Source organism: Schistocerca nitens, chromosome 12, assembly GCF_023898315.1.
Source record: "Schistocerca nitens isolate TAMUIC-IGC-003100 chromosome 12, iqSchNite1.1, whole genome shotgun sequence".
Lineage (NCBI taxonomy): Eukaryota > Metazoa > Arthropoda > Insecta > Orthoptera > Acrididae > Schistocerca > Schistocerca nitens.
This window is the reverse complement of record NC_064625.1, coordinates 133,212,622-133,356,800: the sequence shown is the minus strand read 5'-3', so window position 1 is coordinate 133,356,800 and position 144,179 is coordinate 133,212,622. Positions and strand designations below refer to the sequence as shown.

The window sequence follows — 144,179 nt, the reverse complement described above, 5'->3', positions numbered from 1 at the left end:
GGAAGTCGTTTCTGAAGGTATTTGTATGGAGTGTAGTCATGTATGGAAGTGAAACGTGGACGATAAATAGTTTAGACAAGAAGAGAATAGAAGCTTTCGAAATGTGGTGCTACAGAAGAATACTGAAGATAGGGTGGGTAGATCACGCAACTAATGAGGAGGTATTGAATAGGATTGGGGAGAAGAGGAGTTTGTGGCACAACTTGACTAGAAGAAGGGACCAGTTGGTAGGGCATATTCTGAGGCATTAAGGGATCACCAATTTAGTACTGGAGGGCAGCGTGGAGGGTAAAAATCGTAGAGGGAGATCAAGAGATGAATACAATAAGCAGATTCAGAAGGATGTAGGTTGCAGTAGGTACTGGGAGATGAAGAAGCTTGCACAGGATAGAGCAGCATGGAGAGCTGCATCAAACCAGTCTCAGGACTGAAGACCACAACAGCAACAATAGTACAAATAATACAATTCTCAAGGCTGTCAATTCAACTAAGTACCTGGGTGTTAAAATTACGAACAACTTCAGTTGGAACGACCATATAGATAATATTGTGGGGAAGGCGAGCCAAGGATTGCGTTTCATTGGCAGGACACTTAGAAGATGCAACAAGTGCACTAAAGAGACAGCTTACACTACATTCGTTCGTCCTCTGTTAGAATATTGCTGCGCGGTGTGGGATCCTTACCAGGTGGGATTGACGGAGGACATCGAAAGGGTGCAAAAAAGGGCAGCTCGTTTTGTATTATCACGTAATAGGGGAGAGAGTGTGGCAGATATGATACGCGAGTTGGGATGGAAGTCATTAAAGCAAAGACGTTTTTCGTCGCGGCCAGATCTATTTATGAAATTTCAGTCACCAACTTTCTCTTCCGAATGCGAAAATATTTTGTTGAGCTCAACCTACATAGGTAGAAATGATCATCAAAATAAGATAAGAGAAATCGGAAAGGTTTAGGTGTTCACATCACACAACACCCAGTCATCATGAGGCAGAGAAAATCCCTGACCCCGCCGGGAATCGAACCCGGGGAACCCGGGCGCGGGAAGCGAGAACGCTACCGCACGACCATGAGCTGCGGACGATTGTGGTTCGATGAAACCTCTGCCAAGCACTTAAATGTGAATTGCAGAGTAGTCATGTAGATGTAGATGTAGATCTGGGGATTGACTTTGGGAACACCCTGTAGGTAATACGGTGGTGTGCTATTTGTGGAACGCACTGTACCGCCACGCACGTGACAACAACTGCGGCGGTGTCAGCTTTCTCTCCGGTCTGAAACGGCGTTTATCGCGACCTCACACAGGATTTTGCCTTCCAGCCCCTTCCTCCAGTCCCTCGGCCTGTAATTGCCGCGCAAGTTGGCCAACTTCCGCCCCCGCGGGAGGCGGTTTCTGCGGCGGCTGCTGAGCCATCGCTGGGCCAAGTTGCGGACCGCGGCGTTCCCCGCGACAATCTGTCCTCCCCCGCACTGTAAAACCTCCCACCCACACACACCCACACACGCCCACGCACACTCACAGCTGCACGCTGCCCCACCGGTCCGTACCCTGCGGGGTGCCTCACGCCTCTGGAATCCACGCAAGGCAAGCACTGATGCAGAAGAAATGCCCGCTTACCGTGGTATTTTCCTAAGTCAATTTTTACTACGGGGATTTCGTAAAAGATTGTAGTACACACCAGATTAGCACCCGATGCTTCGCTGGCGTTGAGGTGTGATCAAAAAGAGACAGGAATTTCTTAATTTTTCTAGCTTTATACATGATTCCATTAGACTTACTCGCAGCCTTTCGAGAGCCGGGATGGCCGAGCGGTTGTAGGCGCTACATTCTGGAACTGCGCAACCGCTACGGTCGCAGGATCGAATCCTGCCTCGGGTATGGGTGTGTGCCATGTCCTTAGGTTAGTTACGTTTAACTAGTTCTAAGTTCTAGGGGACTGATGACCTGAGAAGTTAAGTCCCATAGTGCTCAGAGCCATTTGAAGCATTTTTTTGTATTTCGCTTATAGATATCGTTTCTTGACAAGATTTTTGTTCTGTCTTTCGAAAGAATCCGTCAAGCCTACCTTATAACAGCTACAATGCTACTTGTTACAAGTCTGCTTCATTGAATGTATCGTTTTGTTATCAATAATGGAACGTGCGACCTGTATTTGTGGTGTCCATTCTGTTTGTCGTTTACTGTTCAATTAATTGCGATACTTCGAATTATGGTCTAATTTTTCTAGCTAATGTTGCACTGCATTTAGAAGGGAAGGCAAAAAGGTGGAAGGAGTATTTAGAGGGTCGCTCAAGGGCGATGTACTTGAGGGCAATATTATGTAAATGGAAGAGGATGCAGATGAAGATGAAATGGGAGATATGATACTGCGTGAAGAGTTTGACAGTGCACTGAAAGACCTAAGTCGAAACAAGGCCCCAGGAGTACACAACATTCCATTAGAACTATTGATAGTCTTGGGAGAGCCAGCCCTGACAAAAACTGTACCATCTAGTGAGAAAGATGTATGAGACAGGCCAGATACCCTCAGACTTCAATAAGAATACATTAATTTCAATCCCAAAGGAAGGAAGTGTTTACAGGTGTAATATTACCGAACTATCAGTTGAATGAGTCACAGCTGCAAAACAGTAACACAGATTCTTTACAGATGAATGGAAAGCTTATAGAAGCCGACATCGGGGGAGATCAGTTTGGATTCCGTAGAAATGATGGAACACGTGGGGCAATACTGACCCTACGACTTATCTTAGAAGATGTATTAAGGAAAGACAAACCCACGTTTCTAGCGTTTCTAGACTCAGAGAACGCTTTTGACAGTGTTGACTGGAATCTTCTCTTTCGAATTCTGAAGGTGGCGGGGGTAAAATACAGGGAGCGAAAGGCTGTTTACAATTTGTACAGAAACCAGATGGCAGTTATAAGAGTCGAGGGGCACGAAAGGGAAGCAGTGGTTTGGAACGGAGTGAGACAGGGTTGTAGCCTATCCCCGATGTTATTCAATCTGTATAATGAGCATGCAGTGAAGGAAACAAAAGAAAAATTTGGAGTAGGTATTAAAATCCATGGAGAAGAAATAAAAACTTCGATGTTCGCCGATGACATTGTAATTATGTCAGAGACAGCAAAGGACTTGGAAGAGCAGTTCAACGGAATGGACAGTGTCATGAAAGGAGGGTATAAGATGAACATCAACAAAAGCAAAACGAGGATAATGGAATGTAGTCGAATTAAGTCGGGTGATGCTGAGGGAATTAGATTAGGAAATGAGACACTTAAAGTAGTAAAGGAATTTTGCTATTTCGGGAGCAAAATAACTGATGATGGTCGAAGTAGAGAGGATATAAAATGTAGACTAGCAATTGCAAGGAATGCGTTTCTCAAGAAGAGAAATTTGTTAACATCGAGTATTGATTTAGGTGTCAGGAAGTCGTTTCTGAAAGTATTTGTTTGGAGTGTAGCCATGTATGAAAGTGAAACCTGGACGATAACTAGTTGGACAAGAAGAGAATAGAAGCTTTCGAAATGTGGTGTTAGAGAAGAATACTGAAGATTAGATGGGTAGATCATATAACTAATGAGGAGGTATTGAATAGGATTGGGGAGAAGAGAAGTTTGTGGCACAACTTAACTAGAAGAGGGGATCGGTTGGTAGGACATGTTCTGAGGCATCAAGGGATCACCAATTTAGTATTGGAGGGCAGCGTGGAGGGTAAAAATCGTAGAGGGAGACCAAGAGATGAATACACTAAACAGATTCAGAAGGATGTAGGTTGTAGTAGGTACTGGGAGATGAAGAAGCTTGCACAGGATAGACTAGCATGGAGAGCAGCATCAAACCAGTCTCAGGACTGAAGACCACAACAACATGATTTTTAACAGTTCGCTTGCTATACTTATTACGATAAACAGTTTTTATTATTTTTTCATTACTGTTATTTTTTTTTCATTCTTCTTCGTCTTCCGCGTTTGTTTGTTTTGTATTTGCACACGGCACTTTCGCTGCACTTAACAAATTTTCGCTTCATTGTTGGTCATATCATTTCCCTCTCGCTATTCTCCTGTTTCGTTTTGCTACTGGTTGAGTTCTTCTTTTGTTTGTTCTGATATTGGTGGAGACGTCTGCTGTTGCTCTGTGAATGTTTATATTTTCTACACCTACATCTACATGCATACTCTACAAATCTCAATTAAGTGCCTTGCTTCACAATTCTCTATTATTCCAATCTGATATAGCGCGCGGAAAGGACGAACACCCGTAGTCTTCGGTTCGGGCACTGATTTACCTTCTTTTATCATGGTTATCATTTCTGCCTGTGTAGGTCGGCGTCAATAAAATTTTTTCGCATTCGAAGGAGAATGTTGGTGATTGGAAGTTCGTGAGAAGATCTCGCCGCAACGCAAAATCCTGTCAGTGACACTCTTTCCCCTATTCGTGATAATACAGAACTTGCTACTCTTGTTTGAACTTTTTCGCAATCCTATCTGGTAAGGACCCCACACCGCGCAGCAGTATTCTAAATGATGACGGATAAGAGTAATGTGGATAGTCTCCTTAGTAGATCTGTTACATTTTCTAAGTGCCCTGGCAATAAGACGTAGTCTTTGTTTAGCCCTCCCCACAACATTTTCTGTGTTCCTGCTAGTTAAAGTTGTTTGTAATTGTAATTCCTAGGTACTTAGTTGAATTTATGGCCTTTAGATTTGACTGATTTATCTTACACCCGAAGTTTAATGTATTCGTTTTAGGGCAAGTTATTTAGGGTCAACTGCAAATTTTTGCACCGTACAGGAATCTTTTCTAAATACACTCCTGGAAATGGAATAAAGAACACATTGACACCGGTGTGTCAGACCCACCATACTTGCTCCGGACACTGCGAGAGGGCTGTACAAGCAATGATCACACGCACGGCACGGCGGACACACCAGGAACCGCGGTGTTGGCCGTCGAATGGCGCTAGCTGCGCAGCATTTGTGCACCGCCGCCGTCAGTGTCAGCCAGTTTGCCGTGGCATACGGAGCTCCATCGCAGTCTTTAACACTGGTAACATGCCGCGACAGCGTGGACGTGAACCGTATGTGCAGTTGACGGACTTTGAGCGAGGGCGTATAGTGGGCATGCGGGAGGCCGGGTGGACGTACCGCCGAATTGCTCAACACGTGGGGCGTGAGGTCTCCACAGTACATCGATGTTGTCGCCAGTGGTCGGCGGAAGGTGCACGTGCCCGTCGACCTGGGACCGGACCGCAGCGACGCACGGATGCACGCCAAGACCGTAGGATCCTACGCAGTGCCGTAGGGGACCGCACCGCTTCCCAGCAAATTAGGGACACTGTTGCTCCTGGGGTATCGGCGAGGACCATTCGCAACCGTCTCCATGAAGCTGGGCTACGGTCCCGCACACCGTTAGGCCGTCTTCCGCTCACGCCCCAACATCGTGCAGCCCGCCTCCAGTGGTGTCGCGACAGGCGTGAATGGAGGGACGAATGGATGAGAGTCGCTTCTGCCTTGGTGCCAATGATGGTCGTATGCGTGTTTGGCGCCGTGCAGGTGAGCGCCACAATCAGGACTGCATACGACCGAGGCACAAAGGGCCAACACCCGGCATCATGGTGTGGGGAGCGATCTCCTACACTGGCCGTACACCACTGGTGATCGTCGAGGGGACACTGAATAGTGCACGGTACATCCAAATCGTCATCGAACCCATCGTTCTACCATTCCTAGACCGGCAAGGGAACTTGCTGTTCCAACAGGACAATGCACGTCCGCATGTATCCCGTGCCACCCAACGTGCTCTAGAAGGTGTAAGTCAACTACCCTGGCCAGCAAGATCTCCGGATCTGTCCCCCATTGAGCATGTTTGGGACTGGATGAAGCGTCGTCTCACGCGGTCTGCACGTCCAGCACGAACGCTGGTCCAACTGAGGCGCCAGGTGGAAATGGCATGGCAAGCCGTTCCACAGGACTACATCCAGCATCTCTACGATCGTCTCCATGGGAGAATAGCAGCCTGCATTGCTGCGAAAGGTGGATATACACTGTACTAGTGCCGACATTGTGCATGCTCTGTTGCCTGTGTCTATGTGCCTGTGGTTCTGTCAGTGTGATCATGTGATGCATCTGACCCCAGGAATGTGTCAATAAAGTTTCCCCTTCCTGGGACAATGAATTCACGGTGTTCTCATTTCAATTTCCAGGAGTGTAATTTTGGAATTTGTTTTGATCTTCTGATGACTTTCTTAGTCGATATACGACTGCGTCATCTGAAAACAACCGAAGACGGCTGCTCATATTGTCTCCCACATCGGTTATATAGATAAGGAACAGCAAAGGGCCTGTAACACTACCTTGGGGAACGCCAGAAGTCACTTCTGTTTTACTCGATAAATTTCCGTCAGTTACTACGGACTGTGACCTCTCTGACAGGAAATCACGAATCCATTCACATAACTGAGACGATATTTCATAATCACGCGATTTCATGACAAGCCGCTTGTGACTGGGAAGAGAGAGAGAGGGAGAGAGAGAGAGAGAGAGAGAGAGAGAGAGACAGAGAGAGAGAGAGATAGGACGCGCACGCGCTTGTGTGTGTGTGTGTGTGTGTGTGTGTGTGTTTGCTTAGTTTAAATAGCGACTGGTTGCTGATGTTTGTTTGGTCATTTATTATGTGTTTATTACTGATTTCTGAATTTGGAAGTTTTCTTGCAGGTGTAGAAGATGTTTATGGTCGCTAAATCTGACTCTTTCCATATCCTTTTCTACTGCACTAGGGTGGTGGTTTACTTGCCAGACGTGCTACCAATTTTGAACGCCTAGTTCTATTTGCAGAACATCTCGAACTCGAAAGCCACCACCGTACCACAATAGAAAGCGAAATGACTATAATGAGATACATCAACAAGAAATATCTCTGCGCAGCGTGATTCGTTTTTAGTAAGTAGTCTGAAAGCACGTGCTTGTTCCGCATCTACTGAACTTGTCATTTCGCTTGTTTTTTTATACGAAGTACAACATGAGTGCTTGGAAATGAAAAACAAAAGTATTTACTCTGATAGAAACGGTCTGAAAAGTAATCTCAGTCATACAAAAAACGCCTCGACTGGAAATCGGAAGCCAGTTAATCGATATAATTTTGTCAAAATGAAAAAGTTTAGACATCGGCGGAAAAAAAGGCCAACTGTACAGTGCCATCGTCGCCGATTAAAGGCTTGTTCAGTTTGAATATTAACAAATGCAAACTGAGACTTTAAACACTTGCCAGCTTCGGTGGCCGAGCGGTTCTAGGCGCTTCAGTCCGGAACCGCGTTACTGCTACGGTCACAGGTTCGAATCCTGCCTCGGGAATGGATGTGTGTGAAGTCCTTAGGTTAGTTAGGTTTACGTAGTTCTGAGCTCGAGGGGACTGATAACCTCAGATGTTAAGTCCCATAGTGCTCAGAGCCATTTGAACCAGTTTGAACCATTTAAACACTTGTTTAAAACATTTTCAAGTTCGCTATAACTCACTAAATGTACATGAATTAACTTTATAACTTTTTTAAAAAAATTTTAAGACGACGTCTTTTCTGCTGTAGTATGCAGCATTTTGGTTATATATATTAACTTTTGTCTGGAAAAAAACTGAGTTTTATTTCAGCCTGCCGTCATTTTGTTACGAACCATTTTTTTACTCACACCATATTACGTTAGACAGTATCATATTTCAAAGCAGTTTTTGACATTTTGTTCTTGGTTGAAAATTGCGGATTTCGCTGCTCCTAGCAACCACCCTCGCACTTCGTGAAGGCCTTTCGTGATATCGTGTAGTTTTCTCTCTGGGCAACTTTTTTTTACTTAAAAAAACACATAATGCTATCGTTGCAGGGGTAGGGCGTCTTGGAGCAGGAGAGGCACCACAGGACATTTTAATTTCCACTGTCTATACTTTTACAAATAAATTCACAAACCTTTGTCAGAATGACCAGGAAGGATTTAGGATTCACACACACAGTAGTGGAAGTTCAAACATAACAAAATATTTTTCTTATATGTGCAATTTTATCATTTTTTTCATTTACTGCTGGCTGCGTTTGTTGCTGTAGGTACACTTTTCTTCATAAGTAAGAGAGATTCTGTGGTGTCACTGCCAGACACCACACTTGCTAGGTGGTAGCTTAAATCGGCCGCGGTCCATTAGTACATGTCGGACCCGCGTGTCGCCACTGTGTGATCGCAGACCGAGCGCCACCACACGGCAGGTCTCGAGAGACGTACGAGAACTTGCCCCAGTTGTACGACGACGTTGCTAGCGACTACACGGACGAAGCCTTTGCTCTCATTTGCCGAGAGACAGAATAGCCTTCAGCTAAGTCCATGTCTACGACCTAGCAAGGCGCCATTAGCCTTAGATAGCTTGTATCTAAAGAGTCGCACTTGTATCGCCACAATCTCCAGATGTCTCATCAAGAACGATGTATACAAAGGAAGGATTAAAAGTTAAGTAGTCCAGGAGCTACGTACTTTTCTTTATAGCATTCATTAAGTCTCCTGTTTCAGACCTCACTCCATCCTTCGTGAGTTAGCGCGTGCATCTTGGCCGCTTCTTTCATTTAGTGTGCGTATTGTTGGCAAGTCTGCCGACACTACAGATTCTTAGATGAATTTTGGCCAGCATACAAACCATACTTACTGGTGCATGGTAAACTCTAGAATTCATTTCATTTACGAAAAAAATGAATGGTCTGTTACATTTTAAACTTAATGTTTAGGAAAACCTCAAATTTTTTAGTTAATTATCTCAAATTTTACCACAGTTTTGTATCTTCTAGATAAGTAGTATCTGTGTAAGTTGCGCGTCATTTCACCTGTGTTTGCGAATTTCACATGTCATCTGATGGTGGTGTAAGAAGCTGAAGGGAATTTTATAAACATAAACTTTCCAAAACATTAGAAAAGTTGAGCCGTGCTGCTACTCTTGTTGGCGCTGTTTGTAGGTTCCTGTCCTCTGTTGGAGGCCAGACGGTGTTGTTTAGTTGGCGGTTGTTTGTCTTCTCGTGTTGACTGGCGCCACTCGGTTTCGCAAGTGTTGCCTGTCCGCTAGTGGCAGCAGCGGCGGTTATCGATATGTAGTAACTGTTGCCCCATCTTTGGGGCGACGTCGTTGTTTTTCCGGGTCGTCTGAGTGTGGCAGCTCGGTAGGGGACTCAGGAGGAGCAAGGTCCGTGCAGTGCGAAAACACGACGGGACCGCTGGTGGCACGCATGGACTGCCGGGTGGAAGGCCTGTGGTCACGAGGGTGCAAGACCTCGTCGTAAACCGGATCCTGCAAGTTTTAAGTTGAGTACATTTCGATTCATCGTGACATCTCGCGATTCTCCAGTGACTTGGCTTCGTGTTGCTGCTTGTAGCGTCGCCGAGGCGAAGAGCAGCAAGTGGAGTGCTTGGCGAAGGCGGATCTGATTAGCTTTCCTCGACTTCTTATTACTATTTGCTGCGAACAGTTTGTTACTATTCGTCAAGTTCAACCAGCCGTATTTTTCCTGCCTGGTGGCCGCTAACGTCCCAGTTACCTGTGCTGGGGGTTAGTATATGTAACGGCAGTGTATGTTTGCTGGCCTTGCCGTTGCTGTCCAGTAAGGTGTGTAGTTTTGACAGCTTTCTCGATTGTAGGTTGGTTGGTGATTCTTCTACTCTGGTCGTAGTGGTTCCTTCCTCGTTCTGGGCCCTCTAAGCACAGTATTCTGTGGGCGCAGTCCAGACTGCCGGTTCCGGCTTTGGCGCCTTGTTCCAAGTCTTTGCATTTGTTTTATTGGGCGTCAGGCAGCCTCAGAAAGATTATCATTAGTCATTCGTTAGACTGCCACTAGTCTGAGTTACCACCTTGTGAGGTGAATACAACTCTTGTCTGCCTATCTCATCGCTCACTAAAGAAATTTTTTTTTTTTTTTTTGCCGGACTGAAGCAGAGGCCGATTCCTGGTGCACCGTCTGTGACTGTCCTTTGTGTTTTATTATTGTACACTCCTGGAAATGGAAAAAAAACACATTGACACCGGTGTGTCAGACCCACCATACTTGCTCCGGACACTGCGAGAGGGCTGTACAAGCAATGCTCACACGCACCAGGAACCGCGGTGTTGGCCGTGGAATGGCGCTAGCTGCGAAGCATTTGTGCACCGCCGCCGTCAGTGTCAGCCAGTTTGCCGTGGCATACGGAGCTCCATCGCAGTCTTTAACACTGGTAGCATGCCGCGACAGCGTGGACGTGAACCGTATGTGCAGTTGACGGACTTTGAGCGAGGGCGTATAGTGGGCATGCGGGAGGCCGGGTGGACGTACCGCCGAATTGCTCAACACGTGGGGCGTGAGGTCTCCACAGTACATCGATGTTGTCGCCAGTGGTCGGCGGAAGGTGCACGTGCCCGTCGACCTGGGACCGGACCGCAGCGACGCACGGATGCACGCCAAGACCGTAGGATCCTACGCAGTGCCGTAGGGGACCGCACCGCCACTTCCCAGCAAATTAGGGACACTGTTGCTCCTGGGGTATCGGCGAGGACCATTCGCAACCGTCTCCATGAAGCTGGGCTACGGTCCCGCACACCGTTAGGCCGTCTTCCGCTCACGCCCCAACATCGTGCAGCCCGCCTCCAGTGGTGTCGCGACAGGCGTGAATGGAGGGACGAATGGAGACGTGTCGTCTTCAGCGATGAGAGTCGCTTCTGCCTTGGTGCCAATGATGGTCGTATGCGTGTTTGGCGCCGTGCAGGTGAGCGCCACAATCAGGACTGCATACGACCGAGGCACACAGGGCCAACACCCGGCATCATGGTGTGGGGAGCGATCTCCTACACTGGCCGTACACCACTGGTGATCGTCGAGGGGACACTGAATAGTGCACGGTACATCCAAACCGTCATCGAACCCATCGTTCTACCATTCCTAGACCGGCAAGGGAACATGCTGTTCCAACAGGACAATGCACGTCCGCATGTATCCCGTGCCACCCAACGTGCTCTAGAAGGTGTAAGTCAACTACCCTGGCCAGCAAGATCTCCGGATCTGTCCCCCATTGAGCATGTTTGGGACTGGATGAAGCGTCGTCTCACGCGGTCTGCACGTCCAGCACGAACGCTGGTCCAACTGAGGCGCCAGGTGGAAATGGCATGGCAAGCCGTTCCACAGGACTACATCCAGCATCTCTACGATCGTCTCCATGGGAGAATAGCAGCCTGCATTGCTGCGAAAGGTGGATATACACTGTACTAGTGCCGACATTGTGCATGCTCTGTTGCCTGTGTCTATGTGCCTGTGGTTCTGTCAGTGTGATCATGTGATGTATCTGACCCCAGGAATGTGCCAATAAAGTTTCCCCTTCCTGGGACAATGAGTTCACGGTGTTCTTATTTCAATTTCCAGGAGTGTATTTCCTGTTTTAGTGTATGTTTCAAAATTTTTTAATAAATTGCCATTCTTGGCGTTACAGCAGTTTTAAATGTTTGTGCTACCAAGTTTACCAGGACTCAGGACCCCACACATGAGCCATCCACCAGAGGCTGGATGGCGCCCGTGGCGAGAGGCTATGGGCACAGTAGGTGGGATTAGAGTGGATGACTCTCAATGAAGCGGATCAAGTCATCTTTTGCTTTGTGACCGAATGGCATCTAACAAGTGACACGTATACTTCAGTGCTGAGACATATGATCCCAAATTGTTCCCCTCCCTACTTGCACCATGGGAGGAACATAGGCCTGTGGTGAAGAGGAAGCCATATTTGCCTGGTATATGGTATGCAGCAGAACGAATGGGGACTACTTCCCGTATATGAAGTCTCTATTTTTTGGAGAAAAGCTTTGAGGAAGTGATGGCGCTGTCCAAAATCGCTCTGAGCACTATTCGACTTAACATCTGAGGTCATCAGTCGCCTAGAACTTAGAACTTATTAACCCTAACTAACCTAAGGACATCACACACACACCAATGCCCGAGGCAGGATTCGAACCTGCGACCGTAACGGTCGCGCGGTTCCAGACTGAAGCGCCTAGAACCGCTCGGCCACACCGGCCGGCCAAATGTGCCTTGCGTCAGCACTGATTCAGACTGCATGACCACCCCAGTCACGTGTGTTCCTCGCCTGTGACAAGCTGGATGATATTTCGGTTTCTGTCACTCAACGTTATAGCCTAAATATCGTCCGGGAGATTATTTTTCATCAAAACCTTATGTTGCAGTCCGACGACAAGCTACGCGCCAATTTCGGACGATAGGGCGTTCACTTCGTCCGGCGCGACTGTAGGGGACACGAAGTTAATAAGTTTGCTGTTGGTGCCTTCATCTTGGCCTTTGAGGGTGATTCGTTACCTGGAAAGGTCAAGATGATAGTATACCAACGTGATGTAAAACCATGCATTGCATCAAGTGCTGCAAATTTGGGAACATGTGATCTTAGTTCAATTCCAGCGCCACATGTAGAGAGTGCAGACGTCCAGTGCATCAAAATACTCTGTCTGCCGTTCCTCCCACCTGTGTCCACTGTGGAGGGCATCAATCCCCTTGCTTGCCAGACTACACAGTACTCCAAAAGGAGTGGTAAATTATGGAGTCCAGAACATTATCTGTCCACCCTAAAAATAGGCTAAACAGAAATATGAACGTTGAATCGTATTTGTCTGCATTTTCCTAAGCTGTGGCTACTACGACATCGCCCTAGCCCTCGTCTTTGCCTTGTGTAGTGGGGAGCACCGCCCAACTCCCACAGACCCCGAGGATCTGGAGAAACGCCAGCCTCCTTCAGCTCCTCTCGCGTGGAAGGAGTCCCTTGGGACTCTACCTTCCAAAGTCTCTTCCCATGCAATGGGTGAAGGAGCCACAAGCTGCTGGGCTAAGGGCTTCATGATATTCCTCAGTACCTGAAGCTACTTCAGAGAAGTCTTCCCTGCAATCCCCCAAAGAGCAGCAGGAGTACAAACAGACAAAAGAGAAGACGCTTAAGAAACGAGAGACTGGTAGCACCCACACCACCACTCCCTACAAGTTCCATATCTGAGGACGAGGCAGAGTTTTTAGCATCCCCCATGGACCTAGAACTCTCATCTTCTTAGACGCCATAGTACTGGATACAAACATCCAACCAGTAGCAGCAGGCGACACTGAGGTTTAGGCTGCCTCCTTGTTGACTTCATGCCTACCCAGACTACAGAAAGCGTTATCCTGTAGCGGAATTGGGCGGTTTCTTTGCCCACCTGGATATATTATTACAACTCTTAAGCATTATACCCGCTTTTTGCGTTGCCCTTCAGGAAACATGGTTTCAGGCAATGTAGACAAATGCCCTTCGTGGTTATCAGAGATATTACAAAAATCGTAATGACGGCAAGAGGATGTCAGGTAGAGTATCTACATATGTCCTTACCTTTGTATATAGCGAACCTGTGCCAATTCGAACACCTTTAGAAGCTGTGACAGGGTGAGGACAACACAAGAGATTACCATCTGCAATATCCACCTTCCTCCACACGGTTTTGGGTGATTTCAATGCCAACAACTCTTGATGGAATGGAGCCAAGGTTACTGGCCGTAATAAACATATCGAGAATCTACTAACTGAATTCGACCTGTCCCTACTCATTTCAGTGTAGCACATGGCACATACTCTGCCATTTATCTCTCTGTTTGCAGTTCTGACCTACATTCTATCCACTGGAGAGCTCACAACAATTTATGTGGCAGTGAAAACTTTCCATTCTTCCTATCACTACCTCAGTGTCACTCAACTGGATACTTAACCAGATGGGCTCCAACCAAAGCTGCCTGGGATGCTTTTACTTCTCCTAACATCGTTGGATCTCCATTAGATGATAACATCGATCAGGTGACCCAGACCAATACTACTATCATTATGTCTGCAGCTGGAAATTGTAGATTCACAGTAAAGACTATAGGTGGGCCCTGTCCCTCGAGCACCTCTGTGCCTGGGTCCTTCAACCAATCAAAAGACTGCAGCAGGAGTGGTGGGAACGGTATGTCTCCACCACCGAAACACAAACCTCTCCTTCCCTGGTCTGGATTAAGCTCAGACGTGTGTACAGATTTCAGACCCCTGCATTTATACCTAGAATTTCCACGCAATTGCAGAGCGTCTTGCAGAGAATTTTGCCCAAACCTCTGTGTCTGAGCATTACAGTTCCGCCTTTTGTCTCATAAACCAGTGGTTGGACTGACGACCCTCCACCCTGAGCAATATAATGCTCCTTTCAGTGACTGGGAATGCCATGGACCAGACCACATCCATTCCCAAATGATTAAAAATCTGCAGGGAATTACTAACGCTACCTCCTTGCCATCTACAACTGCATCTGGTGCAATAGCGAAGTCCCGTCGCAATGGCGAGAAAGTGCCGTCGTTCCAGTGCTAAAGCCTGGCAATGACTTGGCAGATGTGGACACCTATCGCCCTATCAGCCTCACCAACATTCTACGCAACCCTCTCGAATGGTTGGTGAGTCGGCAGTTGTGTTGGCTTCTTGAGTCTCGGGGCATCCTGGCTCCATCGCAGGACGGTTTCCACCATAGTCGCTTCGAGTCGAATCGGTGCTTCACACAATTCTCCCCATATCCAAGAGATTGGGGTCTTGCAAGACTCTGTACTGAGCATCTTACTATTTTTAGTGGCCATTAATGGTCTCGAAGCGGCAGTTGGGTTCTCAGTATTGCCCTTGCTTGTCTGCTGTTGGTGTGGCTGCAATCATGGACCCTCCCTCGTGGCTTTCAGTTTTCAACCTCTAAGATTTGTGTCATACACTTCTGTCGTCGTCGTACCGTCCACCCACATCCAGAACTTTACCTCAGTAGCCAACTACTTAACGTAGTGGAAAGGTATCGCTTTTTAGGACTGGTTTTCGACGCCCACTTAGCTTGGCTTCTCCATCCTCGTCAGGTTAAGCAAAAGTGTTGGTAGCAGCTTAACACTCTTCGATGCCTGAGTTACACTGACTGGGTTGCAGATCGTCCTACACTGTTGCAGCTGCACAAAGCACTCGTACAGAACCATCTTGACTATGGGAGCACTAATGATGCTGAACCCTGTACACCACTGCGAAGGTCTGCCAGCAACAGGAGCTTTCCAAATGAGCCCAGTGAACAGCCTCTTTGTGGAAGCTTGGGTTCCTCCATTGTGGATCAGCCGATAAGATCTGCTTGTGAATTATATTGTACACATTCGCAACATTCCACAGCGTCCCAGTTTCCATCTCTTTTTCCCAAACACTGTGATTCATCTCCAAGAGTGGCGGCCCATATCGGGAATTACAATTCCAGACTGTGTCTGATTTTTTCTCACAGAACTCGAGTGTCTTCATCTACCACTATCACTCTCGGTTCACTCATGTACACCTCCATGGACCATGCCTCGGCCACAGCTTCGTCTGAACCTATCACTATGCCCAAAACGCTCAGTTCCGTCTATGGCCCTCCACCAGTAATTTTTCTATATTCTTGGCGAGTTCTAGGGCTCAGAAATGGTTTACACTAATGACTTGATCGTCGATGGTCACGTTGGCTGGACATACTGAACAACGCTCCTTTCCACATGGCTGCAGTGTTTTTACTGCAGAGTTGATAGGTGTCTCTCGAGCTCTTGAGTACATCCACTCCTGCACAGGTGAGGCCTTCATTCCATGTAGTGACTCCTTTACCAGCCTAGAGGCTCTCGACCACTGCTTCCCTCGCTATCTTTTGGTAATGACTGTCCAGAAGTCACTTTATGTCCTCGAAAATAGTGGATGTTCAGCGACCTTTATTTGGACCCCAGAACATATCACGATCCCAGGCAATGAACGTGCTCACAGGCTGCCCAAACAGGCTACTGGTAAACCGACCCTACAGATTGGCACACCAGAGACTAATCTCCAATCAGTCTCACACCGTAACGTTTTTGGGATCTGGGATACTGAATAGCGCACCTGCAGTACACCAAATAAACTACATGTTATCAAGGAGACAAAGAATGTGTGGAGGTCATCCATGCAAGCCACTTGCAGGGACTTCGTTGCCCTTTGCCCGCTCTTCATCAGCCACACATGGCTGACTCACTGAGTCACTGTGGTTCCTACTTGGCTGAAGTCCACATCTTCTTGGACTGCCCAATCTTAGCCGCCCTGAGGCGGACTTTTAACCTTCTTACCACACTACCTATCGTGTTAGGACACAATGCCTCAGAGGCTGATCTAGTTTTACGTTTATTTTGAGAGGGAGGTTTCTATTGCTCAATCTAAGGGTGGGTGTGTGGCCTTCTCTCCCAGGCCTTCACCCTCTCTCTTTTTTTAACTCTTCCACGCTCTTTCTTTGCTGCTTGTTCGCCTGGTGTTCGTCTTTTCCCAATTTGAGTTTCTCTAGGCTAGTGTTTGCGGCTGAAGATTTTAGTGTGTTCCAGAGTGGCTTGCTCCTCCTTTTTTATTCTTACGATCAGCCAGTGACAACCCTGCAATTTAGTCCCTTTAATCTACAAATCAACCAACCAACCAATCAACGTGATATGTCTACTAGTTCCTGAGGAAAATGGGTCTTAACATGCGTTCTGATTGTCAGCCAGATGAAAAATGGTAAATTCTTTTTCGCATGTGATACTTACAAACTGCATTCGGATTGCTTTACTTTCATTATACAGAAAAAGCTTTCCTTTTTGACAAATTTCATAATTCTAATTTTGATGGTTGAGATTGCGAGCATCAAAACATCTGACTTAAATGCCATATAATTTCACTGCATTTTTTACACAGTCAAGGGTCTTAGCATGTGTCAAAGTTCAACTTGATACGTCTATCCATGCCTAAGAAAAATGGGTCTAACCAATGGACAAACCGACAGTCGTATAAGATATGACAAAAAATAATTTCGTGTGATACAATTATAAATTTACAGTTTTCGAATTTTTTCTTTGGTTGTACTGTTAATACTTCCCTTCTGCTAAATTTCGTGAGTCTAGGGCAGCGGGATGTATCCTACAGGTTTTGATGAGTCAGTCTACGAGTAGAAAAATGTCTGAATTATGTCAGACATTTTAATACTTGCAAACTCATCCATCATGGCCGTATCTTTGGAATGCATTGACCGCATTATCTGCAACAAATTTCAATTTGACACATGTACCAGTTCCTGAGAAACAGGGCTTTTTAACAGTCGGGCAGACACACAGATAGACAAACAGATAACATAGTGAACCATAAAAGTAAAATTCGTTTTTGTTTTTCTGGCGATTGGACATTATTACCGATGTATATACGGATTTTCATTGAATATTATCTCATTGCACACACATTCATCAAATATTAACTTTATTTTCACGAAATACGTAATTAAAAATAATGACTTGTTGTTTTCATTACAAAACATTGTGATGGACGAAAAGATAAATAAATATTTTTGCATAGATTGCAAAAAAAAACTGAGAATAAAGGCAGGAAAGAAACAGAGCTGAAGTTTTGCAATACCTTAGCTGCACGAAACCTTGTTTGTGGAAGGGAAGTGTGGGATACAAGACGTGAAGGAAGTAGAAACCAGCCTCAAGAAACGCGTTTTCTAAGGTGAGTGTGAGGATGTACAAGGAAAGACGGCAAAAGAAATGAGAGTAGTAGGAAAAATTAGTAAATATGTAACCAAACCGAAATAATGTAAGAAAATAGGAGTAAAAGGAAGGATGATGCAGACTATATGAGTAGAGAAAGACACTGCAAGAAGAAATGTAGGTGGCCAATGCAAGAACTAAAGAACGTAACTGGCAGTTTGGCTAAAATGTGAAGCGAAGAAGAAGAATAAATTGCGATTCAATATTTAACTTTGCTGTTTGTTAATAATATGGACTTTTAATGAAAGTAAAAGAAATTAGGAACTAATAAAATTATAACTAGCAACTTTACGATTACAGACTATTTATATTACTTGCTCAGCTCGTAGCGAGAAATATCATGAGTTTGAAATGCTTTTTACTCAACAGTGCTCGGAAATTTTCAAAATTCAAAAGTGATTTTTTTTTAGTATTTTTTAATTGTCTCTCACTTCTTTAAGAAATTGACACTGATCTTCATATATAAATATGAAGACAATCAGAGCTGAAGTTTTTCAAAACCTTAGGGGTATCAAGACTAGTTTGTGGAAGTGAAGCATAGAATACGAGATTCAAAGAAAGTAGAATTCAGCCCAAGAAATAAGTTTTGCAAAGTGAGTGTGAGGATATACAACGGACACTCGCAAAAGATATGAAGGTAGTAGGAAAAATTCGGAAATATGTACAATTCTTTCTGAGAAATTCTCTTCTGAGAAACAGGTGATAATACAGAAGATACTATGTGGAATTTCAAGAACAAAGAAGTCGCTGGAGGAACCAGAAGAACGGGCTCCCACAAGGTAGTGTTTTGTCCCCCCTACTTTTTAATCTGTATACAAATGACCAACCAGTTGGACCGACGACAAGAAGCTCTATCTATGCTGATGATGTAGCCATTGCATGCCAGTCTAGATTAATCAAACAGATTGAGAGAAACCTAACAGATGCCTTAGAAGAACTAACTGAATATTACAACGGGAACCAGCTTCGGCCTAATCCAGCAAAGACGCAGACTTGTTTATTTCATCTAAACAACAAGGAAGCAAACAGGGAATTACAATTGGAATGGAACTCAGTTAAACTTCAACACTGCCCAAACCCAGTTTATCTTGGAGTCACGTTAGATCGAACGTTGTCTTACAAGAAACACGTAGAGAAAACTAGAGCGAAAGTCAACACACGGAACGGCATAATCCGTAAACTTACCAACTCACACTGGGGAGCAAACCCTGAAATTATACGTGCATCATCCCTGGCATTGTGCTTTGCTCCAGCTGAATATGCATGCCCCGTCTGGAGAAGATCGACACATGCTCAGAAGCTAGACGCAGCACTGAATGCCTCATGTCGATTAATCACGGGATGCCTTTATATGTGTTCTGGAATAGCCCCCCCCCCCCCCCCCCCCCACAGATCAGACGGCAAACGTTGGCGATGGCCGAACGAAGCAGGCAGTGCGAAGATAGAAGACATCCCCTGTACGCACATCAGCCAGCGGAGGCAAGACTTAAATCTAGGAAAGACTTCATAAAAGTTGAACGTCCACTAACCGAAAGTCAGTCTACAACCAGAGAATCAATGTGGAAACAGAAATTGGATAAAGGCAGTCTGAAAATTTGGAACATTAAAGAAAAACTTCCTGCTGGATCACAATTGGAATGGAGAGTCTGGAAGAGCCTAAATACGGGAAGATCACAGGATAACCTGATCAAGTGGGGATACGCCGAAGAAGAGCCCTGCCAATGTGGAGGAAAACAAACCGTGACACACCTGCTGACCTGTCCATCTTTGCTGGCCCCATGCACTTTCCAAGACCTGTGGTTGGCCAACGACGCTGCAGTGAAGTGTGCCGAACACTGGAGAGAGATATGAGCCTTGCTTTAGACAATAATGACGACTTACAATATGTGAAGATCATGAATGTATATATGAATGAATAACTATCATTTACTTGTATTTGTAATCTAGCATATATAGCGTATTAATTAATTACAGATGTAGCTCAGACACGATTAAATAAATAAATAAATACAGACAGCACTACCAAACATTCAGGTAGATGCAGTGTGTGTAGGTCTGTGATCAAAAATGTGGTTTTCTGGTACGAGGCACATTCAGTAAGTAATGCAAGGCATTCCCTTGTCGGCCAGTTTAGGCAGAAAAAATGAGGAATTTGCTGTGAGACGTCGCGGCATTTTCCCGCTTCAGCCCCTACCGTTGTTTTAAGTTTCGATAGTTGGAGGCGTTATATGCAGCCTTCAGTATGCCGACTGTGGCGCAGGTGTGGTCCAAGCGTAGAGCTGTTGCTGACTTCCTTTTGGCAGAAAACCAGAGTATCGCGGGTATTAGCAGGCGCTTGCAGAATGTCTGCGGAGACCTGACTGTGAACAAAGGCACGGTGAGTCGATGGGCGACGCATCTGCCATCAGCGCAGCAAGGTCGCACAAACCTGTCTGATCCCCCGAATCTCAGCTAACCAAACATAGTTCTGCAGTTTTGGAACGTGTGGACACTCTCATTCTAGGTGTCGATAGATCACAATGAAACACTTTGGTGCACAACTGGACTGGGACTCTCAAGGAATTATTATGTATGATGTCCTCCCTCCTATTACAGCGATCGGGTCTGGAGTGTATTGTGCTACTATCAGGAAACTGAAGAAATGACTTCAATGTTTTCACTGCCACAAAAATGTTAACTACACTACTTGCCATTAAAATTGCTACACCACGAAGATGACGTGCTACAGAAGCGAAATTTAACCGAGAGGAAGAAGATGCTGTGATATGCAAATGATCAGCTTTTCAGAGCATTCACACAAGGATGGCGCCGGTGGCGACACATACAACGTGCTGATATTAGGAAAGTTTCCAACCAATTTATAGTACAGAAACAGCAGTTGACCAGCGTTGACTGGTGAAACGTTGTTGTGATGCCTCGTGTAAGGAGGAGAAACGCGTACCGTCACGTTTCCGACTTTGATAAAGGTCGAATTGTAGCCTATCGCGATTGCGGTTTATCGTATCGAGACATTGCTGCTCGCGTTGGTCGAGATCCAATGACTGTTAGCAGAATATGGAATCGGTGGGTTCAGGAGGGTAATACGGAACGCCGTGCTGGATCCCAACGGCCTGATTTCACTAGCAGTCGAGATGACAGGCATCTTATCTGCGTGGCTGTAACGCAGGGGCGGGCAGGAATCCTGCACATGTGCGGTGCACTTGCACGCGTGCAGTTAACAGGTGTTCAGCGTGCACACAGGGGCAAGCTGGCCACCCGCTTATCTCCCATCCCCACCATACCTTCCGTCCGCTCCTTCCTCTGTAATGCGTTTTGTTTCCTAGCTTGCTTTATTGAGTGAATCAATAAGGTTAGTAGGAGTACTTGAAAGATATCATGGTTTGAAAGAGTACCTATTACCTACGATACGTTTCATTTAATTATCACAGGTAGAGTTTACAATACGTTTAATATCTGGAACAAAATTTCTACATACAGACAAACACAAACAGTTACATAAATTTTCATCACTGATGTTTGCTCTTAACCGAGACTTATTAATTCAGCAAATGGTTTTCCAGCTCTCGCTATATTAAGCGCAGTCTTATAACTTGCACATACCGCTGGGCTATTATTGTTGTCGTCCTGAAAACTTGAAAACGGTGCTCCATACAATGTTAGATCAGTTAGATGGGCGACATGACGAGAGAAAGTCGCAGATCTATCGTGACAACAGCAACTACGACAAATTCAAATGGCTCTGAGCACTATGGGACTTAACTGCTGTGGTCATCAGTCCCCTAGAACTTAGAACTACTTAAACGTAACTTACCTAAGGACATCACACACATCCGTGCCCGAGGCAGGATTCGAACCTGCGACCATAGCGGTCGCGCGGTTCCAGACTGTAGTGCCTAGAACCGCTCGGCCACTCCGGCCGGCCAACTACGACAGATTCATCTGGTATCGTCAGATCGGTCTTCTTAAGCTCAGTCAATTCCCCATCCGCTCAGAATCCGACAATAAATTGTACTCGTCCTTGTGAAATTTATTATAATGGCCTTCAATACTAAACTTTCGTTGACCAGCGAGAATACTGCCACATATTAAACATTTCGAATTTTCACGTTTCTGCACAAAGAAAAAATGATTCCACCATTACTTTTTAAAAGATAGCAAATCTCCACATCTCCGTTTCTTGAAATACAACGTTCACTACATAGTGCTCGCTTCGCATCAACGTCCGCAGCTTAGCCTGGCACTACACTGCCGCAACCTGCCGGCTGTCGCCACAGCCCCGGTCGACGCCTGCACGCGAGCAGCACACGTGCGGCGCTGTGCGCTCATGAGCCGCGTGCAACGTTTGCCCGCCCCTGCTGTAACGGATCGTGCAGCCACGTCTCGATCCCTGAGTCAACAGATGGGGACGTTTGCAAAACAACAACCATCTGCACGAACAGTTCGACGACGTTTGCAGCAGTATGGACTATCAGCTCGGAGACCATGGCTGCGGTTACCCTTGACGCTGTATCACAGACAGGAGCGCCTGCGATGGTGTACTCAACGACGTACCTGGGTGCACGAATGGCAAAACGTCATTTTTTTTTCAGATGAATCCACGTTCTGTTTACAGCGTCACCATGGTCGCATCCGTGTTTGGCGACATCGCAGTGAACGCACATTGGAAGCGTGTATTCGTCATCGCCATACTGGCGAATCACCCGGCGTGATGGTATGGTGTGCGATTGGTTACACGTCTCGGTCACCTTTTGTTCGCATTGACGGCACTTTGAACAGTGGACGTTACATTTCAGATGTATTAAGACCCGTGGCTTTATCCTTCATTCTATCCCTACGAAACCCTACATTTCAGCAGGTTAATTTACGACCGCATGTTGCAGGTCCTTTCTGGATACAGGAAATATGTGACTGCTGACCTGGCCAGCACATTGTCCAGATCTCTCACCAACTGATAACGTCTGGTCAGTGGTGGCCGAGCAACTGGCTCGTCACAATACGCCAGTCACTACTCTTGAACTATGGTATCGTGTTGAAGCTGCATGGGCAGCTGTACCTGTACACGCCATCCATGCTCTGTTTGACTCAATGCCCAGGCGTATCAAGGCCGTTATTACGGCCAGAGGTGGTTGTTCTGGGTACTGATTCCTCAGGATCTATGCACCCAAATTGCGTGAAAATGTAATCATATGTCAGCTCTAGTATAATATATTCGTCCAACGAATACCCGCTTATCGTCTGCATTTCTTCTTGGTGTAGAAATTTTAATGGCCAGTAGTGTAGTATCTCCTTTTCCATGGAAACGCGACGCCCCACACATCCAGGAGCAGCTCACAATACTTCATTGGAGTGTTCTTGTTCATCCAACCTGCAGCCCGGATACCTCACATACACTTCTGGCTTCCATCCGTTTGGCCAAGTTAAGGATCCACTCTGCTGTAAGCAGCATGAGGACCATATGCAGAAAGACATTTGCTCCTTCACGGACCTGTAAAGTGGTACCATACGGGCGTAGAGACCCTCCCAGTAGGCTGACGTAATACCATCACATTGAACAGGGCTTGGAAGAAATATGGTTTGGTAGCAAAAAGTGTCGCGAATAATATGATGTGTTGCAATTCCCAATGAAACCAACCTGATTTCAGAAAAGAATTTGTTCCATCACTTCTTCAACACCCCTCAAATTTCACAGCCCCTCCTGTTATCTATATGTATAAAAGAAAGTCGTGTTAGTTACACTATTTATAACTCAACATTTGGCTGAAAATTGGTGGAGAGGTAGCTTAGAACCAGGAGACGGACATAAGATACTTTTTATCCCGTTCGACCGCTATAAAACGTGGGGTAACAAAAATGCATCTGGCTGGAATAACAAAATGCAAATGTCAGCTAAACGTCACTATAAAACGTGGAATAACAAAAACGCATCTGACAAGGAATAACAAAACACAAATGACAGCTAAACGTCTATGGTTAAGTATCAGTATATATCATTAATTAAAAATTTAAAGAAATAATTTGTGTTAAAATTTGCATTAAAATTACCGTTAAATCTTCAAGCTATTGAAGAACCAACATGTAATGTTACAAAAAAACTCAGCAATGGCCAAAGTTTTATCAGCATCCAACATCATCATCTGGGACGAATGCACAATGGCGCATAAGCGTGCATTGGAGGCACTTAACCGAACATTGAAAGATCTGCGCAATGACTCGAGATGTTTTGGAGGAGCAATGATTTTACTGTCTGGCGATCTCCGCCAAATACTGCCAGTGCTTCCAATATCAACGGCTGCACACGAAATAAATGCTTGCCTCAAATCATCGAATCTATGGCGCTATGTGAAGAAACTTCAGCTGACAACAAACATGAGAGTTGCATTGCTTAATGATACATCTGATGAAGGTTTCTCTGAACAATTGCTGACTCTCCGTAATGGTCGAGCACCTGTCGAAGAATCGAGCGGATTGATTTCATTTCCTCAAAATTTTTGTAACTTTGTGTCATTGAAAGACGAACTTATCAACAAAGTATTGCCGGCCGTAGTGGCCGTGCAGTTCTAGGCGCTTCAGTCTGGAGCCGAGCGACCGCTACGGTCGCAGGTTCGAATCCTGCCTCGGGCATGGATGTGTGTGATGTCCTTAGGTTGGTTATGTTTAACTAGTTCTGAGTTCTAGGCGACTGATGACCTCAGAAGTTAAGTCGCATAGTGCTCAGAGTCATTTGAACAAAGTATTCCCTGACATCATTACTAACTACAAAAGTAATGAATGGTTGAGTGAGCGAGCAATTTTAGCGGCTAAGGATAATGACGTAGATGACCTAAACGAATAATTCAGAATGAGATCTTTGGTAAAATGCATTCATTCAAATCTATTGACTGTGTAAGAAATGAAGATGAAGCCACCAACTATCCAATTGAATTTTTAAACTCGTTGAATGTGCCTGGCTTACCACCGCACAATTTACGCCTAAAAGTTGGCTCTGTAGTAATCATGCTTCGAAACATAAACCAACTAAAACTGTGCAAGGGTACGCGTTTGGTGGTAAGTAAATTGATGAACAATGTTATTTAGGTGACGATACTCAAATGAAAATTCGTAGGTGAGGGAGTTCTCATTCTGAGGATTCCGATGATCTCGACCGATATGCTGTATGAGTTTAAAAGAATTCAACTTCCGATCCGCCTTGCATTCCCCATGACCATTAACAAATCACAAGGCCAATCGTTGAAAGTTCGTGGTTTAAATATCGGAAATCTGTGTTTTTCACATGGTCATATGTATGTGGCATGTTCACAGGTTGGAAGACCATCTGCGTTGTTTGCTCTTGCGCCTGATAGTAAAACAAAAAATGTCGTGTATCACAAGGTAATTAATTGAAGAGTGGATGCTATGCATCAAAAAACATAAAGAATCATTAAAATACTTAATTTTTTTATTTGTATTTCCTAATAAAAACTGAACTTAACATCCAAAATCTGATTATTTATTGGCTTTAAGGAGGAACAGAGTTCGCCGGGTCAGCTAGTCTCTTTATAAACAAATCATCTGATGAAGACAGACTATGAATTGTAAACCGACCATGATACTTGCATAAAAAGTTCTCGGTTTACTTGCCGCGTCAAATTTGGATAAAAGCCCGAGCTTTCGATGACTACCTCCGTCATCTTCGTCAGGGGACCATTTTTTTTTCTTTTTCTCCTTTCTTGAGTTTCGATTCCCCCTGAAGGGGGCGGGCTGGCAGCAGCTTAGTACGCTGCTCTTCAACCTACAGAATTTGTTTTAAAAAGATGAAGATAATAAAAAATAACAGTTGGCGTTAAAATCGGTGACTTATAGGTAAAATGGCAGAAAATTCTGGAACTTAAAGCATAAAACACAGGGTTGATGATGCTAAGAAAGTACACAGGAGGCAGAAAAATAACAAACAGACAATTAAAAAACACGGCGACAGTCTAGTTTCTGTTCGCAAGAGATATAAAATGCACACCCAGCGACAGCATGACTTCTGTTCGCAACACTGTGGAAAGACGCACAACACTGAACACTGCACTAAAAAGTTGGCACAAATATGACATACCACAGCCGATAGCAGTTGGGGGGGGGGGGAGGGGGGGAACTGGACAGACGATGGGAAAATAAATAAGGGGGGAAGGAGAGGAAAAGTGAAGGGGGAGGGGGGAAAGGAGTCAATGGAGAATGAGGGGTGGGGGGTGGTGAGCAGACGTGCCAGGGAGTGGGGAAGGCAGAGGAGGGGAATACAAAAGGACTCGGGGGGGGGGGAGAAGGGAGATAGGGAGAGGTTGGGCAGGGAGAAAACACCCGGATGGAAGGGGGGAGAAAGAGGGAGCCCAAGGAAAGGACGGAGGAAAGGAGGAAGGTGAGGATCAGAGTTGATAGGAGGGATAAATGGAGGGAGAGAGGGCACCATCCGGGAGGGGGAGTTGATGGAAGCCACCTTGGGAAAGGACATGAAGGGTGTAGAGATGGAGGGCAGGGGGGACACAACAGTGAAGACGTGGTGGGTGGAGGGGTTGGGAGAGGATGGGAGCAACCAGGGGTTGAGGGGGTTCAAGGCTGCGGGAGGTGTAGAGTATGCAGAGATGTTTGAGGAATAGGAGCAGATGGGGGAAAGGAATGAGATCATAGAGGGTCTGCGTGGGGGACGGGAGGCGTATACGGAAGGCGAGGCGGAGTGAATGACGCTCAAGGATTTGGAGGGTCTTATAGAATTTGTGGCGGGGGGGGGGGGGCAGATATCCAGGCAGGACTGGCATAACAGAGAATGGGACGGATTAAGGATTTGTAGGTGTGGAGGATGGTAGAGGGGTGCAACCCCCATGTCTGGCCAGAGAAGAGTTTGAGGAGTCGGAGGCAGTTATGGGCTTTGGATTGGATGGAGCGGAGATGAGGGATCCAGGTGAGGTGACGGTCGATCGTGAGACCAAAGTAGGTGAGGGTGGGTGTGAGGCGGACAGGATGGGCGCAGACAGTAAGGGAGAAATGCAGCAGCTGGAAGGAGTGAGTGGTACGAGCTATGATGATTGCCTGGGTCTTGGAAGGATTGATTTTCAGGAGCCACTGGTTACACCGTGCAGCAAAAAGGTCAAGGTGATTCTGGAGAAGGCGTTGGGACCGTTGGAGGGTAGGAGCGAGGGCGAGGAATGCGGTGTCATCAGCATATTGCAAGAGGTGTACTGGATCGTGGACCAGTGAGGCTTCCGGTTTTATAAGCAGTGAACGGCTTCTCATTGGCTGGATGACGTCACGGTGAAAACGATGCATACAGAGGTGGCGGCCTCTGTGTCCATAGATTTTGTTTGCGCGCCTTAACCAGCGTTGCTTGCAGCGCCATCCATCGCAACAGGCGGAGAACTGCGAGGAATGTAAGGAGTCTCCCTCTGCGCTCTTTCTTTATCAATTGCGCGCTTCCATGCATTGCTGAGTGCATAGCTGGAGTCTCTGTTGAAATTATTTTCGCAGAGTTTAATTCCAACTGCTTCCCTGATGACAGAGTCCCAATACTTTGAAGCATGAGCAAGTAGCCTTGTTTCATCAAATAAAATCTTATGTTTATTTAACAAACTGTGCTCACTCAGCCACCGCTGATTTTTCTTGATACCTGTATTTGGGGTGACGCTGATGTTCCACACATCGATCGGCGACAGTCCTTATAGACTGGCCAACATAATTTTTGCCACACTCGCAAGGACTGCTGTAAATTCCCGGTACTCTCAGGCCAAGATTATCTTTCAGGGGTCACAACATCTCCTTAATCTTCCTGGACTCTGCTGATCTTGCTGGTCGTTGCACCGCAGAATGGTAGCCGCGCTATGTGTTGGTCGTCTTGATCTGTTCTAACAGCTTCCTTTCTAGGCTTCTTCGCCAGAGTAGATCTGATATCACGATCGGAATATCCATTTTTTCTGAATACCATCGTCAGATGGTTAATCTGAGAGCCAAGATGACCTTGTCCGAAATAGTCCTTGCTCTGAGTACCAAGGTATTCAGCATAGCTCTCTTCTGAGCTGGGTGGTGAAAACTACACGGTTTTACATATAAATCTGTATGCGTCGGTTTTCTGTACACAGAATGTCCGAGACGTCCATCTGATTTTCGCTCCACCAGCACATCTAAGAGGGGTAACTTCCCATCCTTCTCGACCTCCACTGTGAACCGGCAGGGAATCAGACCAGTCTTCCGGCCACCCAGGAAGATTAAGGAGCTGTTGCGACCCATAAAAGATAATCTTGGCCTGAAAGTGCCGGGAATTTACAGCATTCCTTGCGAGTGTGGCAAAAATTATGTGGACCAGTCTATAAGAACTGTCGCCGATCGCTGTGTGGAACACCAGCGTCACCTGGAACATAGGTACCTAGAAAAATCAGCGGTGGCTGAGTGAGCACAGTTTGCTAAATAAACATAAGATTTTATTCGATGAAACAAGACTACTTGCTCACGCTTCAAACTATTGGGACTCTGTCATCAGGGAAGCAGTTGAAATTAGACTCTGTGAAAATAATTTCAACAGAGACTCCAGTTATGCACTCAGCAATGCATGGAAGCGCGTAATTGATAAAGAAAGAGTGCAGAGGGAGACTCCTTACATTCCTCGCAGTTCTCTGCCTGTTGCGATGGGTGGCGCTGCAAGCAACGCTGGATAAATCGCGCAAACAAAATCTATGGATATAGAGGCCGCCCCCTATGTACGCGCCGGTTTTCACCGTGACGTCATCCAGCCAATGAGAAGCCGTCCACAGCTTATAAAAGCGGAAGCCTCACCGGTCCACGGCGGTCAGTTTTACCCCTCACGAAGATGATGGAGGTAGTCATCGAAAGCTTGGGATTTTATCCAAATTAGACGCGGCAAGTAAACCGAGAACTTTTTATGCAAGGACTCCGTTGTGAAGGACCTCGTAGTCATATACGACCATGATACTATCTGCGTCACATGATGTTGCTAAATACAATTAAGATCTAAATGGTCGGTCATCTGAACTCCTTAGAAGCTGCTGATCCAAATGACAGTAGTGGGGGACGATTTGGGATGGATTGGTGTCAAGCAAGCCTCGTCAACCAGCCTGCTAGTGAACAGCAGTAAAAATGGCGTCACAACTGCGCCGCAGGGAGCCGGCACGCCGTGGCCAATCGCAGCGCACAGTGCCGGTGACAGGTGACGGTCGCCAGGCGTCAGATCTCTCTTGACAACTGGCAACATGTGGTGCGCCAAGCTTTCGCGTCTAGTCTGATTACTGGTGCGACAGAAATATAGAGCTGTGGCCGCAATTATTCCACCAATCGCTGTGTAAGCCCACAAGGGAAGTGTTGCGTTGCGCCGTTATTGCTGCAGGCATCTCATTTTCCGCCAGGGCGGAGCCAATGCGGTTTTCGATACGCCGGTTGCGTTATTATTTGCTTCACTTGACAGGATGATTGTCGGCGAGCGTCATCAGTGGAGTAGTCTATCGGGGTCGATTTAGGCTCGGTAATGCAAGAGGCTACTTCGGATGACTAGTGCGGTTTAACCAAAGTCCTATCCCTGTATTTTCTGTTATAATCTACATCTCCATTTCTACTATAGTCGACATAATCGTTTTGAGAGATTCAACAACTGTATGTTACGTTACAAGTTGCGATCACTCCGGATCATCTTCAGATCTACGTACTTGCGTCAGCAACCCGTCTTGTCTACTTAGGTTGGTTTGTGGGGGTTGAAGGGACCAGACTACAAAGGTCATCGGTCCCTTGTCTACCTAGAATGGTTCAAATCGCTCTGAGCACTATGGGACTTCTGAGGTCATCAGTCCCCTAGAACTTAGAACTATTTAAAACTAACTAATCTAAGGACATCACACACATCCATGCCCGAGGCAGGTTTCGAACCTGCGACCGTAGGGGTCGCGCGGTTCCAGACTGTACCGCCTAGAACCGCTCGGCCACTCCAGCCGACTCTGCTTAGAACCATATATTGGAGTACTGTACTCTGATATGTGATTCTGAGTAGGTAAGATTGGTTGCTGAGGCAACTACTTAGACCCAAAGGTGATCCAGAGTAATGGAAACATGTAATGTAATTAAAAATGTGCAATCGAACAGAACAATATATGAGAATTATCTTAAATTTATACTTGGAAATATATCTTACAGTGTGTACCAGAGCATAATTCAGTACAGTTCTTCTCTCTCCTTGTCGTTCGTGAAACCTGCTACAAAACACTTACCATCAGTAAAATTATGAGTGAACTACAGTATTTATGATCATCCGATTTCATAAGATATACCGGGTGATCAAAAAGAGTATAAATTTGAAAATTGAATAAATCACAGAATAATGTAGATAGAGAGGTACAAATTGACACACATGCTTGGACTGACATGGAGTTTTATTAGAACTGTAAGTAGGCTGTTTAGGTTTTTTTATTGGTAACGCCACCTCTGTATGAAAATCACTGGCTGTGCTGTGTGCAGCCTGTGGCTGCTTTGCATTGTTGTAATACTCGCCATTGTAGTGTTAGGCAGCTGGCTGCGAACAGCGCGTAGCGTTGCGCAGTTGGAGGTGAGCCGCCAGCAGTGGTGGATGTGGGGAGAGAGATGGCGGAGTTTTGTAATTTGTCATGAACTGCTTTATATATGATGATATCAAGGTAAATACATTGTTTGTTCTCTATTAATATCTTTCATTTGCTAACTATCCCTATCAGTAGTTAGTGCCTTCAGTACTTTGAATTTTTTATTTAGCTGGCAGTAGTGGCGCTTGCTGTATTGCAGTAGTGGGAGAAACGAAGATTATTGTGAGGTAAGTGATTTAGTGATTTGTGAAAGGTATATTTTAATGTTAGTCAGGGCTATTCTTTTGTAGAGATTTTTGAAAGTCAGACTGCGTAGCGCTAACAAAATATTGTGCGTCAGTTTAAGCACAGTCGTGTATAAATTTTTCAAAGGGGACGTTTCATATGTCGACCCTTAGCCGAGGATACCTCACTGGAATCTTCTGATTTTTTCTTGTAGTTTGTGTAATTAGTGTAGATTTTGTTTATTGCTAGCGCGTAATTGTAGAGAGAATCTCCTTTGTAGTTGCAGTCTTTCATTGTTGTACAGTAAAACAGTTGTGGCATGCATGTAGATTGGCACCAAGTATTTCGCAGCTACAATTAACTAGGTATTATTTTCAGTGTTATGTTAATGTGTTCTCTTATTTTTGCTCTTCAAATTGTGTTTTTCTGTGTTGTCGTGTGAAATACTGTGACAATAATGGCGTGTGAAAAACGTAATACTAGGCTCCAAAGTAAACTGCGAAATGACAGTGAAAACGAAAGCAGTGTGTCAGCGCCACCGAGTAATGAATTAACTGATGTTCAAAGTAATAATTTGGTAATTGTGCATAGGGAAATGGAGCGGGCGGCAAACAATGGCGTAGACAGTGAAACAATTAGTGAGCAGGGAAGCATTATCGATCGGTCGGTCGGCAACAGCTCGCCTCAGGAATCCGAAATGACAGGACACAATTTCGCAAATACTGTAGATTCAGGTTCTGGGTCATCACCGTTTTCTCAAATGAGTCAAGACACATTTTCTGCTTGTCAAAATGTGAATGTTGCCGGTGAAAATGCACTGCCAAAAAGCATAGAGAAACAGATTCCAGACACTAATACATTATTATTGCAATTAATGCAACAAATGGAACAAAATCAGAGACAAATGAAACAAAATCAGAGTCAAACACAGCAACAGTTAGACGCAATGGGACAAAATCTTCAAAAGTTAGACACAATGGAACAACACCAGAGACAAACACAGCAACAGTTAGACGCAATGGAACAAAATCTTCACACCACGCTTGAACAAACACGTGAAGATTTAACTACTGAATTACATAACATCGAATCGAAATGTCAAAAAGTCTGTAATGACGTAAAAACACAAATTTGTGAGCATTTTCAACCTATTTTTTCGCGGCATGAAAATGCATTACAGAATCACGAAGCAGCCATAAAAGAACTGCAAACCATTGTTCATGAAAATCATGAGACCTTGTCGGCTAAAATTGACTCAGTTGCATCTACCGATTCGGTTACGCAACTTGCAAAAACTCAAGAAAACTTAAAGGACACAGTAGATTCGATTTCAACACAAATGGACACTCTGAAACTTGGTTCAGAAAAACACACTGAGGAAATGTGTTCACTATCGGAGAAAGTAGCCGAACTTTCGGATCAGTTCACTAACTTATCTACGAAGGTAGATGATAATCTGAATGACACAAAACCGGTAGTCTTTAATGACACAGAAGAGTACGAACAAATTAGGAAATTCAAACAAAATCAGAATCAAATAAATACGCAACACCAAAGAGAAATCCGGGAAGTACAAGATCAGCTGACACAAGTAATACAAGAATTACGTATTTCAGAGGACACTCGCGCCCCAATACGGGAAGAGGGACATAGAAATGCGGAACAGCCACAAAATAATAACACAGCGCATTTCGGAAATTATGAAAGAAATTGGCAAGGCACACCGAATTTTGAGATGGAACCGCCGACACGACGTAACAATGACCGCTATGCGACTCGCCGACATGATGATTTTGACTATAAGCTGTTCATTACTACACGTAAATTCAAAACATTTAAGAACTCTGGTAATGACATTCATCCACAAGCATGGCTCCATCAATTCTCTCATTGTTTTCCTCCCAACTGGTCGTTAGAGCACAGATTAGAATTTATGTGTGGCTACTTAGAGAATGAACCAGCTGTAAGAATGCGATCGGTCATTCACGATTGTCACAGTGAAGGAGATTTTTATCATGCCTTCCTCTCAGCATATTGGTCTCAAGCCACACAAGACCGAGTAAAACATAGCATCATAATGATGAAACGTTTCGAACAATCTGAATTTTCCAGTATTATGAAATATTTTGAAGACATGTTGCGTAAGAATCAGTATCTTTCAAACCCATACAGCCCCTCAGAACTCATCCGAATTTGCTTAATCAAATTACCTGAACATTTACGACATATTATTTTAGCAGGACGTTGCAAAGACGACATTGAAGCTTTCCAGGGACTGTTAAAAGAACTAGAAATCGACACAGACAATCGCGGGATGCGAAAACAGGAAAACAATCACTACAGGTCACATCCGTCGCAATTCCGCGATGAAAGAAATAATAACTGGAGGCGACAAGGCTATTCTCACAACACAAATCGTGACCAAAACAGACACCACCCGTATGACAACCACTGGCAGAGTAATAACTACAGAGAAAGTTCGCATTTCCGTAGTAATGAATATGACAGAGACAATCATAGAAACAGACAATATGGTAACCAGAACTATTATTATCAAGGGAGACAGAATAACTTCAGACGCAACAGTCCAGCGCGCAGTTACGATTCAGGGAGAAATTCTCCACCACATGACCGACAAGAAAGAAACTATGGCATCTACGGACATGACGACAGACGATATGATCGTAACGACAGACCTGAATTGCATCAGAACTGGCGTGATTCAAACAGAGCAGGGCCCTCTCGAGGAGGTGACTTTGTAGAAGCTAGGTCTCCTAATCCCAGTAACGACGCGCGCCAACAAAGAGACAGACAATGACTTGCACAGCAGATAGCCGCGTGCGCCCGCTGGCTCCGAGAAAAATAACATAAGACGCTAGCCTTGAGAAAAATTTTAACATTCTTTACCAATGTATAAAACATGACAATTGCTGTTCAGTTGAAAGTCTGAGTACTATGAAGAGTAAAGGTTTACACCACATTTCACATGTAAAACCGTTTATTGAAACATAATCTGCTTTTAAACTTTGTCTTTGCCATAAAACTTTTCACTTCACATTTCTAGTATGCTTTGTCAGACTTAAGAAACTGTTAACATGCAACAATGTTTGAAGTTAAACATCCAGTCTAGAACCTAGGGAACATTTTTAAACAGAAATTACGAATGTATTGTTATAGTGAACAGACGACACAGTGTTGTATTTGTACATTCTTGCTTGTTAGTTGCACGATTACGTAACGACTATCAGGCTTACATACTTAGGACACATACTGGTACTGCTAATGAGATTCTAATGCAACATTTTGGTTTACCTGAAAATACATTCTGGATTTAAAGTACTTTCTGTGAGATACCAGATGACACAGAGGTTAGTTTATGTGACAGCTACACGATTTTATCACGACGCTACTAATGAGTGACAATTTACAATGTTGCTTTTGCGGTGTATCTGTTTTATATCTGCACAAGTTTTCTGAATTCTTCTGGAAAGTAAAACATGTTTTAGTATTTAACTTTTGTGGTATAGCTACAATGAGACAGCCTTTTCCTTGGCACAACAATACGTCACAGCACAGTACTTTCTTCATCACAACAATAAGCGTAATAACTAAGATATCTATACGCAAAGCATTTCACTTTTGTTTATCATGAGGTAAGTACATTGACTTCTGCAGAACGTAGCTTTCGGAGGACGATAAATACTACACTTCCACAGAATTATCTTACAGCAAGACGCACATTTAGCGCTACAGGACACGCATTTGAGTGATTAATTTGGTACTCAAAACATTTATTTTTAAAGATATTTGAAGTACAATGATACGAAGTTTTTCCGTGATACATTTCATTCCATTGCAATAATCTGTAACACCTGAGGGTATAATTACATTAATCCTCAGGGGGGTACACGCTTACTTTGTGTACCATGTGTGTGGCAACCACAAGGAACCCTAGCTAATATGGTATTTGCTTATACAACTTTAAACATCGGTACCATATTTCTCTAACACAAATTACACAGCTATCTGATCATTTAACTGAGAGATAAACATTTTTTTTACTGCATCAGTGACACATGTTTACGTAATTACACAGGTGAATAACTTCACACTTACGAAATTGTATTTTGTCTGTACTTCGTGAAATGTTCATATTTTTTTCGGAACCATTGTGATACTATGAGAGCTTTGAATGATGTATTTGGTATGGGATCATGATTTTTGAAGTGCGTTTGAGGCGGATGACACTGTTGACATGAGCAGAGAATTTTTTTTAGGTTTTGAAACTATTGGAGGAAGCTACGACGATTTTGAGAGTTGACTGAGGTGTTATGATGTTATTTTTACGACGATGATGTGTATTATGCTGCTGAGGTATGTTTATGGTCAAGAAGCTGATGCTATATGAGGAATTTGATTATGCTACGTGTTTCATATGATGAAATATTAAAGAAGCGTTGACGAATATATATATGTGTAATAAGGTAAGGAGTAATGAGTAGCGGTTAGGAACTCTGCCTTGTGAAGACGTATGTTGGAAACCAAGAATCGTACTTTAAGAGTTATGAAATGAAATGTGTGTATATGCGTGAATGTACACTCCTGGAAATTGAAATAAGAACACCGTGAATTCATTGTCCCAGGAAGGGGAAACTTTATTGACACATTCCTGGGGTCAGATACATCACATGATCACACTGACAGAACCACAGGCACATAGACACAGGCAACAGAGCATGCACAATGTCGGCACTAGTACAGTGTATATCCACCTTTCGCAGCAATGCAGGCTGCTATTCTCCCATGGAGACGATCGTAGAGATGCTGGATGTAGTCCTGTGGAACGGCTTGCCATGCCATTTCCACCTGGCGCCTCAGTTGGACCAGCGTTCGTGCTGGACGTGCAGACCGCGTGAGACGACGCTTCATCCAGTCCCAAACATGCTCAATGGGGGACAGATCCGGAGATCTTGCTGGCCAGGGTAGTTGACTTACACCTTCTAGAGCACGTTGGGTGGCACGGGATACATGCGGACGTGCATTGTCATGTTGGAACAGCAAGTTCCCTTGCCGGTCTAGGAATGGTAGAACGATGGGTTAGATGACGGTTTGGATGTACCGTGCACTATTCAGTGTCCCCTCGACGATCACCAGTGGTGTACGGCCAGTGTAGGAGATCGCTCCCCACACCATGATGCCGGGTGTTGGCCCTGTGTGCCTCGGTCGTATGCAGTCCTGATTGTGGCGCTCACCTGCACGGCGCCAAACACGCATACGACCATCACTGGCACCGAGGCAGAAGCGACTCTCATCGCTGAAGACGACACGTCTCCATTCGTCCCTCCATTCACGCCTGTCGCGACACCACTGGAGGCGGGCTGCATGATGTTGGGGCGTGAGCGGAAGACGGCCTAACGGTGTGCGGGACCGTAGCCCAGCTTCATGGAGACGGTTGCGAATGGTCCTCGCCGATACCCCAGGAGCAACAGTGTCCCTAATTTGCTGGGAAGTGGCGGTGCGGTCCCCTACGGCACTGCGTAGGATCCTACGGTCTTGGCGTGCATCCGTGCGTCGCTGCGGTCCGGTCCCAGGTCGACGGGCACGTGCACCTTCCGCCGACCACTGGCGACAACATCGATGTACTGTGGAGACCTCACACCCCACGTGTTGAGCAATTCGGCGGTACGTCCACCCGGCCTCCCGCATGCCCACTATACGCCCTCACTCAAAGTCCGTCAACTGCCCATACGGTTCACGTCCACGCTGTCGCGGCATGCTACCAGTGTTAAAGACTGCGATGGAGCTCCGTATGCCACGGCAAACTGGCTGACACTGATGGCGGCGGTGCACAAATGCTGCGCAGCTAGCGCAATTCGACGGCCAACACCGCGGTTCCTGGTGTGTCCGCTGTGCCGTGCGTGTGATCATTGCTTGTACAGCCCTCTCGCAGTGTCCGGAGCAAGTATGGTGGGTCTGACACACCGGTGTCAATGTGTTCTTTTTTCCATTTCCAGGAGTGTATCACAATGCTGACGAATATTTTTTTTTGGACACTTACATTTATAGGATTTTGTTTCTACAGATTTGCAACGCTAATTCTTGACCTGTGAAATATTTTTATATGAGACTGCCACTGTAGCGCAAACTGCTGTCGTAAATATTTCCGTACGAAAGTTAAGTGACCACCTGCACGTAATGCGTCGCGGGCACCCACCAGGGCGACAGCCGCCCGAAAAAAAGCCATTAGCCTTCCAGCGGCACAGGTAGAAAAAAAAAGGGGAGGCCATTATCCTCGCTATTGACGTTCCTTTGTAGAAAGCATCGCAAAAACGACACGGTCGAACTTGAAAATGATGAGAAACATTTCACGGCTATTGTCGTGCTAATTGAGAGAAATGCCATATGGCTAGTGAATGACGTTTCACGCCTTGCTTTGCCCATTTTGTTTAATATCTAGTTTCTAGCTGCACTGCAGCATTGGTAAAAATAAAATTTTATAGATGTACTAATATAAATATTTTCTGTCTACAGATCCAGTAAATAATAGTTTTGTGATCTACTTCCAAGAAAACGAGGGCACATAAATAGACATTTCCCTTCACAGGAATTGCATAAATAATTTCTTTACGATTTGGTAACTTATCTGCTAGTGTAAGTTCTCGTGATGCATCACTCTAGTGTTAAGATGTGACATACATGGCCATTTTTACTGTAATATTTTTTCTGCTTGAGCTATGTCATGTTTAGGTATAAGTTGCTGCTGTTTGCCAGGCATAGTGTTATTGAATTTGACTTTGTATTATTCTGTTAAGCCAGTTTTACTAATGATTTATTTTTATTGTTTGCTGCACATTGCCTTAGATTAGTTGTAATATTACAATTGCTTTGCTAATTTCTTAATGCAGCTTGCTTCGCAAATCTGCGTCTTTTTTCATTGCTGTTTATATTAATTGTTTTATGTGATGCTGCATTGCCTCGTCCATTGGTATATATATCTGAGCTCAGTAGATTTAAGTTAGCTTACGAGGGGGTAGACTATATAAGAGACTAACTATGATGGATTGGAAGAAATGCATTGAGAAGCTTAAAGAAAATGCTTTGGCCAAAAAAAGGGTATTTTGAAAGTGGATATGAACCAAAAAAAGTAGGGTTTAGGGACAACAGGTTTAGGTAGGATTTTCTTGGAAATAAATGATGAAGTAAGATAATGGAAAATAAATAATGAGGTAAGAAATATGTGAATCTATATATACAGAAAGCATGCTTGAATAGGATTTGTTTTGATGGAAACAAATGTGGAAATAAGACGAAAGATCTAGGGAATGAAGTCTTGGGTTGGACTGCAGTACCAAAAGTTACTCTGAAAACGAACCCTGTCCTTTCCATTGTGTTATCCCCCTATGTGTTTGTGTACCCTTGTGTATTTGTTTTCTTCCTGTCTTTGTGTAGTTTCATAGAATTTTTTTCTTCTAATACTCAGCTACATTCACTATGATGAGGAATACTGTTATCCTCAAATATAATTGGTATTAATAATATGTTATTTAACTTGTAAATATGCTTAGATATTATTTATTATGTTCTCTTTTAATGCTCATGTGTAAAGTTGATGTTTCAAAAGCTATTCTGATCTTTTATGTATTTACTCATGTCATAATTCCTGTAACATTGATGTATATGTTTATTTCTATTGTGTTGTAAAGCCTGTACTACAAATGTTATCTGTATTGTTATGTTCTTTAATGATGTATTTTGTACCTTTGTAATTGTACTCTCATGTTATAATATTGTAATTGACACCAGTTCTTCAAATTAAGTATCATTTCACTGCACACGCTTCTGTTGATCATAGTATATGGACAATATGTGAGAAGTAGGGACTGTTAGTGTTTACACGTGTGTTAATAATTCAGCAAGGGACTGGATAACAGCATTGCTGGTTCTAAGGACAATTCCAAAAACTTTGTGAGTGCACAAGTGGTGGTTATGGACTTGCTATATTATCCGCAAGACTCTTCAATGGTGATTGTGTACCTGCACAGTCACAACAGATGGCTGCTGGCCATCTCTACAAGGACTACAGTGGGTCTGCATCTTTGATGACCCACCAGTACCATTATCTCTACAAGGACTACAGTGGGTCTGCATCTTTGATGATCCATCAATACCATTATTTCTAGAAGGACTGCAGTGGGTCTGCACCTCTGGTGGCCCACCAATACCATAATCTCTACCAGGACTACAGTGGGTCTGCTCTGTGATGACCTACCCACCAATACTCTTCAAAACTTCGACTGACTCCGCTGTGGGTTTGCTCTGTTGTGGCCCATTACCTGTCAGCATGTCAAGAGTCAGCACTGTCTTTCCGTTGGAAGGACACTACTTCTTCAAGACTGCATGGAAATCCACTACTTCTGTGTGCATTCTCTTTCACTGTTCAGACTTTGAAAAAAAAAAGAAAAACACTGTAATTTTACTGTGATGAATCAGGACTGTCTTTATGGACTGTGAGAAAATTTTAGCTTTTGACCAACATTGTATCAATAAGTGTGTGCATTTGATTTCTTTGTTATTGTAATTACGATTATGAAAAATTTTAACAAATATGTATTGGCCAGTGCCCAACAAAATTTGTAAAATTTTTTGTGGGGAGCATGGGGGCTACGTAAGTAGGCTGTTTAGGTTTCTTTATTGGTAACGCCACCTCTGTATGAAAATCACATGGCTGTGCTGTGTGCAGCCTGTGGCTGCTTTGCATTGTTGTAATACTCGCCATTGTAGTGTTAGGCAGCTGGCTGCGAACAGCGCGTAGCGTTGCGCAGTTGGAGGTGAGCCGCCAGCAGTGGTGGATGTGGGGAGAGAGATGGCGGAGTTTTGTAATTTGTCATGAACTGCTTTATATATGATGATATCAAGGTAAATACATTGTTTGTTCTCTATTAATATCTTTCATTTGCTAACTATCCCTATCAGTAGTTAGTGTCTTCAGTACTTTGAATCTTTTATTTAGCTGGCAGTAGTGGCGCTTGCTGTATTGCAGTAGTGGGAGAAACGAAGATTATTGTGAGGTAAGTGATTTAGTGATTTGTGAAAGGTATAGTTTAATGTTAGTCAGGGCTATTCTTTTGTAGAGATTTTTGAAAGTCAGATTGCGTTGCGCTAACAAAATATTGTGCGTCAGTTTAAGCACAGTCGTGTATAAATTTTTCAAAGGGGACGTTTCAGAACCAAAAAAATACAAAAGTTCAAAAAATGTCCGACATATGGCGCTTCATCTGATCAGAATAGCAATAATTGGCGTAACAAAGTAAGACAAAACAAATCGAAATGCTCAATATGTCCACCATCATTCCTCACCAATAGCTGTAGTCGAGGAATAATGTTGTGAACAGCACTGTAAAGCATGTCCGGAGTTATGGTGAGGCATTGGCGTCGGATGTCTTTCAGCACACTTAGAGATGTCGGTCGATCACGATACACTAGCGACTTCAGGTAACCCCAAAGCCAATAATCACACGGACTGAGGTCTGGGGACCTGGGAGGCCAAGCATGACGAAAGTGGCGGCTGAGCAGTCATCACCAAACGACACGCGCAAGAGATCTTTCACACGTCTAGCAATACTTTTTCTTTTGTTTTGGTTCTAATAAAACCCCATGTCATTCAAAGCATGTGTGTCAATTTGTACCTCTCTATCTACATAATTCCGTGGTTTATTAAGTTTTCAAATTTACACTGACTTTTTGATCACCCAGTACATTGAATGAAATAGTGTGATATGTGACACTATATAGGTAGTGACATGTTTATGGTGAATTTGGCATCCTCTTAACCACGTTTCATTGCACATCATTAACAATCGAGTACTTCTTTCAGTCATTGCACAAACCAAATTCTAGTTATTGGGATGAGAGATCACAGCATAAATAACCGAATATGTACAAGTAGGACCCACGCTCTGAGCTACTTGAAGCATAATTATATATGCAGGTCGCCTGCACGCCACTCTGGAGACCTGCACGTCGTACCCCAGTTTTTCACCAAGGAAACAAGCGAACTACACTTTACCGACGAATTTGAGCCATGTATTGTTTTGGGCGACTCCTTATATCGGTGAAATGTGAAAGCTATATTGAATCGAAAACTGAAAAATCCGCCTGCGCGTTCAGGGGTTAGAACAAGACTAATAGGCGTCTCCCACTTTTCCTCCTTCAGCATCATGATTCCCTTTAGGGTTTGACCTCCACACCTTCCATAGTGTAGGCCATCTGGGAGGGGGGGGGGACTCCATACATCTAGTGTGTGATTAGTCCTTCTGCACCTCTTGTCGTCATGACTCTGGAGGTACACCCACATTCGAGCTCTTTGGGCCACGACACCTTACATGGTACACCATCCACTTCCATAGCCGACTGTCCACTTTTACCCCATGAAAATATTGTATTTCTCCACACGCACTATCCAGCACAGTAGGCAGTCTGTTGTGGTGAGCATGTCAAGTGTTCTCTTGGTCTTAGCCCCCCCCCTCCCCCCTCCCCCCTCCCCCCTCCCCCCCCCCCCCCAACAACACAGGGATCATACTGCTGATGCCTGAGCGTGCAAACTCCCGATGTAAGCCAAGGAGTAGATGCCCATTTTCTTGGCAGACTAAGAGCAATGGCCATTGCGCCAGGTGGCCTTTACTGTGGCTGGGAGGCGCCTGTAGGAAGAGCCCCAGATCGAACATTCGGCATCAGGCCAGATGACCAGTAATAAAGCAGATGAAGTCATATTTTTCTGCGGACCGAAAGGCTTCAGCAGTCTCTAAGAGAGGGAAGGTTGAACACAATGCTTAGACATACGACCCCAAGACGTTCCCCTCCCATGCTACACCATGGGTGGAACGTAGGGCTAAAGATAGAAGAGAGCCACATTCATCTCGTTATTTAGTGTGTCTGGCTGCCAAGCCACTCTTTTTCATACAGTACCTGAAGTTTGTGGAAGTAGTTGCACTGTCCAAAATGTACAATGTATCAATCCTGATTCAGACAGCATCCCCAGCCCAGTCACAGTCGTGACTCGACTGTGGCATGCTGGATGATATTCTGGTCACCCCCCCCCCCCCCATCAAAGGCTCAACATGATCCAGGGTATTCTTTATCATCACCACCCTCTGTTGCAGTAAGACGACAAGCTGCGCGGAAATTTAGAACGCCAGGGTCTTCGTCCAGCGCGTCTATAGGGGGCCTAAATGCAACAGGGTTGCTACCGGTGTCTTCATCTTGGCCTTTGAGGGTGATTCATTACCTGAAAAGGTCAAGATGATGGTCTAACGATGGGAGGTCAAACGACATGTCTCTCCCCCCATGTGGTGCTTTAAGTACCACAAATTCAGGCGCATGTCTTCGTCTGCAGCTCGTGGTCGTGCGGTAGCGTTCTCGCTTCCCACGCCCGGGTTCCCGGGTTCGATTCCCGGTGGGGTCAGGGATATTCTCTGCCTCGTGATGACTGGGTGTTGTGTGATGTCCTTAGGTTAGTTAGGTTTAAGTAGTTCTAAGTTATAGGGGACTGATGACCATAGATGTTAAGTCCCATAGTGCTCAGAGCCATTTGAACCATTTTGAACCAGATGTCTTCCTCGTGCCATTCCAGCTGCACATGTCTTCCTGGTGCCATTCCAGCCACACATGTTGAGATCGTCGGCGTCCACTGCATCTGAATACTCCATGTGCCCCTACTCCCACGTGTATCAGCTGTGGAGGGCACTACTCCCCCTGCTCGCTGCACTGCACAGTACTCCAAAAAGAGAGGAAAATTTAGTACAAGAACCTGTACAGGATGACTTACAGAAAATCTAAGCTGAAATGTGATAAGTTGCAAGTTTTTTCAATTAGACTCACCTTAATCTGCCGCCATTACGACACTCTCCTCGTGTAAACCTTGTATAATGGGCCCTCCCGGTGGGTTCGACACCTTTTCTTCTGTTGCACCTAAATCTTCCACTTTGGGAGCGCTGCACCCTCCAATCGCCTGGGACATTGGTCCCCTCACACCAGCTGAGGAAGCGACAGCCTCCTCCTGCTCCTCTTTCACAGAAGAGGTCACTTTGGACTCTACCTTCCAAGGTCTCCCACTGTGCAAAAATGGACATCGGCCAGTGGTTGAAGGAGCCAGAAGCTGCTGTCCAAAGTGCTTTATGGTCTTCATCTATACCTGAAGCTACTTTCGAGAAGCCCTCCCAGCAAGCCCCTAAAGAGCAGCGAGAGGACAAACAGTCCAAGAAGAAAACTGTTAAGAAACATGAGACTCTGGTAGCCTCCACGCCACATCTTCTTACCAGTTGTGCATCTGAGGAAGAGGCAGAGATTTTAACATCCCCCGAGGACGTAGATCTCGCCAACGCCTCAGCTGCAATGGAAATGGACACATCTGCTCAACCTGTTGTAGAAAGTGGCCCTGAAACGTAAATTGTCCCCTTCGTAGCTTCATGCCTTCCAAGACCATAGAAAGCGTCATCCTATAGTGGAATTGCGGTGTTTTTTTCCTCATCTGGCTGAGTTACGACAACTCTTAGGCGTTACACCTGCTTTTTGCATTGCCCTTCAGGATACCTGGTCTCCAGCATTGTGGACCCCTGCCATTCATGGCTATCTGGAATCTGACACAAATCGTACTAACTGTAACAGGATATCAGGTGGAGTCTGTATCTATGTCATTACCTGTTTATAAATGCACCTGTGGCCCTTCAAAGACCTTTAGAAGCTGGCTGTCAGGGTGGGACACCGCAGGAAATTACTGTCTGTAACATCTGTCTTCCTACAGATAGTGATGTATCGATCCATGTATTGGCTGCATGTATTTCCCAACTACCCCCCACCTTTTCTACTTCTGTGTGATTTTAATGTCTACAACCCTTTATTGGGTGGAACCAAGATTACTGGCAATGAGGAAGTACAGAATCTACTTTGCCTACTAAATACAGGTGCCCCACTCATTTCAGTGTGGTGCATGGCACATACTCTGCCATTGTCTCTTCTGGCCTTCTCTCGTCTATCCACTGGAGAGCTCACGATGACCTGTGTGGTAGCGACCACTTTCCACTCCTTCTGTCCCTCCTCCAGCTTCACTCACCTGGACGCTCCCCAGATGGGCTCTTACCAAGCCTGAATAGGACACTTTCACCTCCATTACCACCACCATCTACGGTGCACAGGTCCATCATTTTGTGGTCGCCGCAAGTCGCTGTGGCCATTAGAGACCACAGGTGGGCTCTTCAACATCACAAGCGCCACCTGTCCCTGAAGCTCCTCATTACATTCAGTCGGCTGTGCGTCTGGGTCTGTCAACTCATCAAACGATGGAAGCAGCCGTATTGGTAACGATACATCTCCTTTCGAGGTTTAGATGTTGGTCAGACATCTTCACAGATATCAGATACCTGCAAGTATGCCTGGAATTCCCATATACGGAGCTGTATAAGCCCATCGAGACATAATCACAGAGTGTCTTTCTGAGCATTATGCTCACACTTCTCCATCTGAGATTTACCACTCCACCTCTCATCTCCTCAGAGAGTGGGTGGAATGACAACATTTATCTTTTGCTCCACGTGGCCTTGAGCTCTGTAATGCTCGCTTAAGCGAGTGAGAATTTCTCAGTGCCCTTGCCGTTTTTCCTGGCATCCCCTGCACGAGATCCCATCCATTCCCAAATGATTAAACATCTTTCGGTGGATTAGCAGCGCTATCTCCTTGCTGTCTTCAACCACGCCTGGAGCTATGGCGAAATCCGGCCACAATGGCGAGAATGATCATCGTTCCAATGCTAAAACCTTGTAAGAACCCATTAGCTGTGGTTAACTATCATCCTGTCTGTGCAATCTGCTTGAACGCATGGTGAGCTGGTGGTTGTGTTGGCTCCCTGAGTCTCAGGGCTTTCTGACTATATCGCAGTGCGGTTTTTGCTAGGATCGCTCCACCACTGACACCTTGGTCTACCTGGCGTCTGTCATCTGAACGGCCTTTGGACGGCATCATCACATTATTAAAGTCTTTTTTGATCGGACGGAAGTCTATGATAACACTTGGCGACTCCACGTCCTCACTACTCTACATGAGTGTGGTCTCTGGGTCCCGCTCCCGATTTTATACAGAACTCCTTGTCGCTTCGCACTTCGAGTTCGGTAGTTCGCACAGTTCGGCCAACATCGAAGAGAATGGGGTCCTGCAGTGCTCTGCAGTGAGACTCCCACTCATTTTAAATGCCATTAATGGTCTCACAGCTGCAGTGGGGTACCCAGTATTCCTCTACTTATGTTGTTGTTGTTGTGGTCTTCAGTCCTGAGACTGGTTCGATGCAGCTCTCCATGCTACTCTATCCTGTGCAAGCTTCTTCATCTCCCAGTGCTTACTGCAGCCTACATCCTTCTGAATCTGCTTAGTGTATTCATCACTTGGTCTCGCTCTACGATTTTTACACTCCACTCTGCCCTCCAATACTAAATTGGTGATCCCTTGATGCCTCAGAACATGTCCTACCAACCGATCCCTTCTTCTAGTCAAGTTGTGCCACAAACTGCTCTTCTCCCCAATTCTATTCAGTACCACCTCATTAGTTACGTGATCTACCCACCTTATCTTCAGCATTCTTCTGTAGCACCACATTTCGAAAGCTTCTATTCTCTTCTTGTCCAAACTATTTATCGTCCATGTTTCACTTCCATACATGGCTACACTCCATACAAATACTTTCAGAAACGACTTCCTGACACCTAAATCTATACTCGATGTTAACAAATTTCTCTTCTTGAGAAACGCTTTCCTTGCCATTGCCAGTCTACATTTTATATCCTCTCTACTTCGACCATCATCGGTTATTTTACTCCCTAAATAGCAAAACTCCTTTACTACTTTAAGTGTCTCATTTCCTAATGTAATTCCCTCAGCATCACCCGATTTAATTTGACTACATTCCATTATCCTTGTTTTGCTTTTGTTGATGTTCATCTTATATCTTCCTTTCAAGACACTGTTCATTCCGTTCAACTGCTCTTCCAAGTCCTTTGCTGTCTCTGACAGAATTACAATGTCATCGGCGAACCTCAAAGTTTTTACTTCTTCTCCATGAATTTTAATACCTACTCCGAATTTTTCTTTTGTTTCCTTTACTGCTTGCTCAATATACAGATTGAATAACATCGGGGAGAGGCTACAACCCTGTCTCACTCCCTTCCCAATCACTGCTTCCCTTTCATATCCCTCGACTCTTATAACTGGCATCTGGTTTCTGTTCTTATTTGCTGACGATTTTTGTATTTCCTTCTGCTCCTATTGGTATGGCTGAACGTCGTCTGCAGGGAGCCATACGAAAGGTGCAGTCATGGTCCCTCACTAATGGCTTTCAGTTTTCTGCTTCCAAAACTTGCAGCAGGCATTCTATCATTGTCGTACTGTCCACACACATCTGGAACTTTGCCTCAATGACCAACTACTTCATGTAGTGAAGACTTACCTTTTTTGGGACTGGTCTTCGATGCCCGCTTAACTTGGCTTCCCCATCTATATCAGCTTAAGGAAATGTGCTGGCAGGATCTTAATATTATTCGGTGCCTGAACACACTACTGGGGTGCTGATCGCGTTACACTGCTGCAGCTGTACATAAGCCTTGTGCAGTCCTGTCTTGATTATGGGAGCCTGATATATGGCTTAGTCTTGCCCTCAGCGTTGGAGCTTCTCGATATAAATCATTCTGGAGTTCGACTTGAAAAGTGAGCTTTCTGAATGAGCCCCGTGAACAGCTCCCTCATGGAAGCTGGAGTTCCTCCGTTGCGGATCAGACGACGACAGCTGCTTCCAGATTATATCACCTACAATTCGCCTCTCTATCCGAATTACCATCTTTTACCTATCTTACATGAGGCAATACTGACATTACGACTTATCTTAGAAGGAAGGTTAAGGAAAGGCAAACCTACGTTTCTAGCATTTGTAAACATAGAGAAAGCTTTTGACAATGTTGATTGGAATACTCTCTTTCAAATTCTAAAGGTGGCAGGGGTAAAATACAGGGAGTCAAAGGCTATTTACAATTTGTACAGAAACCAGATGGCAGTTATAAGAGTGGAGGGGCATGAAAGGGAAGCAGTGGTTGGGAAGGGAGTGAGACAGGGTTGTAGCCTCTCCCCGATGTTATTCAATCTGTATATTGAGCAAGCAGTAAAGGAAACAAAAGAAAAATTTGGAGTAGGTACTAAAATCCAGGGAGAAAAAATAAAAACTTTGAGGTTCGCCGATGACATTGTAATTCTATCAGAGACAGCAAAGACTTGGAAGAGCAGTTGAATGGAATGGACAGTGTCTTGAAAGGAGGATATAAGATGAATGTCAACAAAAGCAAAACGAGGATCATGGAATGTGGTCGAATTAAGTCGGGTGATGATGAGGGAATTAGATTAGGAAATGAGACACTTAAAGTAATAGCCTGGGAGCAAAGTAGTCGAAGTAGAGAGAATATAAAATGCAGTCCGGCTATAGCAAGGAAAGCGTTTCTGAAGAAGAGAAATTTGTTAACATCGAATATAGATTTAAGTGTCAGGAAGTCGTTTCTGATAGTATTTGTATGGAGTGTAGCCATGTATGGAAGTGAAACAAGGACGATAAATAGTTTGGACAAGAAGAGAATAGAAGCTTTTGAAATGTGGTGCTACAGAAGAAAGTTGAAGATTAGGTGGGCAGATCACGTAACTAATGAGGAGGTATTGAATAGAATTGAGGAGAAGAGACGTTTGTTGCACAACTTGACTAGAAGAAGGGATCGGTTGGTAGGACATGTCCTGAGGCATCAAGGGATCACAAATTTAGCATTGGAGGGCAGTGTGGAGGGTAAAAATCGAAGAGGAAGACCAAGAGATGAATACGCTAAGCAGATTCAGAAGGATGTAGGTTGCAGTAGGTACTGGGAGATGAAGAAGCTTGCACAGGATAGATTAGCATGGAGAGCTGCATCAAACCAGTCTCAGGACTGAAGACCACAACAACAACAACCTATCTTGGCGATCCATCTCCTGCAATGGCAGCCCACATCAGAGAAGTCAATGGCAGTCCGTGTCCAGTCGCTTCTTGCTGAACTCGGCACTTTCCCTCTACCACCTTTCCTGTGGATCTACTCACGTATAGCTCCATGGTCTGTGCCTTGGCCATGGCTTCGTCTGGACCTCTCACAAAGTCAAAGGCTCAGTTCTACCTTTTTTGTCTATTCTTGGTGAGTTCTAGGGCTCAGAAATAGCCTACACCGATGACTCGATGGTCGATGTTCAGGTTGGTTTCACTTACGTTCACGTTGGACATACTGAACAATGCCCAATAGCTGGACTCAGGCTACCAGGCCCATTTTCAGATGGATACTATTTTTCGCTACATTGGTGTTTTGATTAAGAGAAGGTCGTATGCTCCACACTATACAAGAATATTTGAGTATTTGGTGCCATATCCAAGTTTTTTTATTGATAAAAATACACTGAAGCATAGTTTTATACGTGATGCACAATCGTTGTGTTCTCTTACATACGTTCCAACACATCTACTGGAAGCAAGGTTTCACAATACAAGTTAAGGAAAAAGATTCGGATATTGTTATTTTGTAATTACGTCACATGAAATAATTTTTTTTCCATTTGTTAATCGACTACCTCTCTACCAGTCTGTAAAAACCATTTTTTGTCGGAAATTAAAATAGCAAATGGAAATTACACGAACTGTTTAAATTTCAAACTTAAAAGTTCGTCATGAGTCTCAGATTTGCCGGCACTAATATCTGGCCACTAGTGATATTGATAAGGGGCAAAACTAGTCGTGACGCTCGATTTACGAGATGGATGACAAAATGGTAGATATCGAAATAGACGACAGAGGGATAGAGAAACAATTAAAATCGCTCAAAAGAGGAAAGGCCGCTGAACCTGATGGGATACAAGTTTGATTTTACACAGAGTACGCGAAGGAACTTGCCCCCATTCTTGCAGCGGTGTACCGTAGGTCTCTAGAAGAGCGTAGCGTTCCAAAGGATTGGAAAAGGGCACAGGTCATCCCCGTTTTCAAGAAGGGACGTCGAACAGATGTGCAGAACTATAAACCTATATCTCTAACGTCGATCAGTTGTAGAATTTTGGAACTCGTATTATGTTCCAGTATAATGACTTTTCTGGAGACTAGAAATCTACTCTGTAGGAATCAGCATGGGTTTCGAAAAAGACGATCATGTGAAACCCAGCTCGCGTTATTAGTCCACGAGACTCAGAGGGCCATAGACACGGGTTCCCAGGTAGATGCCGTGTTTCTTGACTTCCTCAAGGCGTTCGATACAGTTCCCCACAGTCGTTTTATGAACAAAGTAAGAGCATATGGACTATCAGACCAATTGTGTGATTGGATTGAGGAGTTCCTAGATAGCAGAACGCAGCATGTCATTCTCAATGGAGAAAAGTCTTCCGAAGTAAGAGTGATTTCAGGTGCGCCGCAGGGGAGTGTCGTATTGCTATTCACAATATACATAAATGACCTTGTGGATGACATCGGAAGTTCACTGAGGCTTTTTGCGGATGGTGATGTGGTATATCGAGAGGCTGTAACAATGGAAAATTGTACTGAAATGCAGGAGGATCTGCGGCGAATTGACGCATGGTGCAGGGAATGGCAATTGAATCTCAATGTAGACAAGTGTAATGTGCTGCGAATGCATAGAAAGAAAGATCCCTTATCATTTAGCTACAATATAGCAGGTCAGCAACTGGAAGCAGTTAATTCGATAAATTATCCGGGAGTATGCATTAGGAGTGATTTAAAATGGAATGATCATATAAAGTTGATGGTCGGTAAAGCAGATGCCAGACTGAGATTCATTGGAAGAATCCTAAGGAAATGCAATCCGAAAGCAAAGGAAGTAGGTTACAGTACACTTGTTCGCCCACTGCTTGAATACTGCTCAACAGTGTGGGTTCCGTACCAGATAGGGTGGATAGAAGAGATAGAGAAGATCCAAAGGAGAGCAGCGCGCTTCGTTACAGGATCATTTAGTAATCGCGAAAGCGTTACGGAGATGATAAACTCCAGTGGAAGACTCTGCAGGAGAGACGCTCAGTAGCTCGGTACGGGCTTTTGTTGAAGTTTCGAGAACATACCTTCACCGAGGAGTCAAGCAGTATATTGCTCCCTCCTACGTACATCTCGCGAAGAGACCATGAGGATAACATCAGAGAGATCAGAGCCGACAGAGAAGCATACCGACAATCCTTCTTTCCACGAACAATACGAGACTGGAATAGAAGGGAGAACCGATAGTGGTACTTACGGTACCCTCCGCCACACACCGTCAGGTGGCTTGCGGAGTATGGATGTAGATGTAGATGTAGATGTACTATATATATATGTACATACTGTCAGTGCGCGTGTTCTACCCGCACTTGGCGAGTTTTATGCAATATGTTTCGAAAAAAAAATCTTTTTCCAGAAACGTTTATTCTTATGTGATTCTTTCACATAGCCTATACCAGGGACCTCTTTTCTCCCACAGAGTATCATCTAGCAGCTCCTCCCGCTGCAGTCCTCTTCACGTCAGCCTTCACCTTGAAAGTTACCTAAGCAAAATAAAAATATGAATGAAGGTTATCTAAGTAAATAATAAAAATATATCTGAAATACTGTTTCTGATTGTAAGATCTGAGCTGTAATAATAAATAAACTGTCGTAATGAAACTTGTACTGTCATAACTGAAGGCAAAGGTGCATTGTAATAATAATTAATTGTCGTAATTTAAGGGTACGTCTTTCATACTGTAAAACTTAGCACATCTGCCTGCAAGAATTTTGAACAGTATGAACTGCCTGAATAACGAACTTTGACATAAAGACTACGGTAGCTAGTTTTGGAAAACTGATCACAGATCCCAGAACTAAACGTGTTACACAACACAGAAAATCTAACTCTCTCTCAATGACATATGTTGGCTATGTAAAGCGTTGCAGTACTGCTCTGTCTTCCGCGCTGCTATGCTAAAGCTCCTAATTACTGTACCTGCACTGAGACACTGGTGAGGTGCAATAAGTTCTCTGTAAGTTGCAAATCCAGATATTTTCGGAACACACTTGGCTCCTTTTTCGCTTTTGAAAAAAAAAAAACATGATAAATTAAAAATTTTAAGAGAGAGGTAAGTGGAATATGAAATATTGGCATAAATTAAAACACTGAGTTTTTTGTATACTGTGAAAAAGTGCTCAAGGCTGATTTTAACCCTTTCTGACCATGTGATTCCAATTGGAATCAATTGGCCGGCCGAAGTGGCCGTGCGGTTAAAGGCGCTGCAGTCTGGAACCGCAAGACCGCTACGGTCGCAGGTTCGAATCCTGCCTCGGGCATGGATGTTTGTGATGTCCTTAGGTTAGTTAGGTTTAACTAGTTCTAAGTTCTAGGGGACTAATGACCTCAGCAGTTGAGTCCCATAGTGCTCAGAGCCATTTGAACCATTTTTGGAATCAACAAATAATCTGGCTTGTGGAGCCCATATTACGCAGCTCCCAGGTGAAATCATAATATGTAGTTCTGTTTTCTGCCAACAGATTGTAGCACCTTGTTGGTCGATAATAATCGACTGTTAGGTCTCAATCTTCTGTTGTTGTTTGACGTGCACATGGCGTTCCTGTTTCCGTATGCAATAGTAACTTGGTAAAATAATAACAGGTATTTATTGCATTTATAAATATTAGCTTTTATCGCTTTCTGTCGCTTTAGAATTAGAGAATAATGTGCTTATATTAAATTTTTAGAATGTGTTTCCGAAACAAGAATGTTCAAAATGAGAAAAGTACGATTCCTTTTGGAATCAGTAGGTGATGTTGTTTACTGTCGATTACACGTATATTTCGTTTCTGCTATCCACTTTCATCACTTCTTAATGTGTTGTCAAAACATTTTAACCTGCTTGACGTGCTAGTACAACTCTATAGAACAAATAACAAGCGCCATCGGTTCCACCTCAGAATAATATTTTATCTCGTCAACATGGCATGTGTTAACGCGTGGCGATTGTACAGAAGACGTTGTGGGCAAAAAAAAGAAAAAAAAAGTAAAATACAGACCACTACCTGATTTTATCAGTGATATTGCAGAAGGTCTTTTGAAGAGGGGTACAGCAGAACCAAAAAAGAGAGGGCATCCAACCAGTTTACCAAGTCCAAACCCAACGAAGAAGAGGAGAACAGGAAAGGCAAATCGTCTAGTTGCTGATGTACGCTATGATGGTATAGGCCACTGGCCAGAACACCTCCCTGACAAAGCATGATGTAAATTGTGTATAACAAGCTATTCTAGCATGAAGTGTATGAAATGCAATGTCTCACTTTGTCCTAACAAGTATATATTAACTAAAAAATATGTTGCTGTAACAAAAAACTTCAAATTTCCATAATTTAATATGTAATTTGTAAAATGTGTATAGTTTTGCTTGAATCAAATGTGAACTGTCAAAAGGAAAAATGTTTATTTTTTGATCTCACATGTCACACCACTGTCCCAATGATTCCAACTGGAGTCATTTCAAAAATCATACACCGAAATATAATTTTCAAAAATATAATTAAAATTCTTGCTCACTGTGACCTAAAGACCACATATATTGAAATAGAAAATTTTTTAGTAGTAGAAAATAATTCTGGTCAGAAAGGGTTAAATTTAATAAACGTCTTAACATACAAACAATGCAATTTCCTGTCTTTGAAATCTAGCAACTCTCAGCACAACAAGCAAGTTAGTCCAATGGTGTACCAATAATGGAAAAAGAGTAACATCAATATAATATTTACCTCTGACATTCCACTTCTGATATACACTCGGTCCCATTAAACTTCCTCCTTCACAGATCAGTTTCCGTTGAAATCTTGATATAATCATGTTCATTAAACACGTTGATAAATTGAGACTTTACATTTGAAATATAACATTACCATTGCTTCCTTATTCTAACACCACTTAACGTTATCTGCTCACTGCGCCTTCGCGCACACCAAAGACAATAACCCAACTTCTGCGATACAGCTTTACAACACCGCTGCTCGCTGACAATCGATTCAGATATCAAACTTATACGTGACACCTATCAGCCTGGTCTCTACAAATTCTTTGTGGTCTCACAAATGATCTTGGTCCAGATTCTGTCCATTCTAGGGCTCTTTTCGGCAGTCTTTCTGGTCCCATTCTTTTAATGGGGCCAGACCTTTTAAGCCTATTAGCATCCTCTGTTTCATTTAAGGGCCTCACCTGCAGGTGTTTCGTATTGCTTGATTCCTTATCCTGTCCCTACTCGTCCTACGCAGACTCCGTCGTAGAAAAGCGGGTCTCGGCTGCTCGCATCTTTCGGCGTCCAAGTCCACCATTCTGATCCATATCTCAGATAATATTACTTATACGTCATGATCATTCTTATGGCAGGTAGTTTGCGATTTCTAATTATGTCCGATGTGGAAATGCTACTTGAGAGAGAGTAGGGGAAGGATGCGGGAGACCCGCACCGCTGTACTAGGCGAGGTCCTAATGGAGGTGGTTTTCCGTTGCCTTCCTCCGGCCGTAATGGGGATGAATGATGATGCTGAAGAAGGCACAACAACACCCAGTCATCTCCAGGTAGGTGAAAATCCCTGACAGCGCCGGGAATCGAACCAGGGACCCCACCCTCGGGAAGCGAGAACGCTACCGCGAGACCACCAGCTGCAGACTATGTCCGCTATGCAATAATAAAATTTTCCATTAGCTCCGAAATTTCGTCCTTGATATTTCCTTTCTTGGTTAATTTATTTCGTAGATACTTAAAAGCGTCTACTTCTTTAACGACTTTTCCATTGAAAGTTAGATACTTATTTTTTTGTCATTTTCCTGCAGATTTTCATCTCACGCAAGTCCAACCCCTCGTCGGCATCGTGAAAAAGGGGCTGAGGCATGAAGTAGGGGATTGCCTGGGGGAGTGTGTGGGACTGTGTGTGTGGACCACCGAGACCGCTACGGTTAGTGAGGGGTAGAAAATCTCGATGCACTAAAATGTTGATTTTTTTTTCAAAATAATATTGTTAAACATGGACGATATTTACATTCTCAATATATTAATTAATCGATTACCGTTTTTCAGGTTTGCATTCTTTATTTCTTGCCCATTCCAATCACTACCCACCTTTACAATGTGACAGCAAATGTCTTAGAATGGACTTCATTTAATTTCGTATTCACTATGAGCACCAGATTGGAACATGAATTAATTTATACTGCATGCTCATGAAAGCTTGTTAATTCTGTGTGTCGTTTGTACCGTCGCAAATGATAGGTGCGAGGCGCACTGTATGAGAGTGATGGAAATCACCACACCCTGCTCCCGGCTATGAGGCAAAATGTGTGCTCCTGTTAGTTCCTGACTGCCAGGATCAAGAAAAGATTGACGCACTGGAGAGGTATCGTACACTCGGCACAAAAACGCACAGATTACTGCAGTGGTGTTTAACGGAGAATGGACTCTGTCGTCTGAAATGTTTAGGCGTTAATTCGCACCTATTTTGACAGAAACTGCTCAGAAAATATTCCAAGCTCTTTCCGTTTTGTACGAAAGAGTTGTTTCTCAGGGTACTTGGTTCTGGTAGTTAAGTAGACTGACAGAGGAACATACTAAACACATGGTTTTAGTTTCACAGAATGGGCATATGGTTAGTGAAACTGAACACATCAGATTTTTAGGTGTACAGATAGACAGTAAACTGTCGTGGAAAGCCCACGTTCAGGATCTCGCTCAAAGGCCTAATGCTGAACGGTGTCTGTAGCACGTCATCGTTAGACACGAAAAGTAGTGTACTTTGCTTATTCTCATTCGCTTATGTCGTATGGTACTGTATTTTGGGGTAACTTTTCCCACTCTAGAAGGATATTTTTGGCTCAGAAACGGGCAGTTCTGGCAGTAAGTGGTGTAAGTTCGCGAACCTCTTGTCGACCCCTCTTCACTAGTCTGGGTATTTTGACATTGGTCTCTCAATATATACACTCCTGGAAATTGAAATAAGAACACCGTGAATTCATTGTCACAGGAAGGGGAAACTTTATTGACACATTCCTGGGGTCAGATACATCACATGATCACACTGACAGAACCACAGGCACATAGACACAGGCAACAGAGCATGCACAATGTCGCCACTAGTACAGTGTATATCCACCTTTCGCAGCAATGCAGGCTGCTATTCTCCCATGGAGACGATCGTAGAGATGCTGGATGTAGTCCTGTGGATCGGCTTGCCATGCCATTTCCACCTGGCGCCTCAGTTGGACCAGCGTTCGTGCTGGACGTGCAGACCGCGTGAGACGACGCTTCATCCAGTCCCAAACATGCTCAATGGGGGACAGATCCGGAGATCTTGCTGGCCAGGGTAGTTGACTTACACCTTCTAGAGCACGTTGGGTGGCACGGGATACATGCGGACGTGCATTGTCCTGTTGGAACAGCAAGTTCCCTTGCCGGTCTAGGAATGGTAGAACGATGGGTTCGATGACGGTTTGGATGTACCGTGCACTATTCAGTGTCCCCTCGACGATCACCAGTGGTGTACGGCCAGTGCAGGAGATCGCTCCCCACACCATGGTGCTGGGTGTTGGCCCTGTGTGCCTCGGTCGTATGCAGTCCTGATTGTGGCGCTCACCTGCACGGCGCCAAACACGCATACGACCATCATTGGCACCAAGCAGAAGCGAATCTCATCGCTGAAGATGACACGTCTCCATTCGTCCCTCCATTCACGCCTGTCGCGACACCACTGGAGGCGGGCTGCACGATGTTGGGGCGTGAGAGGAAGACGGCCTAACGGTGTGCGGGACCGTAGCCCAGCTTCATGGAGACGGTTGCGAATGGTCCTCGCCGATACCCCAGGAGCAACAGTGTCCCTAATTTGCTGGGAAGTGGCGGTGCGGTCCCCTACGGCACTGCGTAGGATCCTACGGTCTTGGCGTGCATCCGTGCGTCGCTGCGGTCCGGTCCCAGGTCGACGGGCACGTGCACCTTCCGCCGACCACTGGCGACAACATCGATGTACTGTGGAGACCTCACGCCCCACGTGTTGAGCAATTCGGCGGTACGTCCACCCGGCCTCCCGCATGCCCACTATACGCCCTCGCTCAAAGTCCGTCAACTGCATATACGGTTCACGTCCACGCTGTCGCGGCATGCTACCAGTGTTAAAGACTGCGATGGAGCTCCGTATACCACGGCAAACTGGCTGACACTGACGGCGGCGGTGAACAAATGCTGCGCAGCTAGCGCCATTCGACGGCCAACACCGCGGTTCCTGGTGTGTCCGCTGTGCCGTGCGTGTGATCATTGCTTGTACAGCCCTCTCGCAGTGTCCGGAGCAAGTATGGTGGGTCTGACACACCGGTGTCAATGTGTTATTTTTTCCATTTCCAGGAGTGTATATATATATTACCGCTGGATATATTTGTAAACCACATCAAATACTGACGAATCGATTCCACAGACCGAACGTGAGGAGAGGGGCTAGTGTAACTAATAAAAACAATAAAAAAATGCACGGAAGTATGTTTTTTAACACAAACCTACGTTTTTTTAAAAATGGAACCCCGTTAGTTTTGTTAGCACATCTGAACATATAAACAAATACGTAACCAGTGCAGTTTGTTGCATTGTAAAATGTTAATTATATCCGGAGATATTGTAACCTAAAGTTGACGCTTGAGCACCACTCCTCTGCTGTTCGATCGTGTCTATCGGAGAGCACCGAATTACGTAGGGATCCAAAGGGAACGATGATGGACCTTAGGTACAGAAGAGGCTGGAACAGCACATTACGTCCACATGCTAACACCTTTTTATTGGTCTTTTTCACTGACGCGCATGTACATTACCATGAGGGGTGAGGTACACGTACACACGTGGTTTCCGTTTTCAATTACAGAGTGGAATAGAGTGTGTCCCGACATGTCAGGCCAATAGATGTTCAATGTGGTGGCCATCATTTGCTGCACACAATTGCAATCTCTGGCGTAATGAATGTCGTGCACGCCGCAGTACATCTGGTGTAATGTCGCCGCAGGCTGCCACAGTACGTTGTTTCATATCCTCTGCAGTTGTAGGCACATCACGGTACACATTCTCCTTTGGCTGGCCAATTTATGCGTCCTCCACGTCCTATGAAACACCCGTCGAACATCCTGTCAAGGGTCAGCCTAGTGTTAATTGCGGAATGTGCAGGTGCACCATCATGCTGATACCACATACGTCGACGCGTTTCCAGTGGGACATGTCCCTGCAGATACTGCTCGCCGACCGTGGCCCGTGTTTGTTACAACACGCAACTGAACGTCAGAGGTTTCAAGCGTCAACTTTAGGTTACAATATCTCCGGATGTAATTAACATTTTACAATGCAACAAACGGCACTGATTACGTATTTGTTTATATGTTCAGATGTGCTAACAAAACTAACGTGGTTCCGTTAAAAAGACGTAGGTTTGTGTTAAAAAACATACTTCCGTGCATTTTTGTATGGTTTGTATTAAACAATTACACTAGCCCCTCTCCTCACGTTCGGTCTGTGGAATCGGTTCGTCAGTATTTGATGTGGTTTACGAAATATATCCAGCGGTAACGTTAGGTGACTTATATATATATATATATATATATATATATATATATATATATATATATATATATATATATATATATATATTGTGGTGTCACCTCCAGACACCACACTTGCTAGGTGGTAGCCTTTAAATCGGCCGCGGTCCGTTAGTATACGTCGGACCCGCGTGTCGCCACTATCAGTGATTGCAGACCGAGCGCCGCCACACGCCAAGTCTAGTCTAGAGAGACTCCCTAGCACTCGCCCCGGTTGTACAGCCGATTTTGCTAGCGATGCTTCACTGACTACATACGCTCTCATTTGCAGGGACAACAGCCTTCAGCTACGTCATTTGCTACGACCTAGCAAGGCGCCATATTCAGTTACTATGTCTTCCGGACAGATAATATTGTGACTCATGTACCGTCAAGAGCGACGTACCTCATTAATGGATTAAAGTTAAGTATCAAACTAATTACGTCCGCTTTCTGAATTCTAATTCCTTCTCATGTTCCAGACCTCACGTAACACGGTGTTGGCTCTTCTGCCAACACAACATATATATTCTTTACTGTCGTTCCTTGTTAAAAGTATCAGTTTATTTGCAAGAATTAACAGCTTTCACACAGTTAATACTGGGACTTCCTTAATTCTTGCGCAGGAAGGTGTGCGGTATACTGCTGCATCCATATTCAATAAGTTACCACAAGAATTCTAAAATCGTAGCAGTAGTCCACGCGCTTTCAAATGGAAACTGAAGAGATTCCTCATGGGTCACTCCTTCCATTCTGTTGAGGAGTTTCTTGAAAAATTAAGCCGATTCCTATGATATATTGTTGATATCGTTTACTTAAACTTATGACTTGACTCTTTTTTTAGTTCGTAAACATTTTATTTATATCAGCTATCACTTTTATGTTGCAATTTCATTTGCTGACACGTTCCATGACCTTGTAGATTTGCTCCACAATTTGCTCCTACAGAACTAGACATGTAAATAAATAAATAAGTAAAAATTTCTGTTAATGTCTATCGGTGATGATTGATGTTTTCATTTATCAGTTTTTTTGTATGTAAGTGATTTTGCAGTACGTATTACGATTTGACAGTGCGTCTTCTATTGATTAGAAAATGACTCTAAGCACTATGGGACTCAACATCTGAGGACATCAGTCCTCTAGATGTAGAACTACTTAAACCTAACTAACCTAAGGACATCACACACATCCATGCCCGAGGCAGGATTCGAACCTGCGACAGTAGCAGCAGTGCGGTTCCGGACTGAAGCGCCTAGAACCGCTCGTCCACAGCGGCCGGCTCTATTGATTAATTGTGGGGATAATAAAGTATCTGTAATTTTTTTGTAAATAGGTGATTTTATAGTACATTGTGCGTCTTTTATTGGTTAATGTTGGGTATAAAAAACTATCTGTCTATTTTTAAATGTTTGATAACCGCTTCTGTTACTTAGATCATTTTTCAAAAAGGTTCCTGTAAATATCGAATGATATATCGAAATATCTGTGCTTCTGTCGACGAGTTTTATAATTATCAAAATTTTAAAAATATTGCCAATCAGTACCTATGGTAACTGTGAAGACCCTACAGGAACAGCCAAAAAGTGACGGCCAGTAGAGGGGCTTTCTATGGGTTTAATGGTACCTTTTATCAGTTTTTTGTAAATAAGTGATCTTACAATAGGTGTTAGGATTTTATAATGCGTCTGCTGTTGATTACTGTTGAGTATAATAAAGTATCTGTCAGTTTTAAAATTATTCATGACTACTTCTCTAGCTCTGATCAGTTCTTTTTTCTTTTTCATTATGGTAAATACCGAAAATATCGACTGATACATCGAATTGTCGGCGTTCCTGTCTCGATAATATCCACGTCTTCTACAAATATCGATTTCTAAAAATTTACCGATCCCTAGCTATGGTAACTCTGAAGGCCTTGCGCCGGCCGCGGTGGCCGAGCGGTTCTAGCCGCTTCAGTTCGGAACCGCGCTACTGCTACGGTCGCAGGTTCGAATCCTGCCTCGGGCATGGATGTGTGTGATGTCCTTAGGTTAGTTAGGTTTTTCTAAGTTGTAGGGGACTGATGACCTCCGTTGTTAAGTCCCATAGTGCTCAGAGCCATTTGAACCATTCTGAAGGCCTTGCAGGAACCGCGAAAAGTGACCGCCAGCAATCGGGCTCTGGTGAAGATACGGTAGGACTAGCGGGCCAGCAGTGGCTAAAGTCGCTTGCTTCCAATAATAAAACTAGCCTCGGATCACAAACAGTACCGAAAGTGACAAAGCCTTTCGAGCGAATAAAAGTTCGTCATTTGATTTGTCGAAACCGGTGCGAATTTTGAAGTGGATCATAGACGAACGTGAATCGTTCTTGCGTACTTAAGCGCCGCTAAAGCGGAAACACGTAGGGAACTTTGACAATGACTGCTATGGCGCATCGACTGGGAACGAAGGCGGCGGAAATGACGAAACTGCTCCGCTGTTCGCTCCCTGATGTGTAAGAGCGGCTATCACTCCACCTCCCCTCCCTTCCCCCCCCCTTCGCCCCACTCCCTTTTCCAAAGAGATTCCATAAGCAGTTGCTCAAGAAAACGCATTAAGCGTCCCCGTATTTCTGGGAACGTGACGTCACAGATGCGCGTGTCTATCTCCGACGGAGGCAGTTGTTCGGCCTGCGGTGACTGTGCGCAAACAGTAACAGCTGCTGATAGCTCAACTCTAATCTCTGCCTCACGCCCCTCTCCGCCACACACGGGCAAACCCGGCACATACGACAGCCGGCGTTCGACCAGATCTGTTCCGTATCGCAGCACTACAGAATGCCGCGTAAGTACCGCCCACACGAAATGCGCTTCATGTTTTCTGTAACCTCAAACTGCACTGCATCTTTTTCTGGTACACACACACGGCATTTCATGTCGACATGTTCGTCATTCTCGAACTACAAGGGCTATCCACAAAGTACATTACGTTTTCGTTTGTGTCCGTTAGGGGCGGGTCTAGCGCGGCCATCTTGGTGTCATGGCATTCCGCCGCTCAGTCGGCATCCTGCCGTGCTATTGAGAGGTTCGTGCTGTACTCCGTCGAGTTACTGTGACAGTTTGAAAAGTCAGCGTTAATTGAAAATGCCGCGAAGTGTGAAGTGCGTGCTGTAATAAGGTATCTGACTGCCAAAAACTGTACACCGATAGAAATCTATCGGCAGCTTTGTGAAGTGTATGGGGACAACATAATCACTGAAGGTGGAGTGCGTCAATGGGTCATAAAATTTAAAAATGGCCGAACTAACGCTCACGAGGAAGAGCAAAGTGGAAGACCAAGCATAGTGACTGCCGAACTTGTCGAAAAAGTCGATGCCGCGGTCCGTGAAAACCGTAATTTCACAATAACGGAGCTCTCTATGAGTTTTCCACAAATTTCACGAAGTTTGTTGCTCGAAATCATTACCGAAAAGCTCGGTTATCACAAGTTTTGTGCAAGATGGATACCAAAAATTTTGACAGAGATTCACAAAAATCAGCGAATGGCTGCAGCGTTAACGTTTTTGCACTCTTACGAGAAAGATAGCGACTCATTACTCGATCGCATCGTTACTGGTGACGAAACATGGGTTAAGCATGTGAACTGCGAGACAAAATTGCAGTCAATGCAGTGGGGGCGCACAAAATCCCCCCCCCCCAAAAAAAACCAAGAAATGCATGCAGACAATGTCGGCAAGGAAGGTGATGGCGACTGTCTTTTGGGACAGAAAAGGTGTGATTTTTGTGGATTTCCTCGAACGAGGCACTACAATAAACTCTCAAAGGTCTTGCCAAACTCTGCACAACCTCAGAAGAGCAATACGAAACAAGCGCAGGGGAAAGTTGCGCTCAAAAATCTTGCCGATTCACGACAACGCCCGGGCCCACACGGCAAATGCCACTTGTGAAGTTCTCGAATCTTTTAAGTGGGAGTTAAGTTTCCTCATCCGCCGTACAGTCCCTACCTGGCACCGAGCGACTTCCACTTATTCCCAGCAATGAAGAAGTGGTTGGCTATGCAGCGTTTTGATGACGACGCACAGCTTCAAGAAGAGGTAACCACGTCGTTGAAGGTGCAGGCGGCCGAATTTTACGACGAAGGAATTTCAAAGCTCGTCCATCGCTACGATAAGTGCCTTCATTTAAATGGCAACTATGTAGAAAAGTAATATATAAGTGTGGCTTTCATCTGTATATAATAAAAAAAATTTCCAATACTTTATTTATTTTTAATTCCAAAACGTAATGTACTTTGTGGATAGCCCTCGTATTTCGATTCTTATTCAATAAATTTTTTCTGGGTTTGTTTCCGCATTGTCAATACATAAAACTAACGACGTTTCGGTCCCTGTTGTAAATGTCCTTCTTCAGGGTGTTTTTGCTTTCAGTAAACAAAAACACCCTGAAGAAGGTCACTCGCAACAGGGACAACATTGTCAGTATGTAAAATTACCGATGTTTCGGTCCCTGTTAGAAGTGACCTTTTGATGGTGCTCTTGTGTTCGGTAATTTTACATATGGACAATGCGATCACAAACCGAGAAAAATTCTTTTGAATGTCACAATAGCTGGAGAGGCCTACGCTTGTGCAGAGTGATCCACGAGGATATGCCAATATTTTAATATGTTATTCTACTAGTAAAACTAAAGAAAAAAGTTCACATAAACATAGGCCTGCAAACGTTTAGTTACGGAGTTACGGCTAATAAAAGATTTTGCCTGAAATGTAGCAGCTTCGCTAGTATGAAGCCATCGCAAAACTGTACGATTTTAAAGCAAAGCATGATTTCCATTTGCTTTCTTGTTACTGGTCTGGTGAATCTAATAGAGAAGCAGAGATTATTATACAAGTAAATTTGTTTACTTTCCATTAATAATGTAGAAAGGGTTATGTCATTGTTGGCAACCGTTAGTGAGTTGTTTCAGTCGCTTTGTAACCTTGAAACGAGTTAGTTTTCTGTATTTTTCAGTGAAAGAACATAATAAAAACCGTGTATTTAAGTGAAACCACATAGTATTAATAAAAGCAGATTACCTGAGACATTCATACAGTTTCAGGTAACGTTATTACAATTAGTTTTCAAAAATTAAATTCTCTACGACTTCTGTTGAAAATTGTCTGGAATTAAAAAAAAACAAATTGGGCCAAGTAGTTAAGAAAATAAAAATTTTACTTAACTACTTCTGTGCTCCGCTGGATTTTCTGGAAAACTACTGCAGATACACGTCTGGGACATGTTTTATTAGACTCACCAGACCAATAACAACAAAATAAATGGAACTCGTGCTTTACTTTAACCTCGTACAGTTTTGCAATGGCTTCATCTCAGCGAAGTTGCTAAATATCAGGCAAAATCTTTTATTAGCCATAGCTCCGTAACTAAACATTTGCGGACCTATTTTTATATGAACATTTTTCTTTAGTTTTACTTATAGAGTTTACTTATAGAGTTTAAAATATTTGCACGTCTTCATGAATCACCCGTATTTACTGTGATTCTGATTCCGAATCTCATCGATGTGCAATGAAAGAAAATACGCTCCAGAGCGGTATCGGACTGTGAACTTATTGGTGCAGATGAGCCCCAGAGCATGATCTGTAAATAGGGAAGACCGTGTTAGGATTTCACAATTTATGATTTATAATTTCTGAAGTAGTACTGTCAACGATTTCTTTTCCTGTCACTAACCCCTCTCCCAATAATTTCAAAGAATCGAACATTAGGCACTTCACTTTATGACAAGTTAGTTTTCATCGGGTCTCAATCTTCATGACATCATCTGTCGGTAACTTTGTGACTTACAGTAATATACGAGGTGTGATCAAAACGTAACGCCAACGGACTTGCTGCAGTGGTAACACCAGTTACCGTCAGATCACCGAAGTTAAGCTCTGTCGGGCTGGGCTAGCGCTTGGATGGGTGACCATCCGGTCTGCCGAGCGCTGTTGGCTAGCGGGGTGCACTGAGCCCTTGTGAGGCAAATTGTGGATCTTCTTGATTGAGAAGTAACGGCTCTGGTCTCGTAAACTGACATACGGCCGGGAGAGCAGTGGGCTGAGGATGACACGGCGGCCGGTCGGCGCCGTTGGACCTTCCAAGGCCTGTTGGGACAGAGAGATCAAAACGTAACGGGAATTTCTTTAATTTTGCGGGGTTTATACATCCGATTTTAGAAAACACATGTACCTGATGTATATCTGCATTAACAGCTGTTTTGAATACTTTGTTTGTTGTTGACGGTCGGAAAGGTTACACGTGTTTTCGAGTGTTCGGCGAAGTTTTAGTTTCGAGGAAAATGGATCAAGGAATTCGCGTTATCATACAATGACGGGTTTCACGACCGGATGTTTCAGCTGCCGAAAATTATTCGCGGTTGTATGGCCGTGGTCTATGGACTTCTTTTATTCCTGACGTTTCTTCCAAAGCTACGTTGGACATCTTCGGAGGTGCTCCTGGCTGTGCTCGATTCGGCAAGATTCGACACAATCAGGAGCACCTCCGAAGATGTCCAGCATAGCTTTGGACGAAACGTCAGGGATAGAAGAGTTCCATGGACCACGGCCATACAACCTGGAAGAATTCTCGGCAGCTGAATTTGCATTATATTTTGCTTGAAAAATGGAATAAAGTGCAGCACCCCATTCGGAATGTCGACAGTGGCTTTTGGCGAATATGCTGTGAGCAAGACAAGTGTTTATGAGTGGTATAAACGTTTCAAAAGAGGATCGAGAAGACGTTGAAGATGACGACCTCCCTGGGCGCCGCAGCACATCGGTTACCACTACAATATGAAAGAGGTCGTACGGTCAATAAGGAATACTATCCGGAAGTTGCGCGCTGTTTGCGAGAAGATATCCGAAGAAAACGACCAGAATTGTCTCTACCATACGTTGAAAGGTGGCTACACTGAGTCACAGCGCCAGAGATTGCGCCAAAGAGTATTATTCAGCCGCCTCCACTGGGGCAGTAGTAGTTCAGAGGTTGCCGTGGGCAGTGCTTGTTGAGAGGATGTCGATAGCAGTATTAGTTGAGGGCATGTCGTGTGCAGTTGTTCTGTTGGACGAGACAGCAGATGCTGTTTGATTGGGGATGTTGCAATGATCACAGTGTATTTTTCGTCAATATATATGAAGGTAACAAAAAAAATTTTTTATTTCAAATTTCCTAAATAACAATGCCTCTTGGTCACAGGTTCAGTCAACAAAGCATCTGGCTTGTGCTCATGTATTAGACTGTAATTCTGGTTTCTGTGTGCAATTATAGTATTTCTGGTTTTTTAATTACTTCATTGTAAATGGTGTTTAAAATATCTTGTTGTATTGAGGAACAACTGTGCCAGATGCATACGTTGATTCACACTTCCACACACAGAATAGTTACACTTGTGCTTTGTTGTTTTGTAGCTTTTATACACTCCTGGAAATTGAAATAAGAACACCGTGAATTCATTGTCCCAGGAAGGGGAAACTTAATTGACACATTCCTGGGGTTAGATACATCACATGATCACACTGACAGAACCACAGGCACATAGACACAGGCAACAGAGCATGCACAATGTCGCCACTAGTACAGTGTATATCCACCTTTCGCAGCAATGCAGGCTGCTATTCTCCCATGGAGACGATCGTAGAGATGCTGGATGTAGTCCTGTGGAACGGCTTGCCATGCCATTTCCACCTGGCGCCTCAGTTGGACCAGCGTTCGTGCTGGACGTGCAGACCGCGTGAGACGACGCTTCATCCAGTCCCAAACATGCTCAATGGGGGACAGATCCGGAGATCTTTCTGGCCAGGGTAGTTGACTTACACCTTCTAGAGCACGTTGGGAGGCATTGTCCTGTTGGAACAGCAAGTTCCCTTGCCGGTCTAGGAATGGTAGAACGATGGGTTCAATGACGGTTTGGATGTACCGTGCACTATTCAGTGTCCCCTCGACGATGACCAGTGGTGTACGGCCAGTGTAGGAGATCGCTCCCCACACCGTGATGCCGGGTGTTGGCCCTGTGTGCCTCGGTCGTATGCAGTCCTGATTGTGGCGCTCACCTGCACGGCGCCAAACACCCATACGACCATCATTGGCACCAAGGCAGAAGCGACTGTCATCGCTGAAGACGACACGTCTCCATTCGTCCCTCCATTCACGCCTGTCGCGACACCACTGGAGGCGGGCTGCACGAAGTTGGGGCGTGAGCGGAAGACGGCCTAACGGTGTGCGGGACCGTAGCCCAGCTTCATGGAGACGGTTGCGAATGGTCCTCGCCGATACCCCAGGAGCAACAGTGTCCCTAATTTGCTGGGAAGTGGCGGTGTGGTCCCCTACGGCACTGCGTAGGATCCTACGGTCTTGGCGTGCATCCGTGCGTCGCTGCGGTCCGGTCCCAGGTCGACGGGCACGTGCACCTTCCGCCGACCTCTGGCGACAACATCGATGTACTGTGGAGACCTCACGCCCCACGTGTTGAGCAATTCGGCGGTACGTCCACCCGGCCTCCCGCATGCCCACTATACGCCCTTGCTCAAAGTCCATCAACTACACATACGGTTCACGTCCACGCTGTCGCGGCATGCTACCAGTGTTGAAGACTGCGATGGAGCTCCGTATGCCATGGCAAACTGGCTGACACTGACGGCGGCGGTGCACAAATGCTGCGCAGCTAGCGCCATTCGACGACCAACACCGCGGTTCCTGGTGTGTCCGCTGTGCCGTGCGTGTGATCATTGCTTGTACAGCCCTCTCGCAGTGTCCGGAGCAAGTATGGTGGGTCTGACACACCGGTGTCAATGTGTTCTTTTTTCCATTTCCAGGAGTGTAGTTGCTGGGGACTTAATTAATCAACTGTGTTAACGGAAATTTCCTTTCATTCTTTATTTTTATTTTATGCAGTCAGATTGCATACTAATACTACTTAGGGCCAACCGGTTACGAGACTTTGTAACCGGACATACAGCTACTAAAAAGTTATTTTCATTTTACTTAATTTTTGCCCCCATGCAACGTGTCTCGCTGTGTGGAAAAATTACTGCGACAGAAGAGAAAAATAGTGATGAAAATAAGGGCATACTTCCTTTCGCGAGGTATCTCTTACACAAGTGATGCAAATTGCCTTAGAGGACCGCATAAACGTTTTACATAGTGGGGAAAATAAAAGTGACGCAGACGAGAGGTCACGATTTGACATGAATGTATGCATGTAACCATACCCTATAACGTGCACACCGCGTGTAGGCTGGCCACGTGATGTCCACCGGTTTTGTGGAGCACATTTACATACTCTTCACGCCTGACAGCAGCGGTCAGTCTGGTCGCGGCTCTACCTGGCGACCAAAGTCACGTGACCTGTCAATGTGCGGTTACTTCGTGCGCGGATCCATCAAGTCTAAGGTGTATCGCAACAACCCTTATAGTCTCCAAGAACTGCAGCACAGTATTTCCGATGAGACTGCAGCAATTCCAGCTGTCAAGCTTCGATCCCCCATCAGCAACTTGCTGATCGGGGCAAGAGAACAATGGCGGTCAGATTATTACTGCGTTTCCTTTCCACTGCTGTACCTTCGCTGGAGCCTGGAACTCTCTTCTCCGTGCCACTTTTATTTGCCCTGCCCTGTATAACGAGTTATTCAGCCTACTGCAAAAGCAACAACTCTAAGCCCAACCCACTTCCAAGAATGTGTACGCCAGAATAGATAAACCTGTGGATTTTTCATTCGGCGAATTGATACCCTGGAAGAAGAAGATACAATTCCATGTAACATAGAAAGGTAAAAAAACATGTTAATGATGCTTCGTCACACTTCACCTACATGACAACGACTATTCTTCTTCTTCTTGTTCTTCTTGCGTTACAGCCTCTGTAGGAACACGCGTAGGCCCTTTTTGGACTGCATTTTCCTCTTCTTCTCCCACAACCTCTTCCTTCTTTCTCTTCTTCTCTCCCGCTCTTCTTCCGAGATCTTCAGTTTCCGTTTCTCCTGTCGGCTCCACTGGTAACTAATCTTTTCCTGTATTCTTCTCTATCACTGATCTCCGGCATATTGGTCGGTGTATATTTGTTGCTCCAATTTTCCTTTCCTTCGACCTTGATCCACAATTCCAACCAGTCCTTCCGAAGTTCAACAACCCACTTGGTTCCTGTCTTTCCCCTTGTCCTCCCTGTCGTTTCCCACACTCTCTTCGTCATTCTGTCCATATTCATCCTAACTACATGTCCAACAAACCTTGCCCTTTTAAGTCTGATTTCCTTGGATATTTTTCTCATGTTCCGGTACAATTCTTCCCTACGTCTTCGCATCCACCTCTCTCCACCTCTTTTGGGACCTATTATTTTTCTCAGTATTCCTCTCTCTTCTTTCTCTAGTTGTTCTGCCCCATTCCTTCCTACTGTCATCCTCTCAGTAGCATATAATACAGCATTCCTCACCGTTGACTTCTATTGGCTTATCTTTGCCTCTGTGGATATATTCTCTGTATTGTATACCTATCATGCAGAAGGTTGACTATCCTCTCTGTTATTCCCTTCTTGCTCCTGTTCCTTCCTGTTATAAATTCTCCCAGGTATTTAAATTTGTCCACCATTTGCACAGTGCCTTCCGGTGTTTCCCAGTCTGCAGCGATATTTAATGTCTTTGTCTTGTTGTAGGCGATCCTCAGTCTCACCTTTCTGGCTACCTTACTTAAGTTGTCGAGTTGTGTCTTTGCGTCTTCTTCCGTCGCACTTACTATTGCAATGTCATCTGCAAAGGCTAGGCAGTCCACGTGAGCCCTGTTGTCCTTTTTGTCTCCCACATGGGTCCTTGGTATTCCCATTTCCTCGTTTATTGCTCTCCACTGCCTGATCACAACGAGTATTGTATACGAACCTAAATATGCTGGTGTCCAAAATTAAAACAACAAACCGCTATTTCCCTGTCATGTGTCTAATCCACGATATAATCATACTAACTGTCAACCAGTTGCCCGTACGGTAGTGTTCAGCACGAAATACGACGTTCCGGTCAACGGATAACCATGTCAACAATGACACCAGGGCACCTATGAAACAAGCTAGTGTTGGCCAGGTAGCCCCACATCCACAATCGCTGTGTACACGGGAACAGACGGTGCAGTATGGCACAGACAAGACGCGTACCAGACTCTATGCAGTGGAGGGCTATAGGAAGAATGGAAGCAGGACAGTAGCGAACTGAGTTGGTTCAAATGGTTCAAATGGCTCTGAACACTATGGGACTTAGCTTCTGAGGCGATCAGTCCCCTACTACTTAAATCTAACTAACCTGCCTGAGGCAGGATTCGAACCTGCGACCGTAGCGGTAGCGCGGTTCCAGACTGTAGCGCCTAGAACCGCTCGGCCACCCCCGGCCGGCAACTGATTTGGTCCGATTGTTTAATGTGAATAGTTCTTCAGATGTGGGGATAGCTTATAGGGACCGAAACTGTATCCCGAAGACCAGGGCAGGCCGACCACGTGTGACATCAGAGACAGAGGAGAGTTATTTGACTGTAAGGGCATGATGGTACCCCCTTAGCGCTGCACGGCAACTGGTATGTGAGCTCGCAGCATCCACTGGACGTGCTGCATCGAGGCAAACGGTGTACAGAAGGCTTCGGCAGAGTGACCTTTACTGCCGCAGACATGATGTATGTGCACCTCTGACGCATCTACTCAGAAGGGAACGTGTACGGTGGATTCATCAACATGTCACCTGGACGGTCGAACAGTGGGTCAATGTACTTTTTACAGATGCGTCCCGATTTGGTCTGGAGAGTGATTCTCGACGGATTCGCATCTGGAGGGGACGTGGAACACGATTTCGGGATCCAAACACTGTGGAAAGAGACCGATATCGAGGAAGATCTACATCTACATCTACATTTATTCTCCGAAAGCCTCCCAACGGTATGTGGCGGAGGGCACTTTACGTGCCACTGTCATTACCTCCCTTTCCTGTTACAGTCGCGTATGGTTCGCGGGAAGAACGACTGCCAGAAAGCCTCCGAGCGCGCTCGAATCTCTCTAATTTACATTCGTGATCTCCTCGGGAGGTATAAGTCGGGGGAAGCAATATATTCGATACCTCATCCAGAAACGCACCCTCTCGAAACATGGCGAGCAAGCTACACCGCGATGCAGAGCGCCTCTCTTGCAGAGTCTGCCACTTGAGTTTGCTAAACATCTCCATAACGCTATCACGCTTAACAATAACCCTGTGACGAAACACGCCGCTCTTCTTTGGATCTTCTCTGTCAACCCAACCTGGTACGGCTCCCACACTGATGAGCAATACTCAAGTATAGGTCGAACGAGTGTTTTGTGAGCCACCTCCTTTGTTGATGGACTACATTTTCTATGGGCTCTCCCAATGAATCTCAACCTGGAACCCGCCTTATCAACAATTAATTTTATGTGATCATTCCACTTCAAATCGTTTCGCATGCATAGTCCCAGATCTTTTACACAAGTAACTGCTACCAGTGTTTGTTCCGCTATCATATAATCATTCAATAAAGGATCCTTCCTTCAATACATTACATTTGTCTATGTTGAGGGCCAGTTGCCACTCCCAGCACCAAGTGCCTATCCGAATCAGATCTTCCTGCATTTCGCTACAATTTTCTAATGCTGCAACTTCTCTGTATACTACAGCATCATCCGCGAAAAGCCGCATGGAACTTCCGACACTATCTACTAGGTCATTTATATATATTGTGAAAAGCAATGGTCCCATAACACTCCTCTGTAGCACGCCAGAGGTTACTTTAACGTCTGTAGACGTCTCGCCATTGAGAAAAACATGCTGTGTTCTGTTTGCTAAAAACTCTTCAATCCAGCCACACAGCTGGTCTGAAATTCCGCAGGCTCTTACTTTGTTTAGCAGGCGACAGTGCGAAACTGTATCGAACGCCTTCCGGAAGTCAAGGAAAATGGCGTCTACCTGGAAGCCTGTATCTAATATTTTCTGGGTCTCATGAACAAATAAAGCGAGTTGGGTCGCACACGATCGCTGTTTCCGGAATCCATGTTGATTCCTACAGGGTAGATTCTGGGTTTCCAGAAACGACATGATACGCGAGCAAAAAACATGTTCTAAAGTTCTAATGGTGTGGGCAAGGATTATGTTCATCACACGAACCAGCCCTCATGAAATTGGAAGGGTGAAATGGCAAGGTTGAACTTCTGTCAGGTATCGTGACGAGATGTTGGGACCTCATTTGCGATTGTTGCCAGATGATTTGAGCCCAGACTTCATACTGATGTCTTCTTGGAATCTGAAAATATTGCACGGAAGGTGTAGCCTGCTCGCTCTCCTGATCTGAATCCCGTAGATCATGTCTGGGATGCACTAGAGAGATGGCTTAAAATGTTCAAATGTGTGTGAAATCTTATGGGACTTAACTGCTAAGGTCATCAGTGCCTAACCTTACACACTACTTAACCTAAATTATCCTAAGGACAAACACACACACCAATGCCCGAGGGAGGACTCGAACCTCCGCCGGGACTAGTCGCACAGTCCATGAATGCAGCGCCTGAGACCGCTCGGCTAATCCCGCGCGGAGATGGCTTACATCACGTCAGCATTCACCAAGCGCTCTCCAAGACTTGCGAGCAACTCTGCATGAAGAATGGGCCTTATTACCTCAACATGAGGCTGATGACATCACTCACAGCATGCCTTTGGCCGGCCGGTGTGGCCGTGCGGTTCTAGGCGCTTCAGTCTGGAACCGCGTGACCACTACGGTCGCAGGTTCGAATCCTGCCTCGGGCATGGATGTGTGTGATGTCCTTAGGTTAGTTAGGTTTAAGTAGTTCTAAGTTCTAGGGGACTGATGACCACAGATGTTAAGTCCCATAGTGCTCAGAGCCATTTGAACCACAGCATGCCCCTTAGTTGTCAGGCCTGTATTGCTGCCTGAGCTGGTCGCACCCATACTGAGCACAATCATCAGTTGTCAGAATGAGTGTACAAACCCGATAAGTTGAAAAAAAAAACAAGGAACATTTTTGTCCACCATTATGCATGTTGCAGTTGTTTGCGTTCTGTATTCATTACATACAGGGTGTTTCAAAAATGACCGGTATATATGAAACGGCAATAAAAACTAAACGAGCAGCGATAGAAATACACCGTTTGTTGCCATATGCTTGGGACAAGAGTACATTTTCAGGCGGACAAACTTTCGAATTTACAGTAGTTACTATTTGCAACAACAGATGGCGCTGCAAGTGATGTGAAAAGATATAGAAGACAACGCAGTCTGTGGTTGCGCTATTCTGTACGTCGTCTTTCTGCTGTAAGCGTGTGCTGTTCACAACGTGCACGTGTGCTGTAGACAACATGGTTTATTCCTTAGAACAGAGGATTTTTCTGGTGTTGGAATTCCACCGCCTAGAACACAGTGTTGTTGCAACAAGACGAAGTTTTCAACGGAAGTTTAATGTAACCAAAGGACCGAAAAGCGATACAATAAAGGATCTGTTTGAAAAATTTCAACGGACTGGGAACGTGACGGATGAACGTGCTGGAAAGGTAGGGCGACCGCGTACGGCAACCACAGAGGGCAACGCGCAGCTAGTGCAGCAGGTTATCCAACAGCAGCCTCGGGATTCCGTTCGCCGTGTTGCAGCTGCGGTCCAAATGACGCCAACGTCCACGTATCGTCTCATGCGCCAGAGTTTACACCTCTATCCATACAAAATTCAAATGCGGCAACCCCTCAGCGCCGCTACCATTGCTGCACGAGAGACATTCGCTAACGATATAGTGCACAGGATTGATGACGGCGATATGCATGTGGGCAGCATTTGGTTTACTGACGAAGCTTATTTTTACCTGGACGGCTTCGTCAATAAACAGAACTGGCGCATATGGGGAACCGAAAAGCCCCATGTTGCAGTCCCATCGTCCCTGCATCCTCAGAAAGTACTGGTCTGGGCCGCCATTTCTTCCAAAGGAATCATTGGCCCATTTTTCAGATCCGAAACGATTACTGCATCACGCCATCTGGACATTCTTCGTGAATTTGTGGCGGTACAAACTGCCTTAGACGACACTGCGAACACCTCGTGGTTTATGCAAGATGGTGCCCGGCCACATCGCACGGCCGACGTCTTTAATTTCCTGAATGAATATTTCGATGATCGTGTGATTGCTTTGGGCTATCCGAAACATACAGGAGGCGGCGTGGATTGGCCTCCCTATTCGCCAGACATGAACCCCTGTGACTTCTTTCTGTGGGGACACTTGAAAGACCAGGTGTACCGCCAGAATCCAGAAACAATTGAACAGCTGAAGCAGTACATCTCATCTACATGTGAAGCCATTCCGCCAGACACGTTGTCAAAGGTTTCGGGTAATTTCATTCAGAGACTACGCCATATTATTGCTACGCATGGTGGATATGTGGAAAATATCGTACTATAGAGTTTCCCAGACCGCAGCGCCATCTGTTGTTGAAAATTGTAACTACTGTAATTTCGAAAGTTTGTCTGCCTGAAAATGTACTGTTGTCCCAAGCATATTGCAACAAACGGTGTATTTCTATCGCTGCTCGTTTAGTTTTTATTGCCGTTTCAAATATACCGGTCATTTCTGAAACACCTTGTAGGTTCTACTTCACTAGAACCTGTTTATATTCTTTCGTGGAAAAATAAACGCAACCTTGGAAAATTTCCTTTTGTTGCTTTGATTTTGGTCACCAGTTTTTGGGACTGCTGTACTTTAGGATACCTTTGACTACGTTTCTTATAAATCACTTTACCCTAGCACAATCAGTCCTGCCTACATGTGAGCACATTTTCGACGGTATCTTTCCACAGGAAGTGCTTTGACCTTTAAGCTCTGCCGGTACTCCATATCAGCAACTTTTTTATCTGGTTCCAGCGCGTTATCCTTATCTCGACGCTTGATCCTGAATTATCTGCGTGAAAGGTACCATGTAAACACAGAGATAGTTCCACCAGCCGCCACGATAATTAAGAAAAATACGTACTGCCACACGCTTTACAAAAAATACGAATCGCATGCTACAAAATAAATAATCTCGCTGTATTCATCGTACATGTAGCATAGAAGCAAAAGAATCGCTGAACGTGATAGATGAAATGAACAGTCTAATGAGCACAGAATATGGACAGAGATTCAAGCAAAGAAAGATCTACATCTCCATACATACTCCGCTAGCCACCAAGCGGTGTGTGACAGAGGGCACTATTCGCGCCAAAATCTCTCTCCCCCCCCCCCCCCCTGTTCCACTCGCGGATCACGCGATGGGTAAACGACTGTCTGAACCCCTCAGTACGAGCTCTGATTTCCCTCATTTTTGAATGGTGATCATTGCGCGATTTGTAACTTGTTAGTAATAATATATGCTCTTTATACACTACTGGCCATTAAAATTGCTACACCAAGAAGAAATGCAGATGATAAACGGGTATTCATTAGACAAATATATTATACTAGAACTGACATGTGTTTACATTTTCACGCAATTTGGGTGCATAGATCCTCAGAAATCAGTACCCAGAACAACACCTCTGGCCGTAATAACGGCCTTATTACGCTTGGGAATTGAGTCAAACAGAGCCTGAATGGCGTGTACAGGTACAGCTGCCCCTGCAGTTTCAACACGATACAACAGTTGATCAGCAGTAGTGACTGGCGTATTGTGACGAACCAATTGCTCGGCCACCATTGACCAGACATTTTCAATTGGTGAGAGATCTGGAGAATGTGCTGGCCAGGGCAGCAGTTGAAAGTTTTCTGTAACCAGATGGCCTCTTACAGGACGTGCAACATGCGGTCGTGCCTTATCCTGCTGAAAAGTAGGGTTTCGCAGGGATTGAATGAAGGGTAGAGCACGGGCCGTAACACATCTGAAATGTAACGTCCACTGTTCAAAGTGCCGTCAATGCGACCAAGTGCTGACCGAGACGTGTAACCAATGGCACCCCATACCATCACCCCGGGTGATACGCCAGTACGGCGATGACGAATACACGCTTCCAACGTGCTTTCACCGCGATGTCGCCAAACACGGATGCGACCATCGTGATGCTGTAAACAGAACCTGGATTCATCCCAAAAAATGACGTTTTGCCATTCGTGGACCCAGGTTCGTCGTGGAGTACATCATTGCAGGTGCTCCTGCCATTGATGGAGCATCAAGGGTAACCACAGCAATGGTCTGCGAGGTGATAGTCCATACTGCTGAAAACGTCGTCTAACTGTTTGTGCAGGTGGTTGTTGTCTTGCAAACGTCCCCATCTGTTGACTCAGGGATCGAGACGTGGCTGCACAATTCGTTACAGGCATGCGGATAAGATGCCTGTCATCTCGACTGCTTGTGATACGAGGCCGTTGGGATCCAGCACGGCTTTCCGTATTACGCTCCTGAACCCACCGATTTCATATTCTGCTAACAGTCATTGGATCTCGACCAACGCGAGCAGCAATGTCGCGACACGATAAACCGCGATCGCAATAGGCTACAATCCGACCTTCACCGAAGTCGGAAACGTGATGGTACGCATTTCTCCTCCTTACACGAGGCATCACAGCAACGTTTCACCAGGCAACGCCGATCAACTGCTGTTTGTGTATGAGAAATCGGATGGAAACTTTCCTCATGTCAGCACGTTGTAGGTGTCGCCACTGGCGCCAACCTTGTGTGAATGCTCTGAAAAGCTAATATTTCGCATATCACAGCATCTTCTTCCTGTCGGTTAAATTTCGCGTCAGTAGCACGTCATCTTCGTGGTGTAGCAATTTTAATGGCCAGTAGTGTATTAGTGAGCAGCCCCTTCCGTTTAGTGCGTCGTCTATCTGCAAGTGTGTCCCACTTCAAACTTTCTATGAGGTTTGTAACGCTCTCGCGATGGCTAAATGTACCAGTAACGATCTGTCCGCTCTTCTTTGGACCTTCTCAACCTCTTGAATCAGACGCAACTGGTAAGGCTCCCACACAGACGAACGATAGTCCAAGACTGGACGAACTCAAATATCGTAAGCAATTTTCTTTGATGAAGGACTGCATCGCTTTAGGAATCTACCAATAAACCGCAACCTACAGTTCGCCTTACCCGTTACTTGTGTAATCTGATCGTTCTATTTTAGATCATTTCGAAGAGTCACACCCAGATACTTGAAGGATGTTATCGCTTCCAAAGACTGGGCATTTATTTTATACTCGTATACTATTGGGGGTTTTCGCTTTGTTATACGCAGTAGGTTACACTTACTAATATTGAGAGATAACTGCTAGTCATTACACCGCGCTTTTATTTTCAGCAAATCCTCATTGATTTGTTCACAACTTTCGTGTGATACTAGTTTCCTGTAGACTACAGCATCATCGGCAAACAGTCTAATGCCGCTGTCAATACCATCAACCAGATCGTTTATATAAATTGTAAAAAGCAGTGGACCTATTACGCTGCCCTGGGGCACATCTGAAGTTACGCTTGTTTCTGTTGGAGTCACGCCATTCAGGACGACATACTGCTCTCTGTCAGAAAACATTCTATCCAACCGCATATGTCATCGGATAAAGTAAAGAGGAGTAGGAGAAATGATATTAGCATTAAACTTAACATCTAAAATGAGGACCACAAAGCCAATGAAGTGAAAGAATTCTCCTACAAAATAACATATCACAGATGAAGTAAGGAGGGCGTAAAAAGCAGATTAACGCAGATAAAGAGTGTATTCCCGGCCAAGAGAAGTCTGCTGGTATCAAACATGGTCCCACATCTACGGCGGAAGATTCTGGAAATCTACGTTTCGAGCAGAGTACTGAATCGAGGGGACTCATTCATGAGTTGTGGTAAAACCGTGAAAAAAGAGAATCAAAGTCTTTGAGACGTGATGCTACATTTATTTATCCTATGGCATATTAAAAGTTTATTAATCACAAGAATAACAATAAACATATAATGTTAAAAAGTAAAACACTTCCTGATGTTCTGTTAAATGATATTTATTTGGTCACGAACCTGCTTTCAGCTTCTCACTCCATCTTATTTCAGCTGACAACCGACCGTCGAAAACTCGGATCCACATGAAGTGCGACTTGCACAGATATTGTTTGGACGGAAGATACAAAAATTAGAAAGTGTTTACATAGGAAAAATTTACAATAATTACACTAACTAAAAAAAGGAGAGGCGTAAACAAAGTCTTTATGTGGAAATATAACAAATCATGACAAATTTAAACGCATTTACAGTTGAAATCTGTTATTTCTAACGAAAACTTAATTTAACAAGGGGGAAAGAGTGAAGTTGAGTCTGATAGGTTAACACTAGACTAGCATTCTGTGTACGTGTTTCGTTTATTAGTAACATTGAGCAGTAAAGGACGTCACTATTGGTCATGCTGGAACACCATCTTAATGTAATTTGGGTAAGCTATATACTCCAGGAACCATGGGATTCATATTAATCAGCATATTGCTGTTGGTTTCAGATATAATACTTTTTCATCATTTGATAGTCATTTTTATTTGTTCATCGAAAGCTGGAGTCAGATCTTTTTGTAGATGATGGGAGTCGAAACTACGAAGAACCAGGGTTCATTTTTATAACGTGACCTGTTTTGCTCAGAAGAAATAAACTGTATTATTTATCAGGTTTGGTAGCAATGACATCGTTGTAGATTATTCTCTTCCGAAACTTGCTTAATGAATTAACTGTGTGAGAATTCGGCAATAACGGCATCAGTTTTTGAATCGTGGGCTGCAAAATCGTCACCTAACGCCAACTCAAGATCTTTTACATCTAGCTGTTTACCAGAAATTGTGCGTGATGGAACTTATTTAATACTTTCATTTAACACTTTCAGCTCATCCAAACTATTATGTTTCATAAGTTTGTTATCGATGACCAAACCGTTGATTGTGAAAACGTGATGTGAATGGTTTGCATTTCGTAAACTCTAACCGATTTTCTTTTGGCGTGCTTTCATTGGGTTGAAAATAGCATTTACGTCTTCGCGGGACATGGCGATCGAAACTATCGATCTCGCACTGAAGTGAGTAGTAACTGGGTGGATTGAGCGTACTCGCAGACACTTTGCCGACATTTTCCACTTTTTTATAAGTAGATCACTTGAGTACACTCACTCCGTCTTCAGGCCACAAGTGGCTCATCGGGACCATCCGACCGCCGTGTCATCCTCAGTGGAGGATGCGGATAGGAAGGGCGTGTGGTCAGCACACCGCTCTCCCGGTCGTTACGATGGTTTTCTTTGACCGGAGCCGCTACTATTCGGTCGAGTAGCTCCTCAATTGGCATCACGAGGCTGAGTGCACCCCGAAAAATGGCAACAGCACATGGCGGCTGGATGGTCACCCATCCAAGTGCCGGCCACGCCCGACAGCGCTTAACTTCGGTGATCTCACGGGAACCGGTGTATCCACTGCGGCAAGGTCGTCGCCTTAGATCACTTGAGTACACTACAGGATAATTTTGCTGAGCAAACACACACATAAGATGAATAAAATAATTTTAATAACTAAGCAAATACGCCCATGAGATAAAAAAATGATTTTAATAATTATTCATTAAACTTTAATAAAGGTAAGGCACTGTATAAAATTTTTTTCAAAACCACTCTTTTGTCACACTGTACAGAAGATTCTTTCATAAGTTGTTTATTAACCAGATTTTTGGTATCTGCATCTCTGGTTATCTGATTGTACTGGCAGCTTAAGCTGTTTGGTGTTGTCCTGAAAATTAGAAAAAAGTGCAAAACATTTCCCATCGAACATCTCCCACTCAGTGATCACTGAGCTTCAGGCCTCTGCCTTCTGTACGTCAACTCAGCACACCTCTTTTAACAGAGCTGTTCCATTATTCGAGGTGCAACATGCCATCCAACCCACAGACAGTTCGTAAACCTGCCTCGATGGCGATAAATCGTACAGAATCGAGGATAGGATAGGATTTGTCAAACAGCTAGCACTCGTGACTTTGCGAGATTATGGCCACATTCTTCAGTCGAAGTATGTACAGTGAGTTTTGATAATACAAAATTCGTATATATACTTCGTATATACAGGGTGGTCCATTGATCGTGACCGGGCCAACTATCTAACGAAATAAGCATCAAACGAAAAAACTACGTTCTCGCTTCCCACGCCCGGGTTCCCGGGTTCGATTCCCGGCGGGGTCAGGGATTTTCTCCGCCTCGTGATGGCTGGGTGTTGTGTGCTGTCCTTAGGTTAGTTAGGTTTAAGTAGTTCTAAGTTCTAGGGGACTTATGACCACAGCAGTTGAGTCCCATAGTGCTCAGAGCCATTTGAACCATTTGAAAAAACTACAAAGAACAAAACTTGTCTAGCTTGAAGGGGGAAGCCAGTTGGCGTTATGGTTCGCCCGTTAGATGGCGCTGCCATAGGTCAAACGGATATCAACTTCGTTTTTGTGAATAGGAACCCTCTCATTTTTATTACATATTCGTGTAGTACGTAAAGAAATATGAATGTTTCAGTTGGAGCACTTTTTTCGCTTTGTGATAGATGACGCTGTAATAGTCACAAACATATGGCTCACAATTTTAGACGAACAGTTGATAACATGTAGGTTTTTAAATTAAAATACAGAACGTAGGTACGTAACAAAATTTTATTTCGGTTGTTCCAATGTGATACATGTACCTTTGTGACCTTATCATTTCTGAGAACGCATGCTGCTACAGCGTGATTACCTGTAAATACAACATTAATGCAATAACTGCTCAAAATGATGTCTGTCAACCTCAAGGCATTTGGCAATACGTGTAACGACATTTCTCTCAACAGCGAGTACTTCGCCTTCCGTAATGTTCACACATGCATTGACAAAGCGCTAACGCATGTTGTCAGGCGTTGTCGGTGGATCACGATACCAAATATCCTTCAACTTCCCGTACAGAAAGAAATCCGGGGACGTCAGATGCGGTGAACGTGCGGGCCATGGTAGGGTGCTTCGACGACCAATCCACCTGTCATGAAATATGATATTCAATAGCGCTACAACCACACGCGAGCTATGTGCCGGACATCCATCATGTTGGAAGTACATCGCCATTCTGTCATGCAGTTAAACATCTTGTAGTAACACCGGTAGAACGTTACGTAGGAAATCAGCGTAAATTGCACCATTTAGATTGCCATCGATAAAATGGGGACCAATTATCCTTCCTCCCATAATGCCGCACCATACTTCCGGAAGGCGTTCGATACAGTTCCGCACTGTCGCCTGATAAACAAAGTAAGAGCCTACGGAATATCAGACCAGCTGTGTGGCTGGATTGAAGAGCTTTGAGCAAACAGAACACAGCATATTGTTCTCAATGGAGAGACGTCTACAGACGTTAAAGTAACCTCTGGCGTGCCACAGGGGAGTGTTATGGGACCATTGCTTTTCACGATATATATAAATGACCTATTAGATAGTGTCGGAAGTTCCATGCGGCTTTTCCCGGATGATGCTGTAGTATACAGAGAAGTTGCAGCATTAGAAAATTGCAGCGAAATGCAAGAAGATTGGCAGCGGGTAGGCACCTGGTGCAGGGAGTGGCAACTGACCCTTAACATAGACAAATGCAATGTACTGCGAATACATAGAAAGAAGGACCCTTTGTTGAATGATTATATGAGAGTACAACAAACGCTGGTAGCAGTTACTTGTGTAAAATATCTGGGAGTGCTGGGAGTATGCGTACGAAATGATTTGAAGTGGAATAATCATACAAAATTAATTGTTGGTAAGGCGGGTGCCAGGTTGAGATTTAGTGGGAGAGTCCTTAGAAAATGTAGTCCATCAACAAAGGAGGTGGCTTACAAAACACTCGTTCGACCTATACTTGAGTATTGCTCATTAGTGTGGGATCCGTACCAGGTCGGGTTGAGACAGGAGATAGAGAAGATCCAAAGAAGAGCGGCGCGTTTCGTTACGGGGTTATTGGTAAGCGTGATAGCGTTACGGAGACGTTTAGCAAATTCAAGTGGCATACTCTGCAAGAGAGGCGCTCTGCAACGCGGTGTAACTTGCTGTCCAGGTTTCGAGAGGGTGCGTTTCTGGATGAGGTATCGAATATATTGTTTCCCCCTATTTATACCTCCCGAGGAGATCACGAATGTAAAATTAGAGAGATTCGATCGCGAACGGAGGCTTTCCGGCAGTACTTCTTCCCGCGAACCATACGCGACTGGAACAGGAAAGGGAGATAATGACAGTGGCACTTAAAGTGCCCTCCGCCACACACCGTTGGGTGGCTTGCGGGGTACAAATGTAGATGTAGATTAACCCGCCAAGGAGGCTGATGTTCCACTTGTCGCAGCCATCATGGATTTTCCGTTGCCCAGTTGTGCATATTGTGCCGGTTTACATTACCGCTGTTGGTGAATGACGCTTCGTCGCTAAATAGAACGCGTGCAAAAAATCTGTCATCGTCCCGTAATTTCTCTTGTGCCCAATGGCAGAACTGTACACGTCGTTCAAAGGCGTCGCCATGTAATTTCTGGTGCATAGAAATATGGTACGGGTGCAGTCGATGTTGATGTAGCATTCTCAACACCGAGTTGAGGAGAGTGAATTGTACCTATACTGGAAGATATATGTGGCTTGGTTATGAACCTCAACATATTCAAAATCTCGTAATAGCCCACAATTTTAGTGGTGACAAATATAAATTTAATACAAATGATGAATTATGTTGCTGGATGATATCTGATGAACACTGTAGTAGTTTTCCAGAGACTTTTGATTTGAAAGAATTGAAGAAAGACTGCTTCCCTCTTTTGTTCAATACACAAGAAAATGAAAATTACGTAGGACCTATTCCTGATACTCAATATTATTGTGTTGACACTATGAAGCATTTCTCAAATGGCGTAGCTCCACAGTCAAAGAAAATTTTGTGTTCAATATGAAGAAAGAAATTGTTGAATACTGTAATTCTGATGTAGATATTTTGAGAAGAGGTTGTTTAGAACTGAGAAAACATTTTCTAGAAATAGCTAATGTACCCATTCTGTTATTTTACCATTGCTGGAGTTTGCATGGCTATTTACAGATATAAATATTTACCTGGATATACAATTACTGTATTGGATAAAGAATAGAAAGAGAACTATAGTTATGAATCCATAGATTGGTTAAACAGTTTAAACAATAAAAATATATCGCATGCTTTTAATGGTGGCGAAGTAAGAATCGCTGGTGCAAAAGGACATGGATTTGATAAAGAAAGCAATACTGATTATCAATATCATGCTTGCTTCTGGCATGGTTGTAAAAAATTCTTCAAAAGTGAGATGAATAACAATAAAAATAAAGAAAGAATGGATGACCTTTATCAAAAGACGTTAACGAGAAATGCAGAAATAGGAAATGCTGCATACAATTTGGTAGAGATGTGGGAATGTGATTGGCTTAAATCACCGGAGTACAAAAAGCTTAAAAAATTGGAGAAGTTATCAGAAGTTGTCGAACCATTGAATCGAAGAAATGCATTTTATGGTGACCATACAAGTGTGATAAAATTAAGAGTTACAGCAGCTGGTGTTAGCACAAAAGTAAAATACATTGATGTATGTAGTTTGTATCCAACTGTGCGATATTATGATTATTATCCTGAGCGACATGAACGAAAAATATATAGACCAAGACATTATGGTAAAAAATGGTATGATTTTATAAAATCTAAAGTATTGGCACCTAGAGGATTGTATCACCATGTTTTACCAGCACATATACAAATCGATGGAAATGAGAAACTGTTGTTTCCTTTGTGTGTCAAATGTGGTGAAGAAAAAATAAATAAATGCAGTCACGCTGATGATGAGAGAAGTTTTATTGGTACCTGGGTAACAGATGAAGTTGGCTGTAGAAATGGGATATAAAATTTTAGATGTCTATGAAGTTTGGGATTTTAGAGATAAAAGCAACATGTTGTTTAAAATTTATATGAAAGATTTTATGAACATAAATCTGGAAATTTCGAAACTGATGAAGAGTATATCAAAAAAGTTTAAGAGAAATTGGATATTGACTTAGATCCTGACAGAGTAAAGGAAAATCCTGGGAAACGAGCTGTTGCTAAGATGTCTTAATTCATTACAGGGAAAATTTGGACAAAGGCAAAATATGAGTAAAACTGAGTATGTGACAGATTTACAAAACTTTTATGAGATACTTTTGGATGACCGATTACATAATATAGATATAAAGTTCATTAATGGCATTGTGGTTTAAATGAAATACAATTTCAAGGATTATTACGTGGAAAATAATACATCCACAAATATTTTTCTAGCAGCGTTTACTACATCAAATGCAAGGCTTAGTTTATATAATATGTAGGACACACTTGGAGAATCTGTTATATATTTTGATACTGATCCTGTAGTATACATTGACAATGGGAAAAATTCTGTGGAATCAGGTTGTATGTTGGGTGAATGGACTGATGAATTAGGAAATAACTGGATTACAGATTGGGTTCCGACAGACCCGAAAAGACAGATGAAAGATTAGGAGAAAGATGATAAAAAACCATAGTTGAATGTAAAGGGTTTCACTTTAAACAATACGAATATGCAAAATCTGAATGGTGAATCTATGATAAAGTTAACTGTGAGCGAAGTTAAAGATGGGATAATACTGGAGTATCAGATAACCAGAGATGCAGATACTAAAAATCTGGTTAACAAAGAAGTTAAGAAAGAAGTCTCATTTCAGTTTGATAAAAGAGTTGTTATAGAAAATGTTGATACAGTACCTTACGTTTATTAAAGTTTAATGAATAATTATTAAAATCATTAATTTATCTCGTGAGCGTGTTTGCTCAGTTATTCAAATTATTTTATTCATCTTGTGTATGTGTTTGCTCAGCAAAATTATCCCCTCCTGTGCACATGTGATCTATTTATAAAAGAAATGGAAAATGTCGGCAAATTGCCAGCGAGTGCGCTCAATCCACCCAGTTACTACAGAAGAGTGACGGTTGTAATAAGCGTGAGACGAGCTTTAAAATGTCAACTTACGTTATCAGGGTTTTTGTACCAGTCCGATTTTCTTATTCGCGTTCTCTCTCTGATTTTTATGGCTTTCACTGTAAGCCGAAAACTCGTTCGTGAGCAAATAAATATAATTTCGCAAAACATTAGGAGGTGTTTTCCTCTTTGATATTATTATGTTCTACCGGACGCCGACGGAAAATTCAGTTACTAATAAAAAGATTGTTAATTTACGTTCTTGTGTGCCCCTTAGCGATGAATCCTAGTCCGCTGTTTCAACTGAATTTGTTTATTGCGATAGGCTGTTATGTCTCCAATTGCCATCGTCAAACTAGCTCCGAGTAGTACATAGAATTTTATCATTATTTGTTACTATTCGCTATTTCGATTTACAGTAGAATTTTAGAACATATGCTGTGCTCAAACGGTATGAATTGTCTCGAAGAAAACGGTGTATTGACAGATAGCCAACACTGATTCAGGAAATATCGTTGTTGTAAAACATAAATAGCTCTTTATTCCCACTACGTAATGGGTGCTATCGATAGAGGACGTCATGGAACCGCGTGACCGCTACGGTCGCAGGTTCGAATCCTGCCTCGGGCATGGATATGTGTGATGTCCTTAGGTTAGTTAGGTTTAAGTAGTTTCTAAGTTCTAGGGGACTGATGACCTGAGAAGTTAAGTCCCATAGTGCCCAGAGCCATTTGAACCATTTTTGATAGAGGACGTCAAATTGATTTCATATTTTTAGATAGCCATAAGACTTTTATCCTGTTCCTTACGAGCGACTTCTAATCAAATTGCCTGCCTATGGATTATCGTCTCAATTGTGTAGCTGGATTCGTGATTTCAGAAAGGTCACAATTCGTAATAACTGATGGAAAATCATCGAACAGAAGCAATGGTTCAAATGGTTCAAATGGCTCTGAGCACTATGGGACTTAACAGCTGTGGTCATCAGTCCCCTAGAACTTAGAACTACTTAAACCTAACTAACCTAAGGACATCACACACATCCATGCCCGAGGCAGGATTCGAACCTGCGACCGCAGCAGTCGCGCGGGTCTGGACTGCGCGCCTAGAACCGCGAGACCACCGCGGCCGGCGAACAGAGGCAATATCTGGTGTTTCCCAAGGAGACAATCTCAGCACACTCTTAAAGTGATTGCAGATAGCGCTGTTATATACCGTCTCCTGAAGTCATCAGATGATCAATTTATCCATATAGTGCGAAAAGTGGCAGTTGAATCTAAATAAGGAAAATGTTGTGGAAAAGCGAACCAGAGACTGCGATTTATTGGCAAAACTTTTACGAAGTGCAGCAGGTCAACTAAAGAGTCTGCCTGCACTACGATTGTCCGCCCTATTTTGGAGTACTGCTGTGCGGTCTGGGATACACGTCAGATAGGATTGACGAAGGACATCGAAGAATTGAATTTTGTCGTTATGAGAGTATTGAAGGGCGATCTGTTTTAATTGTTACAGTAGAAAATTAATTGTTGTAGTAGAAAAGGTTCATTTTACAAACATGAACGAGGTCTCTTGGACAATATGCTGTGTGTATTAAAATATTTTAGCAATGACAAACGCTTATAATGTGCCGAATTCCATCCACTTAACATCTTGTGCATGATCTTGAGCGTAAAATGAACATGTTTTACTACAAGAGGTGAAGATGACAGCTAAGAGTGTTAAAACCCGTTATCCAGAATAGAAAAAAACTTTGTGCTATCTTGGTTTTTGAATGGGACATCGAAGTTCAAAAGAGGTAGCTCGTTTCGTCTTACCACCAAGTAGGGGAGAGAACGCCACGGATATGATTAGGCGTTTTTCGTTGCAGCAGGCTCTCAACATGAAATTTCAGTCACGAACTTCCGATTTGGAACGTATTTTGTTGGCGCCGACATGTTGTTGTTGTTGTTGTGGTCTTCAGTCCTGAGACTGGTTTGATGCAGCTCTCCATGCTACTCTATCCTGTGCAAGCTTCTTCATCTCCCAGTACCTACTGCAACCTACATCCTTCTGAACCTGCTTGGTGTATTCATCTCTTGGTCTCCCTCCACGATTTTACCCTCCACGCTGCCCTCCAATACTAAACTGGTGATCCCTCGATGTCTCAGAGCATGTCCTACCAACCGATCACTTCTTCTACTCAAGTTGTGCCACAAACTCCTCTTTTCCCCAATCCTATTCAATACCTCCTCATTAGTTATGTGATCTACCCATCTAATCTTCAGCATTCTTCTGTAGCACCACATTTCGAAAGCTTCTGTTCTCTTCATGTCTAAACAATTTATCGTCCACGTTTCACTTCCATACATGGCTACACTCCATACAAATACTTTCAGAAACGACTTCCTGACACTTAAATCTATACTCGATGTTAACAAATTTTACTTCTTCAGAAACGCTTTCCTTGCCGTTGCCATTCTACATGTTATATCCTCTCTACTTCGACCATCATCAGTTATTTTGCTCCCCAAATAGCAAAACTCTTTTACTACTTTAAGTGTCTCATTTCCTAATCTAATTCCTCAGCATCACTAGACTTAATTCGACTACATTCCATTATTCTCGTTTTGCTTTTGTTGATGTTCATCTTATACCCTCCTTTCAAGACACTGTCCATTCCATTCCACCAATGCTAGCAGAGAAACACAGGGTGTCCCATAAAGAATGACCCGATTTTAACTTGTAATAATATTGAGACAAATGTCACTAGGTAACTGAAACAGCGCTAGATGTAATCGGCAGGGTCTAGAGGTTCAGATAAAATCCGCTAGATATCGGTACGAGCGCTGACCTGGAGCGTGCGGCCAGTCTCGCGCAATATGGCGTCCGCGCATCAGAAGGCGTATTGTGTTATTGAAATCTTGCAATGCTACGGAACTGGTTATTCTCACAAGTTGACTCTGACAGTTTCCTCTATCAGCAAGATGGAGCACCACCGCACTGGCACAACATCGTGTGCAATTTCCTCAGTGGCAACGTGCCTCAACGTTGGATAGAGCTTACAAGACCTAGAGGCCAGGCTTTACACTCTTGGCCTCCTAGGTCCCCTGACTTAACACCGTGTGATTTCTTCCTGTGGAGATATGTTAAACAATGTGTTTACGTTCCTCCCTTACCTCGTGACATTGGTGAACTAAAAACCAGAATATCAGCTGATGTAGCTTCAGTGACAGAAGACACCTTACGCTCAGTTAGGGATGAAATCGGCTATCGGCTAGATGTCGTCCATGCAGACAATGGAGGACATATTGACCATTTATGATGGATTTTTATAAACTTCTGTCTTTTCTAAATAATGTACACTACTGGAAATTAAAATTGCTACACCAAGAAGAAATGCAGATGATAAACGGATATTCATTGGACAAATATATTATACTAGAACTGACATGTGATTACATTTTCCCGCAATTTGGGTGCATAGATCCTGACAAATCAGTGCCCAGAACAATCACCTCTGGCCGTAATAACGGCCTTGATACGCCTGGGCATTGAGTCAAACAGAGCTTGGATGGCGTGTACAGGTACAGCTGCCCATGCAGCTTCAATGCGGTACCACAGTTCATCAACAATAGTGACTGGCGTATTGTGACGAGGTGATTCAATTGGTGACAGATCTGGAGAATGTGCTGGCCAGGGCAACAGTCAAACATTTTCTGTATCCAGAAAGGCCTGTACAGGACCTGCAACAAGCAGTCGTGCATTATCCTGCTGAAATGTAGGGGGTCGAACGAGTATTGTGACGAGCCAGTTGCTCGCCCACCATTGACCAGACGTTTACAGTTGGTGTGAGATCTGGAGAATATGCTGGCCATGTCAGCAATCGAACATTTTATGTATCCAGAAAGGCCCGTACAGGAAATGCGACATGCGGTCGTGCATTATCCTGCTGAAATGTAGGGTTTCGCAAGGATCGAATGAAGGGTAGAGCCACGGGTCGGAACACATCTGAAATGTAACGTCCACTCTTCAAAGTGCCGTCAGTGCGAATAAGAGGTGATCGAGACGTGTAACCGATGGCACCCCATACCATCACGCTGGGTGATACGCCACTATCGTGATGACGAATACACGCTTCCAATGTGCGTTCACCGCGATGTCGCCAAACACGGATGCGACCATCATGATGCTGTAAACAGAACCTGGATCATCCGAAAAAACGACGTTTTGCCATTCGTACACCCAGGTTCGCCGTTGAGTACACCATCGCAGGCGCTCCTGTCTGTGATACAACGTCAAGGGTAACCGCAGCCACGGTCTCCGAGCTGATAGACGATGCTGCTGCAAACGTCGTCAAACTGTTCGTGCAGGTGGTTGTTGTCTTACAAGCGTCCCCATCTGTTGACTCAGGGATCGCGACGTGGCAGCACGATCCGTTACAGCCATGCGGATAAGATGCCTGTCATCTCGACTGCTAGTGATACGAGGCCGTTGGGATCCAGCACGGCGTTCCGTATTACCCTCCTGAACCCACCGATTTCATATTCTGCTAACAGTCGTTGGATCTCGACCTACGCGAGCAGCATTGTCGCGATACGATAAACCGCAATCGCGATAGGCTACAATCTGACCTTTATGAAAATCGGAAACGTGATGGTACGCATTTCTCCTCCACACACGAGGCATTACAACAACGTTTCACCTGGCAACGCCGGTTAACTGCTGTTTGTGTATGAGAAATCGGTAGGAAACATTCCTCATGTCAGCACGTTGCAGGTGTTGCCACCTTCGCCAACCTTGTGTGAATACTCTGAAAAACTAATCATTTGCATATCAGAGCATCTTCTTCCTGTCGGTTAAAGTTCGCGTCTGTAGCACGTCATCTTCGTGGTGTAGCAATTTTAATGGCCAGTAGTGTAGTATGCAATTTGTTGGTGATAAGCCCTTCTTCCTAATAAATAATTCTATTTAAAATCGAGTCATTATTTTTGGGACACCCTGTATTTAAGTGTTCGTCTTTCCCGGGGACTGTTCGAGAGTGGAACGGTACAGAATTAGCTTAAAGGTGGTTTAATGAACCTTCGCCCAGGCACTTAATTGTAAACTGTAGTCATGTAAATGCAGATGTATTCCTGTACGACATAATTTTGAAATGGGTTGTCGAGAGCATACTGCAGAATACTACTTTTTTTAAACTGTTAAAATCTAGGGACCACAAAGCAGAATGTCTAGAGCAAGCAGTAAAAATCCCGTACGTAATACCAAACGTCTGTGAAGAAATGGGATTATAGTACGGGCACACGGCGATTCTTATTAACTCACTTGTATGAAAGAGGTCGAAGAAACGTAGCGGCACATGAATACAATTTAAGAGTTCGTTAATCGTCAGACGAAAGTGAAAGAATAATGTTCCTTAAATTAAGGTCAGAATTTTTTTTAGAAGAGTATAAATTTTTCACAAATTCCTGTTAGGAAGACACGGTAAACTAATAGTTGAGAGAGAATGTGAAACAATTCCTCAGACTGTATGCTGCATGCCCATTACTGACCATCAGATATTCTTCAGAGAGGGTTTAGGAAGTTTGCTAAATATTGCTCGATGGCGAAGTCGAAACGAAACTACGAAACCAAAGGTCCAAATGTCGGTTTTCTATAGATCTGTTGCTTATACCTGCCTTAAACCCTGGAAATTATTCATAAACTTGAAATATCTTAATGAATCCTGATTCCGTCCTTTTTTTCTCTCTTTTTTTCAGTTCTGGCCTGTCTGATGTGGCCTGCCACAAATTCCTCTCCTGTGCCAACTTTTTCATCTCACAGTAGCACTAACCGCCGACGTCCTCAATTATTTGCTTGACGTATTCCAATCTCTGTCTTCCTCTATGATTTTTACTCTCTACAGCTCCCTCTAGTACCAAGGATGTCTTAACAGATAGCCAATCTTCCCATCCCATCTTCTTGTTACTGTTTTCCTTATATTCCTTTCCTCTACGATTCTCCGCAGAACCTTCTTACCTTATCAGTCCACTTAATTTTTAACATTCTTCTGTAACACCACATCTCAAATGCTGCGATTCTCTTCTGCTCCGGTTTTCCCACAGTCCATGTTTCACTACCATAGAGTTCTGTGCCCCAAACGTATATTATCAGAAATTTATTCTTCGTATTAAGGCCCATGTCTGACGCTAGTGGTCTACTATTGACCAGGAATGCCCTTTTTGCCAGTTTTAGTCTTCTTTTTATCTCCTCCTTCCTCTGTCCATCAAGCGTTATTTCGCTGCCTAGGCAGCACAATTCCTTAACTTTGTCTACTTCGTTATTGCCAATTCTGATGATAAATTCCTTGCTGTTCTCGTTTCTGCTGCTTCTCATTACTCTCCTTTCACTCCATTCAACACTTTCTGTAATTATTCTTCACTTTGACTGTCGATAACAGTATCTTCAGCGAGTCTTATCATTGGTACCTTTCACCTTGAATTTTAATCCCGTTCTTACACTTTTCTTTTATTTCCGTCAGTTCTTCTTCGGTGTGTATATTGAGCAGTAGGAACAAAAGACTACATCTCTGTCTTACACTCTTTTTAATCCGAGTCTTTTGCTCCCTCTTGCTTCTTGTACATATTGTACATAACTCATCTTTCCTCACCTCCATGTTTTTCTCACTATTTCCAACACCTTGCAACATTTTACTTCATCGAACGCTTTTTTTAGGTCGACGAAAGCAATGAACGTGTCTTGATTCTTCTTCAGTCTTGCTTCCATTACCAATCGAAACTCAGGAGCACTTCTCTGGTGCCTTTACCTTTCCTAAAGCAAAAACTGATGGTCATATTCCTCATTATAACGGACTAAATAAGATCATAGTCAAATGAAAGTGAGTGCAAACCATCCTAATCAGAACATGTGTTGTAGAGCACTGTACGATTCAAACCAAACTTGGCGGTAAGAACGTCTTTAGTATTTTACCGAGACGTACAGACAGTCGTTTCACCTTCTCCTTACGAGAATGGAATGGACGAGTAAATATCAGTTATCAGTACCAAAGATCACCTAACATACAGTGTAAAGTGACTAGTGTTACAAAGGTGCTTCTGTTCCCTTTACTCGAACAAACAACCATTCAAGAGTTTAGTACAGGATGAGACTTCGGTACACCTCACAAACTTCTGACTATCCAGAATAAGATTTTCACTGTGCAGCGGAGTGTGCACTGATATGATACTTCTTGCCGGATTAAAACTGCGTTCCGGACCGAGACTCGAACTCAGGACCTTTCCCCGTGCGAGTAAGTGCCCCACCAACTGAGCTACCACAGTACCGTAGACACCATAGAGAAATGACAACAAAATAGCATAGTCCGCTGACAATGTGGAGATGGATCCTTTATCAGCGTGCTATGCTGTGGTGCAGGGAATACGAGCGTTCGAAGACTGCAGGCGTGCATTCGCAAAGAAACAAAAAGTTGAATGCATAACTTCAATTTTCCGATGCTGCAATTAAAATTTTGACGATCGTTGCTAGTTGTTGACGTTGATGTAGAATCAGATGCAGTAGCAGATGGAGTTGGATTTGTGGTAAATGTAGATGTACACATGGATGTAGATGTAAGAGTAGATGCAGATGTAGATGCAAATGTAGATGCAGATGTAGGTCTATATCTACGTTTATACGTGTGCCTGTTGACAAAGCGGAGGTGGCTGCATTCCTTTGTCTTAGCTCCTCTGTCAGCGAACCATGACACAGCGGCTAAAGGAATTCAGTATGTACCAGGACAGACATGTGCCTGCAGACTAACAAAAGGTTACTTATGAGGGTGATTTCAAAACTTCAGCGCACTGTAAGACAGAACTGAGAAAAATAATTTATTTTAGAAATTCCTTTGCAGGGCTTCAATATAACCTCCATTCTTGCTTATGACAGGTTCTCAACGTTCTGGTAATTTCTGAATTCCAGATATTGCACCTTCATTGTTGACCTCTCTGATTGCTTGGTCCACCTCACTGGAAGCTTCAGCAGTCGTATCAAAATATTCTCCACAGAGCTGTTAGCTCAATTTGGGAAACAAATCAAAGTCTGGTGGGTTTCAGAAACTGTTCTCTTTATGTTCGACAACGCAGAAGCGATTGCTCTACGAATCTTCTGCGACCTGCTTTCTGCCCTTTACCAATCTGACAGTATCTTCCCTCTACCTTATCTTTTCCGTTATGATCCTGTAAACTGAAATCACAGACGTTTTGGTCTCATGCACTGGAATACTCTCTTTCAAATTCTGAAGGAGGAAGGGGTAAAATACAGGGAGCGAAAGGCTATTTACAATTTGTATAGAAACCAAATGGCAGTTATAAGACTTGAGGGGCATGAAAGGGAAGCAGTGGTTGGGAAGGGAGTGAGATAGGGTTGTAGCCTCTCCCCGATGTTATTCAATCTGTGTATTGAGCAAGCAGTGAAGGAAACAAAAGAAAAATTCGGAGTAGGTATTAAAATCCATGGAGAAGAAATAAAAACTTAAGGTTCGCCGATGACATTGTAATTCTGTCAGAGATAGCAAAGGACTTGGAAGAGCAGTTGAACGGAATGAACAGTGTCTTGAAAGGAGTGTATAATATGAACGTGAACAAAAGCAAAACGAGGATAATGGAATGTAGTCGAATTAAGTCGGGTGATGCTGATCGAATTAGATTAGGAAATGAGACACTTAAAGTAGTAAAGGAGTTTTGCTATTTGGGGGGCAAAATAACTGATGATGGTCGAAGTAGAGAGGATATAAAATGTATACTGGCAATGGGAAGTAAAGCTTTTCTGAAGAAGAGAAATTTGTTAAAATCGAGTATAGATTTAAGTGTCATGAAGTCGTTACTGAAAGTATTTGTATGGAGTGTAGCCATGTATGGAAGTGAAACATGGACGATAAATAGTTTAGACAAGAAGAGAATAGAAGCTTTCGAAATGTGGTGCTACAGAAGAATGCTGAAGATTAGATGGGTAGATCACATAACTAATGAGGAGGTGTTGAATAGGATTGGGGAGAAGAGAAGTTTGTGGCACAACTTGACTAGAAGAAGGGACCGGTTGGTAGGACATGTTCTGAGGCATCAAGGGATCACCAATTTAGTATTGCAGGGCAGCGTAGAGGGTACAGATCGTAGAGGGAGACCAAGAGATGAATACACTAAGCACATTCAGAAGGATGTAGGTTGCAGTAGGTACTGGGTGATGGAGAAGCTTGCACAGGACAGAATAGCATGGAGAGCTGCATCAAACCAGTCTCAGGACTGAAGACCACAACAACAACAACACGATTTCATCATAATCTTCTCGTCGATCCTCTCTCAAAATGCCACTAACAGTAAAGTGAGAGGTTTTGTTTGTTGCAGTCGATGGCCTACCACTTCGTGGTGCTTACCCGACCTTCACGGAAGCGAACAGGTCAGCGAGGTAGTGTGCTTCGATCCCCGAAATTATTCCCACACACCTCTCTCACAGTATTGGGAATTTTCTTTGGATTCTTGCCACGTAGGGGTTCGATTTTGATGTAGCAACACTCGTCGTCATGCGTAATCCCACCTGATTCGGTTTCAGTTTCTGTTTCAAAACTGCATTACTCACAACTGTGCCACACGTACCAACAAACACGATACGACCAGCACGGCTTAAGTCTCGCTCACATCTGACGTGAATTTAAAGTTGATCACGCGACCATAACACTCGCGCATGAGTAGCGTGCTAGACTTTTGAAATGACCCTGGTACGTATTTTTAATAATTCCAGTGCTTGCTGAAAGCCTTATGACCAACCACTGTAGATTTAGATATGAGAAATGTAGATTTAGACATAGATGCAGATGTAGTAAGTGTAGATTCAGATGAAGGCATTGCTGTAGATGTAGATCTAGTTGTAAATGTAGATGCAGTACTGGATATAGATGCAGATGTCGAAGCTGATGCTGATACAGTGGCACCTAAAATTAGTACACACATGATTAGCTTCTTCTGTCTACGAAGGAAACATCCCTGGTACGGGAGAGCGGACGGAGCTCTCATATATGACAGCAGATTACTGCGCTGTGGATGCTCACAAATGGACGAATATACATCTGTACGTCTACATCTACATCTATAAATATACCCTCCATGACCCATGGACCTTGCTGTTGGTGGGCAGGTTTGCGTGCCTCAGCGATACAGATAGCCGCACCGTAGGTGCAACCAAAACAGAGGGGTATCTGTTGAGAGACCAGACAAACGTGTGGTCCCTGAAGAAGGGCAGCCGCCTTTTCAGTAGCAGTCTGGATGACTGACTGATCTGGCCTCATAACACTAACCAAAACGGCCTCTCTGTGCTGGTACTGTAAATGGCTGAAAGCACGGGGAAACTAAAGCCGTAATTTTTACCCAGGGCATGCAGCTTTACTGTATGGTTAAATGATGATGGCGTCCTCTTGGGTAAAATATTCCGGAGGTAAAATAGTCCCCCATTCGGATCTCCGGGCGGGGACTACTCAGGAGGACATTGTTTTCTGTATTAAATGCATCAAACCAGTCTCTGGACTGAAGACCACAACAACAACAACTCTTCCATGCAGGGGATAAGTCCCACTATACCGGTTATTATGGTTTCTTCCTATTCCATTCACATATGGCGTGTGCGAAGAATGGTTGTTGTAATGGCTCTGTGCATGCAGTAATTATTATAATCTTATCCTCGCAACCCCTGTGTGAGCGATACATAAGGGGTTGTTGTATATCCCAGAGTGGCTGTGCAGTTCTAGGCGCTGCAGTCTGCAGCCGAGAGACCGCTACGGTCGCAGGTTCGAATCCTGCCGCGGGAATGGATGTGTGTGATGTCTTTAGGTTTTTTGTTTTGGTCATCAGTCTATTGACTGGTTTGATGCGACCCGCCACGAATTCCTTTCCTGTGGTAACCTCTTCATCTCAGAGTAGCACTTTCACTATCATACAATGCTATACTCCAGACGTACATCCTCAGAAATTTCTTCCTCAAATTAAGGCCGGTATTTGATATTAGTAGACTTCTCTTGGCCAGAAATGCCTTTTTTGCCATAGCGAGTCTGCTTTTGATGTCCTCCTTGCTCCGTCCGTCATTGGTTATTTTACTGCCTAGGTAGCAGAATTCCTTAACGTCAATGACTTCGTGACCATCAATCACGATGTTAAGTTTCTCGCTGTTCTCATTTCTACTACTTCTCATTACCTTCGTCTTTCTCCGATTTACTCTCAAACCATACTGTGTACTCGTTAGACTGTTCATTCCATTCAGCAGATCATTTAATTCTTCTTCACTTTCACTCAGGATAGCAATGTCATCAGCGAATCGTATCATTGATATCCTTTCACCTTGTATTTTAATTCCACTCCTGAACCTTTCTTTTATTTCCATCATTGCTTCCTCGATGTACAGATTGAAGAGTAGGGGCGAAAGGCTACAGCCTCGTCTTACACCCTTCTTAATACGAGCACTTCGTTCTCGATCGTCCACTCTTATTATTCCCTCTTGGTTGTTGTACATATTGTATATGAGCCGTCTCTCCCTATAGCTTACCCCCACTTTTTTCAGAATCTCGAACAGCTTGCACCATTTTATATTGTCGAACGCTTTTTCCAGGTCTACAAATCCTATGAAAGTGTCTTGATTTTTCTTTAGCCTTGCTTCCATTATTAGCCGTAACGTCAGAATTGCCTCTCTCATCCCTTTACTTTTCCTAAAGCCAAACTGACCGTCACGTAGCGCATTCTCAATTTTCTTTTCCATTCTTCTGTATATTATTCTTGTAAGCAGCTTCGATGCATGAGCTGTTAAGCTGATTGTGCGATAATTCTCGCACTTGTCAGCTCTTGCCGTCTTCGGAATTGTGTGGATGATGCTTTTCCGAAAGTCAGATGGTATGTCGCCAGACTCATATATTCTACACACCAACGTGAATAGTCGTTTTGTTGCCACTTCCCCAAATGATTTTAGACATTCTGATGGAATGTTATCTATTCCTTCTGCCTTATTTGACCGTAAGTCCTCCAAAGCTCTTTTAAATTCCGATTCTAATACTGGATCCCCCAGCTCTTCTAAATCGACTCCTGTTTCTTCTTCTATCACATGAGACAAATCTTCACCCTCATAGAGGCTTTCAATGTATTCCTTAGGTTACTTAGGTTTAATTAGTTCTAAGTTCTAGGCGACTGATGACTCTAAATCTACGAGGGCAGTTCAATAAGTAATGCAACACATTTTTTTCCTGAAACAGGGTTGTTTTATTCAGCATTGAAATACACCAGGTTATTCCCCAATCTTTTAGCTACACAACACTATTTTTCAACATAATCTCCATTCAATGCTACGGCCTTACGCCACCTTGAAATGAGGGCCTGTATGCCTGCACGGTACCATTCCACTGGTCGATGTCGGAGCCAACGTCGTACTGCATCAATAACTTCTGCATCATCCGCGTAGTGCGTCCCACGGATTGCGTCCTTCATTGGGCCAAACATATGGAAATCCGACGGTGCGAGATCGGGGCTGTACGGTGCATGAGGAAGAACAGTCCACTGAAGTTTTGTGAGCTCCTCTCGGGTGCGAAGACTTGTGTGAGGTCTTGCGTTGTCATGAAGAAGGAGAAGTTCGTTCTGATTTTTGTGCCTACGAACACGCTGAAGTCGTTTCTTCAATTTCTGAAGAGTAGCACAATACACTTCAGAGTTGATCGTTTGACCGTGGGGAAGGACATCGAACAGAATAACCCCTTCAGCGTCCCAGAAGACTGTAACCGTGACTTTACCGGCTGAGGGTATGGCTTTAAACTTTTTCTTGGTAGGGGAGTGGGTGTGGCGCCACTCCATTGATTGCCGTTTTGTTTCAGGTTCGAAGTGATGAACCCATGTTTCATCGCCTGTAACAATCTTTGACAAGAAATTGTCACCCTCAGCCACATGACGAGCAAGCAATTCCACACAGATGGTTCTCCTTTGCTCTTTATGGTCTTCGGTTAGACAACGAGGGACCCAGCGGGAACAAACCTTTGAATATCCCAATTGGTGAACAATTGTGACAGCACTACCAACAGAGATGTCAAGTTGAGCACTGAGTTGTTTGATGGTGACCCGTCGATCATCTCGAACGAGTGTGTTCGCACGCTCCGCCATTGCAGGAGTCACAGCTGTGCACGGCCGGCCCGCACGCGGGAGATCAGACAGTCTTGCTTGACCTTGCAGCGATGATGACACACGCTTTGCCCAACGACTCACCGTGCTTTTGTCCACTGCCAGATCACCGTAGACATTCTGCAAGCGCCTATGAATATCTGAGATGCCCTGGTTTTCCGCCAAAAGAAACTCGATCACTGCCCGTTGTTTGCAACGCACATCCGTTACACACGCCATTTTAACAGCTCTGTACAGCGCTGCCACCTGTCGGAAGTCAATGAAACTATACGAGACGAAGCGGGAATGTTTGAAAATATTCCACAAGAAATTTCCTGTTTTTTCAACCAAAATTGGCCGAGAAAAAAAATGTGTTGCATTACTTATTGAACTGCCCTCGTAGTATGGACAGCAAGGGCGCAAACACACTTCCCTCGGACAGACTTGAAGCTGCTTCTACATCTCACCACGACTGTGCATCCAAAATAACATACTGTGTCCTCCCTACCAAAAAGACGTCAATCCAGTCACGATTTTCAATTGATATCCCATATGATGGTACTTTTGACAATAAGTGTAGGTGCTATACTGAGGCAAATGCTTTTAGGAAATCAGGAAACAGTGTTTCTACCTGGTTGCCTTGATCCAAGGCTTTCAATACGTCATGTGGGGAAAAGTGCAAGATGGATTTTCACATGATCGACGTTTTTGAAAACCTTGCTGGTTGGCAGTAAGGAATTCATTCTGTTCAAGATACCTCATTATGTTTGAACTCAGACTATGTCGTATGATTCAAAAACAAATCAATGTCAAAGATGTTGGATGGTAGTTTTGTGGCTCACTTCTAGTACCTTTGCTGTAGACGGCAGTGACCTGCGATTTTTTTTTCCAAGAACTGGGCTCAGTTTTTTGTTCGAGGGATCTACGATAAATTATAGTGAGAAGTGGTGCTAAATCAGTCGCAAATTCGGCATAGAATCTGACAGGGATCCCATCAGGTACTGAAGCTTTCTTCAGCTTTCACAACTTCAGCTGTTTATAAACACCACTGTCACCAATACTTGTTTCAGTAATATTTTCAGTGGCACGAGGATTAAATTGGAGCAGTACTGGGTTGTCCTTTGTGAAGGAACGTTTGAAAACGCTATTAAGCATTTCAGAATTAGCTTTGCTACGCTCGGTTACAGTTTCTGTCTCATTCGCTGCCGGGAGGTGTGGCCGAGCGGTTCTAGGCGCTTCTGTCTGGAACCGCGGGACCGGTACGGTAGCAGGTTCGAATCCTGCCTCGGGCATGGATGTGTGTGATGTCAGTAGGTTAGTTAGATTTAAGTAGTTCTAGGGGACTGATGACCTCAGATGTTTAAGTCCCATAGTGCTCAGAGCCATTTGAACCATTTTTATCTCAGTCGTTAGGGGCTGGACACTCTTTGGTGCCTTTACATACGACCAGAATTTCTTTGGGTTCTGTGAAAGATCACCTGACTATATTCTGCTACAGTAGTCATCGCTGGAATCACGCATTGATTTCTTGAAAGTTTAAAGTATTTCATTCACCATCTCTCTATCCACAGATCTGCGTTTTGTTTTACACCTATCATGCAGTAATCTCTGTTTCTGTAGAAGTGTCTTTACAGTGACCATATACCATGGAGATTCCCTTCCATTGTAAACTGTACTGCTGTGTATATGTCTATTCAGTGAGTAGTCAAGTATGCTTTTAAACTGGCGCCAAAGTTCCTCCACATGGTCCTGACCCGCGCAGAAAGTTTCAAGTTCCTCATTGAGAAGTGACATAACCGACTGTTTTACCTAATTTATTCGTCCTTTGACCTTTTGTAATCACTGCTGTCACGACCGCATCACTGTCATTGAGACTTGTTTCGATATGGACAATCTCAAAGATGAGAGGTCTCCAGAATGAAATTTTCACTCTTCAGCGGAGTGTACGTGGATAAGAAACTTCCTGGCAGATTAAAATTGTGTGCCGGACCGAGAATCGAAATCGGGACCTTTGCCTTTATCCAACAAGGGCTCTACCACCTGAACTACCCAAGCACGACTCACGAACTGTCCTCACAGCTTTACTTCTGCCAGTTCCGCTTGTTCTACCTTCCAAACTTCACAGAAGCTGTCCTGCGAAGCTTGCAAGACTAGCACTTCTGCAAGAAAGGATATTTCGGAGACATGGATTAGCCACAGCCTGGGCAATGTTTCCAGAATGAGATTTTAACTCTGCAGCGGAGTGTGCGCTGATAAGAAACTTACTGGCAGATTAAAATTGTGTGCCGGACCGAGAGTCGTGATCGGGACCTTTGGCTTTCATGGGCAACGCTCTGCCAATTGAGCTACCCAAACACAACTCATGACTCGTCCTCACAGCTTTACTTCTGCCAGTTCCGCTGGTTCTATCTTCCAAACTTCACAGAAGCTCTCCTGCGAACCTTCCAAGACTAACACTCCTGGAAGAAAGGATATTTCGGAGACATGGATTAGCCACCGCCTGAGGGGGTGTTTCCAGAATGAGATTTTCACTCTGCTGTGGGGTGTGCGCTGATATGAAACATCGTGGCAGATTAAAATTGTGTCCTGGACCGACACTTAAGCTCGGGACCTTTGCCTTTCAAAGCTAAGCGTTCTACCAACTGAACTACCCAAGCACGACTCACGACCCGTCCTCAAAGCTTTACTTCTGCCATTACCTCGTCTCCTACCTTCCAAACTTTAGAGAAGCTCTCCTGCGAACCTTGCAGAACTAGCACTCCTGAAAGAAAGTATATTGCGGAGACATGGCTTAGCCACAGCCTGGGGGATGTTTCTAGAATGAAATTTTCACTCTACTGCAGAGTGTGCGCTGATGTGAAACTTCCTGGCAGATTAAAACTGTGTGCTGGACCGAGATGTGAGTTGACCTTTGCTTTTCGCGGGCAAGTGCTCTACCAACCGAGCTACCCAAGCACGACTCACGACCCCTCCTCACAGCTTTATTTCCGCCACTGCCTCGTCTCCTAAATTCCAAACTTCACAGGGGCTCTCTTGCAAACTTTGTAGAAGTAGCATTCCTGCAGGGAAGGATATTTGAGATTCATGGCTTAGCCACAGCCTGGGGGGTGTTTCCAGAATGAGATTTTCACTCTGCAGCGGAGTGTGCGCTGATACGGTCTGTCAGGAAGTTTGAGGCAGAAGGATCCAACGTAACGTCGTGTTGTCTCTGTCCCGCAGCTTACTACTGGCAGGTGTGCAGGGGCGGACACGTCCCCCATGGCGCGGTGATGGCGGGGCACGACAAGGACGGCGCCCCCGTGTACGTCGGCAGGGCTCACCACGCAGGTGACCTCGTGCCGGCCAAGGTGGTTCCAAACAAGGGCGGCGCCTATGTGCCCCACAACGGCCAGGAACACTTGAAGACCGCCTTTGAGGTGAGCCCACTCCCACACAGGCCAGAAATCCTATTTCAGACTCAACCAACTTTTGAATATCTGTTTTCAGAGGGTAGAAGGAACCATGCATGTTGCCTAAATGATAAACCTTACGAGTTTTACTGTGGTTCATGATCTTTTAAGGGGCTCCGGAACGCCCTATACCTGCAATGTTAAAATAACGCTTATAAATTACATCTTTCCTCACAAAGTATTTGAGGTAGGAAGTTGAACTTTTTACAGATTATTTATTGGAATATGGGCTACAACTTAACACAGGGATTTTACAAAATTTTAGTTCAGTTATTAAAGATGATTTTTTTTTCAATTGTAATGAAAATTCACAACATTTTTTTGCAATTTTTTATTTATATATTCAAAAATATACAGTTTTTTGGAAAAAGGCTGTGTTAAATTATGCAGAAGGTACTGTGTAACATTTACTGAAAGTTTGAAACAAATATGTTTGGAAGATCCTTAGAAAACATGTAATTAGTATGAGAAAATAAAAGTTTTGGGAATCGAGCGACAAAGATTGGATTAACTTTTTAGTGCATTCCAGGTCCATAGGATGGATTATCTTCATCCTCTGCAAACTCCTCCTCCAGCTTCCTCTTGTTCCTCTTCCTGTTTACTCTTGCTTGTATTTCTAGACTCTTTACAGCCCTGTCTGCAGCCCGAAAGCGTTCCTTGTCTAAAGCAAGCATCGCTCGTTGTTGTGTTCGTAGATTTTGCTACCATTTTCTTCAGTTGCAGTTACTGCAACACTGTTCCAAAAGGTGGTCATGTATGAACACTTATCACATTTCGGTTGTATTTCACTAGCAAGTCCTACGTGCTTTATTATGGAGAGTTCCAGACCAACTTCACTACAATGAATACATCTTACACAGTTTGAAAAAATTCCTTTGAGAACCGACATATCAAATATTTCATTCACATCCGATTCGCCCATGAAACATTCATAGTTTTCACTCATTGAACCAAGCTTCTTCTGTGAAGTATTTTCTTTCCCACTTTGACTGCTATGGGCAGGTGTACTTGAGAGGTTAGGTTCACTCACTTGGTTATCGTCTTTATTGTTTACAGTAATAACACATACCTTTGGCTTTCCAACATTTCTCCTTTTCTTAAAAGCCTTCAGAGGATTTCTAATAACTTTACTTTTACTCATTATTATACTTCAACAAAACAGAGACTCAAGAAACAGAAGTAATTACGAATATTTTAGAGATAACGACAGAGTAAATAAACATGAAACAATCGACAATCACACCAGCGATATATATTGAACCATCACAGGTTAGCCACAACACATACTTTATCTCACATCACTAAAATGTACCTGATGAACACGGACGTTAATAATAACACCATTTGACAGCAGTTTAACAGCGCCACAGTGGGTCACGCTCATGTAGAACACATTTCAAAAAAATTTAAAAATAGTTGTAGTCTTCGGAATTGAATAAATTATGTATCTATTAAAAGGTAATAGTCTGCAGATTCAGAAAACGCAAAAAAGTAAAAATTGAACTTTTCATGATTTTGAGCCTTTCCGGAGCCCCTTAAGAGCATCGTTTAATGCCCCACATCATTTTAAAAAGCCGTAAATATACAAAGACAAATGTCATTGTTTGTGCTTCAGATGTGATGTTCGTTCCGTGCGCTGGTGAAGTTTCGAACCGTGCTTCCCGATGGCAGAGTCGTAGTACAGCGTCAAAATGGCGTCCACATACGGCTCACACTACAAGCAGCGTGCTTGAATGCTCGTGTTCAGAAATAGAAACCTTGTTGAAGATCCATAAACGTTTCTGTGCAGTGTATGACGATGATGCAGTTGACAGGAGTACAGTTGGGCAATGGGTAAAGAGAGTTACCCATGCAGGAAATACAGAAACAGAGCTGCGTGATCAGCCACGCTCGGGACGTCCTGTCACAGCCACTGCTCCGGACGTGCTGAATCGTGCGGATGCCATTATTCGTGCCGACCGGCGCATCACAACTCGACATTTGGCTCTACAGTTGTCGATCTGACATGATGGAGACTCTTGGATAATCAAAGAGGTGGTCACTATGGGCTCCACGAATGCTCACAGCGGAGCACAAGATTCAAAGGAAGTCCATTTCATCTGAGTTGTTGGAGCGTTTTGAGACCGACAGAGAGGCCTTTCTGTGACGGATCGTTACGGAGGACGAAAGCTGGGCGCATCACTTTGCGCCGGAAACAAAAAGGCAGTCCGTGGAGTGGCATCAGCCTCATTCAAAAAACAATTCAAGACAACTCCCTCTGCCGCAAAAGTCATGGTGACAGTCTTCTCGGATTGTGATGGTGTCATTCTCGTGGATGCGATGCTAAGAGGGTCAACCGTCAATGCAATGGCATACGTGAAGACTGTGAATAAACTTAAGATCCGTTCCCGATGTGTTCGGTCGGCCAAGGATCCAGCTGAAATCTTGCTTCATCAGGATAACGCACTCCCACAAACAAGTCCGAGAACCGGGGAAGACATCGCGAAATTGCGTTTTACACAACTGCCTCATCCACCCTACAGTCCAGACCTGGTACCCTCGGATTTGCATCTCCTTGGGCCGCTTAGAGAATCTACGGGGAACGCACTTTGAAGATCACGAGAGTGTCAGCCGTGCAGTGAAAACATGGCTACGCCTACAGGACAAGAGCTTTTACCGGCAGGGAATACATGCTCTTCCACGACGTTGGCGTATGGCCATAGAACGTGATGAAGAGTATGTAGAAAAATAGGATACGGACAAGACAGGTAGATCTATATTGTCACCAAATTCTGAGTCTTAATAACAAATATGTTCTGAGAAAAAAATGTGGAGCACTACTAGTTGAACTACCCTCGTAGAATCACTATCGTAGCTTCGGCTTTGTAGCCGTTCTTAACTGATTCACTGTCGTCATGAGATACCTCGTAATACCGTCTCACAGCTACTTTTTACTGACTCAGTGCGGGAAAATTAAAGAGACCCTTAGACAAAATAGAACCAACAGTATAAATATGAAGAGCCCAGATGGAAAACCAGTCCTAACGCTAGGGCGGTGAAGTTGATGGCAATATTATGGAAATGGAGGAGTACGTAAACGAAGATGAGATGGGAAATATGATACTGCTTGAAGAATTTGACAGAGCAGTGAAAGACCTACGTCGAAATAAGGCACCAAGAATATACAAAATTCCGTTAGAACTACAGATAGCCATCGGGGAGACAGCTATGACAAAACTGTTCCATCTGGTGGGAAAGATGCAGGAGACAGGCGCAATACTCTCAGACTTCTAGAAGCATATAATAATTCCAATTCCAAAGAAACAAAATGCTGACAGTTGTAAAAATTACAGATTTAACAGTTTATTAAGTCAAGCTTGCAAAAGTACTAACATGAATTCTATGATAGGAGGCGTTCGGAGTTCTGGAAGAAATCAGGTGTAAAAGAGAAAAACATAGAATAGATAATCAGCTTCTATAAGGACGAAGTGGCTGACATTAGGAATTTTCATCGGGAACAAGAAGCAAAAATTAGGAAAGGCGTGAAGTGGTGTATCTACTCTTTCTCCTCTTACATTCGATGCTTGCATCTAGGAAGCTATCGACCATGTCCGTGAAACTATTTAGGTTGGGATCAAAATTAATGAGCAGAAGATAGACTTTATATGTTGCGCAAATGACATTGCTGTGGCCACGAAATCGGAAGAAGTGTTCAACACAATCTAAAGGATGTTCTATAATCAGGATAAACAAGCAGGACCGAAGACCAGTATGAACCTTTAAGAATAAGAACTGAAAATGGAGCTAGAAGTGACACAGGAATTTATTATTATTATTATTATTATTATTACGATAATTTTTTTTAATCAGGATCATGAGGGATGGCAGAAACCTGAAAGAAATTGTGAGCAGAACACGGCAGGCTAAAATTACATTTAATCTGAGGAAGAGTCTCGAAATGCAGAAACGGACGATGAAAGTATTTGTTTAGTGTGTGGCCCAACACAGTTGTGAAACTGGGACGTAGGAAGACAGAAGATGACCAGAAGCCATGGGATTTGTAGCTACAAAGGGGAAATCAGCAAGAGAGATTCAGTTACTCAATGTAGAGGTGCTGAGAGCAGTACAGGAAACCAGGTCTCTGTGGGGGCAATCTCATAAGACACATATTACGACACAACAACATAGCTGAAACAAGGAGCTATTGAGGAAAAAAGTTGCTGGGGACATCCAAAGATATTGCACATGCATCAGATAATCTATGACCAGCTTACTGCCCTCCGCTTCCCTCACACAGACAGTGTGGACTGCGCAGACTTTTGTTTTTTTTTTTTTGTTTTTCTTTAACAGAATTTTTATGTTGTCATCTTCAAACTTTTCACGCCGGTTAAGGCCATAGAAGCATGGTCTTTTCCGAATGTACATCTGGCCACGGAGCAATTCTGGTAACTGGAGCCCATGGTTTTTGTTAATCATGCCTTTTGTGTTCTTGATGTGATGTTTCCACAGGAACTTACATCCCCTTTATATCTAACTGAAAAGTGAAACTTTTCGTAAGTTTAAAAATTCTTTACTATAACGGAGTATTAAGTTTAAAATTTTCATCCCCTATTTCACCCCCTTAGGGGTTGTATTTCCAAAAATAATGAAACACAAGTTCTTTTTAGTTCTATCAGACAAGTCAAACACAAATTTTAGCAGATTTCGCTTTTAAAATCCTTTCATAATGAAATAATTTCACTTTTCATTGACTATTTCACTCCCTTAGGGTGCTGAATTTACGGGAACACTGAAACAGGTGCTTTCCTTTCTAACCGAGAAGTCATATGCCGATTTCCATAGGAGTAGCTTTAAAAATGCCTTACTTTCAAAAAACCTTTCACCCCTCATTTACCCCCTTTGTGGTTGACTGTCCAAAAATGCTGAAACACTCACTTTTGTTCATCTGACTGATAAACCAAAGACAAATTTTAATAGTTCCAGATTGCCTTAGTAGTAACATATTTTTAAAAAGCATTTAACCCCTTATTTCAACCCCTAGCAGTGGAATCTCGAACAGTCCCTTCTTAAACGATCCACGGTAGCTCCCAACTTCAAGATTCTACCTTCAGCGTTTTAGGGCGGGCGACGGTGAGTCACTGGACGAGTCTGGCCCTATTTCATCCCCTTCTAGGTTGAATTTCCAGAAACAGTGAAACACCTTTTTTTTCATTTCTAACTGAGAAACCAAATACAAATTTTCAAGGATTTATATTAAAAACGCTTTCATAATGAAATAATTATATACAATTTTTCATCCACTATTTCACTCCCATTGGGGTTGAATTTCTAAAAACAATGAAACGCTTATTTTTTTAATTGTACCCAAGAGTCAAATACTAGTTTTCATGCATGTAGCTGTAAAATAATTTAGTAATTCTTTCATAATGGTTTATATTTATAAAATGTCTGTCACCCAATACTTCATTTGCATAGGGATTAAATTTCCAAAAAATGCTGAAACACGTATTTATTTATTTCAGACCAAGAAACCAAATGACAGTTTTCGTAGGTCTTACTCCAAAACTGCGTGATGGCAATACTTGAAAAACCTTTCGTCTCCTATTTCACCTAGTTAGAGATGCAATTCCTAAAAATTTCTTTTTATGTGACGCTTAGAGCATAAGATCAACACTGTCTCCAAATTCCAAGTTTCTATCCTTAGCGGTGTGAGCTGAACGATGACGAATCAGTGAGTCAGGATAATTCACGAAGATAAGCAAATATTTTAATTTGTTATTCTACAAGTAAAACTAAAGAAAAAAGTTCATATAAACATAGGTCCGCAAATGTTTGGTTACGGAGTTACCGCTAATAAAAGATTTTGCCTGCAATTTAGCAACTTCACTAATACGAAGCCATCACAAAAATGTACGAGGTTAAAATAAAGCACTATTTCCATTTATTTTGTTGTTATTGATCTGGTGAATCTAATAAAACATAGCCCAGACGTGTATCTGCAGTAGTTTTCAAGAACATCCAGAGCAAGAAAGAAGAAATTTCGTAAAATATTTAGTTAATTGTTTGGCCGCATTTGTTTTTTTAATTCCAGACAACTGCAGAAAGTTTTCAACAGAAGTTGTAGAGAATTTAAGTTTGGAAAAATGGCGGTAATAACGTTAGCTCAAAGTGTATGAATGTGGAAGATCTGCTTTTATTAGTACCATAGCACACGTGAATTCATGTTACACCGGAAAAACCAAAGCTGAGTGTTAAGGAAATTGTACAGTGTACCTAAAATTTCACAATACATTCACAATAAATGTTCAAAAATGACTCCACCGAGTACAATCCATTTAGCTGCACGTGTATGAACAGATTTTGTTGCTCGTTTCAGTTTCACAGGATTGTTCTTAATTTCGTCTATTGCACTGGTAATGCGAGCAGGTAACGCCTCACGTGTATTTTCTCCCCATAAACTATGTCTTTCATCCATCCCCATACACAAAAATCCATTGCTGCTAAATCGGGCAATCTGGGTGGCCACAAACATGTAGCATCACGACCAATCCATTTCTGGGAAAAACGTTCATTTAAACGTGTAGTAACGGCGTTTGTGAAATGAGGGGGCGCGAAGTGGAACATCTTCGAACAAGCGGGGCATTTCTTCTTGAAGGAATTGTAAGTACGTCTCGCTAGTTAGACGTCCTAGGAAAATGAATAGCCCAATAAAGTATGTGTTGATTATAGCACGCCACCATTTATGCTAAATCGCGCTGGAAATTGCGTTACACCACTGCATGTGGCTTTGCTTCAGCCCATAACTGCTCTTTACGTAAATTGTTTACACTATCTCGAGTAAACTGTGCCCCATCAGTAAATAAAATGCGTTTGTGTAACTGCGGATTAGTATTTAACCAGTTGCACAACTCCAAGCAAAGGGCAAGATCTTCCGGATATAAATGATGCACTTTTTGTTTATGATAAAAAATACAAATTATTGTATTTCAGCGCACACCATACCTTACATTGTGAAATGCCTAATCGTTGAGAGATACGTCGTGGACTGGTACCCGGGCTACGTTGAACAGCATCCATAATATCCTCATCGTCGTCTTCACGTATCGACCGCTCGTACTGGTTATGAACACTAGGCAGAGAAACTGTCTTCTGCAACATTCTAAACACTCCACTAATGGTTGGTACATTCAGAATCCTCCGGGTTGGATAATGTACGTGATATTCGTTAACTGGAGCCGTTGCATTACCATCACATTAGCCATAAATGTACACCATATCGGCGTATTTCTCTGTCGTAAATTTGGAAGGCATCCCTATTTCATAAATAATCTACAAACTACAACTATGTGATTTCACTTAAATGCACCGTTCTTATTATGTTGTTTCACTGAACAAAATAGAAAACTAACTCGTTTCGAGGTTAGGAAATGACTGAAACAATTCACTAACGGTTGTCAATAACGACATAAAAGTTTCTACGTTCTTAATGGGAAGTAAACAAATGTATAATTATCTTTGCTTCTCTGATTGTCCTGGAAAACTACTGCAGGTACACGTCTGGGGACATGTTTTATTAGATTCACCAGACCGATAACAACAAAATAAATGGAAATCGTTCTTTACTTTAACCGCGTATAGTTCTGCGAAGGCTTCATATTATCGAGTTGCTAAATTTCGTGCAAAATCTTTCATTAGTCGTAACTCCATAACTAAATATTTGTAGACCTGTGTTTATATGAACTTTTTTCTTTAATTTTACTTGTAGAGTAACTTATTAAACTATTTGCATATCTTCGTGACTCACCCTATACGTACATGTGAGATGCACTGCGTAAGTGAAAATGAAGAAGAAGGCAGACAGAAGGAGAATGGCGTACTACTGCAAACCAATCTCGGAATTCAGCACTGGAGAGAGTATGTGTAGGATTAAGGTTTGTGCCTCATTGTTGTCGTTGTTGTGGTCTTCAGTCCTCAGGCTGGTTTGATGCAGCTGTCCATGATACTCCATCCTATGCAAGGTTCTTCATCTCCCAGTACCTACTGCAGCCTACATCCTTCTGAATCTGCTTAGTGTATTCATCTCTTGGTCTCCCTCTACGATTTTTACCCTCCACGCTGCCCTCCAATGCTAAATTTGTGATCCCTTGATGCCTCAAAACATGTCCTACCAACCGATACCTTCTTCTAGTCAAGTTGTGCCACAAACTTCTCTTCTCCCCAATCCTATTCAACACCTCTTCATTAGTTACGTGATCTACCCACCTTATCAAAAAAAAAAAAATGGTTCAAATGGCTCTGAGCACTATGGGACTTAATATCTATGATCATCAGTCCCCTAGAACTTAGAACTACTTAAACCTAACTAACCTAAGGACAGCACACAACACCCAGCCATCACGAGGCAGAGAAAATCCCTGACCCCGCCGGGAATCGAACCCGGGAACCCGGGCGTGGGAAGCGAGAACGCTACCGCACGACCACGAGATGCGGGCCCCACCTTATCCTCAGCATTCTTCAGTAGCACCACATTTCGAAAGCTTTTATTCTCTTCTTGTCCAAACTATTTATCGTCCATGTTTCACTTCCATACATGGCTACACTCGATACAAATACTTTCAGAAACGACTTCCTGACACTTAAATCAATACTCGATGTTAACAAATTTCTCTTCTTCAGAATTGCTTTCCTTGCCATTGCCAGTCTACATTATATATCTTCTCTACTTCGACCATGATCAGTTATTTTGCTCCCCAAACAGCAAAACTCCTTTACAATTTTGTGTCTCCTTTCCTACTCTAATTCCCTCAGCATCACCAGACATAATTCGACTACATTCCATTATCCTCGTTTTGCTTTTGTTGATGTTCATCTTATACCCTCCTTTCAAGACGCTGTCCATTCCGTTCAGCTGCTCTTCCAGGTCCTTTGCTGTCTCTGACAGAATTACTATGTCGCCGGCGAACGTGAAAGTTTTTATTTCTTCTCCATGGATTTTAATACCTACTCCGAACTTTTTTGTTTTCTTCACTGCTTGCCCAATATACAGATTGAATAACATCGGGGAGAGGCTACAAACCTGTCTCACTTCCTTCCCAACCACTCCTTCCCTTTCATGTCCCTCGACTCTTATAACTGTCATCTGCTTTCTGTACAAATTGTAAATAGCCTTTCGCTCCCTGTATTTTACCCCTACCACCTTCAGAATTTGAAAGAGAGTATTCCAGTCAACATTGTCAAAAGCTTTCTCTAAGTCTACAAATGCTAGAAACGTAGCTTTGCCTTGCCTTAATCTACCTCATTACAAAATGCAAAAAACGGTTTCGTACCAAAACATCATGTGATTATTTTGGTTTGATACTGGCTACATGCACAGTGTGGTATTTTCCCGCTGCAGAGGTTTGCCTGCATAGTGAGTAGAGCGGAGGTGGTGCACGTAAGGCAGTGTTTTGTACATATATTTATAGATGCTGCTTGCTGTCGTTGACAGGTGCTGTGTGGTGGCAGCCCCGCCTGGATGTATGCAAAAGCAGGTCACGTGCCGCCCTCGGGGTACCACGTGGGGCAGACGTCCACAGGCGAGCGGCTGTTCGTTGGCCGTGTGATGCACGATGGGGCCACCGTCGTTGGCAAGGTAGAGTATACCACTCCCTCCCTCAGTCTCACAGGGGGACCTTTTCACTGGACCTCTTAGGAAGTGAAGATCAGTCCCAGGACATCTGTTTTCACCATTCGTGAAATGAGTTGGAATTCCTCGTTTTGGTACCCACTGGGCTGTAGAACACTCCATTCGAACACCAGAAGTGAGGGACGCATTGGTCAACAGTGCGTAACAGCGGAAGACGCTCTTCACCAAAAACACTGGCTGAATCCTCTCTGGTGAATTCCACAGGTTTTTTAGTCGTAAAACTAGGCAATGCCATGTGTAGATAATTCCATGATTGCATTGGTGTAAACCGCCAGCAACCCAGTTTCATTATTAATTATGTATAGATGTATACATAACAAAGTTGTTGTTGTTGTGGGCTTCAGTCCAGAGACTGGTTTGATGCAGCTCTCCGCGAGACCGCTACGGTCGCAGGTTCGAATCCTGCCTCTGGCATGGATGTGTGTGATGTCCTTAGGTTAGTTAGGTTTAAGTAGTTCTAAGTTCTAGGGGACTGATGACCTCAGAAGTTGGGTCAGTGCTCAGAGCCATTTGAACCATTTGATGCAGCTCTCCATGCTAGTCTATCCTGTGCAAACTTCTTCATCTCCAAGTAACTACTGCACCCTACATCCTTCTGAATCTGTTTAGTGTATTCATCTCCTGGACTCCCTCTACGATTTTTACCCTCCACGCTGCCCTCCAATACTAAATTGGTGATCCATTGATGCCTCAGAACATTCCCTACCAATCGATCCCTTCTTCTAGTCAAGTTGTGCCACAAATTTCTCTTCTCCCCAACTCTGCTTAGTACATCCTCATTAGTTATGTGATCTACCCATCTAATCTTCAGCGTTGTTCTGTAACACCACATTTCGAAAGCTTCTATTCTCTTCTTGTCCACACTATTTATCATCCATGTTTCACTTCCATACATGGCTACACTGCATGCAAATACTTTCAGAAACGACTTCCTGACACTTAAATCTATACTCGATGTTAACAAATTTCTCTTCTTCAGAAACGCTTTTCTTGGCATTGCCAGTCTAAATTTTATGTTCTCTCTACTTCGCCAATCATCGGTTATTTTGCTCCCTAAGCAGCAAAAGTTATCTACCACTTTAAGTATCTCATTTTCTACTCTAATTCCCTCAGCGTCACCTGATTTAAATAGACTACATTCCATTATCTTCGATTTACTTTTTTATGTACATCTTATATCCTCCTTTGAAGACAGTGTCCATTCCATTGAATTGCTCTTTCAGGTAGGTAACAGAGTACAGTATTAATAAAACACAAAATACCAAATGTTAACATACATACACTAACAGAAAAAAATCGGAGCACCAAGGAGTTGTGCAACATAAACGAAATTGGTAGGCGTGTTTCTTCATCTGAAAGATGGTTATTCAGATTTCAAGCCATTCGCATAAGGGCGGCGCTGGTAGCTCCAATATGGGGATGCAAACCAGCTTTGCTTTAAATACACGCTGCAGCGGCCATGAACGTTGGTTTGAGACTGGACGCAGTGAGTTGATGTTAGTCAGGAATGCCTTTAAGGCGACAAAGACGTTGTTAGCAGTTGCAGGAAGACTTGGCAGGAATTCAGCCTCGGTACATGATTGCTGGTAGCAGTTGGCATGAGAATATACGGTCGCAAGAAGATCGGGCTCCGACGACCACGTGGCAATACCGAGAGGGAAGGTCATTGTGTTCGGCGTATACAGGGTGTTACAAAAAGGTACGGCCAAACTTTCAGGAAACATTCCTGACCCACAAATAAAGAAAAGATGTTATGTGGACATGTGTCTGGAAACGCTTAATTTCCATGTTAGAGCTCATTTTAGTTTCGTCAGTATGTACTGTACTTCCTCGATTCAACGACAGTTGGCCCACTTGAAGGAAGGTAATGTTGACTTCGGTGCTTGTGTTGACATACGACTCATTGCTCTACAGTACTAGGATCAAGCACATCAGTACGTAGCATCAACAGGGTTAGTGTTCATCACAAACGTGGTTTTGCAGTCAGTGCAATGTTTACAAATGCGGAGTTGGCAGATGCCCATTTGATGTATGGATTAGCACGGGGCAATAGCCGTGGCGCGGTACGTTTGTATCGAGACAGATTTCCAGAACGAAGGTGTCCCGATAGGAAGATGTTCGAAGCAATTGATCGGCGTCTTAGAGAGCACGGAACATTCCAGCCTATGACTCGCGATTGGGGAAGACCTAGAACGACGAGGACACCTGCAATGGACGAGGCAATTCTTCGTGGAGTTGACGATAACCCTAATGTCAGCGTCAGAGAAGTTGCTGCTGTACAAGGTAACGTTGACCACGTCACTGTATCGAGAGTGCTACGGGAGAACCAGTTGTGCAGGCACTATCAGCAGCTGATTGGCCTCCACGGGTACACTTCTGCGAATGGCTCATCCAACAATGTGTCAATCCTCATTTCAGTGAAAATGTTCTCTTTACGGATGAGGTTTCATTCCAACGTGAAAAAATTGTAAATTTTCACAATCAACATGTGTGGGCTTACGAGAATCTGCACGCAGTTCTGCAATCACGTCATCAACACAGATTTTCTGTGAACGTTTGGGCAGGCGTTGTTGGTGATGTCTTGATCGGGCCCCATGTTCTTCCACCTACGCTCAATGGAGCACGTTATCATGCGGGATACTCTACCTGTGCTGCTAGTACATGTGTCTTTACAAGTACGACACAACATGTGGTTCGTGCAGGATGGAGCCCCTGCACATTTCAGTCGAAGTGTTCGTACGCTTCTCAGCAACAAATCCGGTGACCGATACATTGGTAGAGGCGGACCAATTCCATGGCCTCGACGCTCTCCTGACCTCAACCCTCTTGACTTTCATTTATGGGGACATTTGAAAGCTCTTGTCTACGCAACCCCGGTACCAAATGTAGAGACTCTTCGTGCTCGTATTGTGAACGGCTGTGATACAATACGCCATTCCCCAGGGCTGCATCAGCGCATCAGGGATTCCATGCGACGGAGGGTGGATGCATGTATCCTCGCAAACGGAGGACATTTTGAACATTTCCTGTAACAAAGTGTTTTAAGTCACGCTGGTACGTTCTGTTGCTGTGGGTTTCCATTCCATAATTAATGTGATTTGAAGAGAAGTAATAAAATGAGCTCTAACATGGAAAGTAAGCGTTTCCGGACACATGTCTACATAACTTATTTTCTTTCTTTGTGTCTGAGGAATGTTTCCTGAAAGTTTGGCCGTACCTTTTTGTAACACCCTGTAGTTCTGGTGCATCATACTGCACCTGCAGCATCTATTTGAGCAGCAGCTAGCACCACAGTGACACAACGAACTGTTACAAATCGGTTATTTCAAGGACAGCTCTAAGCCACACACCCTGTAACGTGCATTCCACTGACTCCAAATCACCTCAATCAGCGACTTCAGTGGTTTCAAGCGAGAACTTAGTGGAGGACAGGACGGCGGTCTGTTGTGTTTTCTGATGGGAGCTGGTTCTGCCCTGGTGCCAGTTTTTTACATAGAGATGGGGGCCTCTCCACGCCCGCACCAACGTGGTGACCAAACCAAAAGTTCTACTGTCACCTCCGTAAACATGTTAGTTATCTAGCAAGTGGATCACAGGATGCTGGGCTGTGATGTTGTCCGTGCGTCTGGGTAAGGCTACGCATTAACACGGTCCGTCAGGTGATAGATAGTGGACGAAACGCGAGTGAGGGTAGCGATTTGAGGAGCAGAGGGAAAGAAGTGCCATGGCTCGTGCCGTGGGGAAAAAACCTCTGCGACAGTGGGGTGGGTAGTAAGAGCAGTAGTGGCTTACTAGCTGCGATAGCTCATGCAAGGTTGGATTTGTTAGTATAGGTATCATGGATCATTGCCGTGACAAGCGATGGCGGTGTGTCCCAGTTGCTGCAGCTGCTACATTCCTGGAACTATCATGATCGTTATTTACAAGCAGAAGTACGATAAAAACTGAAGATCTACAGAAGTTTTTACTATCATCTTTTATTTAGATCGAAGCGGAACGTTCAGTTCAGCTTCTGTTAAAATGCTTCTTTGGCTGCGCAATCGATGTATTAGCGACCGCGCTAGATGCGCATCTTTACAGTTACGGTACATAAATTATATGAAACAAATGTCTTTCAAAGAATTGGTCTCATCTCATAAGTTGATCATTTAATATACAGATAGGTGAATGCCTTTCCAAGGGTACTCATAGCTTTCATACGACGGAGATCCCTATAATATTACATGTTGCAATTTTTTCCATCAGTGTATATTGTTTGGTTGTATATAATTCCAACTGATCATTCAAAATATTTGTTCATACATGAATCCGACATAACAAATTTGATTTGACTGTAATGTAATTCCAATGGCACATTCAAAAGAAGGCTCTTCTGTTTTTATAAGAGGTATTTTTTTAAGAAAGACCGTTCTCAAATAAAAATAAAAGACGTAAATTTTTATTAACAGTTTTTTTTTTACATGAAAGCCTCCACATTTATGCATACTTTCCACAGTTCTTTGGTCGGTTACAGTTCACAATACTCGCTAATAAATCTAGACTCATAATTTCAAAGGACTTCAATTTCAAGGATACCCCCTCTAGGGATGCTACGTATGCAGTGGGGAAGAGGGGGAGAGATAGAAAGATATAGCGAGAGAGATTTACATGTGTATGATAAACCCCTTCCCTCTAAAATTTCCTCTAACCGTACCTCCTCTGTGTTACCACGTGTCACTGATCTCTCACTTGTCCTAACAAGTGAAGGCCACCATGTTGGTATCACAGATTTACATCAACCTCTAATAGGCCATTAAAACAACATAATGCGCACGTAGTGAGTTGCGCTGCTCTGGAATCCTGAGAAATTTACACGTTTGTTGTGTGACTTATGAATCTGTGCGTAGGTGCAAGATGTTGCTCAAATGATTAGCATTCGAGCTTCATACGCCAAACATCTATCAGGCGACTATTCGGTTCCCGATCCAACTTAATTATTAATCAATTTTCATTCATCACAGGTTGTATTATTTAATTCATATGACATTTGAGAAGTAATGTAATGCAAAAAACGACGTTTACTTACACCAAGTTAATATTTCTGTTTTCCATGCCTGTATGGCAAAAACCAACCAGTAGTAAGTGGGCGGATTGAGCCCAGTCACAGATAATTTAATGATGTTCTTAATTTTCTTACAAAACTCTTATTTTCTTACAAAATATTATTTTCTTACAAAACTCTTATTTTTCTTATAAACTCTTAGTTTCTTACAAAACTCTTATTTTCTTATAAACTGTTCAACTAGTCACTTACTAAACAGATGCAAGCCACAAAAAGTAAAAATTTTCAAAGTTACACAACAAACTCCATCTCATGAAATTTGTTATCATTCCTTTATATTTTAGTTTAATGTCACCATCTTTAAAAATTGGAAGTTCCAGTTATCTATTATTTTATTGAACCTTTATGTAGATTAAAATTTTAAACTTATTAAAATTTGTTATACAATAAATCATTTTCAATAACCATAAGGCACCATATCATAGTTATCTAGAACAATTCTTTTATCTTACTGAAATGAGAATTCTTTCTCAACCTTTTTATTGACTAGATTTTTAGTATCAACATCTCTTGTTATCTGATTGTACTCTAACTGTATCTTTTCTTTCACTTCGTTCTCAATTAATCTAATCATCGATTGACCATTCAACTTTTGAATATTTTTGTAATTTAAAGTTAACCCTTTTACCTTCATTTCTGTTTTTCCATCATTTTTCTCATAATAATAACTTTTTGGACCTGTTGAAGCCCAATCTGTAATCCAAATATTTCCGAATTCATCTGTCCATTCACCCAACAGACAGCCTGTTTCAACAATTTTTTAGCATCATCCATGTATACTACAGAATCAGTATCAAAATATATGACATTTTCTCCTAATTTATGTAACATATCATACAATCTAAATCTTGCATTTGATGTAGTGAATGCAGGTATAAAGATATTCGTAGCTGCTATGTTTTCCCCATAATAATCTTTGAAATTATACCTCATCTGAACCATTTCCTCTGTAATAAAATTTACATCTAAGTTATCTAATCGATCATCCAACAGTATCTCATAGAAGCGTTGTAAATTGGTTACACATTCTGTTTGACTCATATTTCTCCTTTGTCCAAATTTGCTCCATAATGAATTAAGACATATCTTAGCAACAGCTCGTTTCCCAGGATTTTCATTTATTATATCATGATAAAAGTCAATATCCAACTTCTCTTAACTGTTTTGATGTATTCTTCATCACATTCAAAATAATGTAAACTAGTCTCTAATTTTATTTTCATAAAGTCTTTCATGTAATTTTTAAACAGCATATTGCTTTTATTTTTAAAGTCCCATACTTCATACACTCTCAAGACATAAATGGTCTAAATTAAATGGTGTTCCTAGGTTTAATACAATGAAACTGAAAAACCCAAACATTCTCAACCAGTACATTAGAGAATTAGAAACACACAAACCTGAAGTGGAAAGTAAAATTAACAATGATGATACTAATCAAGCTTGGAACGCTCTGAAAGAAAATATCATACGAGCAACTACCTCAGTTTTGGGACATTTTACTACAACTAAGAACCCCTGGTTCGATGCCGAGTGCTCGAACGCTATCGAAGATAGAAAATTAGCAAGGGAAAAATTCCTACAAAAACCAATAACACAAAACAAACTTATTTTTGAAGAGAAACAGAAACTTGCCAGGAAACTCATTAGGAAAAAGAAAAGGGATTTTATGAATTACAAATTAAAAAGAGCTGAGAATGACCGTACCACAGACTCCAGAGGATTTTTCAAGAGCATAAATATGTTTAAAAGTGGGAATATAAAAAATTATGGACAGTTCATAACAGACCCAGATGGCTCCTTGCTAACAGAAAGAAGTGACATTGCTAACAGATGGAAGGAATATTTTAATGAGTTACTAAATGCTCCAACTATAAACGTCTCTCAGGAAGATGACAATGAATATCTTACTGCTGACCCATCGGACGAAGAGCCCAGCTTAGCAGAAATTAAAGAAAGCATCAAGAAGCTGAAGAGACATAAAGCTCCTGGAAGTGATGGTATAGACACAGATATATGGAAGCTCAGTAAATTTCCTTTTGTAAACTGCTTACACAAAATCATCACCAACATCTGGAAGCAGGAACAGGTCCCACATGATTGGAAAGAAGTAGTTGTGTGCCCTATATACAAGAAGGGGGACCCAACAAATTGTTCAAACTACAGAGGAATTGCATTACTAAACACAACATATAAAATTCTGACAAATATACTGTTAGCAAGGATAAGCCCTTACGTTGAAGACTCCCTAGATGATGCCCAATGTGGATTTAGACCTAACAGATCGACTATTGACAATATATATGTCCTAAGGATGTTGGGTGAAAAGAAATATGAATTCAATCAAAATGTACATATGCTTTTCATTGATTTTAAAAAAGCTTTTGACAGTATCAACAGGGAATATTTATGGAAGTGCATGAGGCAGATTGGCATCCCTAACAAATTGATAAATTTAATAAAATCTTGCACTTTAAACTCAAAATACAAAATAAAAGTAGCCAGCAAACTTTCTGAAGACTTTGAGGTTAAAACTGGAGTCAAACAAGGGGATTCACTCTCACCAGTTCTTTTTAACATAGTAATCAATAGAATAATTCAAAAAGTAAAGCTACTACAAATTGGAGCACAACTGGAAAGCAAAATTAATATTGTAGCATACGCTGATGACATTGCATTATTATCTGACAGTGAGAATGATTTGAAGCTTCTTACAGCACAATTAATTAAAGCCACAAATGGCACAGGCCTCCAGCTGAATACAGACAAAACAATGTACTTTATCTTATCCCGCTATCCATCAAATAATAATGTACTGCAAATTAATAACACAGCTTTCACAAAGACAAATGAATTTAATTACCTTGGTACAATAGTAACCTCTGACAACTCCATAAAAATTGAAATAGAATCACGAATTCAGAAGGCTAACAAATGCTACTATAGTCTCTTGACAGTTTTCAAAAGCAAGTTAATTTCTAGGAACACCAAACTACAAGTATACAAATCATTGATTATACCAGTACTCACCTATGGATCTGAAACCTGGACTCTCACAAAAAAAGAGGAAAACAGATTAAGAGTATTTGAACGAAAAATTTTGAGAAAAATATTTGGACCCATAAGAGATAGGATCAGTGATGAATGGAGATTGCTAAATAACAATGAAATTTACAAATTATATAAAGACTCCGATATAGTGGCCAAAATTAAAGCCAAAAGACTGAAATGGATAGGGCATGTCATCAGAGCACCACCAAACAGGACCATCAAGAAAGTGACTGAAGAGATTCCCACCGGAAGACGACCTCTTGGACGCCCACGCATGAGATACTTGGACAATATTCAAGACGATCTCAGAAAATTAGGACATGACAGACAGTGGCAAATTACTTGTAAAGACAGAGCAAAGTGGTTCAACATTGTCCATTCTGCAGCAAAAAGCCTTCATGGATTGTAATGCTTAATAATAATAATAATAATAATAATAATAATACTTCATAAACTTCTAAAACTTTATACCCTTTTTCTACTTCAACTGTTGACCAAGTTCCAATAAAACTTCTTTCTTCATCATAGTGAATGCATTTACATAGCTGTTCTTCTGCAAATTTGACACACAGAGGAAACAATAGTTTTTCATTTTTATTGATTTGCACGCGTACAGCTAAAACTGGATGATACAATCTTCTAGGAGCCAATACTTTACATTTTATTAACCCATACCAATTTTTAGAATAATATTTTTGTCTATATATTTTCCTTGCATGTTGTTCAGGATAATACTCATAATATTGCACGGTTGGATAATGACTGCATACATCAATATATTTTATTTTTGAGCTAATACCATGTGCTTTAGCTCTTAATTTTATTGCATTTGTTCGTCAACCATAAAATGCATCTCTTGGATTCAATGGTTCAACAAATTTAGGTAACTGCTTAAGATTTTTATACTCTACTGAGTTCACCCAATCACATTCCCACATTTCCAGCAGATAGTATCTAGCATTTCGTATTTCTGCACTTCTTCTTAAAGTGTTTTGATAAAGATCATCCATCGTTTCCTTATTTTTATTGTTAATTGTCTCACTTTTGAAACATTTTTTACAACCATGCCAGAAGCAACCATGATATCGATAAACAGTATTAGTTGCTTTATCAAATCCATCTACTTTTGCTCTGGCAATTATGACTTCTCCACCATTAACAGCATGTGAGATGTTGCTATTATTTAAACTATTCAACCAAGCTATTGATTGTTTACTGTAATTCTCCTTCTGTTCTTTATCAAATAAAGCGATTGTATTTTTCTGTAAATATTTCGATCTGTAAATTGCCATACAAATGCCAACAATTGTTAAATAACAGAATGGATCAATGTTACCAATTTCCAGAAACTGTTTTCTTAATTCTACACAACCTCGTCTTAATATATCTACATCAGAATTACAGTACTCGTTAATTTCTTTCTTCATATTGAACACATAATTTTCTTTAAGTCTAGAGCTGTGCCATTTGAGAAATGCTTCTCTATCTTTTGGCTTCGTAGTGTCAACACAGTAATATTCAGTATCAGGAATTGGTCCTACATAATTTTAATTTTCTGGCCTATTGAATAAATGTGGGAAGTAGCCATTCTTCAATTCTTTCAAATCAAAAGTTTTTGGAAAACTACTAAGTGGACGTTGTATAAAATTACTGCTGTCTATAATTTTTATACCTAACTGTTTGATCTGCAATAACATTAGTTTGGTTCCTGTATAGATGTTATATGGCCTTATTGTATTTTCAACACAGTACTTCAAAACGAATTGGGAATCATAACCTTTTGCATAGTGAGCTATGAATGTGTGATAACTGTTCTTTTGGGGTATCATCCACTTACAGAAATCATCATTTGTCTTAAATTTATAAACAGTATCACCCTTAAAATTGTGAACAATTATAAGATTTGGAATATGTGTTCCAGTTTCTTGAGTTGCTTCATAATCAAGCCACATGTATCTCTCACTATAAGTGCAATTCACTTTCGTTGGAAAGCCTTTTTCACAACATTTAAGCTCTTGACCACCAACTATTTTATTACACACGAAGCACTGGTAAATATAAAAATATTGGAAATATCCATTAACATAGCAACCTTCTTTATTACAATTTGGGCAAACTTGCACTATAAATTCATCACCAAATTTTCTTTCACAGATACGACCTTTTTGCAACACGGGTTGCATATAGCATTTATGATTTCCAATTTCCACTACATGTTGGCAATTTCTACGAATTTCAAAGCCACATTTATGTTCTTTAGATCTTAAACAAATCTTTTTACATCCTTCACACTTGTAAGCTGTATCACAAACTTTTTGGTGATTGTTTAAGCATTCTTCATTATAACAGTATCTATTACATTTCTCACAATAAATCTTATGTTCTTCACTTTCATGTTCTGGCCTTTTGCATAATACACACACTTTTCTCTCTATTTTACATCTATGTTTCTCCTTGTTGTGATATGGTTTGTTGCATTTATCACAGAAATATGATGATCCTAATAAAGCTTAGTCTTTTTGTCTACTAGATTTACTATTTTTTTCCATTACCACCTTGGCCTCTAGGAATTGCTATCATCTGAATATTAAACGATGGTTCTGCTATATCAACAGTTTCATCTGATGTTAAGATATCCCTCGTTTTGTTGCAGTAAATTTGAACAGACTCTTGTGCATTACTCGATTCATTATGACCTGTGGAAATTGGATAAAACATTTTTGGGTTATTGACTTATATTCAGCTTATTTCCTTTCCTGAAATTAGTCCTCTTTTTAGCTACATTTACCATGGAATTGAGTGCTTTCGTTATATAATCTGTTTTCTCACTAACATTATCGAGTTTGGCAATGTTAAAATCGTTAAAGACAATTTTATAGTCAACAGACCATGCTTTAAATTATTAATTAAATTTCGATCTAAATTCTTTTATATCAAATAAATGCTTTTCAGATGGGCCAGTTTCCTTTTCTTTATCAAATATTTTACTACTAAATGGGTATATTTGATCTAACGTTACTATTTTTTCCTCTCTTGGTGGATGAGGCTTTCCAATAACATCATCATCAAATTTGTGTAAGTAATTTATATTCGGTACACACTTTGGTCTCAATCTAGTTTTTAGGAATACATCTGGATGAAATTTAAACTCTTGTAATATAATGGCATTAATTAATTCTGATTTCTTTAAAGTACTGTGTCCTTTAATACCAATATTTTTAGCTCTAGCTTTAAGTTCACTTACTTTCAAATTTTCGAGAGTTCTTGTGGGGAGAGGAAAATTATTTGAAACAATTAAATTAATTAAATCATTCTTTCTAAATCTGCTATATACTCGTAAATTATTCCTTCTGCAATAATCACGAAGTTGAGCGACTGTAAACTTTCTAAAAGCTTCAGCCATTTATTGATGACAAAATGTAATAGTTCTAGAAAAACTGAAGATCAGCAAATAATGTTTAAGTAAGCTTCTTATCTATTGACAACACAATTTAATAGTTCTAGAAAAACTGTAGATCAACAAAGATTGTTTAAGTTAGTTTCTTATTTATTGAGGACAAAATTTAGTAGTTTTGAAAAATTGGAAATCAACAGCAAAGATTGTTGGATAAATTTCGATGCTTGTTAGAAAGAAGATGTTTTCTAAAACTGCGCTTATTTACTTCAGTTCCACATACATACATCACTTTACTTTTCCCATCTCAAGTACACAAGACATATGTATTTTCATGCCCATCCTTTATAGAATAATTTGCATAAAAACAATCGATATCTTTAATTGCATGCTGTTAATGGTGGAGAAGTCGGAATTGCAGGAGCAAAAGTAGATGGATTTGATAAAGCAACTAATACTGTTTATCGATATCATGGTTGCTTCTGGCATGGTTGTAAAAATGTTTCAAAAGTGAGACAATTAACAATAAAACTAAAGAAACGATGGATGATCTTTATCAAAAGACTTTAAGAAGAAGTGCAGAAATACGAAATGCTAGATACTATCTGATGGAAATGTGGGAATGTGATTGGGTGAACTCAGTAGAGTATAAAAATCTTAAGCAGTTACCTAAAATTGTTGAACCATTGAATCCAAGAGATGCATTTTATGGTGGACGAACAAATGCAATAAAATTAAGAGCTAAAGCACATGGTATTAGCTCAAAAATAAAAAATATGATGTCTGTAGTCTTTATCCAGCTGTGCAATGTTATGATTATTATCCTGAACAACATCCAAGGAAATATGTAGACCAAGATATTATTCTAAAAATTGGTATAGATTAATAAAATGTAAAGTATTGGCTCCTAGAAGAATGTATCATCCATTTTTAGCTGTACGTGTGCAAATCAATAAAAATGAAAAACTATTATTTCCTTTGTGTGTAAAATGTGCAGAAGAACAGCTATGTAAATGCAATCACTATGATGAAGAAAGACGTTTTATCAGAACTTTGTTGACAGATGAAGTAAAGAAAGGTGTAGAAAAAGTATATACAGTTTTAGAAGTTTATGAAGTATGGGATTTTAAAAATAAAAGCAATATGCTGTTTAAAAATTACATGAAAGACTTTATGAAAATAAAATTAGAAGCTAGTTCACATAATTTTGAAAGTGCCGAAGAATACATAAAAACAGTTAAAGAGAAGTTGGATATTTACTTAGATCGTGATAGAATAAATGAAAATCCTGGGAAACGAGCTGTTGCTAAGATATGTCTTATTTCATTATGGAGCAAATTTGGACAAAGGAGAAATATGAGTCAAACAGAATGTGTAACCAATTTACAACGCTTCTATGAGATACTGTTGGATGATCGATTAGATAACTTAGATGTAAATTTTATTACAGAGGAAATGGTTCAGATGAGGTATAATTTCAAAGATTATTATGGGGAAAACATAGCAGCTACGAATATCTTTATACCTGCATTCACTACATCAAATGCAAGATTTAGATTGTATGATATGTTACATAAATTAGGAGAAAATGTCATATATTTTGATACTGATTCTGTAGTATACATGGATGATGCTAAAAAATTGTTGAAACAGGCTGTCTGTTGGGTGAATGGACAGATGAATTCGGAAATATTTGGATTACAGATTGGGCTTCAACAGGTCCAAAAAGTTATTATTATGAGAAAAATGATGGAAAAACAGAAATGAAGGTAAAAGGGTTAACTTTAAATTACAAAAATATTCAAAAGTTGAATGGTCAATCGATGATTAGATTAATTGAGAACGAAGTGAAAGAAAAGATACAGTTAGAGTACAATCAGATAACAAGAGATGTTGATACTAAAAATCTAGTCAATAAAAAGGTTGAGAAAGAATTCTCATTTCAGTAAGATAAAAGAATTGTTCTAGATAACTATGATATGGTGCCTTATGGTTATTGAAAATGATTTATTGTATAACAAATTTTAATAAGTTTAAAATTTTAATCTACATAAAGGTTCAATAAAATAATAGATAACTGGAACTTCCAATTTTTAAAGATGGTGACATTAAACTAAAATATAAAGGAATGATAACAAATTTCATGAGATGGAGTTTGTTGTGTAACTTTGAAAATTTTTACTTTTTGTGGCTTGCATCTGTTTAGTAAGTAAGTGACTAGTTGAACAGTTTATAAGAAAATAAGAGTTTTGTAAGAAACTAAGAGTTCATAAGAAAAATAAGAGTTTTGTAAGAAAATAATATTTTGTAAGAAAATAAGAGTTTTGTAAGAAAATTAAGAACATCATTAAATTATCTGCGACTGCGCTCAATCCGCCCACTTACTGCTCCACCCTGAAACCTGTGATGTCGAGGTGCATATCCGACGAGTAATTGCACATTACTCTTGTGATCTGGCACATTGTGGCTTATTATATTAGTGATTGGGAATAACGTCAATCGCATTATTATTTACAGAAGTTTGAGTTGGGCCTTCGAAGCCTGTCCCTCGTCCTTGAAAATTTAATCCCAAATAGTAAATAGTCAAATAACATATGAAGGGCTTATTTCAATAGTGGTACAAATTCATTGCCCTCACTTTTCTGCCTATAATGCTTCTAAAATTAATGATCCAAGGAAACAGAAAGAAAGATTCATCTCTAGCAAGAAGCCATATGCTTGAATATTTCTGGTATCTAAACTGCAGATTTTTCAGCGCTCATTTAACTTTAGGACTCTTTATCTCAAGATGAACAAAATTGTACTTGTACCACTATTGAAATAAGCTCTTCGTATTAAATTCACTACAACTTCATGAAAATGCACTTGGTATTTTTTTCATTATACACTACTTGCCATTAAAACTGTACACCAAGAAGGAATGGAGATGATAGAAGGGTATTCATCGGGCAAATATATTACACTAGAACTGACACGTGATTACAAAAAATGGTTCAAATGGCTCTGAGCACTATGGGACTGAACTTCTGAGGTCAATAGTCCCCTAGAACTTAGAACTAGTTAAACCTAACTAACCTAAAGACATCACACACATCCATGCCCGAGGCAGGATTCGAACCTGCGACCGTAGCGGTCACTCGGTACAAGACTGCAGCCCCTAGATCCGCACGGCCACTTCGGCCGGCACGTGATTACATTTTCACGCAATATGGGTGCATAGATCCTGAGAAATCAGTACCCAGAACAACCACACCTGGCCGTAATAAAGGCCTTGATATGCCTGGGCAGAGCTTGGATGGCATGTACAGGTACAGCTGCCCGTGCAGCTTCAATACGATACCACAGTTCATCAAGAGTAGGGACTGGCGTTTTCTGACGAGCCGGTTGACCAGCCGTTTTCAGTTGGTGAGAGGTCTGGAGAATGTGCTGGCTAGGGCAGCAGTCGAACATTTTATGTATCCAGAAAGGCCCGTACAGGACCTGAAACATACGTTCGTGCATTATCCTGCTGAAATGTAGGGTTTCGGAGGGATCGAATGAAGGGTAGAGCCACGGGTCGTAACACATCTTAAATGTAACGTCCACTGTTCAAAATGCCGTCAATGAGAACAAGAGGTGACCGAGATGTGTAACCAATGGCACCCCATACCATCACGCCGGGTGATACGCCAGTACGGCGATGACGAATACACGCTTCTAATGTGCGTTCACCGCGATGTCGCCAAACACGGATGCGACCATCATGCCGCTATAAACAGAACCTGGATTCATCCGAAAAAATTACGTTTTGACATTCGTGCACCCAGGTTCGTCGTTGAGTACACCATTGCAGGCGCTCCTGTCTGTGATGCAGCCGTGGTCTCCGAGCTGATAGCCAATGCTGCTGCAAACGTCGTCGAACTGTTCGTGCACATGGTTATTGCCTTTCAAACGTCGCCATCCGTTGACTCAGAGATCGAGACGTGGCTGCACGATCCGTTACAGTCATGCGGATAAGATACCTGTCATCCAGACTGCTAGTGATACGAGGCCGTTGGGATCCAGCACGGCGTTCCGTGTTACCCTCCTGAACCCACCGTTTCCATGTTCTGCTAACAGTCACTGTATCTCGACCAACGCGAAATGTCGCGATACGATAAACCGCAATCGCGATAGGCTACAATCCGACCTTTATCAAAGTCGGAAACGTGATGGTACGCATTTCTCCTCCTTACACGAGGCATCACAACAACGTTTCATAGGCAACGCCGGTCAACTGTTATTTGTGTATGAGAAATCGGTTGGAAACTTTCCTCATGTCAGCACGTTGTAGGTGTCACCACCGGCGCCAGCCTTGTGTGAATGCTCTGAAAAGCTAATCATTTGCATATCACAGCACCCTCTTCCTGTCAGTTAAATTGCGCGTCTGTAGCACATCTTCGTGGCGTAGCAATTTTAATGGTCAGTAGTGTTTTTCCTCTCAGATGTTATATAAATAAAATAAAGTGACCACTGATGAAAAAAAGTAGTTATAAAAAATTAGTGTTAGCTGCATTCGAACCCTCGCCTCGTCCACGATCCTCTCGCAAAGCGCAAGCAGTAACCACTTTATTGATGTTCATCTCATTTTGTTCGTTATTGTTCGTTGTATTTGTTCATTCAAGTTCATCGGTGATCCATTCACTCAGTTTTCATCGTTACAGAGTGCAGTTAACCCTCACAGCGAACAAGCTAAGCTATTGTGCCGGCATTACTCGGAGTTGTGACAACCAGAATCTTCGCATAGATGCGTCAGTTACGTAACAGACGTGCAAAACTTCTCTTGCGATTTCCTCTGAATTGCCAGAGTAATGAACCTTACTGCATGTACAGTACGTTGTTTAAATGGCCAACTAAAGTTGTACAAAGTTTGAAGTAAATCCGTGATTCCAGCATTGTATCCTCCCCTTATAAGATACGTGAGGTGCGTAGTTGCTTCCCCCTGTCGGTGGAGTACATAAGTTATGATGTTCACCAAGCTGCAGTCTTCTACACTCCTGGAAATGGAAAAAAGAAAACATTGACACCGGTGTGTCAGACCCACCATACTTACTCCGGACACTGCGAGAGGGCTGTACAAGCAATGATCACACGCACGGCACAGCGGACACACCAGGAACCGCGGTGTTGGCCGTCGAATGGCGCTAGCTGCGCAGCATTTGTGCACCGCCGCCGTGTCAGCCAGTTTGCCGTGGCATACGGAGCTCCATCGCAGTCTTTAACACTGGTAGCATGCCGCGACAGCGTGGACGTGAACCGTATGTGCAGTTGACGGACTTTGAGCGAGGGCGTATAGTGGGCATGCGGGAAGCCGGGTGGACGTACCGCCGAATTGCTCAACACGTGGGGCGCGAGGTCTCCACAGTACATCGATGTTGTCGCCAGTGGTCGGCGGAAGGTGCACGTGCCCGTCGACCTGGGACCGGACCGCAGCGACGCACGGATGCACGCCAAGACCGTAGGATCCTACGCAGTGACGTAGGGGACCGCACCGCCACTTCCCAGCAAATTAGGGACACTGTTGCTCCTGGGGTATCGGCCCAGGACCATTCGCAACCGTCTCCATGAAGCTGGGCTACGGTCCCGCACACCGTTAGGCCGTCTTCCGCTCACGCCCCAACATCGTGCAGCCCGCCTCCAGTGGTGTCGCGACAGGCGTGAATGGAGGGATGAATGGAGACGTGTCGTCTTCAGCGATGAGAGTCGCTTCTACCTTGGTGCCAATGATGGTCGTATGCGTGTTTGGCGCCGTGCAGGTGAGCGCCACAATCAGGACTGCATACGACCGAGGCACACAGGGCCAACACCCGGCATCATGGTGTGGGGAGCGATCTCCTACACTGGCCGTACACCACTGGTGATCGTCGAGGGGACACTGAATAGTGCACGGTACATCCAAACCGTCATCGAACCCATCGTTCTACCATTCCTAAACCGGCAAGGGAACTTGCTGTTCCAACAGGACAATGCTCGTCCGCATGTAGCCCGTGCCACCCAACGTGCTCTAGAAGGTGTAAGTCAACTACCCTGGCCAGCAAGATCTCCGGATCTGTCCCCCATTGAGCATGTTTGGGACTGGATGAAGCGTCGTCTCACGCGGTCTGCACGTCCAGCACGAACGCTGGTCCAACTGAGGCGCCAGGTGGAAATGGCATGGCAAGCCGTTCCACAGGACTACATCCAGCATCTCTACGATCGTCTCCATGGGAGAATAGCAGCCTGCATTGCTGCGAAAGGTGGATATACACTGTACTAGTGCCGACATTGTGCATGCTCTGTTGCCTGTGTCTATGTGCCTGTGGTTCTGTCAGTGTGATCATGTAATGTATCTGACCCCAGGAATGTGTCAATAAAGTTTCCCCTTCCTGGGACAATGAATTCACGGTGTTCTTATTTCAATTTCCAGGAGTGTATAACTGTTATCCCCTGCGCACAATACAGCACGTTCGTCGTGAATCCGTCGTCTTGAGTCTGTAATAAACTTTTCGCGAGGAACTGATATTGTATAAATAGCTACGTTTCCAATTACTTTGTTTATACGGTATGCCACTCGTTTTTTATAAGTAGAATTCGATAAATTGCAGAATGAAAAACTCAAGAGCCAAAGAAACTGGTACATCTTCCTAATATCGTGTAAGGCCCCCGCGAGCACGCAGAAGTGCCGCAACACGACGTGGCATGGACTCGACAAATTTCTGAAGCAGTGCTGGAGGGAACTGACACCATGAATCCATAAATCCGTAACAGCACTAGATGGTGGAGATCTCTTCTGAACAGCACACTGCAAGAAATCCCAGATATGCTCAACAATTTCCATGTCCATGTCGCCAGCGGAAATGTTTAAACTCAGAAGAGTGTTCCTTGAGCCACTCTGTAGTAATCCTGGACGTGTGTGGTGTCGCATTGTCCTGCTGAATTGCGCAAGCCTGTCGGAATGCAGAATGGACATCGTTGGGTGCAGGTGATCAGACAGTATGCTTACCTCCGCGTCACCTGTCAGAGTCGTATCTGGACGCGTCAGGGATCCCATATCACTTCAACTGTACACGCCCCACCTCATTACTGAGATTAAAGAGCCTCCACCGGCTTGAACAGTCCCCTGCTGAAATGCAGGATCCATGGATTCATAAGGTTGTATCCATACCCGTACACGTCCATCTGCTTCATTCACTTTGAATCGATACTCGTTCGACCAAGCAGCATGTTTCCAGACAACAACAGTCCAACGTCGGTGTTGATGGGCCCAGACGAGGCGTAAGGCTTTGTGACGTGCAATCATCAATGGTACACGAGCGGGCCTTCGGCTCCAAAAGCCCACTTCCATGATGTTTCTTTGAATGGTTCGCACGCTGATACATGTTAATGGCCCAGCATTGAAATCTGCAGCAATCTGCGGAAGGGTGGCAGTTGTCTCATGGTGAACGATTCTCTTCAGTCATCGTTGGTCCTGATCTTGCAGGATCTTAGAGATCTGATATTTAACCGGATTCCTGATATGTCCATCTGCTCCATACAATTTGAATAGATACTCGTTCGACCAAGCAGCATGTTTCCAGACAATAACAGTCCAACGTCAGTGTTGATGGGCCCAGACGAGGCGTAAGGCTTTGTGACGTGCAATCATCAATGGTACACGAGCGGGCCTTCAGCTCCAAAAGCCCACTTCCATGATGTTTCGTTGAATGGTTCGCACGCTGATACTTGTTAATGGCCCAGCATTGAAATCTGCAGCAATCTGCGGAAGGGTGGCAGTTCTCTCATGGTGAACGATTCTCTTCAGTCATCGTTGGTCCTGATCTTGCAGGATCTTAGAGATTTGATATTTAACCGGATTCCTGGTATGTCCATCTGCTCCATACAATTTGAATAGATACTCGTTCGACCATGCAGCATGTTTCCAGACAACAACAGTCCAACGTCAGTGTTGATGGGCCCAGACGAGGCGTAAGGCTTTGTGACGTGCAATCATCAATCGTACACGAGCGGGCCTTCGGCTCCAAAAGCCCACTTCCATGATGTTTCGTTGAATGGTTCGCACGGTGATACTTGTTAATGGCCCAGCATTGAAATCTGCAGCAATCTGCGGAAGGGTGGCAGTTCTCTCACGGTGAACGATTCTCTTCAGTCATCGTTGGTCCTGATCTTGCAGGATCTTAGAGATTTGATATTTAACCGGATTCGTGATATGTCCATCTGCTCCATACAATTTGAATAGATACTCGTTCGACCAAGCAGCATGTTTCCAGACATCAACAGTTCAACGTCGGTGTTGATGGGCCCAGACGAGGCGTAAGGCTTTGTGACGTGCAATCATCAATGGTACACGAGTGGGCCTTCGGCTCCAAAAGCCCACTTCCATGATGTTTCGTTGAATGGTTCGCACGCTGATACTTGTTAATGGCCCAGCATTGAAATCTGCAGCAATCTGCGGGAGGGTGGCACTTCTGTCACGTTGAACGATTCTCTTCAGTCGTCGTTGGTCCTGATCTTGCAGGATCTTAGAGATTTGATATGTAACCGGATTCCTGATATGTCCATCTGCTCCATACAATTTGAATAGATACTCGTTCGACCAAGCAGCATGTCTCCAGACAACAACAGTCCAACGTCAGTGTTGATGGGCCCAGACGAGGCGTAAGGCTTTGTGACGTGCAATCATCAATGGTACACGAGTGGGCCTTCGGCTCCAAAAGCCCACTTCCATGATGTTTCGTTGAATGGTTCGCACGCTGATACTTGTTAATGGCCCAGCATTGAAATCTGCAGCAATCTGCGGGAGGGTGGCACTTCTGTCACGTTGAACGATTCTCTTCAGTCGTCGTTGGTCCTGATCTTGCAGGATCTTAGAGATTTGATATTTAACCGGATTCCTGGTATGTCCATCTGCTCCATACAATTTGAATAGATACTCGTTCGACCAAGCAGCATGTTTCCAGACATCAACAGTTCAACGTCGGTGTTGATGGGCCCAGACGAGGCGTAAGGCTTTGTGACGTGCAATCATCAATGGTACACGAGTGGGCCTTCGGCTCCAAAAGCCCACTTCCATGATGTTTCGTTGAATGGTTCGCACGCTGATACTTGTTAATGGCCCAGCATTGAAATCTGCAGCAATCTGCGGGAGGGTGGCACTTCTGTCACGTTGAACGATTCTCTTCAGTCGTCGTTGGTCCTGATCTTGCAGGATCTTAGAGATTTGATATTTAACCGGATTCCTGGTATGTCCATCTGCTCCATACAATTTGAATAGATACTCGTTCGACCAAGCAGCATGTTTCCAGACATCAACAGTTCAACGTCGGTGTTGATGGGCCCAGACGAGGCGTAAGGCTTTGTGACGTGCAATCATCAATGGTACACGAGCGGGCCTTCGGCTCCAAAAGCCAACTTCGATGATGTTTCGTTGAATGGTTCGCACGCTGATACTTGTTAATGGCCCAGCATTGAAATCTGCAGCAATCTGCGGAAGGGCGGCAGTTCTCTGACGTTGAACGATTCTCTTCAGTCATCGTTGATCCTGATCTTGCAGGATCTTAGAGATTTGATATTTAACCAGATTCCTGATATTCACATTAATGGTCGTACGGGAAAATCCCCACTTCATCGGTACCTCTGAGGTGCTGTGTGCCATCGTATATGCGCCGACTATAGAACCACGTTCAAACTCCCTTGAATCTTGATAACCTGCGATTGTAGCAACAATAACCGATGTAACAACTGCGCCAGAGACTTGTTGTCTTATACAGGCATTTCCGACCACAGCGCCGTATGCTGCCTGTTTACATACGTCTGTATTTGATTACGCAGGCCTGTACCAGTTTCTTTGGTGCTTCATTGTATATCACTTTATGAATCACAAATAATTTCCCTTCTTAACACGTTCACAGAAAGTAAATAAAATGAACACTTGCGTGTTTGCGTATTTACTATTACACTAGTTCGCAGTTACACGTGCAAATAGCCAGGGATTTCTAATTAAGATCTTAACCGACACCGACCGACACAGACAACATGTCTGTCCTCAGAGATCTGATCTTATAGCCTAATCAAGTTGGGCGCGACCCGAAGATCCCCGAACATTGGAATGAGAGCCTAGTATTGAGAAATGCCTTTATATGAAATGCATATACATTCGCCGTTTAGTTTTCCTAATGTTAATAACAGAAGTTTATCATTTGTGCGTGCTACGTTTGGGGCATTATAGGCAGGGTCCTCAAGCCAGCTCCGGACTTTGACGATCTAAATCGCAAATAGGGCAGAATTTCGCACGAATCCCTCAAGACATTCTGTCACCCTTCAATCAATGGCGAGTCGAATAACTGCTTGCAAAAGGCCAGAAGTCGACCAGTGCTTCATTCACTTGCTCAGTTTCTGGAGATCTCTCTCTTGAATTCATCAAGAATTATTTCTCCAATTGTAATTATTTCTTTGTCTGTACATGTACAGCACATCTATCGATATCCGTTCTATTCGGGCGATCCTTTCATGATTTTGCACTAGCATTAAACTACTGAGATAGTAGCGTCATTATGTGCATGAAACGAAGAGACCGGGCTGGGTGGCCGAGCGGTTCTAGCCACTTCAGTCTGGAACCGCGCTACCGCTACGGTCGCAGGTTCCAATCCTGTCTCGGGCATGGCTGTGTGTGATGTCCTTAGGTTAGGGTTAGTTAGGTTTAAGTAGTTCTAAGTCTAGGGGAGTGATGACCTCAGGTGTTAAGTCCCATAGTGCTCAGAGCCATTTGAACCATTTGAAACGAAGAGCAGGTGAATGGAAAGACAACTTTTGGCCTTACCAAATCAAGGTCTTGCCCGTTTGCTGGAGAAGTTAGCAGCCATGCCTTCAGGGGAACGGAGGGGCATCTTCTGGACAATTTTCGATAACTTTACCAGACCTTAAATTCTGTATACTATTTCCAGTTTGTACCCAATACAGGCAATGTTTGCATATGTATCGACAAGTTGTCCTGTGTTCGTACGTTCATATGAGGCAGTAAACCTCAGAAGCACACCGAGGTGACAAAACTCATGGGATATCTGCTAATATTGTGTCGGACATCCATTTTCCTGGTGTGGGGCAGCAACTCGGCGTGGCATGTACTCAAAGTGTCGTTGGAAATCTCGCCTCTATAGTCACCCATAACCGCGGAAGTATTACCAGTGCAGGATTTTGTGCACAAATTCGCCACTCGATTATGTCACATAAATCTTCGATGGGATAAATGTCGAGTGATGTACGCGGCCAAATTATTCGCTCGAATTTTCCAGAATGTTCTTCAAACTAGTCGCGAACAATTGTGGTTCGATGACACGGCCCATTGTCACTCATTAAAATTCCATCGTTATTTGGGAACATGAAACCCATGAATGGCTGCAGATAATCCCGAAGCAGACGAACATAGCCGACCGCGGTGGCCGAGTGGTTCTAGGCCCTTCACTCCGGAACTGTGCGACCGCTACGGTCCCAGGTTCGAATTCTGCCTCGGGTACGGATGTGTGTGATGTCCTTAGGTTAGATAGGTTTAAGTAGTTCTAAGTTCTAGGGGACTGATGACCTCAGATGTTTAGTCCCATAGTGCTCAGAGACATTTCGACGAACATAACCATTTCTAGTCAACGATCGCTTCAGTCGGACTAAAGACCCCACCAGATTGGCTGTAAACACAGCCTACACACTATGGCGCCGCCACCAGCTTACACAATGCCTTGTTCGCAACTTGGGTCCTTTGCTACACCACTGGCCATTAAAATTGCTACACCACGAAGATGACGTGCTATAGACGCGAAATTTAACCGACAGGAAGAAGATGCTGTGATATGAAAATGATTAGCTTTTCACAGCACTCACACAAGGTTGGCACCGATGGCGACACCTACAACGTGTTGACATGAGGAAAGTTTCCAACCGATTTCTCATACACAAACAGCAGTTGACCGGCGTTGCCTGGTGAAACGTTGTTGTGATGCCTCGTTAAGGATGAGAAATGCGTGCCATCACGTTTCCGACTTTGATAAAGGTCGGATTGAAGCCTATCGCGATTGCGTTTTATAGTATCGCGACATTGCTGCTCACGTTGGTTGAGATCCAATGACTGTTAGCAGAATATGGAATCGGTGTGGTCAGGAGGGAAATACGGAACGCCGTGCTGGATCCCAACGGCCTCGTATCACTAGCAGTCGAGATGACAGGCATCTTAACCGCATGGCTGTAACGGATCGTGCAGCCACGTCTCGATCCCTGAGTCAACAAATGGGGACGTTTGCAAGACAACAACCATCTGCACGAACAGTTCGACGACGTTTGCAGCAGCATGGACTATCAGCTCGGAGACCATGGCTGCGGTTACCCTTGATGCTTCATCACTGACAGGAGCGCCTGCGATGGTGTACTCAACGACGAACCTGGATGCACGAATGGCAAAATGTCATTTTTTCGGATGAATCCAGGATCTGTTTACAGCATCACGATGGTCGCACCGGTGTTTGGCGACATCGTGGTGACCGCACATTGGAAGCGTGTATTCGTCATCACCATACTGGCAAATCACCTGGCGTGATGGTATGGGGTGCCATTGGTTACACGTCTTGGTCACCTCTTGTTCGCATTGACAGCACTTTGAACACTGGACGTTACATTTCTGTTGTGTTACGACCCGTGGCTCTACCCTTCATTCGATCATTGCGAAACCCTACATTTCAGCAGGATAATGCACGACCGCATGTTGCAGGTCCTGCACGAGCCTTTCTGGATTCAGAAAATGTCTGACTGCTGCCCTGGCCAGCGCATTCTCCAGATCTCGCCAATAGAAAATGTCTGGTCAGTGGTGGCCGAGCAACTCGCTCGTCAATATACGTCAGTCACTACTCAACGACGAACCTGGGTGCACGAATGGCAAAACGCCTTTTTCTCGGATGAATCCAGGTTCTGTTTACAGCATCATGATGGTCGCATCCGTGTTTGGCGACATCGTGGTACCGCACATTGAAGGTGTATATTCGTCATCACCATACTGGCGTATCACCCGGCGTGATGGTATAGCGTGCCACTGGTTACACGTCTCGGTCACCTCTTGAACGATGGACGTTGTAGTTGGTGGGGAGGCTTGCGCGCCTCAGCGATACAGATAGCCGTACCGTAGGTGCAACCACAACAGAGGGGTATCTTTTGAGAGACCAGACAAACATGTGGTTCCTGAACAGGGGCAGCAGCTTTTTCAGTAGTTGCAGTGGCAACAGTCTGGATGATTGACTGATCTGGCCTTGTAACACTAACCAAAACGGTCTTGCTGTGCTGGTACTACGAACGGCTGAAAGCAAGGGGGAAACTACAGCCGTAATTTTTCCCGAGGGCATGCAGCTTTACTGAGCATGGACAGCTGCATTAAACCAGTCTCCAGACTGAAGACCACAACAACAACAAGTCTTGATGAAGTGAGGTATCGTGTTGAAGCTGCATGGGCAGCTGTACCTGCACAAGCCATCCAAGCTCTGTGTGACTCAATGCCCAGGCGTATCGAGGCCGTTATTATGGCCAGAGGTGGTTGTTCTGGGTCCTGATTTCTCAGGATCTATGCACCCAAATTGCGTGAAAATGTAAAGACATGTCAGTTCTAGTATTACATACTTTATCCAATGAATAGCCGTTTATCATCTGCATTTCTTCTTGGTGTAGCAATTTTAATGGCCAGTAGTGTACGAGCGGTCTTCGCCACACTTAAACCGTAACATTAGCTCTTAGCTATTGAAATCGACACCCATCTGACCAGGCCACAGTGTTTTTATTCTTCTAGGATCCAACCAGTGTGGCCACGAGCCCAGGAAAGGCGCCAAAGAAGATGTCGTGTTGTTACCAAAATCGCTCACACTGGACGCCTGTGGCTATAGCCCATTAATACCGAATTTCGCCGCATTGTCCTGATGGATGCTCTTTTCGTACGCCCCACATTGACTGTTGTGGTTATTTCACGCAGTGCTGCTTGTCTGTTAGCACCGACAGTTCTACGCAAACGCCGCTGCTCTCGATCGTTAAGTGGAGGCCATCGGCCACTGCATTGTCCATGCTGAGAGTTAATGCCTGGAGTTTGGTATTCTCGGTACACCCTTGACGCCGTGGATTTCGGAATACTGAATTCCCTAATGACCTCCGTAATGGAATGTCCCAAGCGTTTAGCTCCCACTAGCATTTCGCGTTCAAAGTCTATTAATTACCGTCGTGCGGCCGAAATCACGGCGGAATCCGTTTCACATGAATCATTCGAATACAGGTGGTAGCTCCGTCAATGCACTGCCCTCTTATACCTAGTATAGGCGATACTACCGCCGTCTATATATGTACATACCGCTACCCATGGCAGTTGTCGCCTCAGTGTATTACTTACCTACTACAGTAACTCTCCTTACTAACTCCTTGTTACTTTTGTCAGCAGCCTGTCCTGCTATCCTCACGAGCAACTATTACAGTTGAAACTTCCTGGCAGATTAAAACTGTGTGCCCGACCGAGACTCGAACTCGGGACCTTTGCCTTTCGGGCAAGTGCTCTACCATCTGAGCTACCGAAGCACGACTCACACCCGGTCTCACAGCTTCACTTCTGCCAGTATCTCGTCTCCTACCTTCCAAACTTTACAGAAGCTCTCCTGCGAACCTTGCAGAACTAGCACTCCTGAAAGAAAGGATGTAGCGGAGACATGGCTTAGCCTACCGAAGCAAGACTCACGCCCGGTCTCACAGCTTCACTTCTGCCAGTATCTCGTCTCCTACCTTCCAAACTTTACACAAGCTCTCCTGCGAACCTTGCAGAACTAGCACTCCTGAAAGAAAGGATATAGCGGAGACATGGCTTAGCCACAGCCTGCTCTCACAGCTCACCGGGCGTGAGTCGTGCTTCGGTAGCTCAGATGGTAGAGCACTTGCCCGCGAAAGGCAAAGGTCCCGAGTTCGAGTCTCGGTCGGGCACACAGTTTTAATCTGCCAGGAAGTTTCACATCAGCGCACACTCCGCTGCAGAGTGAAAATCTCATTCTGGAAACATCCCCCAGGCCGTGGCTAAGCCATGTCTCCGCTATATCCTTTCTTTCAGGAGTGCTAGTTCTGCAAGGTTCGCAGGAGAGCTTCTGTAAAGTTTGGAAGGTAGGAGACGAGATACTGGCAGAAGTGAAGCTGTGAGAAGGGGTGTGAGTCGTGCTTCGGTAGCTCAGATGGTAGAGCACTTGCCCGCGATAGGCGAAGGTCCCGAGTGCGAGTCTCGGTCGGGCACACAGTTTTAATCTGCCAGGAAGTTTCATGTCAGCGTACACTCCGCTGCAGAGTGAAAATCTCATTCTGGAACTATTATAGTTCTCAAAATGTGAGATAACAATTTCTTTACATGTCTTTATTTCTGCTGTCGACAGATTCATCCGTCCCACGGCGTGTGCTACATCCCATATGGTGGCAGAGAGATAGGCAAGAGTGAGTACGAGGTGCTGATCACAAATTAGTCTGCGCGGGAATAACAAGATGTGTGCTCTCATTTGTACCACTTTGTTTCTGTAAATAAACTGCCATTTTTATACACTTACATGTGTGTTTCCTTCTTTTTTACTGTTTCTCCCTGACATGCATTTATTGCTAGCTCGTAACACAGTGGTAGCTGATTATTTCAGACATTTTAGACATGTGTTTGTGTGAGTGTGTGTGTTGTGTGTGTGTCTGTGTGTGTGTGTTTGTGTGTGTGTATGTTTACGAATCTATAGTACGATCCATATGAACTACTACAATTAGTCATAAACCTGATCTAATAATGGGAGCCCGCATCTCGTGGTCGTGCGGTAGCGTTCTCGCTTCCCACGCCCGGGTTCCCGGGTTCGATTCCCGGCGGGGTCAGGGATTTTCTCTGCCTCGTGATGGCTGGGTGTTGTGTGCTGTCCTTAGGTTAGTTAGGTTTAAGTAGTTCTAAGTTCTAGGGGACTTATGACCACAGCAGTTGAGTCCCATAGTGCTCAGAGCCATTTGAACCATAATAATGGGAGTTGTTTGGAAGTTTGGGAGCTAACAAACATACGAGGTTCGTGCAATAAGTCATGCGCCATATTTTTTTTTCTCAGAATATACAGGGTGTTACAAAAAGGTACGGCCAAACTTTCAGGAAACATTCCTCACACACAAATAAAGAAAAGATGTTACGTGGACATGTGTCCGGAAACGCTTACTTTCCCTGTTAGAGCTCATTTTATTACTTCTCTTCAAATCACATTAATTATGGAATGGAAACACACAGCAACAGAACGTACCAGCGCGACTTCAAACACCTTGTTACAGGAAATGTTCAAAATGTCCTTCGTTAGCGAGGATACATGCATCCACCCTCCGTCGCATGGAATCCCTGATGCGCTGAAGAAGCCCTGGAGAATGGCGTATTGTATCACAGCCGTCCACAATACGAGCACGAAGAGTCTCTACATTTGGTACCGGGGTTGCGTAGACAAGAGCTTTCAAATGCCCCCATAAATGAAAGTCAAGAGGGTTGAGGTCAGGAGAGCGTGGAGGCCACGGAATTGGTCCGCCTCTACCAATCCATCGGTCACCGAATCTGTTGTTCAGAAGCGTACGAACACTTCGACTCAAATGTGCAGGAGCTCCATCGTGCATGAACCACATGTTGTGTCGTACTTGTAAAGGCACATATTCTAGCAGCACAGGTAGAGTATCCCGTATGAAATCATGGCGGTGAATCGAGGAAGTACAGTACATACTGACGAAACTAAAATGAGCTCTAACATGGAAATTAAGCGTTTCCGGACACATGTCCACGTAACATCTTTTCTTTATTTGTGCGTGAGGAATGTTTCCTGAAAGTTTGGCCGTACCTTTTTGTAACACCCTGTATTTACTGTTAAGAGTCAGAATCTGGTGACAATATACATCAACATGCCTTGTCAATGTCCTATTTTTCTACGTAGCCTCCATCACGTACTCTAGCCATACAGCAACGTTGTGGAAGAGCGTGCATTCTCTGTTGGTGAAAGCTCTTGTCCTGTAGGCGTAGCCATGTTTTCAATGCATGACTGACACTCTCCTCATCTTCAAAGTGTTTTCCCCATAGAGAATCTGTAAGCAGCCAGAAGAGATGGAAATCCGAGGGTGCCAGTTATGGATTGTAGGGTGGATGAGGCAATGATGTGCAATCTAATTTGACAATGTGTTCCCGGGTTCTCAGACTTGTGTGTGGCCGAGCATTATCGTGTTGGAGCAAAGCTTTCTGCCGGATTATTGTCCGATCGAACACGTCGGAAACGGTTCTTGAGTTTATTCACTCTTCAAGTATGCTTCTGAATTGATGATTCACCCTCTTGGCATCACATCCTCGGTAATGACGCCATCCCAATCCCTGAAGACTGTCACTGTTACTTTTCCGGTGGAGGGGACGGTCTAGAATTTCTTCTTTTGTGGTGGATGAGTATGATGCCATTCCATGGACTGCTTTTTGTTTCTGGCGCAAAGTTGTGCACCGAGCTTTCGTCCCCCTTAACTGTCCGTGGCAGAAAGGCCTCCCCATCAGCCTCAAAACGCTCCAACAATTCAGATAAAATGGCCTTTCTTTCAATCTTGTCGGCATTCGTACAGTCCGTCGTGAGCACCTCTTTGAATATCCGAGAGTCTCGATCATTGCGGACGCACTTCCAGTGCTGATCGGCAACTGTAGAGCCAATTGTCGAGTTGTGATGCGCCGGTCGCCACGAATAATGGCATCCGCACGATTCAGCACGTCTGGAGCAGTGGCTGTGACAGGACGTCCTGAGCGTGGCTGACCGTGGAGCTCTGTTTCTGCATTTCCTGAGGCTGTGCTGCCAAAAGCAGGAGTTGGTCAACAAAAATATCGCCCAAATGGCTGCATTTCTTAAAGAAAAACTGCTTATATTTCATCAATAGTAGCCCTGATGGCGAAATGTCGCCTGATCTGGTCACCTGGGAGGTTCTCAACTATGAAAACCAGTTCTGATGCGGAACGCTGAGGAAGGGTTTGTGAAGAGCGGAAGGGGTATGTGACGATAGCACATTCTATAGTTAGATCGTTTCAAAAAGATTTTTTTTCAGCGTGCTGCTTGAATTAGACCCAACCGACTGCACCTTGCAACTTCTCCTCCCCCCCCCCCCCCCCCCCTGCACTTTCGTCCAAAATCTATTTACGCCTTTGTAACACTGAAACAACTGAAACCAGCAATTCCATGCAAAATTAAATCTTAAAATACGCACGCATTCATGAACTGTCAATTGACTCTTTTGTTGCGATGCGTTTTTGTTGTGTAGATAGTTCCGCGTAGTCAGCGCGCCGGCCGAAGTGGCCGTGCGGTTAAAGGCGCTGCAGTCTGGAACCGCAAGACCGCTATGGTTGCGGGTTCGAATCCTGCCTCGGGCATGGATGTTTGCGATGTCCTTAGGTTAGTTAGGTTTAACTAGTTCTAAGTTCTAGGGGACTAATGACCTCAGCAGTTGAGTCCCATAGTGCTCAGAGCCATTTGAGCCATTTTTGTAGTCAGCGCGTACACAACTTTCCCACTAGAGCGCGCCCCGCTAAGCACAACAGCGCAAGCACAGCGCTCGTCCGTCTCCGCACTAAGAGATGGCGCTGCCTTAGAGACGGACCAAATTCTGCTTCCGCCGATCCACGTATTAATATGTAACGCAGCCAATGAGATTGCTGCTAACGTAGAACCTTTTCTCCTCGCGGGTCACACTCGCGCAGTGATACCTGAATGCGCGAGGTATTATAACGAGTGTACAGACCTCCGATTAGTCAGTCTGCATTTGTCTGCACCAGTCCGTACCTGTCTGCATTAGTCTGTACCAGTCTATAGTCAAGTTTCAGTTTGCACCTGAGAAGATTACCATATTCCTGTACATAGCCATGAAGAGAAATGTATAGACACTTTGTCAAGTTTCAGAGATATGTGAGAATAAGATTAACGTACCAAGACCAAAGGAACTTCACATTGTCAATTGTAAACAGCATCCAGAATTAAGTTACGTAATTTCTATGGTTGTTATTATTTTAATAAATGTGTGTGAAAATTAATCAAGTTCTGTTTAAAGTTGGTCACCGTCAATCTGCTACTCTAAGCATGCAAGTGGCATTTCTATCGTCTGACCTAACGGCAGAAGATAAACACGCCACGATAAGACCACGAGACATATTGCTGACACTCGCCTACTTCGTTAGAGCGACAAGTCAAATAATCTGATGGTGTGTGTACCGAAGGTCTTACAGTACGCACACCACAATATCATTATAATTAACATATAATTAATAGGTGCATACAAGTACACACAGATTTGTCTGTGATGCCCAAAACTTGAGTTGGTCAACAAAAATATCACCCAAATGGCTACATTTCTTAAAGAAAAACTGCTTATATTCTATCAATAGTAGCCCTGATGGCGAAATGTCGCCTGATCTGGTCACCTGGGAGGTTCTCAACTATGAAAACCAGTTCCGATGCGGAACGCTGAGGAAGGGTTTGTGAAGAGCGGAAGGGGTATGTGACGATAGCACATTCTATAGTTGGATCGTTTCAAAAAGATTTTTTTTTCAGCGGGCTGCTTGAATTCGACCCAACCGACTATTTCTATCTACATCTGAATCCCGCTCCAGCTACTGCCGGGTCTGGGTGCTGACGAGTCCTCTCCGTTTGGCTCGGTCCTCCCACCACTTTTCTTCCTCCACTTGCTGCCAGGTCACACCTCTCCTGTCTACAGATATTCTCACTCCCGTTTTCCACCGTGTTCTTGGGCGCCGTCTGGGTCTTTTCCCATCCATCTTTAGTTCTTCCATAATATTGGGGAGTCTCTGCCCATGCATCCTCTTAACATGCCCATACCATCTTAATCTCTTTCTTTCAATTTCTCCTCTCATACTTGTTTAAGGTCCTTTCAAATCTCTACATTCCTTACCCTGTCCATTATTGTTTTTCCCTTAACTGCTCTGAGAAATTTCACTTCCCCTGCTTGCAGTCTGCTCCAGTCCCTTTCTGTCAGTGTCCATGTTTCTCCACCATAGGTGACAATAGGAAAGTAATAATCCTTATACATAAGGAGTTTTGCTTTTTCTGAAACTTCCTCATTCAAAATCAGGTGTTTTATAGTTTGGTAGTAATGGCCTTCCTTCTGTAACCTCCTATTAATTTCGTCAGTTATTCTTCCATCCCTAGATATTTCACTCCCTAAATAAGTGAAACTTTCTACCACTTTGAGCGGTTCTCCATTCAAGGTTAATATTTCCTTTGATCCCTTTCCCTCTTCCAAATAACATTACCTCACTCTTATCTTTATTTATTTTTAATCCATACCTTTTCATTATTTCCTTCCACGCATCAAGCTGTAACTGTATATCTACCTCTTTATCACCCAACCGACTGCCCCTTGCAATCTCTCCTCCTTCCCCCCCCCCCCCCCCCGCCATTTCGTCCAAAATCTATTTACACCTTTATAATACTGTAACAACTGAAGCCAGCAATTCCATGCAAAATTAAATCTTAAAATACGCATGCATTCATGAACTGTCAAATGTCTGCAATCAAAGGAAAAATATGCAATGTCAGAATTGACTCTTTTTCTTGCGCTGCATTTTATTTGGCTTTAAAACAATGTACAACAACCAGTTTTTCCAAATTCCCCACCGACCTGGGGTACCTCTAGGTGTCGGGTCGCTGAGCTTGGGAGACGAGGTGGCGGAAATCCATTCGCAGGCGACCTCGAAAATGGTTGTCTGTGGTTTCCCATTTTTAATTTAGACGAATACCGGGGTTTTCCCCTTACTATAAGCCACAGCCATTCCTTTCGGGAGGACGACGGTTCAATCCCGTCTCCAGCCATCCTGATTTAGGTTTTCCGTGATTTCCCTAAATCGTTTCAGGCAAATGCCGGGATGGTTCCTTTCAAAGGGCACGGCCGATTTCCTTCCCCATCCTTCCCTAACCCGAGCTAGCGCTCCGTCTCTGATGACCTCGTTGTCGACGGGACGTTAAACAACACTAACCTAACCTAACCACCCCATTCCTTTCGAATGTCCTTCTTTCCTGACAGATTACGATTCCCTTAGACATGCAGCCCCTATGCTATCTCTTTATTCACATGAAGTGTTGAGTGCTATTGACATGGGATTTAAGATCGATTCCGTATTCCTGGATTTCCGGAAGGCTTTTCACACTGTACCACACAAGCGGCGCGTAGTAAAATTGCGTGCTTATGGAATATCGTCTCAGTTATGTGACTGGATTTGAGATTTCCTGTCAGAGAGGTCACAGTTCGTAGTAATTGACGGAAAGTCATCGAGTAAAACAGAAGTGATTTCAGGCGTTCCCCAAGGTAGTGTTATAGGCCCTTTGCTGTTTCTTATTTATATAAACGATTTGGGAGACAGTCTGAGCAGCCGTCTTCGGTTGTTTGCAGATGACGCTGTCGTTTATCGACTAATAAAGTGATCAGAAGATCAAAACAAACTGCAAAACGATTTAGATAAAAATACCTGAATGGTGCGAAAAGTGGCAGTTCACCCTAAATAACGAAATGTGTGAAGGCATCCCCATGAGTACTGAAAGCAACTCGTTAAACTTCGGTTACACGATAAATCAGTCTAATCTAAAAGCCGTAAATTCAACTAAATACCTAGGTATTACAATTACGAACAACTTAAATTAGAAAGCACACATAGAAAATGTTGTGGGGAAGGCTAACCAAAGACTGCGTTTTATTGGCAGGACACTTAGAAAATGTAACAGACCTACTAAGGAGACTGCCTACACTACGCTTGTCCGTCCTCTTTTAGAATACTGCTGCGCGGTGTTGGATCCTTACCAGGTAGGACTGACGGAGTACATCGAAAAAGTTGAAAGAATGGCAGCACGTTTTGTATTATCGCAAAATACGGGAGAGAGTGTCACAGAAATGATACGGGATTTGGGGTACACGTCATTAAAACAAAGGCGTTTCTCGTTGTGGCGGAATATTCTCACGAAATTCCAATCACCAACTTTCTCCCCCGAATGCAAAAATATTTTGTTGACACCACGATAAAATAAGGGAAAACAGAGCTCGTACGGAAACATAAAGGTGTTCATTCTTTCCGCGCGCTATACGAGATTGGAATAATAGAGAATTGTGAAGATGGTTCGATGAACCCTCTGCCAGGCACGTAAATGTGATTTGCAGATTATCCATATAGACGTAGATATGCTAAAATTAAAAGAGCTGCATCGAATGCGAGCCAACACCCTATTCAAAGACTCCCAGAACCAGAAAGCGTACGGTAAATAAATAATAACTCAAATTCTCCTCATTTAGGCTCATGCGTTCGTCTCCCTGGACATTCTTTACCGCATAAAATGATCTTTCTTACAACCCAAGAATGGAGACATGTAAACTTAAATGAAGAAATGTGGAAAAGTGTAAGGTTGAATAATTCCGAAACTTTTGCGTTTTCGCCACCCAAAATTATTCTAGTTTCTCTTTCGAACAGACCTCTTTGTTCCAAAAGTCGTGTCGGTAATAATCACGGGGCCCCAAAAAATTTGCACTCCTGCATTCCTGATAACTTCCTCAGCTACAGTACACACTGAAAGAAGAAGAGTGTTAAATGACCGTGGAAGATGAAGGAAGTTTGGAGCATGACTGCTTCTTACAAGGGAACCTCCCCATCGCACCCCCCCTCAGATTTAGTTATAAGTTGGCGCAGTGGATAGGCCTTGGAAAACTGAACACAGATCAACCGAGAAAACAGGAAGAAGTTGTGTGGAACTATGAAAAAATAAACAAAATATACAAACTGAGTAGTCCATGTGCAACAAAGGCAACATCAAGGACAATTTGCGCTAAGAAGTGCAGTGGTCCCATGGTTAGCCTGAGCAGCTGCGGAGCGAGAGGTCCTTGATTCAAATCTTCCCTCAAGTGAAAAGTTTAATTTTTTATTTTCAGTTTATGTGACAAACTCTTATGTTTTCATCACTTTTTGGGAGTGATTATCACATCCACAAGAAAACGTAAATCGGGAAAGGTAGAAGAATCTTTTTCCTTTTTCGCCAAGTGTACAAGTTAGGTGGGTCGACAACATATTCCTCTCATGTAACGCACATGCCGTCACCAGTGTCGTATAGAATCTATCAGACGTGTTTTCCAATGGAGGAATCGGTTGACCTACGACCTTGCGATCAAATGTTTTTGGTTCCCATTGGAGAAGCACATCCTTTCGTCTACTAATCGCACGGTTTTGCTGTGCAGTCGCAAAACACAGACACTAAACTCATTACAGTGAACAGAGACGTCAATGAACGAACGGACAGATCATAACTTTGCGAAAATAA

General features: G+C 43.5%; 1 protein-coding gene across 1 annotated transcript; it reads left to right on the top strand.

Moving 5' to 3' along the window:
* Positions 1-59,716: 59,716 nt before the first annotated feature.
* LOC126215198 (uncharacterized) lies at positions 59,717-136,405 on the top strand. Its single transcript, XM_049941863.1, has 4 exons — positions 59,717-59,869; positions 99,389-99,585; positions 109,085-109,228; positions 136,239-136,405. The coding sequence occupies exons 1-4, from the start codon at positions 59,863-59,865 to the stop codon at positions 136,323-136,325; spliced, it is 435 nt and encodes a 144-aa protein (XP_049797820.1). The 5' UTR covers positions 59,717-59,862; the 3' UTR covers positions 136,326-136,405.
* Positions 136,406-144,179: the final 7,774 nt, after the last annotated feature.

Coding starts and splice junctions, on each gene's coding strand:
- LOC126215198 (XM_049941863.1), top strand. Junction 99,586..109,084: donor ACTTGAAGACCGCCTTTGAG/GTGAGCCCACTC, acceptor TGTCGTTGACAG/GTGCTGTGTGGTGGCAGCCC. Junction 109,229..136,238: donor GGGCCACCGTCGTTGGCAAG/GTAGAGTATACC, acceptor TGCTGTCGACAG/ATTCATCCGTCCCACGGCGT.